General features: G+C 40.7%; 2 protein-coding genes and 1 long non-coding RNA gene across 4 annotated transcripts; 1 reads left to right on the forward strand and 2 right to left on the reverse strand.

Annotated features, from left to right (window-relative positions):
- Positions 1 to 25,336: 25,336 nt before the first annotated feature.
- ADAMTS1 (ADAM metallopeptidase with thrombospondin type 1 motif 1) lies at positions 25,337 to 33,806 on the reverse strand. Its single transcript, XM_048050064.2, has 9 exons — positions 32,634 to 33,806; positions 32,101 to 32,453; positions 31,525 to 31,657; positions 30,935 to 31,102; positions 30,351 to 30,637; positions 29,913 to 30,099; positions 29,635 to 29,810; positions 28,558 to 28,733; positions 25,337 to 28,185 (listed from the first exon to the last, which is right to left on the reverse strand). The coding sequence occupies exons 1-9, from the start codon at positions 33,205 to 33,207 to the stop codon at positions 27,444 to 27,446; spliced, it is 2,796 nt and encodes a 931-aa protein (XP_047906021.2). The 5' UTR covers positions 33,208 to 33,806; the 3' UTR covers positions 25,337 to 27,443.
- A 26,945-nt stretch (positions 33,807 to 60,751) lies between these two features.
- On the reverse strand, positions 60,752 to 108,000 carry ADAMTS5 (ADAM metallopeptidase with thrombospondin type 1 motif 5). The gene is made up of 8 exons (XM_013182709.3): positions 106,901 to 108,000; positions 95,541 to 95,673; positions 80,429 to 80,596; positions 74,732 to 75,015; positions 72,946 to 73,129; positions 72,368 to 72,543; positions 71,328 to 71,503; positions 60,752 to 67,791 (listed from the first exon to the last, which is right to left on the reverse strand). The coding sequence occupies exons 1-8, from the start codon at positions 107,801 to 107,803 to the stop codon at positions 67,221 to 67,223; spliced, it is 2,595 nt and encodes an 864-aa protein (XP_013038163.2). The 5' UTR covers positions 107,804 to 108,000; the 3' UTR covers positions 60,752 to 67,220.
- Positions 107,367 to 111,058, forward strand: LOC136786450 (uncharacterized). 2 transcript variants are annotated; one of them, XR_010825144.1, is made up of 2 exons: positions 107,367 to 107,506; positions 108,000 to 111,058. It is a non-coding gene; the product is annotated as an uncharacterized lncRNA (long non-coding RNA). The 2 variants fall into 2 exon arrangements; XR_010825145.1 differs by having other exon boundaries at positions 107,488 to 107,627; positions 108,000 to 108,640.
- The last annotated feature ends 33,121 nt before the right edge of the window (positions 111,059 to 144,179 follow it).

The following is a 144,179-nucleotide window of genomic DNA, read 5'->3' on the forward strand; positions in this document are numbered from 1 at the left end:
CTGCTTGTTGGACACATTTTATGGCATCTGTTGTCACCGCACTGACATCATGCCCTCCGCCCAAAAACTATGCAAGGGCAATCAAAGGGCAACGCTAAATGTCAACCTTAACTCCAAATTGCTTATGCTAATTTAAAGATTGAGGTGGTGGGGTGGCAGCAATGCCGCCGGGGATTCTGGTGATGCTGAGCAGTGGGGAGCCGGCGCCACATCCCTGCTGGTTTCCAGTGGGAGCCCACCACAGACAACTGCGGCCATGAGGGTTGCTGGAGCACAGTCATGTGTCAGCTCTGGGAAAACTCCTCTTGCTTTCTCCATGGCAGGGATATATATATATATTTTTTCAAATAAAATCAGAAGAAAAAAACCCACAACAAAAACAAACAAACAAAACCCAATACAACAAAAAAAACCAAAATGCATCAGGGGTTGAAAATGACCCAGCTGAAATAGTATAATTGGATTTGGAAATGGAAAGCCTGTTTCAGAAGAAAATTCCTGGGATGCTTGTTTTTAAAGTGGTAGCAGCAACCTCAAGAAAACAACAAAGCATCTGCTAGAAAATGAAGGGTAATATAAGGTCTGACCTCAGGACTCACCTCAGGACAACAGAGCTTAGTACAGTTCTGTTGCCCTGCAAATACCTCACGTCACTGAGAGCAAAATCACGTTCAGGACAACAAAATCAAGGTAAGTTGCTCCAGACATTTCTGAGCACAATTTTTCACACAATACAATTCCCACTGAGGTAAAATGGGTCAGGAAGACAACTTTCAGACAACTAAGGCAGGCAATATTTTTGGGCTACTTTTTAATATATTCTGAGATGCTAATAACTTAAACAACCAAATTCCAATGCTGCTTTAAAGGTTTATTTATTTATTTTTTTTTAATTTTTCTTTTGTACTATGCAGATGAAAGAACAGAACTCTGTTTATATGGCAATACTATATGCTGGCTTCAACTGAGCCTGGGGAACTACTGTGCTAAACACTCTACAAAACAAAACCTAGAATAAAAGACAGCCTTCCTGAAAGAGATTGTAAGTCTGAACAAACAAGATGGGAAAAAAGTATTACTAATAATGCTCTGCCTTCAGAGAAAGGGGCTGCGGCAGACGTTGTCTTGCATCTAAATCGAAAAAAAATTCTGGGAGATGGCGTGGTTTTGTTCATAGAGAAATAGGATGAGCCAAAATTAGACACAAATTAAGAGATGGCAATGTGCTGAATGTTTCTATTACCCAAGTGATTTCTTCAGAGGGCCAAATTATTTCTAGCCTCTGGAGGGATTTGGTTTATTTCACAGTATCTGTAGTCTGTATGGGAAAGCCAAAGTTAAAAGGCGCCTTACTGATGGATTCAATGAGTGTTTCTGCATATCACTGACTTTTTTGAAGCTAAAATATTTGCTTTTGTATCAGCTGATTTGCTTTGAAATCCTCAGATCACATGTGTTAACAGTAGAGTTTTACTGTAAGACCATACATGAAACACACACAGAGGGTTGTTGTTGTTACTTGGCTGAATAAATGCACAGAAAGACTGAATTTTCCTCATGATGTTTGTTCTCCTGAAGCCATCACCTGCAAGCCAACTATATATGACACAAACCGTGCAAATTCATAAAGGCCCTGCAGACAAAAGGAATGCTGCATAAGACTTTTCAGTCTGGACATGAAAATACCCTGTGTTATACAGTATTTACTAGCACTAAGGGACAGCTCTGCAAGAAAAGAAAAAACAATGGATAAATGTATGGCAAATACAGACATAATAAAAAAGAAAAGGCTGATAAAATCTCTGGATGCCAGCAGTTCCAGTGTATGGCTTACATTCACTTTTTACTACACCCTCTCTTCCTGTTTGCCTGAGAGCTTATCTTTGATAAAAAACGCAAACATTGTTTAAGGTCTGACTAATACCCACAAAAACAAAGACAGTCAGAGAAGGACAAGAAAACTCACATTTCTTTGCATTCTCTAGTGTCTTATGAATTGGACAAGACTGCTGAATGAAGCATTACATTTTAATCTGAACCAACAAAGATCTGCAATTGCTCAAGTTAGATGTTTCATTTGCCTGGAATAGGACCACTTTTTACAAGTATAGCTAAAATTCATCACCAATTATAAGTGAACCACTCTTAGTAGATTACTTGCAATGACTAATAAGTATTCAGTATTCTTAACACCCTTTGGTTTGTATTTAAGATGGCATATAAAGCAGGCTTTTTCTTTTAAGAGCTGAGTGACATTTAAACTCAAGCATCTCAGCAAGCTCTTGTACTAAGGATTTCAATATTTACTTTCCATAAATAATCTCTTTAAAATGTTCTGTTTCTTTGCACTTCTCTGCAGGAAAAACAATTTGCTAATATCAAGGTAAATGTGCATGAGGGCAGGCAAAGGAAATCTCTGTTTTGTTCAAACAAGACAGTCCCTTCCTCAATTTTTGACCTCCTTTCTTTGAAGACCTGTAAGCTATTAAATTTGATTTATATCTTTTGAATTAAATGAAGCAGAATTTCTCACTTACCACCACCTCCAACTACCCAACTTTGGGAGTAACCACATACAAATATACACCCAATCATCTCAAAATATATATAAGAGTTTAGCTTCAACTATTGCATATTTGTCTTAAACTGATCTACTGGTGTATAAAGTTAAATGAGTCTCCAAATATTTAAAGAATCAGAGGCCTTGCCACTAAGTTTACAACAATACTCCATTACTTCTTTGAAATTCTTTCTATCCTCCTCGCTATGCTGAATGTGTCTGAGCACGCCATGTTCTCCATCAACAAATACTGCACTGCAAAATCATACTGCAATGTGACTTTTCTATTTGCAGTCCCTTTGATAGGTTTGTTATAGGACATGTAATGAAAGGACCAAGATACTTCACCAAGAGTGAAAAAGGAGTTTTAAAAGAGTTCTGCACTATGGTTAATTGGATCATTCATCACTAAAATTTGTCTTTAGAGTACAGTTAGTATTTGCTTCACAGTTGATCGCTGGTAATTTTATGGGGATGAATGCATTTATTAAAAAGATTATTGGTCTATAATTTCACAGATTTCTGCATGCAACCAATTATGCAACTGGTAAGTTACTATTAATAAAATTCCCTTCCATAAATCAACCAGCTTTAAAAAATATTTCAGTCTAGCTTCTATATTTTAACATTTCTAATATTTTTGTACTCTGCATTTTTGCAACCTGTGTTATTGATGGGGAAGGAAAAGCAGGACTTTGACCATCTGAAACATGCTCCCAAAGCTGTGATAGCTAATCCCTTTAAAGAATAACTTAACTGGTCAAGGCAATCCTATAGCAAAGCACAGACTTAGTAAGCCAACTTCATGGTGCATCTAGCCCCATCAGTTCAAGGGGCAAGAGACCAGAGGTCATTGCTGAACCTTAACCTCTCTCACAATGGCATGCAGAACTGCCTGGTCAATTTCCTCTGGGTTTTATTTAGCAGGCATGTGGCTAGCATGGGAAGCAGCCTTTCCCACAGATGTTTAGTATAAAAGAATCTATTTGTCAGTGTGAGTTATACAGTCAGACTGTGGTCAGAATAGATCAGGTCTCTTTCTTCAGTATGTAACACAGCAGTTCCCATGTTCTCTAAAACAAAGGGCTACAATGACTAAATTAAGATTAATTTCTGCCTGAAGCCTGTTTTCTTGCATTATTGTCTTTTAGAGGACACTGCTTTACACCCAGTTCTCACCAGGATTCATGTTGCCTGGGAGGATGTGAAGGATCACAGGGAAGATGGTGGTACTGTCCAAGGTGACTGGCTGTACAGACCTCAGGAAACACCAAGGTTTTTGGACAGACCCAGTCCTAGCTTGGCTAGCTGTTCCAGCAGTTCCCTTTAATGCAAGCATTTTTCTTCCCTAAAAGTCTTCTAATGTGTTGGTCTTGCTTTTTTTTTTTTTTTTTTTTAAATAAGAACAACAAAACATGCAAGTCAGCCTAAGTTCCTTTCCTCAAACGCCAGACTCAATTTGCCATGTGTTACAAGTACCACTGTACTTGTTTCATGTACAAAAAAATACCTCAGATATAAATCATTAGGTTCTTCTGGGACCAAAAGGACTATAGGTAAATACATGGTAAGCAATTGTCAGATTGGACACATTTGTCATTAGTCCTATGAATGTCTGACTATAATAACTCATTAGAGGGAAGTCATAGATAAACTTTTGATGTATATATTTGTAGCACATTGGAAAGCATTTGGATTCATTCTGCTGTCTATTTAGTTATTTATATTTATCTAAGATAGGTAATTTTCTTTCCTTTCCATACCTTTGTGAAGGCAGTGGTGTTCAACAGCCCTACAAGACCTTATTAGCATCTTTCTTGTATGTAGTAGAATCACAGAATGGTTTGGGTTGGAAGGGACCTTAAAGACCACCCAGTTCCAACCCCCTGCCATGGGCAGGGACACCTCCCACCAGACCAGGTTGCTCAAAGCCCCATCCAGCCTGGCCTTGAGCACCTCCAGGAATGGGGCATCCACAGCGGCTCTGGGCAACCTGTGCCAGTGCCTCACCACCCTCTGAGTAAAGAATTTCCTTCTTATATCTAATCTAAACCTACCCTCTTTTAATTTAAAGCCATTACTCCTTGTCCTATCACTACATTCCCTGACAAAGAATCACTCTCTAGCTTTCTCGTAGGCCCCCTTTATTAGACTGGTACTGTTGCACTGATTATTCTTAGTTATGTCCTTCACTCTAAAGCCACATGGGTCATTTATCACTTTTTTTTATTTTCTTTGAGATTATAAATATAATCAAATTTTACATAATTGTACTGATTAGACTAAAAGCATTGTAAAGTAATGTTTCTAGAAACTGATGTGAGTTTAAACAGCACACTTATTTCAGGGACTGTGACTGAGCCATCCTAAACTTGGACATATCCAGAGCCTAGTTTTAGACCCAGCCCTTGCAGAGAGAATTCAGAGATGGATAATTTTATCTTCATTTTCTTAAATTCTAGCACTTTTCCTAAATTCTAACACTTTCAAAAACTTCAGGCTTTGTTTTGAGTTAGAAAAAATAGTAGTCCCTGGATGAGATGTACAGAAATCTTTCTCCTTCCTGAATCAAACCAGCTCCATCCTTTTTCTCTCCAAGGACTCAGTAATCCAGCCAGTGCTTCTGTTCCCTACACTTAGGCCAGATGGTCCCTGCCGGTTCTCGGTCTGCTAGAGAGACTGTGAGACCTGGGAGAGCCACAGGCCGCTCCAGCCCTGGGTCTGCTGCTGGATGCAGTGTTGCTTAACTCTGAGCCTCTGAACCCATGGAGATGGAGTGTCAGAGCTTTGGCCAAGAAACCCTAGTGAGTTTCAAATTAGCATAGTAGAATTGAGATGCTTCAAAGGCTTATGCATTTAACCACATTTGGGCAAAATTTCATGAACAAAGCAGTTTTTCCGCAGAGACACACAGGGTTCTCCCTGTCCAGAAGTCAAGTTGCTACTACAAAGCACAATGATCTTTGTCCTGTCCCAGTAGAACACTTGTAAGAATTTGGGGACATGGGAAAATGTATCATGCTACAATTATCTTGAGAACAGATGATTTTTTCTTTCTTTTTTTTTTTTTTTCCTCAAAAATGTAAAAAAAAAAAAACACACAAAAATACATCAGTAACTGTAAAACAAAATAGCAAGTATTCACCCTGAGGCAGAAGCCTGGCATAAGAAATTTCAGAACACTGAAAAATAATTTAACCCAGCAGAAGCAGGATTTTACAATAGAAATTGTTGGCCAAGTGAAACTTTTGGCGGTATTGCCAGTTCCGCTTATAAGAAAAAAACGTGCCTATGCAAATCAGCCAGTTCTCGAGAATTTGCAAACCCCAAATGCTATACCTAAGTCATATAGCCAACAGGAAAGTTCATTACTTTAAGAGATGCTAGCCATATTTTGAGTAATGTCTTTTCAGGAAAAGCTTATAAAAGATTATGGGAAAATGGGAAAATAGGACTCACCTGGCAGTGTCACTAGAAGACTTGGTAACGCGTCCAGCTGCTCCCCTACCTCTTTTCTGCTCTCCCAGTTTCAATAGGAGTCATGTCTTTCCCAGGCAGGATAAGGCCCCTTCAGTTTGGGACTGCTATCATGTGGTATCCATCTCCTCTGTTTCAGCACAGCTCTTTCAGCACACCTCGAAAGCAACCATTCAAGCTTCTGTTGCGCTTGAGCCGTTCCTTAGCCCATGCATACTGATGTCACCGCAGAGTCACTTCACAAAGGACCATGGAGAATGAGGGCTAGAGCATAGTTTGCTCCTCCTCATATGCAGACCCCTGCCATGACCACTTCCTTCGTGGGTGTGGGCCCCAGTTTTGCTCAGAGGGAACATAGTGAGCATCATACAATCCCTTTAGCACTTACAGAAGCAAGACAATATTGTCTTTCTCTTTTTTCTCTCCACTCTCTCATAGTATGCGTAATATACAGAAAAAACACTATAAATTTCTCCTTTATCAGATGTCAAAGGATACACTAGAGCTCACAATCAAGGTACAAATACATGTGAAACTGCAGAGGTTTTGCTGTGCCCTGCTATAATTTGCTTGTTACTTGGGAAATGTAAATGGTGGTGATGTAGGCTAGGGGTGCACGGGACTGCAATTTCCATTTTTGCCAAGCCTGGATACTGGCTCAATATTTCATTCAGTTATCACTGACCACCAGGACAGTGCCCCATGTAATAACTTGTATCACAGGACATCATGCTCCCACTTCTTTGGCAGCTTTCGTACCTGCCCATATTACTTCCCACTGTGTTGCAGTGAGGAGTTGCTGAGAAAACAAATTTCTTGGATTCACCTATTTTAAAATACACCTCTGCTGTCTTTTTTCTAGCAGACTCAGTGTAGCAGGCACCCTGTCTGTAATCTCCATAGGCTGGACTCTTCCGTAGTTGTGCAGGCTGGAATAGTAGATCTTTGTCCTTTGCCATTCACCCAAATATTTATTGCACATTTCCACATCTCCATCCTGCTTAAAAGAGTCACCATAGAAAAAGTGTGAAATAGTAAGGGGGAAAAAGTCAATAAAGGGAGAGGGGAAAAAGAAAAAGAAAAATCAGCTCATTTTTGACAAATAGAAAAATTAACAACTAAAAACTCTTCAGATCCTGAAAGCAAAGTGAATAATTTGACAAAGATACAGCTATGTATTTCAAGGGTAAAATAGAATGCACTTTAATATTTTTAAGCTAGCTCATCTTTCATGTGTTGTATTCTTCCAATAGACAGACATGTATTGTAGCATTAAATACATTTTCCCCAATAAGCCCTTTTATATTTTACACACAATTTGAAACATCTGGTAAATGAGTTGTTTTCCTGAAGCACAGCAGAGAGCATGCTTGGATGATCCTCTGCTGTTTGTAAAATGTTTCTCTCTGTGGAACACTTCCCTGCTTCCATTTCCTCTCCATTTTTACCATTTGCTTATTCTGAAAATAATAACACTAATGTGAAAGCACCATAACAGATTAGAATATTGATTGCACCATACAAATGAAACAATAATATGTAACAGATGCCTTGCTATACTACTGAAAGAATGCAGTCTTAATAAGATAGTTTTTTTAGAAATATATATGGTTCTCTTGAGAGCGATGAATTGAGATGTCGCACCAATGCAGTACAGACCATTGTGCTATAGCTTATTTGGAATTTGTCATTTATTTTAGAATGGTTATTTTTCGAGAGCTGGCTTGGTATGGAGGTGTTTTCTGACTCTTATTGAGGACATGTCGTTGAATGACATTTGTCTTTTAATATATGCTCTCATCATCTTTCCTACTCATTTCTCAGATACCTGAGAAATTTCAGTTTTCAACTACAGTTACAGGTAGATCTTAAAATTAGTTTGACTTGTTGCAGTAAAACATAGAGCCTATTATGTATCGTATAACCTAGTAATAGATACTGTTTTGAGAATGCCACCATCAGCCTTGCAATAACTGAGAAAGAACATAATCATGAACAAGATTGGACTTACTGATAGCTAGCACTGATGAAATATGTTAGGCAGAACATCGTGGGAGCAGTTCCCCTCTGCCCTTTGACTAGAAACACCATAAGAAATACTGGAAAAATAAAAGTAAAAAAAAAAAATCTCTGCAATACATTTATATATCTAGCAAAGTGTTATACTGAGTGCTCATTCCACTTCCTAAGTCTTACAAGCCTTATATTTTTCTAAACAATTTTAATCTTGAAATTTGTTACATTGTTAGCAATAGAATTATAGCAGTCAGCATGCTCGAAGAAATTGCATTCCCGTAAGGCAAAATAATACTGACCTTATAAAAGCCTGTATTCCACTGAGTCAAATTAATCACTTCAGTTATTTTAGTGCCACCTACATGCTAGCATACACATTTTTGGGGGCTAGAGGAAAGTAAGAATGAGGTGAGCAGAAAGTATCAGCCACCGCAAGCCCAGTCTTGCAATCCATTCAAGAATGATGCTCTCTTGAAATGAACAATTTATAGCAGCGGGGTTTTGCATGTATAAGTCTAGTGAGTGCATAATCTGAGCACGTACATTTCTGGCCAGAAATTCTTTTCCTTGTATCTTTGTGAGAATATTTCCAAGCTTAGCTAACATTAAAGGCTTTTACTCCCCCTGCCCTTTAAATAAATAAATACATATAAATATATATTTTTTCACAAGACAAACGGCTCAGGAACTAAACAGGAAATGCAGAAGTACAGACATTTCCCCCTAATGAATATGGCCACTACATCAAAAGCAAAGTACTTCTTATATGATTATTATTTTAGAAAGTCTAGAGCCAAAGGGAGCGGTAGGGTGTGTGCAGGGGAGGGTGTAGGCAGGGCATGTGTGGAGTGAGGAGAAATTATAAATAGATATGTCCCTTTAGGCAAACAATGGCCCTTTAAAAAAAAATCACTAAAACATTAATTACCATGGAATTCACCTGGGGTGAGTAATGACCACAGCTACTCTCAGGTTATGTTTCAAAATATAAACACATGTTCAGAACTAGAGCTAGACATGAGAGGAGAAGTGATGAGGCTATTGAAACAGGATGAGGAAGGATCTAAAGAATCTCTCTCTCTCTACAGACCATGACAATTAAAGAAACTGAAATCACAGAACTGGATTGCATTTCCCTGGTAAAAAAAATATCTGATGAGTTTTCACAGATTGTATATTTTCTGGCTTGCAACTGTTATCTTAACAATCTATAACAATCTATAACAATATCTTAACATCCATAACAATGAAAATAACACTTCAGACAACAGGCAGTTGCCATTAATTTTATGTTGTAACTGTTAAGTTATTCTCTCACCAAAGTCTATAATAATAATAATGTGGAAATTTGAGAGTCTAGATGAGTTTTAAATATTGCAAATATTTTCAGATGTTTTGCAAAGGCAAAGAAGTAATCTAAGAACTTCAGGTCATTGTCAGAGAAATGGGCAAAGGGAGGAAAGGGAGTGAGGATAACCACAGGGACATCAGACATACAGAGTCCAGCTTCCCCTATCCTCTCTTTGTTCCAGTTGGCACACTGAAGTCGGTGAGAAACAAAGGTCATCGATGAACAGAAACAAACAGGACAGAACGTAATATAACAATTTCAAGCTGAGTAAGAGATTTGAAGGGAGAATGCCATACTCTGCTTATTTCTCTTCAGTAATCTCTTGAATCTCATGGCTCAGAGACAGCCCAACTATTCTAGGCAAAGCCAGATTCCAAATCAATTGCCACTCTTTTTTTATGAACCATCTATGCTAACTCGAACCAATACCAAGTTTCTTTGCTGTTATGACAGATTTCTTCTCTTAAGAGGTCCTTGATAGTACTCTTGATAGTACTCTCTGTCAAGTCAAGATGACAGTTTATTACTCCATTTGTTGTTAGAAATGATATTGACTATTGCGCAGCAATCTAAAGCTGAAAGAAACGGTAGAGATATCAATTAACATTGTGTAAACTACACAACAGATAGAAAACTAAATTGCTGGAATAACTTACATTAAACAACACAAAACAAACAACAACAAAAGAATGCACCAAAACAATCAAACAGGAAAATCCAGAAAGGCTTTGGTTAGATGAGTATATAAATTTAAAAATAAATATGTAAACACAGATTAAGAACTGTGAACCTTAATAACACTAAAGCACAAAAGGAATTTATCCCCTCACTGAACACTACCAAGACAACATCAGTATAGTCTTCACTTTACAGTTCCAACACGAACTAAAACTGTTTTCGCTGAAGTTGAGGGCACCTGACATGAAGCTGACCAGTCATAGTTCTTTGAAACTGCTTGTATAAATAATATACCTACTGGTCCATTTTCCTCTTTGTTTCATTTTGCCGTGGAGAACGCGATTGAAAGGACTTCCTTTCCAAGCTGTAAGTGGGTCAGAACAACTTTATCTTTATGTATCTTGTGCAAGCACAAGAGGTGAGTGAATTATCTGTAGTGGCAGTAATATGAAAGCCAAGATGTATATTTAGGAAGGAGTGAAGTCCCTAGGTGGCAGCTGTGTTCACTGACTAGAGCAAGATTTGGTCATTGGAAACCTACAGAGATGATTTGTAAGCAGAAAACCTCAGCTTGTACGTTTTTTCCGTCTCAACACACAGATGTGGAAACTCTGAAACAAATTGTCATGAAAATATCAGATAATACATTGAATGGATTCATAACACTTAATGAGCCCCGTCAGAGGAGTCAACGGTCACTTCTCTCTCAACAATCCAGAAAGGAAAATGGAAATTGCTGTCTGAAACAGAGGGTAAACCCAAAACTTTTGACATAATCAGTCAATCACTGTGGAAGCTGGAGGGATACATGAAAGCCGTCCAATACCAGAAGCTGTCAATCAAACAGCTTAGGGGAAAACTTACAGACTTCACAAGGTGCAGGATGTGCAGAGGGGAGCCTCAGTGAGGAGGGGCAGCAGAACCTTGTTACCTCCTCAGAGACATCGAAATGGGAGGAAGGTTTTAGGCTGGGAATAAGAAGTTACAAGGACTCTCTGCTGCATGTGCATACAAGCCAGGCGCTCTGCCCCAAGAGGCAGAGTACTGTGAAATAACTACTCAATTATCTAAAATTAGAACCAGTGACATGGTTAACATTATTCTGCAAGCTGCTGCCTTAGGACATGCTTGAAATTGAGAAGATTCATTTCCATTCATGTATTTTAGCCTACCAAGCAAAATTTTAATAAATAAATGTTGCGGTCCTGAACTTTCCTATGCTTTTATGCAGATTTGAAAAATCGGTTTGCCATACTGCATGGATACAAGGTTATTTGAAACTGAACGCACTGGCAAATTGTGCAAGACCAAGTGATGAAGAAAATAACTAGAATTTCATATAAGTACTGGTAAGGGGGAAAAATGATGTAACTACACAGGCTGCATGCCCTTCACAAGCCTTTGTAACTGGAAATACTGATAGCTTTTAAGGAAAAAAACAAAAACCAACCAAACAGAAAAACACACCATGGAGATTGCAAGTAAGAAGACTTTATGAAAACCACTAAAGGGCCTTTCTTCTCTTCACATATAGCTTTGCCTACACTGTGGATTTCATGCTGTTTAGCTAAATTGAAGAACATGGAGAAAAATCACTTAAAATAAAGCAAAAATATTAAAAACAAAGTCTACAATGATAAATGATATATCTGTAAGTTTACTTCAGAGGTTGACTATTCATGTTTATGTAACCTTTATTATTTTACTTAGCTGAAAAAAAACAAACACAACCCCCACACACAAATTGAAGTGTTTCTTGAGTACAAACTATTAGGTATCAAGCTGTCTACTTAGTCAGCTGATATGACAAATCTAAACATCACATCAAATTATATGATGTGTGAAGAACTGCTTTCATCTCCCTTTTCCAGGTCTCATTTATTTCATAGACTTTCAAGTCTTTCTTTCCACAAACATTAACATATTATTAATTTCTAATATTTACTGGAAAAAGAATCTGATGCCGGAAAATTGAAACACACCTGACCATACCTGCGGTGTGATCCCCTCTACTTGCCAACAGTCTTTCCATGTTCTTGCCTAGCTTTGGACAAGTCTAAGAAAAAGAACTGAGGTATTTTGCATGAAGTTCTGGCACATGAACTTTAAAGCTTAGCTTTCATGTGTTGATGTAAAATCATTCTTTCTACAGTTGTTCCCAAAAGGATCCATTTTGCCAAACTTTTGTCTCTTAGAAGGAAGTAGAACCAGAGAAACGAAACTGAAGACACTAATGCCTAATTGTGCTCTCAGACTTTCTGCAACGTTATTTTTCTCTCTCTGCTGTTTTTGAGACCATATGTAAGTGGTACAGGTGAGTGGGCTCCAACATCATGAAGATACCAACATTCAGTCACTCCCTGTGCAAGGAGGACTTGCATGCCTGAATGTGGCTGGAGGTAGCCATCTGTCACACCAAGCCTGAGCAGCGTGACCCCAGGAAGAGGAGACACAGTTGGGGACATGCCTTCATAGTTTGAATTACTACATCTCCTAAGGCACCTTCATCTTATTTCTAACATGCCCATCTTTCTCTGTTAAGCGTACTGGGAAATGTAGTTTTCTATGATGCACCTAGATACATTGCCAAAAGGGTAATCACAGTGTCCACTTGACAGTCAGGACCATCCAGAAGCTATCTGATACCCCATGCTTTCTAAGAACAGGGGGTCTTCCTTCTTCTGCAGAGGCTTTACAACCACCCTGGAGTCCTCATTGCCACTTCAGGCACTCAGACTTCACTTTCCACAGTCACGAGGCCCCATATGTGAATTATCATCTGATTCTCTCCTATTGCAATAGACTTTGAGCTCAATCCATTTTAACTGCTCATTGCCTGGGGAAGCCACAGCGAATGCTCAACACCACCCAACATTCTACAACCATTTTTTTTAAACCAAAATTTAAATTGCTATTGGGTGATCACACAGTGCTAAGGCATGAGCATCCAATCCATGGTCTGAAGCATCTTGATGCTACATGCTGTACTCTCGCCTATGTCCCAAAGACCTTTCCTTGCCATTTGATCTGAGGGTGGTGAGCGTGCCAGCACTGCTTGGCCTGGAGCTGATGAACTGGAACATTTATTTTATGACAGCGTGGTCGTATAAGTTGTCAGTGTGATCAGCATCAGTGAGCTGCTCAGAGCCACGGTGGGTATGTTATTCATGCAGTGCACAAGTTGGCAGAAGAAACCTGAGACATGGCAGTATCGTGTAACAAGTTCACATGAGCTTGCTGTATATGCCATGTAGCAGATGACTGAGTCACAAAGACGTATCTGCAAGAGGTCTGAGATGTGATGACCACTAGCCATCTGGACAGTGTGAAATGCAGACTGAAAAATCACAGTGTAATTACTATCAACGAGGCTTTTCTCCTCATAGGAAGTTCTGTAAATAGGAAGCTAAAGTAACATCAACAAAAACTGAGAGAAAAGCAGTACCTTCAGTCTGTCTTATAATCCTGAAGGTACAGATAGGATTTCCCCAAAGCATTTTCTATTCCACACTTTCCATTTAATTAGATCCTCCCTTCAGTGCTTGTGTAAGGAAAGGGACTCCCGCCCAGCTGATTTATCTCTTCAGTTGTTCACAGGCTTCATAACCTGCTCTGAAGCATTTGTGGACAATTTTGTTCAACAGATTTCCTACTTAACAGTCTTAAAATTTTTCTCCAGGAGGAAAAAAAAAAAAAAGTATTTTATATTCATCCTTCTGCTAATGTCCCTCCCCACCAAAAAAAAAAAAAAAAAAAGAGGTACCTCTGCTCTTGGTGGTTATAAGTGAAGCTGTGTGCCCAGGAAATTTAGAGACAAGTACTTGGTAATTTCAGTTCAGTGTCTCTGAATTAAAACTTTCTGAAAAGCAAACTGACTGCCAGGCTTCATTAATTCATGTTATTGCCTAAGCTTCTCTTCTCTTTAGAAACAAGATTGTTAGATACCATCTCTGCATCCCCCCCTCCCACTTTCTGAAATACAATTTGCCACTTGCCTTGCTCTCCAACCAGAAGCAGAAGCAAGGTTCTTGTTTCCATCCTCACGGCTTGACCTCTGTAAATAAGGACTTAGATGCTGGGTTTAGTACTTCACATAAACACACTGTGGGAGACAAGTACCAGAGAACAATGAAGAAGTCTCCTAAGCCTGCAACCAGGTCTCTCCGCCCCACTTTTGTGGCCCAGAGCCCACCTCCCAAAGGAGATGTTACCTCCTGCCTCCTCAGCCACGCTCATCCCCTATCTGCCCTCACCAGCCCTCAAGCATCTCAGCACGTGCTCTGTTTTGTGCTCACTGCTTTCTCTGAGGCTGCTCATGTATAAAATAAAGCATATGTGCCCCTGTTTGCTGAAGGGGATCTGCCCTGGTTTGGCTGACATGGAGGATATCCAGGGATGGATATCCACCATTTTGGTTCATTTTAGTGAGCATCATCCAGGCGTTTCTTTACCTGGTTAAGGCTGTCCTTCCTGGCTTTACGGTTACAGCAAATGAGGCTTCCCACCCTCTTCAGTTAGGGGAGACCAGAGAGACACGATGGCGGCAGAGATAAATTACCCCACTGCAAACATGAAGAGAAAAGAGGAGGCAGGGAACAGGATACCTGACCAGTTCCAGCCAGCCTGACAGGTTAATTTGTCCCAGCCCTCATCCTGGGATCAAAGGGACCATAAAGCACCAAAGGCCCCTGCCGCCAGGGAGGGGGAGGAGGAGGTGGGGGCGGCCACAGAGCAGCCCCTGAAACACCAGCACCGAGCTGATGTGGTGCCCAGGCTGGGGTCAAAGGGCTGGGTGCCGAGCAGAGCTCGTGAGGAGCAGCAGCACCCTCACAGCAAGCTTCACAGTCAGAAAGTGTGGATGGAGAGGAAAGAGATGGCCATATGGCCCAGGTGCTACGGCTGCATTCTGTGCAGTATGTGGGGACGGGGCTTTATGCTCTAGTGTATACAGAGCAGTGACACAGAGACATTAGTTAATGTGGAGCCCACTGCAACATTTGGAAGACCTACACAGCCCTTTGCAAATAATACATTATCTTTGCCAATTTTAAGCTAACAACAACAGTAAAGTTGAATGTTTGCTTATTTGTGCAACTACTGAGACTCATAGATTTTTATAGATTGCTAAAAACAATAAGGAATAAGTTATCTGTACTCTATACTCCAGCCGTTATAAATGAGCTATTTACCATTTCCTCTAGCACCTGTTAAAAGCTTTTCAGAATTCCTGAAAATTCCTGTGTTTGCAGCACATACACCATTGCACAATGTTTACATTGCAAACAGAAGAGATAAGCTTCCTGCTCTCAAAAATAGTCAGTTCTGATAAAGCCACTTAAAATAATGCTCTGACTCTTGATTTTAAACTAGCCAACAGGATCATTTCACCATTTATTACACACATAAGAGAGCATGCAGGTTGTAAAGGTAAGAAAAGGCAGGAAATTTAGTAATTAAAGACTGCATCACAGTACACCTTAACCTCTGCTACTTACAGCAAACCTTGGCCTGTAATTAGCTATGTTATTGTAGTAGCACAATACACAGCCTTTATAGGCAGGAGAGAAAGCCCCTGCAGCCAACAGCTCCCTCTCAGTCTTTTCTTGCAGGGCAGATTTCTTGCATCTGCCACCTGAGTCACACTAAGCTAATTGGCATGGGCTGAGGACAGAAAGCACAGGCAACCTGGTGGCCTGGGATGCCTGGTCCTCACCCGTATGCACTACTGTCCCTGCCTGTTGCTGCCTGGGGTGGCACTCGGCCTGCTGTGTCCCTGCTCTCCCCCTGCGGCCGCGCCATCCTTGCTCTGCAGACAGTTTAGGAAGATTAGGGAATGAGAATATTTCAAGATCTGCTTGATAAGCGTTTCCAGTTGTAACTGTTGTGTTAACAGGTGTGGGCCCAAACCTCCCTGTGGTGACTTGGCTAAGAGGCACAGATTGCGCTTACCTTGCTTGTAGGAGGCATCTCGCTGCCCTCATGTAGTTTAACTGTTATAAGTGTGTCCAAAGGGTTGGACTCCTTAGACAGGACACTAGAGTTTGCATTTATCATTACTGTGTACTACTAGCAAATGCATTTCATTCCCCGTTCTCTCTTCATCTGCCAATATGCTATAAGAGCAAAGTGTTGTGGAAAATCACTTCATCAGGAAGGAATCAAACCTTGTTGCGAAATTTTCCTTAGAGTAATCCCATAATCTGGCAGTTCTTTGAAGGAGTCGTGCATCTGTAATATGCAGCCATCTCATTGCTAGGGAACACAGCTTGCCTGTAATGACTATACGATGTTAAATTTAAGCTTAAACAAGACTGTTGTAACTGTTGCTTCTGCATGACAATGTCTTCTCATCTGGATTTCAAAGGATTGTAATATTAAATTGTTTAAAAATAGCACTTATTGTCTCCAGAAATAATGCTGCCATTCTCAGATTTTAAAGTGCTGCTTGCAGTACTTTGTCTTCTGAAGGTTTGTCAGCTTTTCCATCACAGACCCCACTGAACTGCATATGGAGTAGGAATTATTATTTTAAGCCAGCTGAAATGGCAAATGAGGTGAAATTTTGATTCTTCCTACTTGTGTAAAGTTATGTCAATTAAGTGGTTTTTTTTTTTTGTTTGTTTTTTTTTTGTTGGGGCATCAGTAAACCCCATATGCTACCCAGTTCTTGAAATATTTTGAAATCTTCTCCACTGATGACCCAAGTATTTAAAAGTAGTGGGTAACTAGCAGGGGCATGGAAATATGTAAGAGAAGAAACATAACACCCAACCTCTTTTGCAGACCCAACACATTGGGACTACAGTCCCACAGAGTTGTGGGAGAAAAAGAAGAGCTCTGCCCGTGTGATCTCCTGCACCTCTGGCCAGCAAGGAGGGGTATAGAGGTATTGCTTCCCTTTTCTTTCCATGCAACATGAAAACCAAGGAGGAGAAGGGGGACTGAGTTCCTAATGTGCCCAAGGCAGAAAAAGCTATTTAGTGCTCGTCTGTATGTAACTGGGTTTGCCAACATGGCTTTAGCCAGTGGGGCTATTTCTGTACATGTGAAAGTGCAAAACCTAATTTAGATGGGCGAATGAAATTTCCTTGTTGGTATAGCTTAGATCAGTTCTCAGAATAGAATAAAGGACTTAGGTCAGTATAAATGCTTCTTCATTAGGATTTTTGCTGTTACAGCTATAACAAATTGGGTTGTGTTTTTCTTTTCCATGTTCTTCTATGACATTACTATGCCAGCAATGCTTTTAAGAGCAAGCCTTACTTAGGCAGGTCTTGTGGGAGTCTGTCAAACACCCCCTAGCAAAAGCAAACAAGCTTTCACTAGTCAGATGCGTAGGCAGACCCAAAGCAAGAGGAGAACTGGCTGGCTACAATATTCATCAGGGTCCATTGAAGGATAACATGAAGTAGGTTTAGGCCACTTGACATTCAGGATGTCAGAAATACAGGTAGATGGAAAAACCCATGACCATGTGAATTGTGCAAAAAGCAGCTAAACAGCATGCCTGCAAGTTAAAAATTCTCCCCAAGAGTCTCAAAGACATATGTGCCAAACACTTATCTTTTTGTAGTTCATGTCTTGAATAGAAAATCATTTCCATTCTTTGAAGCACTTTCCTGGCACCCAACTAAAACTGAATGCAAATGGCAGAATACATTTTCCTGGCACTGAAAATATCCACAATCTTTTTGTTCTCCACTACACAGTTCCCTGCACTGCTCCACAATAGGCCAGAGCGTCATGGACTGCAGAGCTGAGGCTGTCTGGATAATAACACTGGGTCAGACCTCACTCTTCAATCCAATTCTGTCAAAGGACCTTCAATTGTCACTGACATTAAGAAAAGTGTTTCTCCCCCAGAACTGACAGCTGGAAACACCTGGATAATAAGTACAGCAACTTCATGCAATTGCATTTTCTATTCTCTGACACATTGTTCCTCTTCTGGCCAAGTCACCAAACCAAGTCTCTGCTGGAGACAATAAACTAGATTTTGATTTAATGTAGGCCTTTGTAGTATTGCCACGGCAAAGCTGTTTGGGCTGAATGACTGGGACCTGTCCACTATTCTTGAAAGTTACACCTTATTCATCCTTACAAGCACCTTTGTTACTGCACATTAGGTAATCTGCATTCACCAGATCGGCCATTTCCAATGGGAAGCCCTCCCCTGGTATCTTTAGGTAATGTAGCATACATGCCTTGGCTTTATTTTTCATGCTTTGAACAAAGAATTTGCATGCTACCAAGGAGAACGTGTGTCTTGAGAGAAAACAGCAGCATGTAGAATCAATTACTCCAAATGCACAGCTTATTTTGGAGCTCAGATCAACTTTGTCCTGGCTGTGGGGTGTGTACAATTCTGCGTCGCTACCCACCAAGTGTGTTTCAATGGGTTTGTGCTTCACCAGCAGCCCCAGAGCCCGGGGAGAGATGTTGCCTTGCAAACCACTGGCACTGAGATGACATTATAAGCTTACTTTAAATCAGCTGCTGTTGCCAGTATCTTCATCTTCTCCTTCAAGTCTTTACTGGCTCTTCAGTCCTAGAAAGATGGGGGTGCCTGCAGCAGGATGGTGCCAGCCTCTGCCCCCTCTGTGCTGTGCCCGCAGGCAGGGCTCTCGCATTCGCTGGTTGCAGTTGAAGCTATCACGCAGTGCTGAGCCCATCTGTGGCACAGACTTAAATACTAACAATCTACTGATTTTTAAAGCCAGACCAACAGGAATCTAATTTAAAACCTGGGATATAGTTGTAAGTATTTTGACTTAGACTTACCGATGCCCGTGTCTGTATGGGGGTAATATCTATTACTTCAGATTGAGCTTTGGGAACAGGCTTATACAAAATTTTGTCCCAATTTAAAAAAAAAAAAGGAAACATTAACTCTGAATTGCCTGGCTTTTGCTAGCTTATACCAGATTTGAAATTATTTAATGCTGAGTTTTTACATGTAATGCCTCCAACCTTCTTGTCTGCCAGGCAGCTGTTGAGTGTCCCCTTGGATCTGCTCCAGCTGGACCTGAATTCAGATATCACTCGGGGTGCTCTCCTCTCTGACATCAACTATTATTCCTTTGAAAGTGCAAATAAATAAAACTATAAATTAAAAGAATCAAGAGGAAACGTGCAGAGAGTTTTTAATCTTTTTTTTTGCTGTTTGATTCATCAAAGGCAGCTGAGTCCCTCTAGTGCTTCCGTGTTGTGCTCTGCACTTGTTCCAGGAAGAAGGTAAAGGGAAATGGAAAACATCACTCTTCATTATCCTAGCATATCCCCAAACGTGTAAGTTGGTTCACTTGGAGAGAAAAAGGAGATGGACATTGCATTGCATTTAATTCTCTTCTAAATCTAGCCAGGCCCGATTGTGAAATCCAAATCCAATATCTGCTATATGTTTCAATAGTTTTCACAATTGGTAAGTCTATGTAAATTTTTTTTTCCCTTCACTTGTGGATTTCATCTGCAGATAACAGTTTTACCTGTATGAAAATCTTCTAATTACAGTTTGGCCTCTGGAATTTAGGAAGGACACCTTTGTCTTTGCATCCCAGCTACACCACTCAGATACCCTTTTAGAGACAACAGGGTGGTACTTACATTCAGTGTTCTGCAAATAAATAAAGAATTCAAAAATATACCTAAAATCATTGCTGGAAGTATTTTTTTTTTTTTTAATAAAGGATATGTTTGCTTAAAACACAACAATATAATTAAGAAATCAAATATTTAAACTGTAGCCAACCAATTACATTAAGCATTATTGGTCATCCCAAGTATCTAGATACCAGCATGCCTAAACATGAACCCCTGATAAATTCCAAACATTAATGCAGTTAATTCAACATGTAATTAAGATCCAGATTCAACAAAAGAAGGCAAGCTTTTATTTTGTGTCTCTAAGGTTTACTCAGTGCTGTCTTAAATAATGATGGGTGTAAGCATGAGCTTAAACACCCTGTTGAATGACAGCTGTAACCACAAGGCCATTTTTCTTTTATTAAAGTGGCTACAGACAAGGCCCAACAGTTTTGTGTCTTGGTTTAAAGAGTACCTCATGGTTTTGCTGCTTAAATGAATTATTCAAACCTCTTAGTCTGCAAAAGTGGATCATATGTGCAAGAAGCATAAGAAGTATGGGCTGTAGTAGGTTGTGATTGGTATCTATGTAACTTTGAAGTCATTTCTAATATAAATAAATGATGTCCTGGTGATGTCAGGTTTAGCCACCTCCCATCTGACAGAAATTGCAGAATGACCCACTTTTTTTCTTCTTATCTGTGTCTTCAGTGTATGTCTTTGAGTAGTGCTCTTTTGTGATACAAGAGCACACAGATTTTCCTGCCAGAGTCCAAATGTCAGAAAATTTCAGTAGACAGAATGAGAAAAATTGCAGTAAATTGCATTGTTTTAAAGCTTCATATTTTTTGTTGGCATTTGCTTTGAATTATAATAGAAAATTAGAAAAGTTTCTCCATTAACATGTTTTGCTTCACAGAGAAATTTTTAATCCAAACAACTGAACTTCAGTTCAGTTCTTATAGCTAATACCATCTTATTTTTTTTTTACATGAAAATCTTATAAAATGGCAGTATTTATTTAATTTGCCTGTGAGAAGACAGGCATATTGCCTTAGTTATACTGAAAAATATATTGGTGCACAATTAAAACAACCAGTGCTTTCAGCTTGCCTGATTGTAATCTCTACCATATGACTTCGCTCTTTCCCCTGAATTGGAACAACCCACTCCTTTCTGTGCTTGTAGGAAAATATGTTATATCTGAGTGCAACTAATGTTGGATAAAATATTTATTTTCAAATGGAGTATCTGGGAAGAATCATGAGCCGATAGAAACTCAAAGTAGTTTTGTAGCTTTCCTGCACAAATGCTGGGATATAAAGGATGACAGATTTTGCAGTGGTTCAACTTAGAGTTGGGATGTTTAAGTTTAGTATTGTTGAGGCATGGAGGATCTCATTAGATTATGGTCATAGGCAAAGGACTGTCCTTTAACACATTGAAGATATCAAGCACATGTAGCTAGCTTACAGGGAAAGGTGCTGTATGAAACAGTACTTCTGTTGCCCAACACTAAATCTCTTGCACAAGACCTTCTTGAGCTGTTAGGTACCATAAAATAAATCTGAGTGTCCCGACAATGCTGCATGCATTTCCAGCAATAATCAGTCTGCCCCAGGCTTTGAGATCACAAACATTTATTGAAATACTGTGTTTATACCACTGCTTGTTGTGAACCTGATAGCTATGTTTTGACTTCCCTTCTGTGGATATAAGTTGTTTTGTGATTTGAGGGAGAATACTAATCTTGAATGCATATTTTTAGCTGTTGTTTAACTAGGAAGATAAAAAGGTTTGGAACAGCTTCGGAACAGATTTAGGAACAGCAGTGTCAGGAGAGGTGGCAATACCCTGCTCTGTCCTTTCTCTGGCTCCATATATTATAAGAACATATGCTGTTTATGCAAAATGGGGCAGCATGCTGGATGGGTACTGCTGAGCAATTACTTACACTCCTGTTGTAGCCTAGGCATGTCCTAGGGATTCGCCTCTGTTTTGGGGGGGAGCGGAGGAGGACAATTAATTTGCTATCTTTGGGTGGCCTTTACTAGGAAAAGCTTTTCACCTAATTATACCCTCTTTGCCTGGAGGACTAAGCAGCCGTGACCATATCACACACAGGATTTGATCTTTGCTCCAGTGGTGGTTTGTAGGCATGTTTGAAATTGCATGGGATGAAAAGCGTTCCCAGGTGTATGAGGCCCAGAACAACACCAGGCTGCTGAAGCAAAGCTGTGCTAGCAATTTCATAGCCAGCTGATTACTAGAAACCAGACATTAAGGTGGGAGTGTTTGCTAAGGAGTCTGGGCTATTCTTCCCAGGCTGCCTTTCTAAAGTTCTTTTGGAGCTTTTTCTTCTCCATTCCCTAACCTAGCTAGTGGGTTTAGACTTTTTGTCCTTTTTCTTTCTTTTTTTTTTTCCTAGATGAAATCATCTATTTGTCCTACAGATTCCAGTAAAGCAACTAACATTACTTTTTGCATGTGTTTACCTGCTTGTGATGTGACAATGACAAAAGCAAAGGTCTCACTTGTTTCTCTGTATAAGGTGTGCCAGACTTTTACTGAAGCTTATACAGCGCTGGGAGATATCGATTTGAATGAAAGCTGCTGTAAAACTACAAATGATTTAATCTAGTTGCCATATTGCAAGCTACATGGGGCTGTGTTTCAGAGGTGAAATGTCAACTTTGCTAGTCCCTGACAAATCACAAGTGTTGTGCATATATGTAACACTGGGGGCCTTTATTCTCTAAGTCTATGTCCCGATGCTAAAAGTAACAGCTCCAAATACACAGAGGCAACAGATGGCTCTAGAATGCAGGTATCAGCTGCTTAAGTACATAGCAGCTCTAGGCAATTTCAAGATTTTTCCATCCCAGATGCATACAATTATTGCTTTACTGTGAAAGCTCACACAGAGCCACCTTCTATAATAGCAACCAACCTTTCTCTGCTCTGAAATCACATGTATTACCATTAGTGGCAAAATAATTATCTGGGAAACACCCACACTCTTGCTTTCATAACAACAGTTGGACTAAAGAGAGGGGAGCACAGCAACTTAAGAATCCTATCACATACTGTTTTGTTCCTATTTACTACTAATGCAGTTCCAAGCAGTAAATTAGATTAGTTTTGATCTTTACAGCAGTTACTCCAATTTTTCTAGTAGCCACATTTACAGTGCTTATCCAGCATGGATGCCAAAATTTTACATCCAAATCAGCCTAAAAAGTAGTTCTGAAGAATAACTTCATATTTCTCCTTGAACTCCCAATTATTTTCTAATTTAGATGCTGAAATTTGAAAAGTTGGTTCTGGAGATCTAGCCCTTGGACTGGACTCAGTCCCAATTCCAAGCTCTTTAAGGCCACTGGAAGGCTGGAGAAAGTTTTCCTCATAATCACAATTACTAAAATGGCAAAGAGCTACCAATAGTGACTTGTTTTCATTTTCACCTCTGCACCAACAGAAAGACTAGCAGCCTTACCAAGCACCAGAAGATAGCTCAGCTTCAAAAGCAGTAAAACCAAGCATGATTAAAGAAGACACATTTCAGTCATTCAGACACCTGCCTCTCTGAGAATATTTGAAAATAGGGATTTCATCTACCAATCTCACACTAGTCAGCTCCACCTTTACTGTAAGGTGCCAAAATATTTAGTCTATGGCTTTTGGATTCTCTGAACTTGAAAAGGAAGGCAGAAAAAAATTGGCTCCAAACTGGTGGGAACTTGTCCTGAGCTGAGACACTGGGCATTGGAAACCTCCCTCCCACCTTGGACATTTAAGAAAACCTGGCTGAAAAGAACAACCTTCCTCTAGGGTTTGAAGCCCATTTGGACATCAGTGGGGCCAGCTGCCCTGGCGTCGGTGAGCACACAGGCACGTAGCGGGCTCCTCGGCTGGCAGAAAGCACCAGCTCTTATATTCACTGATGTCCCAACATAAGCTTCAATGCTGTTTCTGCTCCCTAGAGCGTGCCTGATGAATCAGTGATAATGTGTTGCAATTCCTGCTGACAATAATGAACGTGCACACAAAAAACACTTAACTATCCAGCCTCTTGTAATAAAAGCTATTAATATCCAGAACCTTGGTACAAGGAACGTGTTTAATTCACGTGTGGTCTTGACCGCTAACCAGCTGAACCACCTCCACTGTTTTTGCTAGTTTCCCTGTGTTGGGACGCATAGGGCAGGCTTTCTTGCAACTAGAGGGCGCTTTGGAGGGGAGAAGGCCTTTGACTGCATTGCTGAATGAAAACATTATTTGGAGCATGTCCTTTCTAACTTGCCACTATTAAAAATGGGATATAATTTCAAGAACTGTCTAACAGATGCAACTGCTGTGAATTCAAGGACTGGTCAAAGAAAAATATGTAGTCAGTAAACTACGAGTTGGAAATACAGCCTTGGTCAACTACGCTACAACTATGTGTAATAAGCTGGCCCGCTGCTACTACATTTATGCTCTAAAGAAATAAACAACACCATAGAAAATAGGCTGTCATTATACCATAACCTTTTATTAGTTCATCACTCATTTTATTACGTAATTATTTGCAAGAACATAAAAAAAGTCGTTACGACTGCCATTTCTTAGTGTAAAATACCAAATATCTTTAATTTCCCTCACAACTTCTGACTCCTCACTTAGCTCTGGTTAACTGCAGGGCTGACTGATCTAACCCAGGTAATACAGGTGCTTTGGAAAGGCAGAACACTTCAGCACCTTTTATTAAAAAAGGGGAAATTGCTGCACTTACTTGGATCCAAATTCCCCTGAGCATGAAAGGCGATGCCTGTGAAATACCATTGCTCTCTCCCAACAGCCTCAAGTGCTACTGCAAGATGTAGAGTATGTCAGCACCTTGAGCTTGCTTTAATTGATATGGGTAGGTATGAGAAGCTGTTTCCTCTGCAGAGCTTTCTTAGCCCTGCCTTGAGTATTTCTTCTAGGCTGAGAACAAAGTTGGGCAATCACCATCAAGCAGAAGTCAATTGCCAATTCCATAGACAGGGAACAGTCTTGTAGTTTCAGGACAGTAGCTCCCTGAGCTCTTAAATCTAGAGTGTTTCAGGCAACACCAACCAACAGCTATGTGTTAGGCTACAAAGTCTACAAGGAGTAAGAGCAACAGCAGAAAATGAAAATAAAAATGAGTTTTCCTTCTCTTGAAAATGTATATATGCTCCTAATTTAAACCTGCTGTAGTAAAATATAGACATACAGAGAGAGAGAGAGAGAGAATAATTTAGGTTGGCAAAGACCCTTAAGATCATCAAGTCTGATCATCAGCTAACACTACTAAGTCCACAACTAAATCATGTCCCTAAGCACCAAAGCCATACACCTATTAAGTACTTCCAGGGATGGCAACTCCACCGCTTCCCTAGGCAGTCTGTTCCAACACCTAACCACCCTTTCTGTATGTAAAAATATGTAAATAAAAAACACTGACTCTTAGGTATTTATGAAAAAATAAAGTAAGTGACTCCTAAATAATACTACAAGTAAAACGTTCCCCAGCATTTGTGCATGTCAAAGACAAAGTAATACTCAATGAAGTGTGACGTGATGAGAATTTTTCTATGTGCTTTAGAGGGGCCAGGATTTTATCCATGGAATAAAGTGGGAACAATTTCTGCAAGACAGAGTCCAAACATTGGCAAAGGAAGTTTTAATAGATTTTTACATGACACAAAGCCAAAAGTATCCATAAATGACTGATGTCTCAAATTCCATGGCAAGAATCCCACTGAGCTCAACAGAAGATTTTCCCTCAACTTCAGTGGTCATGAGATCAGAAATGAGGGAGCAAAAATCAGTTTCTTAATGCTTAATATGTATTTCAACATTATAAAACGTGTTACTAACAGCATTAGAACAGTTCATTCATACAGTACTTCTAATTAGAAAAGCATGATCCTGAGGCCCTCCAGAAACTTGTGAGGGAAACCTCTGACTGCTAGTTAATGGTTTTAAATTTTGAATACATCTTTCCCAGTAGGGTAAAATTAAGTGGAGCAGGTAAAACTGCTACTTTTGTACATATTTTGTTGGTTATAAACACCACTGACAGTGATATTCCCTCTGTAAGCCCTTATTAAAATCAGTGGCATCAGTCTAGTGGCAGTTCATTTTTTTTTTCTTTTTTGAAGATGAAACAACAGTGCTGAGCACCCAGTTAGTGGTTAAGCAATAAAATACAAAATTACTCCTTTTAACGTGGTATATGACATTATGGGTAGAGTTTTCCAAAGCCCTTAACTAACACAGTCAATTAGTAGCCTAAGCTACCAGTATTTTTGAGAAACGTGGTTTAGCTTTTTTTGTAACATTGCCTTAGAATTCAAGCTCATTCTGCTTGATAGACTAGTTTTACTCCAGTGAAATAACGACACTCCACTTCCAAAATTTATAGGGTTCATTTATTACCTCTAGTAACATATTATACTGTATAAATACTCTATCCTTGTTATATGTCCTTTTAAAAAAGCGATAACTTAGAAGATCACATTAGACAAGAAGTATAAAAATAAATACGCTCATTATATGCCTTTATTACAAATTATAACCCTTCCCAGAAGGGAAAGAAATATAAAATACTTATAAAGTATGTAACATCTATAGTAATATATTTTTACTATATACATATGGAAAGCCATATTCTCTCATTGTCTATGGACTGGCACAAACTTTAATTATGCGAATGTTGGCGTACTGCTGTGGATGGACCTGCTATCCTTCAGCTTTGTCTTCCCGCCTTATCAGTGATTTGAGCACTACAAACCCATCAGAGGCCATTTAGGAGAGGTTCCCATTCATAGCCAGATTTCTTTGATCTCTTTTTACCAAAATGCAAGTAATTGCTATTGGCTGGGGTAAAGGAAAAGACTTGAATGTCAGTGTTGACTCAAGCGCCCACTGCCAGAAATCTGGTTGACAGTATGGCAGGACCAAGCTCGAATGAAAAAAGCTCGTGGAAGGTATGCATAAGGCACAAAGAGCAACTACTCATAGACGCTACCTGCTCCATGAAGTTTTCCACTTTTTCTAGCCTCTGGATTACATATGTCACCGCAACGGCATCAGAGTGGATGAGAGAAATGGACAGGCACGTTGGAATGACATAATGATGCTTTAAAAAAAATGACATTCTAGTTATTTGTGGAATTGACTGACTGTTCTTGATATTTCTTATTCTTTACAGGTAGAGAATATGGCTTTATTTTTATATAAAACTATTCTCTGAAACAATAGCAGCCATGAATGACTTAGTTAAAGCTCCTTTTCTAATCCTGTTTTTTTGCCCTTCGTGAGGTAGGTAAACCCTGACCAATTATTTTAAGCTATCTTTTCCGCTCCCCTTTCCTACACATGGGGACTTGATCAGTACCACAATATAAATCCAAAAGAAGGGAGAAATAACCAAACCCAAAAATGTTTGCTTAAACATGCTTCGGCCACTGCTCCTGTTCGGTTTAATTTGTAAGACTTTAAAAAATGAAATTCTAATGCCCTAGGGCCTTATCTGCTGAAGATGAGTGAGTGACACTGGTCTGCTATCCTATCAAACTTGCAATTGGCAGGATAGTTTTAGGGTGCAACGCCAACTAAGGTTATTTGCACTGTCCCACCTCAATGGATCCTCACCATGAATTTTGTACGCAGAATGTATGCGCTGCCTCTAACCCTCATATATTCAGTGCATTGTTCTGAAGGAAAAAATAAAAAATAAAAAAAATTAGCTTTCCCAACTTATACTATTTAACTGCAGTCTGTAACGTTGCAGAAGTCTATCAGGTGTTTTGGTTTCTTGGAAGGCTCACAGCTTTCTTGCGGCAGCACGCTGCCGTCGTAAGAAATACATTTCAACAATCTCTTCTTGAAACCTTTCCCGCACGTCTTAGAGCAGGGCGACCAGTCCCCCAGCTGCCACTGCGGGCAGGGGACGTCGGCGCAGGGACGGACGTCGCTGGGCTTTAGCTCTCGGGCACAGTCGGTGGCTGGCCGCCCCCGGGGGTCCCGGCACTCCACAGCCCGCCGCTGCCAGCCTGAGCCGCATGACTTGGAGCACTCGCCCCACTCCTCGATGACCCACTCGGAAGAGATGATCTCCTTGATGGCATTGAAGGACTCTTTCTTTTTACTGGGCACCTTCTCTGACCCAGGCTGAGCAGGCTTCTTCACGAAATAGGTGAACTTGATCTTGGGCTGCGGCAGGTCCCCCACCGTGAGGACCTGGATGGTCAGGGGCTCCTTCAGAGGGCTGAAACTGCGGATCCTCTCCAGGGCAGCGGAGGAGCCGCTGTACCTCAGCACGCTGCCCTTGTAGGTAATGTCCTGCTCCAGCGTTGACAGGGTGTAGTCGCCATTGAGGATGTAGGTGCCATCTGCGGCTTTGATGGCCAGGAAGCTGCCGTCGTGTCTGGCACCCCGGTGGTTTCGCTGCTTCACCTCGATGTTCGTTGCCCCGGCTGGAATGGTGACGACATCATGGTAGCCCGGTCTGTCCAAGAGAAAAGAGAAAGACTGAGCCCTCTGCTCGTCCCTGGGAAAGGGAAGAAGCTGTCTGGCACAAGACTGAATTTCATTTGAAGCCGAAGCATGAAGCTCACAAGCTGCTGACCTTTCGAGCCAAGGGATTAAGGGATTTGCAAAGCCACATCCCACGTTATTGCTATGGCAGAGGCGTACCCGCATGTCAGGGGCTTCCTTCCACTGGGATCGCACTGTGAGCTACTATCAGCCAACTGTCTTTGACATATCAAATCTCAGTTCCAAGGATAAACTGAGACAGTATCTCACTGACTTGGAAACCAAAAGCTTATACCCACAAAACATTCACCAGAACAGAAAGCAGCTGCAGTCATGCACTCACTTTGCTCTCACAAGTGTGCCAGACACTTTCTTGCATGTGGATCCATTGCCACCGCAGATGCCGCATTTGTCAAACTTCTTGTTGGACCCTATCATACGGTCGCAGCCAGCCTTTACACACTGTCCCTGGACGCAGACTGAGGTGGAATCAGGGCTACAAGGGGTACCATCCACAACCTTAGCAAGAAACAAGCAGTAGGGCATTTGATTAGAAGATGCACACTTCTTTGAAAACGTCTAATACAGATACATACAAAACATAGAAGATAGAGGAAAGACCTATAGCACTGGTATTTTCAATGCTTTTAAAAATAAAAAACAAAGCAGCCTGTAGACAGTTGGAGGTATGCAGTGCTACTTCAACTCACTTGAAAAAAAATAAAATGCCATGGTGACAGGAGAAAACAACCAACTTCAGATTTTATTAACTCCCTTCCCACCCTGGAAAAGAGCCAACACAGAACTGTTTTAATAATTTCCTATAAAGAAAGAACATTTTTTCTCTAATGTCACTAGAAGATAGTCATGTCCTCAAAGTACAGGACCAAAATTGCTTTTAATGGCGTAATCGATCCTTTCTTTCTAGGAGTATTGCTCGACAATAAACATCTGTGTCATCACCCCGGTAGTTACTGGCTCTCAACATCTTATGACAGTGAGTTCAAGTAGCTATGCAAGACGAATTATTTTTCCTTTTGTTTATTTTAAGCCGTCAACATATTAGTAACTGGTATGAGAAAGCACCAAAGTTTTGGCAAAGAACCACCACAGTTTTCCAAACATATCTCAGTGTAATCAAACTCATGGAAGGAGCGGAAAGGAAACTAGGGTGGGGTGGGTAGATGAGGTGGTATGTGTGAAATAACTGTAGGGACTGTGCCAGAATATTTAAAGCATGCTTGCACTGATCAGATTGTACATGTAGGGAGGAGAAAAGGAAAAATCTAGCTTACATACAATAAGAACATAAATATAATTTCAAATTTCTACACGCCTTGACTCTTAACTTCACATGCAGAGTCAGATGAAATAAAAATCCTATTCATGACTAGGTAGATGAGGGTGAATTTTGAGATACCTTTGGCTGTAGAACGAAGAAATATCCCGTTCCTTTTGCTCGGCAGACCAGCTTGCATCTGTCCTTCGGAGAGACACCAGCAAACTTGGGTGTCCACTCCACTGCAGGTCCGCTTCCAAAGGGAGACTTGGAAAACTCATTATGCTTTTCACATTGTTCCTCTCTAAAGGTTTTGCCTGCAGGCAGAGGAAAGACAGGTGGACATGAGATCATCTTCTCTACATGGTCTTCCTCTACAAGATCCCCCTTTTCCACTGCAAAAATGGGGAAAAAATTACCATCATTATCCGGACAGTCCTCGATGTTACACGACCTGTATTGCACCCGCTTCCCTTCGCAGTATTTCCCCCCGTTCCTCGGGACAGGGTTGTCGCATTCCCTGAAGGAGTACTGCACTCCACCGCCGCAGGTCCGGGAGCACTCTCCCCATGCTCCCCAGGACCCCCAGCTCCCATGCACCGGGGTCTGTAATGACAAGGAGAACAAAAACGTTAATATAGTAAAAACAAAACCACAAAACCCACAGCCATGCTCATTTTTTACCTAAGCCACCTGTAAAACAAATAAAAAAACCCTCTAAGCCTGTTAATTAGCTGTCTGCCTCCATTTATTCAAGCCCTTAAAACTGTTTGATTGCTCTCACTGAAGCATTATCTGTGGTACTCTGCAACCCAGGATATATATATATATATATATATATATATAGTTATACTTACATCATAATGCTTCTTCTCAGTTTTATTCACACACTTGCCATTCATGCACCATTTCCCTTCTCCACAACTGGTGCCGTCCGCCCACGGGAAGTGTTTAGTTTGGCACACAAGCAGTCCTCCCGAAGTGCCGGTACACCACAACGTTGTGCACGTACTGGCTGCATCAGGGCAGTGCTTAGACTCATCTCCAAAAGTGAACTGGCACTGCCTGTTGGCATCGTACAACGTGCCAGGCAAGTCAGAAGGAAGCTGGATCGGTTTGTGGGGCTTGTCCAACAAACACTCCCCTGAAAAGGAAGAAAAAAGGAAAAAAAAAAAAAAAAGCAGCCTCTGTCAGTGAGTTCAGTTTCAGCAGGGAAAAATGTATTTGCATCTCTGGAACTGCATTTGCATTGTAGCATAAGTCTTCAAGCCAATTTGTGCCACCATTTTTGTAAAGTTAAGCACCTTCTAAAATCATTGGCAGCATGTAAAAGGTTAACACTATTCTTTAGCAGAAAGCACTCCATTAAAAGAAAAAAAAAGCAAAGCAGTAAAACACAAGAGCATAAACGCCACATGAATGGAAAGCTTAATAATCTTACCATGACCATTATCCAAAAATGTTGTAATCATGTAGGCACTACACGGAGACCAAGGCTGGCTGCGATCCAGATTGGAAAGCATAGATGCCATCATGTGGAAATCCCGGCTTACTCCATTAATACCAGCACACTGCTTTGCATCGTCATGAGGCATGTTAAACACGTGGCCTTTAAAAAAAAAAAAAAAAAGGAAAAAAGTTGGTGATTTTAGGAAGTCTGTCCTATGCATTACCAAGCCTATTGTATGTATAACTCTAGAGCCGCTCAAAGCCTGGTCTTTAAATGCTGAAAGAATATCCTGATCTGAACAGTACTAAGTTTTAAGCAGATTACAGCATATCCTCCCTCTCCTCACGGGCTTTTTTCCTGCAGCCACAGTCCAGCACACAACTCTTGCAGACTGGATTTGCTTTCCGCAGCTCAACCCCACTCCACAGCAAAGCTCTGCCTCCTCCTGACTGTGCCAGGGGAGCGCAGGGGCCCCGCACCCCGCAGGGCGAGCCGTCAGCGGGGCCAGGGAGCTCTGGGCTTTACGTCATCAAGCCGGCTTCAATTAATCAGCCGGAACCTCATTTCTAAGTTGCAAGTACCTAGCTCGTGGGCTGTTGTAAAGGCAGCCTGTAAGCCGTCGTCTTCGATGATAGAGCAACTGCGGTTTAGATCACAAACTGTTCCCACATCGGCCATCCCAAGAGTATCACATGTCTTGGCACCGCAGAGGTCCTGTAAAAAAAAAGGCAGTTTCATTATTAATCAGATCAGAGACTTAACCTTGGCAAGCAACATCCAACCCTGGCAGCTTGCCTTTACTTATGGAAAGAGCATAAATATTCAGCACTTCAATGGGTACGATGGCAAAAATCTGTCTTTGGAACATACACAAGGCTTACACGTAGAAGTAAAATGCCTAATTTCCATACTAGCCCTGCTGGAAATATAAGGCAGAAGCACGCTGCATATACTGTGAGTTTCACCTGGGACAGCATAAAGGGTAAAATAAATGGCTAAATAAAAAGGGGCTCATTCCAACTGCAGCTTGCTTTGCTGAACCTGTACTGCCACAGGACTGCCTCCGAACACTTTTTTGGGGGGACTCCCAGCAGAGAAAGCCTCTAGGGGAAGGGGGCAATGTGTGCAGGGGTCGGTTCAGCCTCCTTGTCCCTCACCTGCCTGGTGAAGAGGATTGCTGTGTCGTAGTGCTCCGCGTGCCGGTCACTTGGGGGGTTGTGCTGCTTTTGCCAGCTGCAGAAGTTTCGCAAAGTCAGGGCGGCGTTGGAAGAGATGTCGGGTCCCTTCCGCTCCTCGTAGATGACCATGATCTTCACCACCACCAGGCTGATGGAGTTGCGGATGCTGGGGTGCTTGTAGAGTTTGGCCGCCACGGAGAACAGCGTCAGGAGGTAGTGCTTCAGACCACTGCCGTGGAACTCGGCCATGGACTGGTCGGCCACCAGCATGGTCTCCACGTAGCGAGGGCTGGACACAAACCGCTTTTTCCTTTTGCTCCTCGTTTCTGCATCTGGGAAGTGAGCGAGACAGAGGCAAAGCACACGTGAGCGGCACAGGGGATGGCTGCACAACCCCACAACGGGGAACCCAGCACCCACCGGGGCTCATCACCCGACCTCGGGGCACCCTCAGCCGCGCTCCCCCCGAGGTGTGGCTGCGGCAGACCCCGTCCCGTCCCCCCGTCGGCTACCTGCGGGCCCCTCCGGCTCCGGCTCCGGCTCCTCCGCCCCCGGCTCGGCCACGGCGCAGCGGGCGGCAGCTGCTGCTGGATCTCCCCGTCGGGTCCCTCGACGGCGACGGAGGAGGTGGACGCCGAGGCGGTGCCCGACGCCGGGGGCCGGCTGGATGAGGTACTGGCGGCCCCGGAGCGAGAAGGCTCCGCGCATCCCCGCGCACAGGCTGAGGGCGGCGGCGGAGCCCGGGTCCCGGTTGACGGTGCCGGAGTAGAAGCAGCGGGAGAGGTCGTCCCCCGGCGGCGGAGAGGAGGGCGAGGAGGAGGGCGGCGGCCCCCCCAGGTACTGCAGGGTGAAGTCCGGGGCCAGGAAGCTGCTGTCGGGCTCCAGCTCCAGCGTCAGCCGCTCCCCGAAGGCGTCCAGGCGGAACCGCTCCCGGCCGCCGGCAGCGCCCAAGCGCCGTGGCCGCACCAGCGCCTGGCGGGCGGTGGCGGGGGGCTCGGCGCTGCACGGCCCCAGCGCCACCAGTACGGCCAGTAACGCCGGCACCGCCGGCACCAGCACCCCCAGCGGGCGCCCCCCGGTCCTCATCGCGGCCGCCGGGCTCGGGGCGGGGAAGGCTGGCTGCTGCTGCTGCTGGCCTGGCGGAGCCTTTCTGCCTCGGTCGTTAATTTGTAAAAGGCGGAGAGCGAGATTTGCTTATATATATATATATGGGTTTTTTTGTTTGTTTGGTTTTTGCGGGCGGTGGGGGCTTCTCTCCGCCGGCAGTCCCGCGATCACTGCAGAGGCGGCGGCGACTTCCCCATGGCAGCGGCGGGGAGGGAGCGAGGCAGGGTGTGCGAGGGGCAGCCCGGCCCCGCTCTCCGGCCGCCTCCCGGCCCCCTTCTCCTTCTCTCTCCTCCGCTCCGCGCCGCCGCTCCTCCTTCCCTGCCCTCCGAGCGGGAAGGAAGCTCCGGCGGGTCCCCTCCGGCAGCCCCGGGCCGGCCTCGGGTGCACTTCCACAGGGCGGGTGCTGGGGGACGAGCGCCGAGACACCCCCCCCTTCCTCGCGGAGAGGAGCGGGACGAGAAAGCAAAAATCAAAAAATTAAAATAAAACGAAACAGCGAGCGGGCCCCTCCGCCCCGGGCCCTCCGCTGCGATCCGGGCGGCTCCGCCGAGCGGGCTGAGTGCGGCGGCCGGGGCCGGCGGCGGCCGCCCTTTATGGGGTTCTGCCGGGCCGCCCCCACCCCGCCGGCGCCCGCCGCCCCCCGCCGCGCCGCCCCCCGCCCCGGCCCGCTGAGCTCACCGCCTGCGTAAGGCGGCGGCGGGCGGCCCCCGCCCCCGGCCCCCCCCCACCAGCCCCCGGCGGGGCGGGACGGGGCGCGGCGAGGCGAGGCGGGCGGGGACGGGGTCCCGGCCCCTTCCCCCGGCCCCTTCCCCCGGCCCCTCTGCCCCTTCCCTCGCCGCTCCCCGGCAGCCCCGGCCCCCGCCGGCTGCGGGGTGCCCCCTCCCAACGCGCCGCGGGTCGGGGGCGCGGCTTTTCCTATTATTCACCCCCCCCCTTCCCCTACACCCACACTTCACCCGCTCCCAGCCCTACTGGGCCGTGCACCTGTAGTTCTGGGAAATGGTTCCTTCTGTAAATCGCTTAAACAGAGGCACGCACGTAGGGGCAGCCAGGGTTTTTCCTTCGGGCCGCGGTGGTACAGCTAATCCACCGTGCGGCCGGAGCTGCGATGGGCACGGCTGCTTCCCCCTGCTGCGGAGGCCTTTTGGAGGCCGAGGGCAAAGAACTGGCGAGAAACAGTGTTAAATACAAACACAAGCGCTGCTGCTCCTATCGGTGACAATCCCCAAACTTCTACATTATAAAATAAAATGCTTCAGCGTCAGGTGACGCTGTGACTTAACACAAAGATAAAACAGGCTGATGACAGAACTAGCAAAATGCCTCATCCTGGTGACAGAAGTGAGCATTTCTATAGTTTAACATATCCACCATTCTCTTAGGAGCATCCCGTTCGTGCACCTAAATCTAAACCGGAGGGTTTTCTTCCTAACTTAATGTCAGAGAAACGTGGAGCCGTATTTCAGATTCAGCTGCACAGGCCGGTTATCTGTCAAGTTCAGATAACACATTTGTTTCCCTCAGCGCTGTGTAAATCCTACATTTTTAGAAACATACATCTTTTCAACTTGTGCAAAAAAATCACATGGATAGATGAACTGGATTTTCCAGTTACTTACTCCACAAAAGTGCTGTTGTCCCACACAGCGATGAGCAAAATCAAATGGGGGATTTTACTTGGGATACGGCAGCCAAAGCCTGTGCATTTTTAGCAGCGCCTTGGCTTTGAGAAACTGCAACTGCTGCCCATTAACAAGTTCGGGGCGGAAATATGCGTTCAGTTTCAACAGAGGCCTGATTTTTCTCTCAAGACTTGGAGATGAGTGCTGATCTCTACCCTTATCTTTGAGATCCGGCAACGTGCATCCAGCTGTGCCACACTTTTCCTAGGGCAGGCGACATGACAGAGGTGCGGCCCACTCATGCTGTTAGTTTTGTGTTGCACACAATAGCAGGTATACGTGTTTTGAAAGTTTGGGGAATCATGAGCTTAGCAGTCTAGAAATATGGCATATAAAACATAGAATTGAAAGGAAGGTCTTGTAACTTATTTTTGAGCTTTAGATTCAAAACTGTTATGCTTGCAAAGATACCCACTAAAAGTACGGCAACGTCCAGCCTGTCACTGTATGGATACAGAGCACACATCAGGAGGGACTAGAGCTGGGCCACTTCAGTGGCCACCAAGCCATCTGCAGCTTTGTGACAATGTTTTGCTGGTCCTTTTTGATTTAAAAGCTCCGATTTAAAATCTCCTGACCACCTTAAAACATTTTTTTTTTGAGTAAAGTCTTCCCTGTGTTCCACCAGGTGGCACTCGCTTATAAAAAATTTTCTTGAACAGTGCTTTACGGTTCATCTCCCAGGTTTCTAGCTATGCTCTGGAGGAAATGCTTACATTTCAGAACTCTTCTTAATCCTTCTGTGGTTAGGACAGTTGGTTTAAAGCTTTTTATATAATGTCCAAGAAAGTACTTTAGGAAAGTGGCAACCACTCAGCAATTGCCTTGTTCTGCTATTGCTGGATGTGCTGCTGTGAACAGGGCATGGAAACGATTTGCAGTAAGTGAACATGGGTGAAGGACCATTTACAACTACAAGCAAAAGGTTTGGCTCCTAACAGACATGTAATGATGCTACACAATGTGTGTAGTCTTGCGAGTGCTTAAATCTGCTTCTGCAAATAATTCGAGTGTCTTTAGCTGCATTATACAAGACTACGAAGCACATGTATGCGTATTTGCAATCCGTATCGTATCAAATCTGCAACCATATTATGTAGAAATGAAAATCCGTATTACAATTATGAGTTATTAAACGTACTGACGTTTTGCAGAATTTCACTTAATGAGATGAAAAACTTGAAAAGGCATAAAACTTTTTTTTTTTTTTAATTGCTAGTGTTCTAGTGTTTCTTGGGAAAAATACAAGAACTTGTAATGCAAAGTAGCCACCAGATGGAGCTAGTAGATCATCATATTTTAGTTAGCATTGCACGTTTTTATTTATTTTTTAAATGGGTTACCCCTAAGTGTTTACAGTATCTGAACAACATTAACAATGGTAAAGTTTCAGTTTCTTTTCCAGTGTTTGTATAAGCTACTGTTTCCAAAATTGAAAAAAAAAAACCAAAAACCACATTTTTTTTTTCCCAACCTATTTGTTTAAATGCTGCAGAATGATAACATCTTTAAAAAACTATTACAATTTAGAATTAAAACAGCAGATGGCACATTTGTCCCACTGAACAGAAGATGGGAGACCAAAAAAAAATGCTCAAAGGAACACTTCCAATAAGCCTTTTTTTTTTTTCTTTTCCCAGAAGTTGATCAAATTTTGCGGAACTTCTCCCATCACTGCTTGTGACTACTGAAAGGCTCATCTGTACTCAACACTTCTGTTCTCCTACTCAGTTTGGAGCAGGCTGAGAGGTTTGGCTTCGTGTAGAAAAAGGGAATCCATTGTCACTCAGGATGAATGGCTGTAGTGAACAAGATTATTTATGGATTCTGATCTACTCTAATGTCTTTTGTGATATACAAAATTGCAAAGCTTATTACTCTTTTCCATTTATTATTGATTTTGATGTCATTAACACTTAATTTTTATCAAGCAGGGTAACAGGGTGTTAAAGTGGAATAAGAGAGAAAACTATGATTTCATGACTTCAACTTTAATGACTAGTAGGAACTTTTTGGAGGAGGAGGGGAACTGTGATTCAATTTGGTTAACAGTTTTCCCATAGTTTCTCCTTTTACATGAGTTAACAATGAAAGTTGCTGAAAAAACATACAAATTTTGGGACCCACCAAATTTTATTCCTAAGTAGCTTTTATTATAGGCCTGAATGCACTCAAAATGAAGACCATTTCTTTCTGCTTTCCACTAGTAAGCTTTCGTCAAAATTGAACTGAATGGAAACTTAGTGTACCTCTGGCTGCATGAGTCAATAATTTTATTATTCAGCAAATATAATGCCCCAGACTTTTGGATTCAGGATTTAGGCCAGTTCAATTTGTAAAGGTAAGGGCAGCCAGGAAGCTTAACTTAGTTTAAACCAACAACATTTGTAGAAATTAGAATCCATTTAGTTGATGCCAGTCCTTACTTAGATCACAAAGATATTTTCTGTATATATTTTGCACTGACTTAGTGTAACACCACCCCAATGATTTTAATACAATTGCAGGCATTATAAATGATGGCATAATTTCTCTCTTTAACATTTTTCTGCTGAGCACAGGTAGAGGCATATGTAATCCAGATCACTTTATGCATCTCCTAAAGACCATGTTATCAGTTGCCAAACTAGCTTTCAGCTGAATTTTTCTTCAAGCTTCTTCATACAAGGCTTTACAAGTGGTTTATCCATTTAACTGTTCCTGAAATTAGTGTGGTGAAAACTATATTGAATTTTGTCCACAATGAAATATTTTCGGCCATTTTTATTGTAGGGTAGGAGCAGAGGGAAATTAAAAACAGGGAGAGCTGAAGTCAGCTACAGCATACAGGGAGTGCAGTCATGGGTCCTAATGTTCCCTTATTGTTTGTTGGGCAGCTGTAAACCCCCTTTAGTCACCTGTTGCTCTCAGTGTTCTCCTCATCTTACAGCCACAAGTCATAGTTTGCTCCTGGCACAGTAGGTCAGATCCGATGAAGATGATGATGCAGGTCACGCTGGGACGGATATAAAGCACCTTTCCTTCTGTAGCTGAGTGCATCCAAAGGAGGATGGCAGTGCATCGCTGATGGTCTACGCTGGCTGACACGCTTGACCTGAATTGGCTTTGTGGGGGAGAGTAGGCCTCCATCCTGACCAAGAGCTGGCTCTACTCATAACCGTGTATATTACTGTCTACCATAGTATCCTTATCTGATCCAAGACATCAAAGGTTGTTAACAGCTCCTGGTTGTTTGTTGACTGATGTGCTTGTTCGGACCTGTGAGCTAATGCATTTTAAGTGATACGTTCTGAGACTAGTGGAGGCAAAGCTGCACATATATTTAATAACACTTTTCTGGCTAGATCAACACCTGGGGGGCGGCCTAGCATTAAGCTTTTTGTTAAGCCGTTCCCCAAGCTATTATCAGTCACATACCATAGCAAAATCTGTTACCAAAGCACAGCAAGACTGAAGAGGGAGGTTTGCATCAGAATGTGAATTCAGACATGACCATATCACAGGCAAGTGGTTTAGAGGACTGTTGAGGTCAGACGTGTATTTCTCTTCCTGGTGGTAGAAGTATTCCTACTGAGGAATTTGTGTTACCATCTAAATGGCTTATGAACAGCTGACCTAAATCCAAATTTTCACGGTCAAAGCAACTGCTAGTGTCAAATATACAAAAATCTCCCTGGAAAGAAGGGATCAAATAGAAGGAATCAGGCAAAACAAAATGTTGCATTATAGTATGTCTGCAAAACTGTTTCAGAAGTTAAATATAACCGTAACGATAACATTGGCTGCAAAGTCCCTTGGCAACTGGCAAAGAGAACGAAGCACATTCATGCATACCCCGAGTTCCACTGACATTTTGATATTTTTATCACACTGCAATTTCAACAGATACCAAACTTTCTCAATGTACTTTGGGCACAAGTGCTACAAGAAGCGTTACACTTTCCATGAAAGTTCTAATAATGAAAACTCATCACTCTACCTATTTTTTTTTTTTTTTATCTTCAAAACATTTGTGGGATGTAGGAGAATATTATTGCCACAGCAGATGAGGGCATCAACCATTGATTCCAGGGAGCTTTCCATCTTGATAGACAGTGCTCTCCTTATTGCTGTCCTGGTCTAACTGGATATCCACTGGTCTTTCTTTGTGACGGGAGCCTAATACTCCTTATAATAAGTATCAAGAAATTTAGACACAAATAAGAAATATAAAAAATATTTTCTTTAAATTTTTAGCTAGGCAGTTCCTTCACCCTAATTCTCACCCAGCCGCACAAGCAATTGTGTCGGCTTAGCAGAGGGGGTGCATCCCAGCAAGTGGTGGAAAAGAGCAGCTCAGCCTGGCAGGAAAGAAAGAAACCTTTTGAGGTGATGCTGCTGTCCTACTATTACTGGGTTTATTAGCTGGTTGCAATACAGCTTCCAGACCTAAACCGCCACATCCATTCCTTTTCCATTCCTTTTTCTTCCTCACATTCTCCCTGTATGATTTTGGTAGTCTCGTTTACATCCTTTATCTTCCCCTTGTTTCTTTCAGCTCTTCCTGCTGCACCCTTCCTCCCCATTATGCTGGCTATTCGATAGTTGGCAGTAAGCGTATTTCACAAAGAACAAAAATCGTTAAGGAAAGTGCTTAACCACTTTCCACTCCCCAAACAATTTATACACATGTTTAGACTCATCTAATCCATGTCTTGCTAAAAGCTGATTTAGATAAGCTTCCCTCTTGATGTGCAGGGCTGGGTCCGGCCTCCTTGAACTGCAGTTCTTGGTGCTCCTCTTGGTCTCAGTTGTTCTGAGAGGTTCCCTCTCTTTCTCCCCTTCCCTTTTCAAAGAGCCTCAACTTTCCTCTGTGTGCCTGGAGACTGCTGATGTTGGATAAAGGCTTTTGCTGTAGCATTTGCAAAAAACATTCTTTTTGTTTGGCATAATGTTTTTCCATCTTGAATAACCATGCCATCTAGGAAAAAAAAAAGTTTGTCCATTTCTAACTGTGGTTGTAAATTAATGTATGTGGTGTCAGTGTATAGTCTACTCTCTTTTATAGTCCAACACACTGCTTGAGATTACTTAAAACCACAGTTTAAAGTAGACTTGTATTCATCATCAGGTTCTCCATTGTTTATGATAGGGATAATCACAAAAGAGACATGGATGTTGCCCAGAGATGTTGTGGATGCCTCATCCCTGGAAGTGTTTAAGGCCAGGTTGGATGGTGCTCTGCTCTAATGGAAGGTGTTCCTGCCCATGGCAGAGGGGTTGGAATTTGATGGACATTAAGGTCCCTTCCAACCCAAATCATTCTGTGATTGTATGATTCTATGACATACTGCGAGAGTCGAACATATGGCCACCACTAAGATAATGAAAGGATCAGAGCATCTCTCCTATGAGGAAAGTCTGAGAGAGCTGGGACTGCTCAGCCTAGAGAAGAGAAGGCTCGGGGGAGGCATATATTTATATACTCAGAGGTATATAAATACCTGATGGAAAGGAGGGTGCAAATTGGACAGAGCCAGACTCTTTTCAGTGGTCCGTAGTGACAGGACAAGTGACAACGGGCACAAACTGGAACACAGGAGGTACAACCTGAACATCATGAAACACTTCTTCTCCTTGTAGGGGACTGAGCACTGGCATAGGTTGCCCAGAGAGTTGGTGAGTCTCCATCCTTGGAGATCCTCAAACCCCTTCCAGAGCAGAGGGGTTGGACCTGATGACCTCCAGAGGACTGTTCTAATCTCAACCATTCTGCAATTCTGTGAAGTCTGAGGCTTAAGGCAAACCTGAAACAGTAGCCATCTGAAAATTAAATGGAGAAATGCCTTAATTACTCAAAAAGCAGAGCAAAACTTTGGTCAAATAGCAAGTTAGGCATTTCTGCATGCAGCAATTGAATAATAAGCCTTCATAGTTTTGACTTTTACTTCTCTAAAGAGAGGGATTTTGATGTGTCAGTGCAACTTTTATAAGGCAAAAGAGATGTTACCCAAGGTTCCCCAGTGTTCTCACTAATCTCAGCACTATCTGCAAGCAATTGTAATGGAGATCAGCTGTTAGCTTCTATCTTGCTGCCAAACTGGACCTATATCACAAGTGGAGAGGTGCTAGCCAGCCAAGCGTAAAATACTCTTGCCTGCATCTCTTTTATTCTGAACTGATGGAAATAACATGTAAGCGAGTAAAAATCTCAGCAATACATACCTCAAGAGGGACAACCTTAAAAGGCAGCTTTACTTAACAGCAAATTTGGGGATTTGCATCAGGATCTTTATTTAGATGCTTTAATCCAGCCATTCATCAATTTATACCATGACATAAACAAATATTTCGGAAATGCTGCAAGAGATTATAATGCAAAGTCATGGTTTTAAGTACTGTCCTATGTGTCTTTCATTAATATTTGCTGTATACCAAAATAGGATAAGATGTCTTTGCAGCTTTTGAGAGGCCTCGCTCTGCTATAGACTCTTTCTGAGATGAGGCGTAAATCACCAAAGTTTAGGTCCAACAAAAGCCATAAATATGTAGAAGCCAGTTAGTGAATCCAGTTGCTGGCTTAACTCTATTTTTTAAAACCTTGCTGGATTTCCAGAGCCATCAGTAATAATTGACTCCTTCTAAACACTGTATTTTTGACTCCCTCATTGTGCATATGAGGCTTTAAATGAGCAACTCTCAGTCATTAAGGAGTATCACTTCAAAAGCCCATAGTGAACCGTATCTTTAATTAACAGGTAGAAAAGTGAAGCACAAAAAGATTCAGAAAGTTATTAGCAGTAAGACAAAATACCTTTGGCATTACCAGTGCAATTCATATACATCTGCAGAGCCTTTGGCTCTGCCATAACTCTCTTCAGCTACTGAAGACATTCAGGACAGGGCTCATTATGTTGTTAATCTGTACTTGCTTTTTGACAGCAGCACCCACATTTTGAACAGGACATGGGATGGCTACCTCTTAGTTTTTTCTGCTTTTGATTCCCCTTGTTTTCTGTTATTAGACTGGAACTTCAGATTTCTTCTTTGCACTTCTTTAATGTTAGTAATGAGTAAACTAATATCCTCAGCTTTTTTTGTTTGCCTGTTTACAGTGTAAGATTTTCCAAGGCATGCAAAATCTAGTACTTGACACTTTCTCTGCTCCTCTATAAAGAGGCCTCTTACTGCCCTGTTTCCCTTAGTGTATATGCACTTTTTGCGTGCCATGGTTACTGCACTCTTCCATCAAATGAGTACCGCAATCAGTACTGTCACTTCTGACGAAAGTAGATGCCTACGCACATGAGCACTTGGAAGAGTATTCCAAAACCACCCCCCCATCCCCAAAACCACAAATGAACAAAAAACCTAACCACCGCCACCAAAAGCAATGAAAGAAAGAGGGAATTCCATTCATCTTAGAAAGCTTCCAAAAGATTGTTAGAAACTGTGATCATAACAATAACTTTTAACTATTTTATGGAAATAGGTAAACCAGTAAAATAATGAGCAGTGTGACCACCAGAACAACAGGCTGGATCAGACCGGTAGCCATTAGCAGAAAGAATTTGAACTCTGGGGCAGCGTGATCTCCCCTTTGCTACTCCCTCCAGTTTTTCGAAGATTTTAAATTACTGTCATAGTTCACTGCACAGTCACACTTGCTAGCTCCCCAGCCAATCTGGAGCAGCTCAAGTGAGCCACTCCTCTGGCACAAAACCTTGCTTGCACAACTCCATATTAAGACTATTAATACATTTTGCCCACGTGAGGAGCCCTTATTGCGGTGATGTAACACACAGCTCAATCATATAATGTTAACAAAGAGAACTTGAGCAGACATGTAGACCCCAATCCTGGAAATATTTATAGTTAGGCTTGAGTTCTAGCATCTTATTAACCCCTCGAGTGTTTGCAGAATTGAAAACATAATAAAATGTTGGCTAAAATATTCTGTTTACAAATTATATCAAGAGGAAGCATGTGCAATGACTTATTCAAGAAATGAAGGTTTTAAAACAAAACACCCGTCCACCCATGCTCTCTGTCAGGTTGTACCGTAGAGACTATATGAGATCACAGCAAGAAATAAATGAATCTTAGAAAAGCAATACCCAGATTTGTACCATCACTCTTGTTACCAGTACGTCTTCTGGAAAAACATTGTTCCTGCTTAAGACCAAACACCAATAAGCTGGTAAACAAAACCTAGTTTTTTAACTTCCATTTAGCATCATTAAATTTCTCCTTTTGGCTTTAATACACACTTATGCAAGCCTTCACTATACATGTGTAGATAGGTCCTTTGATTTCCCTTCCATGGACATAAATTTAAGAATGGGACCTCTGTTGATGTGCTGCCTTTGCTCTGCCACCAGCTCTTTTTTACATAGTGTGGCACAACTGTATTATAGTTTTGTGTGTTAAAGAACTAAAATCATGGAGCACAGGACATTCATGATACCATCATGTTCTTTCATATTTCCTTGAGTATCATGGTGAAGTCACAATTTATTTGACTGAATGGTTCAGATTGCCAAATACATGCTTTAATGTTAAAAGCTATACTTAAGGTAAAAGTAGATGTTTGGGTATATGATTAAGGTTCATCAAAAAAAAAAAATATCAGGTTTTGAAATGTCTCAAATCTGCTAGGAATATGTGGGTCTATATCTACCAATCAGTCTCAGTACTTTGTCTCATTCTTTTACTGTTGAGTTCCACCTTCTATTTATTTAAAGGATTGTATGTTTTAATTCCAAAAGTATTTATATGTGTGATTAAAGTATCATGGGCATTAAAATGCATCATAGTTTCACATGGAATGTATTTTTTTAACATAGTAATTAATTTTATGCTTGCCTAAAATCAGCCATCATTTCTGATCATAAGCTAGGCATAACTGGAAGGCAAGCGTCACCCTCACTTGCTGGCAATGCTCTCTTGTTGTGAAAGAGAGCTCGGTCTGATGTCTACTTTGGCCTCTGGCTCCCTAGGATACACAGGGAGTACAGCTGAGGCAACCCCAGATTCTTTGGAACAGCTCTGCTGCCAACCTGTGAAAGAAACCTTGGGTTGCAGCTGCCTCCGCCTGGGTCAGCTGTGTGCTGAGGGACATTTACATGCCCCTTACAAAATGCAAGTGGGTGAAGAGGCAAGAGGGTGACCTCTATCTGCTTTTGACTGCTCCAGGCTCTTTCAGACTTGGGGGAGCTGCTGGCCCAAGTCACCTGCCCAATGATGGATGGGCTGCTCTTCAGTGGTGCGCAGGCAAGAGTGGGGTGTCAGTAAATAACTCCCTGCCTGCAGCTCCCAGCATGTCCCAAGACAGGAGATTTTTCTCTTTCCCATGTAAGTCCACCAGGGTCAGCTCCACACAAGGTAGCACTGGGCTGATCCAGGGACAGTCTGGGGAAGTCCTGTAGGAATTGATGAGGGGCCTTGACTGGAGAGGACTTTCTGAGCTTCTGGGGCTGACATCCTGTTGTCTGAAAGCTGTTTGCACACCATGTGGCTTCAAAGGCATAAACGAAAACAGCTAGGGAAATCCCTTCCCTGAGACCTTCAAAGTCCTGTGGGAGGGTTCCTATCTGAGCCTGAACTTGTTCTTACATGTAAAAAGTAGAACAACACAATTCCTGGTCATCTAGAATATGGAAAATCTGTTATTGTGTATTGCTTTTCTCACCAAAACTTTCTTTCTTAAACATTTAAAATCTCTAGGTTGTTGCTCAAAAATATTTATGAACTGGGAGTAATATAAAAATCCTAGCTACAGCGCAAATATGCACAGCTGTCACATGTAACACACTTTTTAAAACCAAAGCATCACCAGGTAAGTTAGCAAATATGTAAAAAGAATTCCACTTATAAAACCATATATTTTTATAATTCTAGTGACGCCAACTGAGCTGTCATTGCTTTATATGGTAAATACATGAGCGAAAATAGGTCTTGTAAATGAGACAAAAAACTGAAACCAAATTTAACTGAGAGGGCCCTGCCAGCTTTATTAATGTGCATTTCAAAGCTTTCCAAGAAAAATGTTGTCATTTTACCTTTTCAAAAGGATTCAAACTCAAACATAGTATGGGAAACAAGCTGAAAAACTATAAACACTACAGCTATGACATAAGACACCAAAAGCCCAGAAATTGTAAGTGGCAACATTAGCTCATGGTGTTTACTTCAGGGAGGGCAGAAAAGCAAAAGTCAATTAAGGTGAGGACATCCGCTGCTAAAACTGCCAGCACTTGTTGCTTTATGTTAATCTCTGTGGCTCTAATCCCACAGTATTTTTTACATATCGGCAGACAGCTGCGCTTGAACAGAGGCCCATTCACTTCATGTCATTTGAGCATCTCTTTTGCATTCAAGGGCTTTGATCTGTGTGGCTGGAAGGAGAAAGTCCCTTCTTAGCTTCTGTCCACAGCAGCACCCTGGAACACACACACTGCTTTCTTAGTACAGTGCAGGTCTTTTGTACCACTGCAACTCTGCAAGGACTATGGAAATACACACGTATCTGTTTTAACTCCCGTGTGGATCCTTTGATTATACAGTTGTGATGTGAGAAGTACCAAAAGCTGTAACAATGAGTGATATAAATGGTGGTTGTCCACAAGCCAGACATTTAATTTTTGGTGCCAATGAGAGGACATCAGGTTATTGATGTTGGAGACTGCTGTTCCTGTAGCCTGTGTGGACCATTGCAGGTGCAGTTTCATGATAAGGGCTCGCTTCCAGGTGCACATAGGTAGATAGGCCTTCCAGGAGGAGGGATGGAGGCAAAGGGCACAGTGTCTGCAAAAGGGCACATGATGAATTTCTGAACTGAATTACATGTATCTACCTCCTGTCACAGCAGAGGAAGGAATACACCAACGAAGGCAGTACCTTCCAGGCTCACATGCCTAAAATGCTACAAACTATACATGTATAAACGCCCTCTTCGGGCTTATTTCAACGTCCAAACAAGCTTGTGAGCCGTGTTTGATTATCCAAGGGTAGGGGAATGCAAACCTTCTGACACCTCCAGAAAGCCTCCAACAAGCACTTGGCCTAGGAATTGGTGCCTAGGGAGCACTTCCACACAGAGATAAGTTTAATTGCAGACATTAGCATTTTGTTTGGGAGGCTGCCTTGTCCAAAATTTTGCAGTGTGTGCATATGTCATCTCAAGCATAACAGCTAGCAAAAAAGGGTCAGCTGGTGCTCTAGACTTCAAGGCCAAATGCTGTAAATATCTAAAGTAAATGTTACACACATGAATAACGCCTTTGGCTCTGTCTATGCAGTCTCTGGGATCATGAGTCAGGAAGCACAGTGTGAACCTTGACCTGCTCTGTGTGTGCTTATCTTGCTGGCAAGGGGATACCCAAAGCCCAGCTACCTCCAAGTCCTGTACTGTCCCTATTGCACATGAAATGAGACTTTGCCATGGGGAGTAGCCAGTTAGCATGTTTGTCCCGGGGTAGAATGGGATTAGGAGTAGAAAGGCTTCTCTCTTCCTGTTAAGGGAGAAGAAAACCCTGCTGAAAGAATTCCATACTTCACCCCATTGAATTTGTTCTTGCCTAAGATAAAATCAGTTGACCGCAGACCTTTTCAAAGGGACATTGTCATCTAATCCTTTTTTAGACCATCTGTGGAAAGACAGAGTTTTATGGCTAGATTTAGTTATTAGTTACCACTACCCTGGGTGTAGTATTTCATGTAGGCATTTAATTTTATGGCATGGATGTAGGTGTGTAGTTGGATTTTTGGGTGCTTTTTTTTTTTTTTTTTAATGTTTGACATATGATCTGTTTTTGGAGCTAGCAAGGAATATGGAATAAAGATGGAATAGAAGCAATGAGTTTACTGTTGGTCTGATGGTAGGAGTCAGAAAGAAGAAAGTTTGTGATATAGGGTGTGACTGGGATAAATAGATGATTATCTTATAAAACTGCACAAACAAGAGCCAAAGTTGGATAAAAACAGTATATCTAAATAGGAAAATATTTTTGAGCTTGTGGTTTGGGGATTTGTGTTCCAAGAAAGGGTTGGGGGATTTCTTTATGCAGCATGGAAACACTCCCAGCAATTCATCCTCACACTGAGCTTGTCTATTATCTGACTACTGCCACTCAGCCATGTATGGGCTTCACTTAACTGTGGTTGTAGAGAGGGCTGGAACTGTTTTGATTCTGGAAGAAGATTAAAATCATGTAATTAAAGGCAAGCACTTTTAAAAAAAGTCTCCTGAAAATTGAAAAATAAAAATACAGAAGACATAAGCTGTTACATACGTGTCTGCTGCCTCTCAGGGTTATTTGCAGTTATCATGAACCAAACAGTCTAAGCAGAGGATGATATTTGATTGGTTTTGCAAGGATGGACATATACTTCTGCACCATAGGAGTGCCTTAAAGGAGATTGTAGAAACTGTAATAGCTGTCCTGTTTCAAAGAGGTGCTGTGGGTGAGACTATTCTGACCCATTTTTCCAATGTTCAACGTCTTCATCGACGATCTTGATGAGGGAATAGTGTCCACCCTCAGCAAGTATGCTGATGATACAAAGCTGGGAGGAGTGGCTGACATGCCAGCAGGCTGTGCTGCCATTCAGCAAGACCTGGACAGGCTGGAGAGATGGGCAGGAAGTAACCAAATGAGGTTTAACAAGAGCAAGTGTAGAGTCCTGCACCTGGGAAGGAAAAAACTGCATGTATCAGTACAGGCTGGGGGGTGACCTGCTGGAGAGGAACTCTGAGGAGAAGGACCTGGGGGTCCTGGTGGACGACAGGTTGACCATGAGTCAGCAGTGTGCCCTGGTGGCCAAGAGGGCCAATGGGATCCTGGCGTGCATAAAAAAAAGGGTGGCCAGCAGGTCAAGGGAGGTGATCCTCCATCTCTACTCTGCCCTGGTCAGGCCTCACCTGGAGCACTGTGTCCAGTTCTGGGCTCCCTGGTACAAAAAAGACAGGGATCTCCTGGAAAGAGTCCAGCGGAGGGCCACAAAGATGAAACGGGGCCTGGAGCATCTTCCCTATGAGGAAAGGCTGCGAGACCTGGGTCTGTTCAGCCTTGAGAAGACTGAGAAGGGATCTTATCAATGTTGACAAATACCTGAAGTGTGGTAGACAGAGGGATTTGACCAACCTCTTTTCAGTGGTTTGTGGGGACAGGACAAGGGGCAATGGCCACAAGATAGAGCACAGGAAGTTCCGCACCAACATGCAAAAGAACTTCTTCACGGTGAGGGTGAATGGAGTACTGGAACAGGCTGCCCAGGGAGGTTGTGGAGTCTCCTTCTCTGGAGATATTCAAGGCCTGCCTGGATGCCTACCCGGGCAACCTGCTCTACGGAACCTGCTTTGGCAGGGGGGTTGGACCCAACGATCTTTTGAGGTCCCTTCCAACCCCTACAGTTCTGTGATTCTGTGATTCCCCTCAATTGTGCAAGTTGGTATGAGATTGATAGAGGCACTTCCCATCCCCAGCAGCTCCACAACACCCTCATGTCAAGCAAGAGGTCTAAACACATATTTTCTCACTCAGCTACTGAGCACTGGTCTACCTCTATGGTGTATTATGCTGGCTGTGACCAGTCATATCTTGTTGCATTCATTTCGTGGATCCTGGCAGGTTGGTCCCATGGCAGCAAATCGTGACCCCACACTTGCACCCCCAACTAGCACAGCCTGTAACTGGTGCAGCCCCTTTCATCTCTGCACTCTGTTCATTTGTTCTTTAGAGACCTTAAATACTAATACACATTAGAAATCTTACGGAGAACTGTAATCTGAAAAAATAAAATAAAATACATTACTACCCCCCCCGCCCAACCAACCTCTAAAACAAGTTTAAGAAGCTTGTACCATGTGGCTAGGAAAAGACAGCAAATGTATAATTGATTTGAATAATCTGTTCTGTAGTATTAGGGCCACCCAAAAGATGGCACTAAAAAACCTTTAGTCACTCTACCTGATATATGGACATACAAACACAAACACGTGCATGCATAAAAATAGCTAAGAATATTCAAAGAAATATTTCAATAGCTTAGTTCTGTAATTTTGTGTGCAAAAGTAGAAATCCTCTTAGATAATTCTATGTTAGACCAACAGTAAAATTGAGGACAAACACACTCATATAAGCAGATAAACTTTGTACATAAATATTACTTTTCTAGACCACATGAAAACATTTATACTTTTGTAAACATGACAATGTGACATTTGGTGAGCAGCATAATTGTGTTAAAATTATTCAGGAGTTAGGCACTGCAGTTAAAATATTTGATTCTTTCAGAGCTACCAATGCCACCACTATATATTGACCTCTGTAAATATGTGGTTGTTAGGCCAGAAGTGCTTTTATTTATGTGAGTGCAATGTGGAATCATTCCAACAATGCAAACAGAGCTGCATGCAATAGCAAGTGTTAGCAAGGGCAGACTCTGGCCTATTGTCACTACCTTTTTAAACATGTAGGGCTGATTATTTTAATTTTTAAATTAGCTTAGTTGGTCTGTGCTGGGGAGAACAAGACATATTTCTACTAGTCACTTTCCAGTTTATGATGAAATCGTTGAAGGTGGAAGAAAACAAAAAACAAAAAACTTAAAGATGAGAGTGTTCAGAAAAAGTGCTGGAGGAAGAAACTTCACGTCCTAGAGTCATTTTTTTTCTCTCTACAATTTCAGTTTCATGACTTTAATCAAATCTCACATGTAAAAGTAAACAACACAAATGAAAGAACACCGCCTTTGCTTAGGGCAGAAGTCATTTGGGTACCAAAAAGATTTGAGAGACCCATTGCCTTCCACAAATGTTTGATTCCCATGTATTTTCTCTTTTGAACGTGGTTGCCTGTTAACCCACAGCTAAAGTAGAAAAAAAAAAAAAAGCCAAAAACATCCCAGGAACTGTGAGAGATGTGGGGATCAAACAGTGTAAAGTCTGCTTGGATACAAAAACTTCTTTCACCACATTTTCCAAAGCTTGTTCCCTCAGTGAGTCTTTAGTATTTTGCTCAGTTCTGCATTTCTTACTGTCACAGCCAGAATGGGCTCCTAGCAAGCACTGAGTTCTCCATAGCTCTATGCACTCATGAAATTAAAGGCATTTAAATTGATTGTATTGGCTCAGAAAAGGAAGTCAAGATTTTATGTTTGGGGAGTTTTTTATTCTTTTATTCTTTTTTTTTGACAGCTCAGGAAAGGCATTTGACTCATATAATCATTTGGTTACAATATGATTGTAACTGCTATTTGGTTGTAATAAAACAGAAAACATGGATGTTGGGGTTTTCTTAAGAGAACGAACTGGAGTGTATTCAAGAGAATTGAATGCCACCTGTGGAAAAGCTGTGCACAGGCATGGAAGCACCAGCTGGCTTGGTTGCCTTTATTCACTATGGGTAAAGAAGCCAAAAAAGAAGAGACAGCAGAAGCACACACACAATGAATGAGTGAGGAGGTGGATTCTCGTAGTGTTTTTTTTTTTTTTCTTTCTTTCTTTTTGTTTGTTGTTTGTTTTTAGCACAGGAACGAGATCTGCTGACTGAAAGTAAGACTGCATGGCACGGAGCGTACAAAGCCACCATGGCCTTTTCAGGTTGTACATGGTTACATTTTGAACCTTATTGTCACAGCTTGTTGAAGCTAAAGTCTTACTGATATTAGATGTGCAATAGGGATACTCAGCTGCAATAGTCAGTACTAAAATAAACTTAAGTAATTAACTTTAAAAGGTCTGGAGTAACATAGTATTTAAATATAGTATATTAAGGCTAAATGATGCAAATAACTTGGTATCTCTCCAAGGCTTTCATAATTTGATCTTAAACAACATCATATTGGTTAAAAATTCTGCAAGTAACAGTCTTAGCAAACAAATGAGATCCACTTGCACTCCACAGAAATATATTTTAAAGAAGGGGGGAAAGAGAAGCATTTTTCTTAAAATCATTGCAATATACATATGCACAGCATTTATGTTCTGAAGAGTTTTGAACTCACTGTAGGTAATTTCTATACCAAACAGGATGTATAATTTCTTACACAAGCTTAAAGATAATTTTGCAATGAAGTAAGAGTTGGAGGAGGTAAGGGGGAGGGATGATAGGGAGTGAGAGTCTGAACTGGAACATTACTAATTCTCACAGTGGTAGCTCAGTGAAAAAAAATTCTGCAGAACAAACCTTCCTCCATCCAGTCAATTTTTGGAAAGAATTATAGCCATTTGGAACTGAGATTTTACTTGAAAACTCCCTGGAAACAGGATACCGCTTGCAAGCTCTTTCAGCCCTTTTGAGACCTGGAATGAGATTCATCTCACTCAGCTTTAGACATCTGCATTGTAGCTGTCTGCATCTGAACCCTATGTCCCTTTGTCACTGGAAATACATATTTGTAATGTGCAATTCATCTAGCCTATTATGGACATCTACTGTAGGGTGAAATGAATAGCATGTGTGAAGTGCCCATTTTCCTCTATTGAGTCTAAAAGGCACCTATAAAGACTATTTCAGATGCAGATTCTAAAATCTGTGAGAAGAATCCCCTCCATAGTGTCTTTATTATTATTATTATTTTTGAAAGACTGTGAAACAGTTGCTACAATTTCATGTATTTAGACACAAGAAAATGATAAGTGGAGCAGTGTAGTACACTCTTGGCAGACAACATGCCACTGGAAATAATTTATGACAGCAGTGTTTGTCTTCATCGAACAACTTGCATAAATATCAACCATTGTACCATAAAGTAGTCTGTAGAGCAGTGTGAGGCCAGGGATGGATTCATCTGATCAACAGTGAAAGCCTCCTGACATCTAATAACTTGGACACTCTCCGCCCCCTTTGCAGTCAATGGAGAGAAACATGAGCACAGTTGGTCTTATCATAAGATCAATAGCAAAAGCCCCAAGTGTTCCACCTTCCACGTGTCTGCTTTTCTCCATTCACTAGCAAAAGTGCCCAGGTTGGCTCTTTAAAGACACTTCAAGAGTTGCTTTAGGCAGAAATAGTACTTCCATCAGCAGTGGGGAACTACTTCTGTGCATGCAGTTGCAAGAGGAAGCCTGAATGAGAAAAATAACCAAGAGGGCCAACCTGATGCTGAAAGCAGCTGTTAAAAACACTGATAGGAGAGGAACAGTTATTTTATGTTGCTGTTTGGGAGCCTAGAAGCCCATGGTACTTTCCTGGCTGTGCTTCTGCTCACTGTGCGACTTAAAACAGGATAACTATGGATTTTATGTCTTCCAGTTGCTTCCTCTGGGAAATAGGGGTAATAGTATCTTCTGGTGCCTCTTTGTTTGTCACCACTTCATTTGACCTAGGTAAACTTAAGTGAATTCTGAAATCTTCCAGCTCAATTTTGCAGTTATTGGAAATTTGGGGATTAAATTTTGAATGGCAACCCTTTCTTTAAGATAGCTTGGACCTGGATCAACCCGACATAACTTGTTTGGGAGAAAATCCAAACAATGAATTTATCAGTGAATCCTTGGAGATATGAACTTCATTTTGTTTTGCAGTATGAACAACATATATCAGAAGGTAAGTTGCAGGGTTGTATATATGTGACTTCCCCTTTCTTCTCATTTTTTTTTCATTCTGCTTTTTTATACCATTGCAGTGCATTCTGGCTCAAGTTTGGGAATTGGAGACAAAAGCAAGAAGCAGACCACTATTGGTGTAAGCATTCCTCTTTTTTGGATTTGCAGAGTGAGCTTGTGTAACTCCACCATTAGCCACTTGCCTTCCTGGAAATCATAACTCACGTGCATGTTAAGAACGTGTAAGGGGGGCACTTGATGACTGCTGCTATGAAGCTAACAAGTGGGAAGGGATTTCTAAATACCCTGAATTGCTGTTGCAACAGCTTTGTATGGTTATTGTATAAAAGAAGCCAAAATGCCTAACATAACTATTTAATGCATCACTTTCATGGAGGCAGTGAAAATCCATCTGAAGGCAAAAGTATCAGTAGGGTAAGTACCTCATGGGGTGAGAAAGGGTCCTAATTGGTGAAAACCATCATGACACAGAACACGAGGTGCCGCAGTCCCATTGCAGGGCTTGGAAGAAAAACTGAAGAAATATTGACGTCACAATTTTGGATTGGACCTGTGTCTCTCTCTGAAGTTGCTTCCCCTCTATTTTTTGCAATATCAAGATTGTGTATGTGCTTTTGGGTGCTTTTGCTGCCTACACTGTGCTTCTGCAATTCGTTTGCAAAATGCCTTGTAGGCTGAAGCTACTGTGGTGGAAATTATTAATGACAAAAATGAGTATAGTGCCTTATTAGTACCAGAACTCAAGTCTTATCTTCTTCTTACCCCCAGCTAAAAATCTTGAGATGACTTATATTATGTTGGTTTTGTTGTGTTAAAAAAATAATAATAGTATAGATTCAGCCTATAAGAGAACTCCTTCTTTGTAAGGGACTATTTATCTCATCATTGTGGTTCCAGATTCGTTGCATTCTGACATTCTTGTCCATTCACATTCATTCCCTGTACAGGGGCTTGAAGAACAGTATGTTAGACTGCTTGCTGAAGCGGTCTGTTACAATGTTTTCTCATAATAGGAGAGCATGAAATCATCCAACTGTCTGCTGGAAAATGTGCTAATTATTTTCTGAGTGGGTAAAAGGTCACAGCCAATGGGACAATGGAAAGACAAGCAAGCTACATACAACTGTGCATTGGAATTAAGCTGAAGGAGGGAAAGTAATATTAGAAATAAGTCCATAAAGATAATTTTAAAGCTTTTTTGAAGGCTTTGCCATTGCTGTCAAGTGCTAAATTCAAGAATTATTCAGCTCATGGAAGCAGAGATTCAGTAGCAGTAAAGAACAGTAACACTTTATTTTCAAAATCATAAAGGAAACTTTGATCATTATGCAGGAAATACACCAGACTTTAAAAAGTCACGTCACTTACCTCTAAGGTAGAATAAAACAGAGAGAGAGGGGAAACTAACTCTCCAACTTCTTAATTACTATTATGCCAAGACTTTTAGAGAGTTTGAATCCCAAACATGTATTCTAGGAAAGGAAAACATTTTCTTTCATTGAACAGCCCTTAGGAGGTGGATGGCTTTTTCTACCCTATCCTACCCCTCCGAGTTTTTTTTCTTTCCTTTTTTTTTTTTTTTTTTTCCTTCCTTGTATGTACGTGTAAAAACACAAAATCATTTGTAAGAAGTTCACTTAATTCCTCACTCTCAGCTCACATTTGTTACAAATTTTGTTTGGCTTCCAGTTTGCCAGAAGGGAAGGGAAGAGTGTGCTCCAGCCAGGGAATGCTGCTGTCCACTGAAAAATGTGTTTGGATGGCGGAACTCTTTTTCATGGATGGATTGTGGCTTTTGGCAATTGAGGTGGCAGGAAGCAGTTGCCATAACTACTATACCATTAAAAAAAAAAAAAGCCTTTAAGTAAAGATACTTTTTTGAAATTATGCTTTTATTAACAATCCTGGTAGAATCAATCAGTTCAATACGATGGGTGACAGAAAGCTAAATGTGGTCTCCTGGGTGTATGCTAAGGATATGCTTCTAGGACTGTATTCAGGCATTGGCTTGTAAGGTACATAGGGGAGGAAAATATGTAGACAGCCAGAGCACTGAATATAATCTGCCTTGTGTGGGATTTCAGGGCTTGGCTAGAATCACACTGTGGTGTTAAATAGCAGACTGAAATATATATATGTTTTTCATAAACTTTAAGGATGGGATTTACAAATTCACTGAAATGATTTAAAGGCATGAGTTAGTCTTAAATCAAGACCAAGGACTCTGCCTTAAGCGTAGACATAATTTATCAATATTCAAGTGGCAGATATTACTTAGATAAAAAGCACAGATACATTTGGTTAACACTGAGTATTACTGTAGTAGGCCCAGGGATTTTCTACAGGGGTGGTTTATACTGGGTCAATCCCAGCAAAAAGTTTTTCATCCTCAAAATTACACCACACATTATTGTCACTGGCAAATTGCTTTGGCACTTTTTTTTTTTTCCTGTTGGAATCAGAAAATATTTCACACTGCTGAAATAACCTCTGCTCATTGCCATATGAATACCAATTTAGTTTTTGTGGTCCACTAGCTACTTTCCTGCAGTGCTTTGAGATGTGTCCCAAATGACCAGGCTCATTTACTCATGGCACCTTTACTGAACCAGTCAGGTGAATTGGACTCATACTCCTGCTTGAACTCTGGTTCCCAGGCAAGTTTTATCCTTTAATTCTCGCATGCATCTTGGGTCAGCACCTATGAGACTGTCCTTCAATGAGCCTTTGCTACTCATTGTAATGATGCTCCTTCAGCCAGGACCCCTACTCAGGTCCAGCGGAGAGGAGGAGTGTGCCCCCTCTCCCTTTCTGTTCAGCCAGCGGCTTTGTTTTGAGACATGAAGAGCCCTGGGGTGATAGTTAGTTAAGATCACATCTAAAGCCCTTGTCTACGAGGTGTTTCCTATAGTATATCCTGCTGACACAAATACATGTATCAAAGAAGCTTTCTAGTCTGTCTACTAACAGTTTGCTTTAAAAGAAAGTGTTATATTAGGAAGTGCGTCAGGAATGAGTTATTCACTCCCGCCCCTTTGTGAATTGTAATGTATATTGCAGTTACAATTGCTTCAGTCCAAGAGTAGGAGCCTCCTGGCATATCTAATTCAGTAAATCAACTATGACTTTATTTAAGTTGTTAAAAAGTCTTAAACCTCTAAACCCATCTGGGCTGTAATTATTTTTTTTTTTTAGTAACAATATCCACATTCTGAGCTATGCAATCTTCATCTAATTGAAGATCTAATTTCTAACTGAAATCTTGAAATCTGTAGGTATTTTAGAATCTTTTTTTGTTGTTGTTGTTGTTGCTTACCTTTATCTGATAAATTTAATCTTATATGAAATAATCCTAAACTGAACTCTCTTATTAGTTGTTTCTTGTCCTTCAATGTATCAAATTGAAAGGAAAAGCATTTTTTCCTCTATATACTCTCTTATTTTAGCTGTTCTACTTTGTATTTTACATTTTCCCCCTAATAAATTGATTTCTACAATATCAAATTCAACTCCCTAAGATTTTCAGAGTTTTTGGACACTGCCTGGCTATGGCTTACATCCAGATTCAAGATAGAAGAGATACTGTTCATAGATACTGCTCCTTGGACCTTTCCCCCCCTTTTTTCCTTTGTAGTTGGAAATGAAAAATAACTGCATTTTTTTTTCTCTCTCTCTTTTGCCAACATCCCTCTTTTCTAATCTGCAGGGTCTTTATCGTTCTCTTACATACTTTTGGAAATCTGGCTAGGTCTGAAGACAAACCAGGTGATGATTTAAATAAACATTATGAATGCAGCCAAAGCAAAAAGCTCTTGGGGTAGAATGTGCAGGCTCTGGGGAGCACGAGCCTCAGACTGGAGTCTCACTGGAAAGGCCTTCTGCAGGCTGAGGCAGGCAGAAACCTTTTGGAGGCAAAGTTGTTCTGCAGTAACCTCTCAGGTTGCCTTGGGTTCTGGCTCTGACTCTGCCTTGCCTTCAGAAACTATTTTGAGAAAAATAATAGCCAGAAATATATAATGAACTCATTCCAAAATAATAATTATTTTGATGGAGAGAGAAATAAAACATCCTTTGGTTCCTTCTCCTCTCCTCCAAAGGAGAAGTTCTTCATAAATAATAATTCACTTCACTACCTCCTTTTAACCTGATTAAGGGCTAGCATTTTGATGATGATTTCCTGCATACATTAAGAGGCTGAGCTTTGCACAGAGAAGTCCTGCCATTTCCTTTCTTCCTTTGAAGAACATTACAGCTTGCCTGTATGGCCAAGAGTCTGATTGTGTATTTTGGCATTTGAATGCCAGACTGATTGGTAATTTCCCCTTAAATCCTTTCATAACTCAAATTCCTATCAAAGGAGCCCATCTCTCCACAGCCACTGGGTCATCATGCAGAGACTGTCACCGCTATCTGTGGTGGCCCCTCCGCCACCTGGTTTGCCCCCGAGGAGCCTGCCATTTCACGTGCTTTTGTTTGGAAGTTCTCTGCAGCATGTAGGTAAATGAAATATTAGCCAAAAAGCCTCTGGATGGCTGTTAGATCTCAGCATGCCACATAAATATTAGCGTGAAAATATTCCTCCCAGCCCACACAGTATGCCTGTAACGCTGTTTTTTCTGGACAAAAACATTGGTAAGTACAGCGAGGCCTGCAGTAAGGACCACTTCCAGTGGGCAGGGCCCCATCTTAAATAGACCACTTTAAAGTGCTCAGAAAGTTTCCAGTATAATTTTCGTTACCCTTTAGTTACAGACCACCTTTACTAGGTAGCACAGCAGCTTGTTTGCCAACTCTTTGGGTCGCTGCCATGTCAGCAATTGCTGAGGTGGCCGGCCGCCAGGCTTCAACTATTTCAAGATGTTAGTTACCTGAGACTGCTGGGGACGGTACCGGGGTGATGTTCCCTTCTCAGATGCATTTCTGGTCCACCAGCAGATGTTTCTCTGTGGTACCTTCACTGCTTTGTGGCTGCGTGCAGCGGGTTTCCAGCGGGCCTCTGCGGGATTGCCTGCTGAGGGTAATTTGCACATTCTTTGCAAATCTCTGTGTGTCTGACCCAGGCGTGTGCCCCTCAGTAGTTATCCGCACGGCTAGAGCAGGGTTTACATCTGCAAACCTCATCAGGGCATAATGGCCCTCTATTATTAAATAAGCAAAATTATCAGTCACCATGAGAAGATCCAGCTTCCATCAACAGAGGGTCCAGGCAGAGCACCTGCTGCCAGGGCACTCCCTTCATGCTCTACTAAATTTCTGTGGAAAACAGGGAAGTTTCAACTCCGAGTGTTTAATAAGCACACACGGGTGTCTGAGTTATTTCAACATCAGTTCTGCAAGTGAGCAGCTCTGGGCAGGCAAGCTTGAAAGGAGCCCCAGTGCCTCCAGAGCAAAAAATGTAAAAACCATCTTGACTACACTCTCTCAAAAAAACCCACACCACACCACAAATGTGTAAGCAGAAGAAAAACAGTAACTAGCAGAGCTGCAGCTATAAAAAGAACGTATTTATGATGCACACCTGTGTGAAGCACTCAGCTGTGCTGGAGATAGGCACGTCCTTGCACATATGCAGGATCTGCAGGTTCAGCTGGCTTCACCTGCTAGGACAGCCTGACAGTGCTGGGCTCACACCTCCCCACTGCTGTGCTTCTGGCAGCTGCAAGGGCAGGGAGCCTGGGTCCTTTGGCACCCACCTGGCTCCACTTGAGGGCTGTTTGGAAGCATTGGTACTAATGTGAGTCTGGGCAGCAGAACTTGGACTGTAGCAGTCAGAGGGTTGGCTTTTAGTTCTGTAGACATGGGCTCTTTAGGTAGAGTCTTACTGGGAGAGAGGAATGGGAAGAACAGAAGCAGTAAAGAGACATCAGTGAACATAACTGCAACACCTAGAGTAGTGAGACTGTGGTGGCAATGGCCACCATGGCCATTTTAATAAGTAAATCCTTAGGTTGCATGATTGCTACAACAAAGCTTTATCAAGCAGCTGCTTAAGATTTTCTTAAAATCTTAAGATTTTTAAGTGTGTGCATTTTCCTTTAAGCATACTTTTCCCAGAATAATCAAGGGAAAGCATGGAAAATAATGATTTCTTTCCATGGATTTTGTTATATTTTTCCCCTACATTTTTGCTTCAACCCTATTGCTGGGTCAGCGTAGAATGCTGAGTGGTGTAAGCACGATGGATTCATTACTTCGGACTTTGCAGAGCATAGCATAAGAAGAGTGAGGTAACAGTGCAGGCAATGTGGAAAGACTTGAGCATTTTCTTGTTTGATTATTTCATATATTTTGGTTTCCAAAATATTTTTTAAAGGATCAGTTTGGCTGGAAGACTAAAATTGAATCAAATGCATCTTGCATCCCAAACTAAAAATGAGACTTGGGTCTAAAAGTTCTGAGTCTTGGGAATAAGTCTCCCCCATCATATGTAATTACGTGTGGTTTCTGAAGAGGTGAAATGTCACATTATGAAGGGATGGAAAATACATTAAGAGAGAATGAGTTCATCTTCCTGATACAGAACAGTCCCTGCACGGTAATGGAATTATGACAGCCTTGGACGTTTGAGAAAGTCTATACTGCTGTCTCTGCTGTATTTGATTTGTATATGAATGGATTTCCATTCCCACTAATGGCTTTCTCTGAGCTACTGCAAACTCTAAAATGGGAAATAAAAACATAATTTTGGGAAGATAGCACCTGCCATAATCACTTGGTGACACTGCAGCTTGTTTTGCAGACAAAAATATGAAGGAGGTACTGAAGTATCACTGAGGTGTTAACACTTGTGGAGTCCTGTAATAGACAAAAAATACTTAAAAGTAGAGGAAGAAATTACGGAATAGTTTGTACAACTACTGTTTCTACTTGCAGGTGGGCAGGGGGAGGTGAGGAACGGGTGGAGGCTTTGCCCTGACCCAGGATCCTGACTGAGGAAAGATGCAGGGAAGGAAGAAAACCTGTTTAGTCAGCTATTACTGAAGAGACTGTGGAGCAGGTGAATCACCTCCCTCAGCCCTTTAGGCAGGATAAACAGTAAGAATGCGCTCTTGCACAGGTTTTTCACTGCATCCTTTACTGATGTTGAACATAGTATTCTTTCTGATGCTCAGTGACCAGTCTTAAAAACATCTTGTGTAAGTGTGTAAACAAGATTTTCTGAAACATTTATATACATACATAGTATATACAAATATATAATATTGTGTGTGTATATATATGTATATCTGGACATGTACTGTACCAAGCACTAGCAGGACAGTTCTCAGTTTGGTTCAAGCAAACTTGTATGTAGTGTAACAGATTATTATAGATTTTTTTCTGAAGACCTCAGGCCTGTCTCTATAGGTACTGGCCACTCTGTAAAGCTTCACTGCCATTGTATGAACAACCTAGGAAGAAAAGCTGTTCTTTGGCATGAATAAATGGTTTCTGTAAATAAGAATCAACATAATTTAGAATCTGTAAAACAATATAAACAAACAACAACAACAACAAAAAAGCAAAGTTCAAAATTCAAAAAAAAAGCAAACAATAGATTAGACATGCACATGGATGGGGTGAGACAGTTTCTGAGTTGGGTTTGCTTACACTTTTGGAAAGAGCACATCATTTTAGGGAACAAGAAAAACTCCAACTTAGTGTTATGGAATTAGAAAGGAAAAGCAAGAAATCAGCATGGAAATTAAATTATAATGCATAATATAATAGTACAGTTCTATTGGAAAAGTGAGTCAGTACTAAAGTGCTTTAAGAGCCATGCTTCAACTGGAGTGTGTATGTGATTCTTTCTTACCAGCCCAATCGCCTTAGTTGCTTTCCTTCGATACATGCTTTATTACCATTTTTGCACACACTGTATGTTTCCATTACCCGTTCTGGCTGTTTTTTACTACTCTAGTTAGGTTTACATTGATAACTATGAATCTCACTCTGACTATCTTAATCCACTGTCTAAATCTGTTGGATGATGCTTTTGGACAGGTCTCACAGATTTCATGGGAACTTTCTAGGGGCTCAAGAGATCACCAGTGTGTACCATCTCTACTGGACTTTGTCTAAGGCTCTGGAAAGGTACCGCATGCTGTTTTCTGCACTCTTCTGTTACACTTCATGACTCAAAAGAACACTTTCACAGAACTCTGCAAGTGCAATATTTTCATATAGAAGTAATATATATGCCTTAATTTAGTGATCAGCTCAGTCTCTCTTAGCTTACCTGATTTTAGTGGGTCACAAATGGCAAACAATAGCCCACAAATATACCATATAGAACAAGTACCTGGACCTATAATACAGTTTATATTTATTACTTTTACTGAAATCACAGAATCAAATGTTTTAAGATTACAACTGGTAAATTATACATATGTAATAGTTTACAAAACAAAATATTGGCCTTCAATGTGTCATAGTACAGTGTAGACCTTGTACAATTCAGTTCAAATGAATTTATATTTTGCATAACATATTAATTACGGTGTAAACTGGCTGACATAGTAGTGCTCTAAAAATGTTAATTCTCTTTGATTAGACACAAATTAGAATGAAAAAAAGTTTTGTGACACATCTTAGTTTTCAAAGGGTACCGGTATTTCAGTCAAGTTATCTATAATGCACAAAGTGACACTTTCCAGAATATGTTGACACCAATAGAGTGTACAAAGAGGCACATGAAATAAACTAAGAAAAAATAAAGGTTGTGCTTTCCTGTTAGTCTTCCCTAGAATACCTCTCTAATTTTATCTGATGTTAGGCAATGACCTGACAATAGAAATTAAGTATATTTATTGCTATACAGGGGTACACACTGTCTGCAATTTACTTGAATACAGTGTATTATTTCCCGTATCTGATGAGATTTTAGCAATCCATATAAGCTTGACTGTCAAGGAGTAAATTTCATACGATAAAACTATTAGGACACTTCACAGTTCATATGATAAATTGTGTAAACCAGTTCCTATAAATTACAAGAGAAACTATGTTTTCACTTGAAGTGGTATATGTCTGAAGCAGCTCCTGCAAAGCCAAATGATGTAAAAAAAATTACTCTGAATTTAGTTGCACTGGTGTTAGTTATACCTATGTATTTTGCCCTGTGAATGGGACTAATGGAGACCCAAATACTTGTTCATGTGTATACGTATGTGAACATGTTTATACATACACATGTATGTGCAAGCACACATACAAAAATATACATTTCCATTTAGCTATAGCTAAGTTCTGTGTGTCCACCTATGTGTTTCAACACAGACTATGCAAGATTCTAGCTGACATATGTGGAAATGTTTTTAGTGTCCTTACAGCTACTGTGAGCCTCTGCAGACAGCTTTCAGGGCAAACAACATTGTGAGTTTTGGTTTCGATCTGTAACTCTGTACCGTGCAGAGTGGCTGGACGCTATCAAGATGTTTGATACAGGGTATCTGGAGAGAAGTTGCAGACATTTACCTAGAAGATTAACAAGGTGTTTGGGGCTTTTCAGTGTTTGTATGTTGTCGCTGAAAACTGGCAGAGCTACTCCAGAGCTACATATTGTGATGCCAACTGAGTATCTGATAAGTTGTCTCAGGTTAAGAGGCATTACCACTACAAATGATAAACATTTGCGCTAGCAATGTTTTTTGAAACAAGAATGTTGAACTACCTTTACTATACAAGCTAGCATTCAGTGTACCCAGAGTAAAACAAAAAACAAAAGAACAAAAAAACCTTCTTGAAAATGTTACCAATAACAAGTATGAATGCAATGATGTACTCTCACAACTCTATAAAAACTAATCAGTTAATTAAAAAAAGGAACAAAGGCCTCAAAATCAGCAACTTTTTTTTTTCTTATTTTTTTTTTTCCCTGAAAATTGCAGCCCATGCTCGGAGAATCTAATTTTGGCTCTTGCCGTAGGCTCCATCTTCCTCAGTGACAAAGAACAGCACAGCATTCATGAACATGAGAAAAAACAGTCACCTAAACGTTTTGCTGAAAACCCACCATTATTAATGTTTCATCCTTATGAATCCTATTTAAAGCCTGCCCTAAAGATTATCAAATTCGAGGCTTACTGTCATTTCCTGGCACTTTGGAGTGGGTCTTAAGGGAGGCCATTACCCACTGGTTCTCGTAATTTTATCTAAAGCCTTGTGGCTGGCTCAGGGTCTTGGGTAGTGCCTTGACGGCAGCAAACAGTGGGCACAGAGGCTGAGCTGAAATTTAACTTGTGTGAATCTGGGCACTAATGAGAAAGGTACTTTTTGGTCATTTGAAATAGATTATTTGCTGTCTGTAGTACTGTCCTTACAGTGAAGTGGTTACAGAAATAATTTGTATTGTTAAATAAATTGATTTTATGGGTTTATCTATATTGCATTTTTTACCTCACAATGAGTCCAGTGCAAGTTTCCTTGAGTTCAGCAGAATTTGGACTAGACGGAAAGTGGAAGTAAGCAGATACCATTATTTTCAAGGAAATACTTGGAATGCATGCTTGGCTGGATTTTAGTGTCTAACTTTGCCTGACATGGTGTGAAGAGCTGGAGTACAATGAAGCAAAACATTGCAAAGCCTCCCAAATTGTGCTTTTGACTTTTTATAGCTACAGATAAATACGTATGTAAGTATATAAATGGTGAAAAGACTGAAAAGGTAGCTTTTTTAATGGTTCAGTCTTCATAAACCAAATCACACATAATTTCAGCTATATTTTCAGAGCGGCACACAAAAGAATTTCTCTGCAGAGTTTTCCCTTAAGTAGAAGAAGCTGCATGAGAGAATACTCGTTTGCCACCCTGAAAACTCAGAGAAACCTCATTCACATATGGAGGACTCTAATTCACTACAAGCCTGAGCTTGCTCCCACTGGTGCAAATGGTAAGACTCCTACCACCTTCAGTGGTAAATTACCGAGGTGCGTAACAAGAATTGCACGCACTTTTATGGAGTCTGTTGTGTGATCGCTTTAGGAGCCTAGGAGCCTGTATCTTTTTTTTTTTTTTTGGTGATCCACAGACCTCTATGACTTGCTAGTTGAGAGATTTTAGAGCTGAAGTGTAACAAAGCTCCTTTGAGCATTTGAGCATGAGGTGTCCCAAACTTAGAAATCTACAACTTGTCTAAGAAAGGTGGTAGCAGAAAAAAGAATATACATCTATACAGTGTGCACACACGTATACACATATACTCCTGTTTCATGCAGAAAGCTTTCTAAATAAAAACAAACAAAAAATAACCAGTGCCATACATTATGTAAACTCACAAGGTGTACTTTCAACACAAATTTGAAGCATAAATTAGAGAGAGAGCAAGAAAGAGAGAGACAGAGACGATAGTAAACATTTTAAATATAGAATTTGCACAATTGGTATTTTTGTTAAATAAGAATAAATAAATTCATTACATCCGTTCACATACCAGTTGTAAAAACAATAAATTATTTTATTTTTTTCAGTGCTGTGTTGCTTTTTTTTTTTTTTTTTTTTAACAATTGTGATTAATCCACAAGATTATTCCCTCTCTCCCTTGTGATAAAACTGTTTCCACAGGAGGGTAGCTAAATTGAATTTCAGGTATACAGACGATAAGATGATAGATGATAGGCTTTTTCCTAATGAGGCTGTCATATTTGAAAAGCAGATGCTCTAAACAACACAGATTCTAAGGGGACCAACTCCACCTAAGGCATCGCGGAGATGTGTCCCCAAAAGCCTGCAGTGAGTTCAACACTGACTGTTGTTTATCTCCATGCACAGAGTAATACTCTGGGCTTCTTAGACAGTGTCTCTATCCAGTGGAAGCATTTTATGAATCCTGTTTGGCATGACTTTGTAGTAATATAAGCAATGACATAACAGTGTGACCAACAAAGAATTTAGTTTGGAACACAAGTTGAAATGACAAAGTCACATACCTTGCATCAATTTTTCATTCATCAGTTACATGAAATAGCTATGACTGAAAAAAGCAAGGTTGGGAATTGGAGTCTGATTACAAAGATCAGCTAAAAGGCAAGTGTTAAACAGAGCAGGCTGGTCTAGTTCATCTTGCATTTTTAGGATTGCTTCCTTTGTCTGTCCCCTTTGCCCTCTCAACATATAAAGGAAACTTCTTTTGCACGTATATTTGCTTTCTTCAGTTCCCATATTTATTTAATTTTTATAAATAATCTTTCTATGAAAAAGATAGTCTTGATCTAAGAAAGCTTTAAATTTATACCAGCTTATGGTATTATTGTTCTGGAATCTGAGTAGCATCCAAAAGCTTTACTCATTTCATTCACTATATAATAAATTATTACTATGATGCAAACATAAATACTTTACATTCTCTCTCTATTCTGATAAAACACAGGAGAAATAAATGCCACTTAATAAAGCAGCTGTATGCCAAGACAAATATTAAGTCTATGCACATTAAATCTCCTTATTTTTCTTCTCCTGATGGTTTCTACTTATTATGAACTTTCGTGAGAGGTTCTGGAACATGTGTTTATATATATATAAGTATAAAAATCAGATTACTTTAAATGAAAATAGGACACTTCAAACATGATCATAAATAAGACACTTCAAACATAGTAATAGGTAGAGGAGGCAAAAATCTTAACTTTCGAGAAGTTTGCAAATATTCAGAGCCTTGATCTAAGTTATTAGGATGACATCAGTTATTAACAGGGGAATTTTCCTCAAGACACATGTTTTTTTATAGGACTACTTCTTTCTATTAGGTCACACCATTCTTGAAAGCTGACGATGACTAGTAACATTCCTTTGTAATTCATTTTTAGGGAGGATGAGGCCCTAACGCTATTCCTGTTTACTTGTAATAGAGTACAAAAACAGATATTTCTCCAGTTTCATACTGGTAGATGTAGCAACTCTATGCTGTTTTAAATCATCACATGCTTTCTAGAATTCACACAAACACGCCACAGTTGCAAAAACATGTTTATGTCCGCCTGGAGTGAGATCTGACCTCGCTACACAAACCAACATGTTTTTTTACTGATTTCATGACTGGGATTTTTCCTAGAAGAGTCTAGGGAGGTTCAGTGCTCAAGTACCACTGACTCACAGCAGTGTCTGAAAACGCTCCTACAGTTTCACATTGTCCTGGGTGGATGAATTGAAAAATAAAAGACAGATGGGCTTCTACTTTCATTTGCAGATCACGACCATTTCTTTTGGTACATGTTATTCTAGAGCTTTATTCAAAACCTGGTGATAAAAAGGAAGCAATTCTAACAGGGTTGGTGTCAAGCCTCCACCTGTTAACCTGCATATGTTGAAATACCCTTCCTCGGTCACACAACTTCCACCGGACAATAATGGGATTCAGAAGCTGCTGCCAAAGAAAATTTTTACTAGCTACCGCCTGTACTGTGGAAACAGTCTTATTGATATTGGGTAAGTCCTCCACATCCTGATGTGGTTTGACTTTCTAATGACCCCTCTTCCTCCCAAATGTGGTAGATATACAAAATATGAATAACTTCTACAGCTTAAAAAAATAAAAACAAAAAAATCAACAAACAAAAAGACAAATAGTTACAAACTTTTGCTGGTAAGATGAATACCAGAGTTAGACATGATGGACAAAACAGTGATAAAATATTAACTGCTTGCTGTGTTTTTTGACCTTTATAGCCTCTTCAAAAGATGTAGGTACATTACACATTGTTAGATTCAAGGTGGAAGCCATAGAGAAAACAACAGAGAAAGCAGTTGTATACAGCCTCAGAATATCTGAGTTAGAAGACACTTGTTTACCTTACTTGTAATTTTTGGTTCTCTAACTAGTTTCTACAAAATACAGTATGCCTTTGTTTTATGGAAAGAAGGAACTAGCAGCTATTGTTCATCGACAAGAAGGACCCCGTGCTGTGACACAGCTGGAGCTAATGGAAGGTTTACCAAGTCAAAGGTACACACATTCTTTCCAGCAGCCAAAACCTCCTGCTATCTGACATACACATAGTAAGGAGCTGCTGATGGTGCTGGTATTTGAGCAATGTACTTGTGGGGATCCCTGGTCTGTGAACTGCTGCAATGCTCCTTTTGAGAATTTCTTGGTGGAAACACAGTATTTGTCAGAATTATGATCTGCTGTCAGGAAATTCCTGGAACAAAAATGCATTTCCTTTTGTCAAAACCAAAAGGTATTACTTTTTAAAACCAGCAGCAAGCTCTTCATTTTCCAGTAAAACATCTGCAGCCATTTCTGAAGACTCGACCAAGTCCACAGGGCTGCAGATATACTTTGGTCAATCACTTTGCTTATATAGTTTGTCTTTTGAGTTTTTTAATAGAACCAAGTGATATAAAGTGACATACCAAATCAAATATATTTACAAAACAGCATAAAGTAAGCTACTGTGGTATCATGGGTACATGTGACATTTTCTAAGGACATACTGTATTAGAGGTAGGTGAAAAAGGGGGAGATGATTCTGTAACCTTCAAATATCCCAGGATCCTCCATTCACTAGTTTTTCTTCTTTTTTATTGTTTTATTTTATATTTTTGCAGACGCAGAGGGCTTATAACAACTTTAATGCTTAGGTTTTTGACATATTAAGATCACCCTACTATTTTTTAAAGCAGTGCACATCTTCATTTGGTCCAAATAGGCAGATTCTGCCCATAATTTGAGACTATATGTAAGTACATTGAAGCCTTTGCTTCTCTCTGTCTGGGCAGACCTAATACCAGTATGTCAACAATGGCTTCATCAAACCTCTTTTAAAGAAGATCACAACCACAGGTTAACACTTTTTCAACAAGCACTGTTTAAATGCTGATGGTCTCTGAGAGAGAAGACATCCTTTAGCTAGTTTTCCATGCCCGTCTTTGCACTGGACAGTCCTGGTGTGCCATCCTGTGTCACATGTTCGAGAACAAGAAAGCCATGGCCCCGTAACCCACCGGGGTTGCATGAGCTGTGGAGTTACTTTGCTGTTGCTGCCACTACTGGTGACAGAGTTAGTCATTTGCCCTTGCTTCTTTGGCACGAAGAAACTATAACGGACATCCACGGGTTGAGTTGGGTCAGTCGCAAGTATCTGCACAATAAGAACCTCTTTTGTCGCAGAGTGTCCCATCGCATGCAAGAAATCATCTTTGTGACTCCAGCCACTATAGTTCATGACAGTCCCATTGATGTCAATGATTGTTTCTGAAGTGGAGATCATATATTTTCCATTGACAAGGTACTCACCGTTTTTCTTTTTCAGGGCCAGGTAGGCAGTAAACCTGCTCTGGTCCTTAGTCTTGAATTGCCGAACTTTGATGTGAGTTGCCCCTTCTGGGATTTTCACTATATCTGTGTAGCCCTTACTGAATGAGGGGGAAAAGAAAAAAGAAAAAAGAAAAAAGAAAAAAAGAAAAAAGAAAGTATTCAGTAGCTGGTGTGAAATAAACCTTAAGTCTAATGAAGTCACTGGTACGATGCATCTTTACTTGAATCCATCTGGCTAGCGGCACATCTAAGATTAGTTTAACCAGGTTTCATTATTTGTCTTGTGTACTGTTCTTTATGTTCTTGAAGAAATTTCTACTGCACTTACTTCAAATTGCTTAATCTTTAGCATTAGTAATGATTTTACATGAGTCAGATACAAAAGGAATGAAGAATAACAGATAGCTTATATATTTCAACAAAGGGTGGGAGATATAAAATACGATGCATGTTCTGCCTGCCAACGAAAGATAATGAGATATGCATTGGTTACAGCTGTTTCTTGCTGTCTTTGCTATAATGATGATTAAGGGAAGCATGAGCAGAGTAACAGCTGGATAGAGGTACCTTGGGAACATTTAAAAATAATCTTGATCACTGAGAAAAAATTTGTTTACTTTGAAATTCATAAAGCTGAAGATTAATTGTTAAGTGTCTAACACAAGGTACACTCAAATGTTTAATTTGTACCACAAAGTTCTCTTAGTTTCTACTTATGAAATGTTTAAATGCAGACTTAGAAGAAGATATTTAACTTTTCTACCAAAAGTGACAAGCATTTAAAACCTGCAAGTGTGCTAAAACTTTTACTATCTCAAGTATATTATTTGTTTTAACTATACGGATAAACAGAGAAAAGTCTGAACACTGCACAAAGCTGTAAGCTACCAGCTGGACTTTGGAAACATTTATTTTCATTTCTAATTTTGTGATAAAACTATTCTGCAAGTACCTCATATCTAAAAAGGTTAGTGCTGAAACATCTAGAGGAAAGGGAATGAGAAAATATACTTAAAATGTATAAAAGTGAATGGGGTCCCTTGGAATTGTTTAAAGAATAGACTACTACCTTTGCAAATTTTTGGTTGCAAAAGTAAAGACTGCAGAGACTGCAGATTAAACACTAGTGCTATTCCCATGCTATTTCAAGCAGTTACAGGACAACTACTAAAAGTCCCTTGATTTAGCACCTCTATAAACATGAAGGAATATGGTGCAAAAAACAGGCTGGGTGACTCTGCTCCACAGCACTGCACAAATATTTTTACTTAACAGTTGCCAAAAGAGCTCTGTTAAAACAAGTTATTAAAGTTACAAAATCATTTGTTCAAAAATTAAAAGAAATCCTAGAGAATGCAACATTTTCTTCAATATTTCATGTGCAAAAAGCACGTGCATCTTTAATTCTCCTATTTCCCAACTTCTGACTATTTAACTTTACAGCCTTTTAAAATAAGTTCTTACGAAAGAGTTTTCCAGAAGATTGTGTTTTGATTGCTTTAAGGGAAAAAAGTACAAACAAATGTTGTTATGGCAATTGTCTACAATGGAAAATACTAGTTTCCTCTTACACATTTAATAATTTCCCTGTACATTTAAAATACAGGTTGCTACAGTTTGGTTTATAGTGGATAGCAAAGAGGGAGCTGCTATTTTTCAGTGGAGAAAGATAATTTTACTAGTGCCACTGCCCTTTTATATACAAAAACAGTTTGCAGACAATTAAGATTTCACTATTTTAATAAAGTTTTTGTTTTTTCTTTTTTTGAAGTCAATTACTTGCATAAAGGAGTCATCTCAAACAATATTCCCAGTAAAAAATAAATTCTTGAGACCCCAAATTCAATCAAAATCAAGTTAGAACTGTTCAATTATTTATTACTTTCTATATGGAACAGCTCTTTAAATGCACTGAGGTTGAATTAATATTTTATTCTCTGACTGGTCTCATTTCAGTTAAAGTCATGATTTTTGGAATAAGGTGGTACCTTCATAGGAATAATTACAGTAGAATCTCACTGATTCCAAGTATATCTACACTACAAATCTGGCTTCACTAAAATTCATGGAGTCCCTTTAGCATCTTTGCTGGAGCCCGGTATGCACCACAAGGATCATTGCTAAAGCACATGAAGTATATCTTGCACTGTCTTCTTCATTTAGACATCTCAGACATTTCAATATTTACAGATTAGAACAGATCTGGTTTATATAAGTACTAAATTAGATGGAAAGTCATTCTTTTTGGAAGAGGTGTTTTGTCATCCCTAGGTGAGTAATCATTGGTTTACTGAGAAGAAGATTGGTTATGTTTATTTTTAGAAAAAAAAAAACACTCTTAAAGATATTTTTGACTGCTATTAATCAGTATATTGAAATGTATAGAAATAAAAGGTCATTTCAGGAGTCAGATTTCAACTTCTAGTAGCATTCCATATGCTATGTAAGAATTTGGAAGATACTAAGCAAAATAAAGTTTCTGTAAATTTTAAAAGCTGGTACACTAATTCAGTTGCAAGATGCTGAGTATAAATGTTCAGCTAAAAGTTTCTAAGAGTAGGTCACTACAGCGGTCCTCTAAAACATTGGCATCTATACAAATGATAGTAAAAAAGTCCTCATCCTTTTATAAACCTTAAGAATGGAAGGGGGAGGGAAACAAGAATTCAGACAGAAGGCAGACTTATTTGACATTGGTAATCTGTAAAAAGCTTGCTGCTGCTCTCAATATGGTTAGGAAAAACCATGGGGATGTTGCTTTTGTTTTGTTCATATTAAGATGTATTGTAGTTAAAAGCTGAATTCTGACAGAAAAATGTCTTACAGATAACTGCTATAAATATTTTAACTTAAAAAAAGTACATCTGGAGATCAATATGATCCTAGTGAACATGAAGGGATGTAGAAAATGCCACTTCTGACATCTCATCTAGTCGTCTAAGCTCCATGTATACTGAGTGGTGTGAAAAGGTATTTTTAGGGTGTAATCCCTCTCAGCTGCCAAGGATGACTTTTACAGCTGTGCTCTAACGCTGTCTAATGCTTCTCTCCACTAACAAGGAGTCTGCCACTTAATCAGGTGGGACATCTCTAGTGTTGTTCAAAGTTAGATGAGATCAAACACATTCCCAGTGCATAACTTCCTAATGCAGCACCACCTGGGAAATGCAGAGTTTCAGATACATACAGATTATTCTGACCTCAACAACTGTCTGATGCATCTCTCTCTTCCCTTCTCTCTCTCCTCTACAAACCACAAGCCATCTGCCACAGCAAAACTGGCAAATAACATAAGATTCTATGCCTTAGTCTAGGCAGACTTCCTATTACTGGGTGCTCACCTGAATCACTGGTACTTTATGTCAGAAATGAACTGGGCACAGTGTTTTGACAGGTGATTATTTGTAAGTTTCAGGGTATTGTTAAGAGGCCAGCTGTAAACATCTGAAAAGTGCAATAAAGCACAGGCAATGCACATTTTTGTTTAATCTTCATATGAAAGTAAATTGAATTCAGAGGAAGGAAGGAAGGAAGGAAGGAAGGAAGGAAGGAAGGAAGGAGGGCACAGATAAGTAGAGATACTATTTGCACAGCAAGTATTTTTGAAATATTTACTAATACTCAAGATCAATACCTCTTTTTGGTAAAGGTTCCCATGACCTTTGTGCAGCTGGAATTGTCTCCTCCACACACCCCGCACTTATCATACTGGAGCTTTGAACCGATGATGCCATCACAACCAGTTCGGATGCATTTTCCCCGGACGCAGACCGAATTACTGTACGGTCGACATTCAGTACCATCAGTTACCTAGGTAATCAAATGCCTGTTAGTTAAAAATTACCACAGGAAAAAAAAAAAAGTGAATCTCAAAAATAAATTTTGTGAATCTGACTGGGAAAAAAGTTACTTATTTACATGACCCATATAGACCAGAGCTCCTATCCTGGCAGCCCAGACTGAGTTTCACTAGCATTCACAGCACTAAAGCAGATGAAGTTTAGGCAGGGGCTGAAAGCAGTGACAGATGACTCTAGCATAAAACACTAAAATGACCCTGACTTTAATGATGAGCTTACAGTTTATTAGTAATAACAATATCAGTACTTGTAGATAGCCTCTCACTTGAGCATTTCAGTTCACCTTATTAATACATATATCCTCATAACATTTATAGTATAAGTGTAGGAGACATTTTAGTTCAAACTGCATCTGAGATAACAAACTGACCACAAGTCACATCTATGATAATTGGCTAAATAGTTTATATTAATTGGCTTTGTATGAGTTACTCTAGACTCCCTTAACATAACTCAGGGTAAAATTTATTCTTTTACTCATGGCACTCTGTCTCCTCCAAAAGCCACCAGACACACGGATGAGTCTGCAGGCAGAAACCCCTTTATCCACTAATGAAAAGAAACTAGTGCAGAATCCACTATCAGACCCGTATTTTTATGAACATGCATACTGAAATGTGAAAATACTTGACTAATTTCAGAGGTCAATTTTGGTCTTACTGTATAAGCTCTGGATCAAACCATTATATCTAATCACACATTTAAAACTTCGAATCATATGACTAACTTATTTTCGCTTGTTGTAGGGAAAGATTTCTAAGATAAAGGACACTTCTCAGCTTGAACATGAAGTCATGATTGAAGATGCCATTACCTTTTGAGAAAATACCACATAATAGCCAGTTCCTTTGGCTCGGCAGGTGAGCTTACAAACATCTCCAGGAAGCACTCCAGCATACTTGGGGACCCATTCAACAAACGTTTTGACACCCTTTGCATCAGACTGATAGCCATTCCTTGCTTCACACTGTTCTTGTCGAAAAGATTTAGCTGTAGAATTATTCAAATCATTAGTGATTATTGCAGACCATGCTGTAAAAATCATTATGCACTCACACCTATTATTCCAATTTCTTTTTAACTTAATTTTTGAAGTTATAACACTTCACCTCTTTTTAACTTTTTTTAGCAATCTTCCCATGCTATGAAGGACTAAAGCTAGCATGATGGTTCATTTTTCCAGGACAAATTTCTTTTCATTTCAATGTCCTTTCTGTCTGTGGTCAGTGTAGGGATGGGGGAAGAATTACCATATTGTATGAATGATTAATGTCTTGCCTTGGTAAGCACATTTTAGAGAAAATACAATAGATCTTTGTTGTTTCCTTTCTCAGTAGATGTTCAATATTTACTATCTATGAAAACAGAGGCTGGAGCAAGTATGTAACATACCATTTGCTGGGCAGGGTGCAACATTGCAGGAGCGATAGATGGCCCTCTTGCCAGTGCAGTACCGGCCATTGTTTCTAGGAGCTGGATTGTTGCAGTGACGATATGCAAACTGAACGCCTCCACCACAGGTACGGGAGCACTGTCCCCAAGGTCCCCAGGACCCCCAGTTACCATGGCTTGATGCCTGAAACATACAGAACAGTAGGAGGTAAGGGTGTGAATAAAGGTGCTAAATCTCAGAGACACTGATAGTGTTTCCCACAATTGAAAAGGCGCTTTCTTGGTCATTTTAACTGGGGATAAAAGGCTTTGGAGCCTTCTTTTTCCCAGTGAAATTTATTTCTGTCTTTTATCTGCAGATTGATGGCACCTGATTTGGCACTGTGCATGCAAGCGCAATCTAGGCCTTACTCTTAAAGCCAGCTTCAGCCCATTCATGGAAGACACACATGCACCAGAAATATGGACTATATTCTCATGTGCTGCTCTCTTATTTTTTGCTATTCCCACCAACAGGCCCCCATAAACTAGCTCCAAGAACATGTTCATAAGGCTACCTGCAAATAATAAATGCAATTATTATGATGAATAGGTATTGCTCTAAACAACATATAAAAGCAATCTTAAGCATACCTCAATGTCGAATTCTAAAGGACAAGAGACAAAATCCCTTGTGTTGATGAGTTTTGTTTCCAAAGACCTACTTCACACACATGCTACAAATACAACAAACCACCCATAGTTTTGCCAAATGAATTACCTGTCCAAATTGCAGTAGTAGTCTCCTAAGTCTAAGTTTAGGTGATCGTTGCTGTTTTTCCCTTTGTAAATAAATCATATTGAATTTCAGAGTGTTTTAAAGGCAGTAAATGAAGGCATAAAACAAAAATGTTGGCAGGGAAAGTGGAGTAAAAGTTCCTTCTGAACCAACTAGTTAACGTTTCAAGAGTACTGGCAAGAGGTGGAGCCGTCAGATAGTTTGCAACTCTGCTATTTTGGCTCCCTAAATACAATATTGCAACAATTAACAGACATTGCATGAAGAAATATACCATTCTATAAAAAACAGTGTTATAAAGGCTGTAGCTTGATTTGAATGACTCGTATTTTGTAAGTATCTTCGCAAAGCTCTGCAAGTCTGTCTCTCTCCTGTAGGTATAACAGAAGGGGCAGTGCTACTTACTGTCTTCCAAGTTAATTTCAAAGCATTTGAACTGTGCAGTTGGCAATCTCATGAATCTGGCCACTCTCTTGAGCCTGGGGACTCTTAAGAGGTATTAAGTTGACAGAGGGGACTCTGTCACTGTAAGTACAAACTATCTGATCCAGAAATTGTATCATGTATGAATTTCATTGGTCTTTCTCTTCACTAGAGTTAGGTCCCTGGAGACTTCTGGATGAGGGCTGTGAACTAAATTTACAGATTTAATTTACCTCAGAGTCCGTTGCCAAGAAGTCAGGAAGCTATGAATAGTTCCTTGAGAATCTTTCCACACATTCTGAGACCTGACTTATTGAATGGGTGAGTCCTCTAGTCTGAAGGGGTGCTCTCAGTTTTCCATGATCGAAGGCTTCCGTACTTCAAGAAGAAAACCTCCTGAATGAAACTTCCTGAAACTCAGTAGCATATTTCCTGCATCCCTTACCAGTAACACTCCAATTACATGCTAAAATATAAGGTAACTTTCAATCTGAGTTTTGTCAAGTCCCTTTCACTCCCACAAAAATCAGTGCCTTTGAGGGTTACTCCTTCTGAAATTCCCTAGGGTCATAGCAGGTAACTTACCGAGTAGTATTTTTTCTTGGTTTTGTCAACACATTTTCCCTGGAGGCATATCCTCCCTTTTCCACATGGTGTCCCTTCCACAGCAGGCAGCTTCTTAGTCAGACATACCATCTGACCTTGACGAACAACTGCACACCACAGGCGAGAGCACACATCCATACCGGGACACACTGTGTATTCAGATCCAAATGCCAATTTGCACTGACGAATGGCATCGTAGGTTTGCCCTGGAAGCTCCTCGGGGCCCAGGATCTGCTTTCTTGGTTGGTCCAGCAAACAGTTACCTAAAAGAGCAATACAATCTATTATTACTCATTACCTAGTTTTCTCTGCAGTGCTACAAGTCTGTCATTCATGTTACAAGAACTGATAATGACAGTGAACCTCATTCAAAGGACACTGATGTCAGTGGAAAGGCTCTCTGAGGTGTCATCAGGTTTTGTACAAGGTCATATTATTGCAACTGCTGTGTCTCCCAGGAGTATACCAGGTGCCAAGCTATTTCCAATCCAGGAGTGTAAACGAGTTTTATTCAGGTCTCTTTGCTCTTTCATTCTGTTTTCCTTTATTTGAATTGACTCCGAATACATTCCACTCTATCAATATGTGGAATCAATTTAAGGAATGATCAAGACTCATGGCAAAGTAAACAAAATTCCCATTTGAATTTTGAGCCAGAACATCCGTAATGCTGAGAAAGGGAAGCCAGAAAAATCACAAAGAACAGACATCTAGCCCATGAGGCACTTAAATACACTTCAATACAACCACCACCAACAAAAGAACCCACCACCAACAATAAAAACAAACAAACAAACGAACAAAACAGAAAAAGATCAAAGGGAAAACAGAAGTTGCATATCGAAACTAATGGTGGTGGTAAATCTGGACTGGGCTTCCCTTGTAAAGAATGATAGTTAGCAGCTTCTGGAATTAGCTTGAAGAGCGCTATAAATTTTATACAAAAATGCACTCACACACACACACACACACACACACACAAAAAGACAGACAAGGAAAAAATAGCATAAATATAAAATACAAAATTGAATATGTGTGTTGAGATACACTGCAGAAGTAAAAATCTGTCTGACACACTCTAAAAATGAGAATTTGCATCTAGGTTCTAGACAAGCTACTAATAGATTTTTTCTTTTTTTTTTTTACTATTGAAAAAACTCAGTTGTTGACATGCAGAACTATTTATTCAGCATAACCTCTTTTACACCCCATGAAAGGGATATGTGGTCTGGGCCAGCTTCACTTATCCTTGGCCAAAATAACTTACCACAATTTACATCACTTTGCAACATATACCAGTATTCTTTGGTTGGATCATGAGTGAAAAAGGGCTATCTAGAAAAACTTCACTATTCAAACTAACTGGAACTGAAATTCAAGCTATAGCAGTGAATTTAAGTAAATCAAATACCCCATTACTCAATGCCTTGTGTTTTCCTTCCAGAACATACACTGTAGCTATTCTCTTTTTTTTTTTTTCCTCTTAAGGCTAAGGACAATTAGCCACATGAGCCAAAAAGTCTTTCTACATCATCGCTTACTACCAAAAAGTTATCTTGTTAAACTTGCTGTTCTATTTATCCTTTGCTGACCCAGATTTACTCTAGCCTTATCTTTCATCTGGATTATGCTAGCTTAAATAAAGACAAGGTGTGCCAATGCTAACTGATGAGCTGGGTACCATGAGATAAAGACAATTAAAACTATCCTAGCATTCAAAGTCTTTTATAGAATAAAATGTTAAAGACATGGTAAAAAGTGAGGAAGCGCAGATTTTTTTCTTCCTGGGGTTGTTAAAAATCTATTTTTTAAAAGCAAGAACAGCAATTCACTACATTATAATGTACAGAACATGTATGTACTACTACTCTCATTTTTTGTCCTCAGTATCAAAGAACATTAGGGTGCCTTGGTCTAGAGCAACATACTTGACTGATGACAGTATTAATCAAGACACCTTATTCTCTTTCCTCAGTGTTATGTGCAATATAGCCTGGAAGGCAGAATAAAATTTGTGCAGGAAGCAGATAACCAGGATATAAATTAATTAAAACAGAAATAGTCCTTTCTTTTTTTTTTTTTTTTTCAGGTTACAAAGAACACCAAACACTCTGACTAAACACAATAAATTGCAAGCAATAATACTACAGTCTAGTGGCTGGCATGACAATAAAGACAATTATTATCTTAGGAAAGAGTTGGCTAAAAACAGATGGAAATAAATGTCACTGTATTCTGGACACTAATTGAACATTTTCTTTCTAAATGTCAAACTGCTGTCTGGGGTCATCTTATGAGTGTAAAACAAATGGTGATATGATGATAACGATGATTAGAATTCTCAGAGTGGGCCTCAGGAGACCTTGATCATCCCCAGCCCTCCTGGTTGACCTTGGGTGAGACATTTATACTGAAATTTATTTAGCTGACCATAACTGTATGTAATGCTGGTGTCTGCAATTCAGTCAGCTGTCAGATGTTTTAGTAGTTAGTACAGGCAAATGAGCCTGTGGTGTAATTCAGTGCCACTAATGCAACTGATGACATCAAACCACTAATGCCATTGATGACACCCTTCCATGATGCGATAGGAACTTAAATATCCACTTTAGGTGTAGCTACCTACATAGCAAATATACACTTTTTATAAGATGAGTCCACTTATCAATACAACTTTCCAAATATATAAAATACGAATCTCAGTTCTTGACAAATGGATGTCACAAAATTCAAGAGTTAAGATGATGATGTTTGCTGTTGGAGTGGTATGGGGTGAGTATCTAAATCTATATGGATAACTTACTTAAAGCTTTGATACAACATTGACTACTTGTTTATAATAAAATACCACTCAAAGATCCAGGTTTCTGGACTTTATTCACATTTCATTCTGTTTAGTCATAAGGAGCAGCAGATGAAGTACTTCATATATTTACTTCCTCACACCAATACTGCCATGCCTGGTTTGTCACAAAGCACACTGCATAAGCTCATGCCCATTCAGACCAAAAGCACTGTGCAGAGTGCTTATGTTGCATATTAAAGAATGGAAGAGTCTCTTCTTGCTCAGTGTTTCCCACATAAACTTCCTGTGACTATACAAAAACCACTCACAAGCATCTTAAAAGAAAGCCTGGTATATGAAGACCTGCATTTTCTCATCCTTCTATTGTAACTGATATTTTGTGCCTTCTTTGACTACATTATGCCTGCAGCACTCCTCAAAATTACATCTGAATGGGTAATTTTTTTGTTCTCTGCTAGCAGCACTCGAGAGATATAGGATTTTCTCCTTTCAATGGGAAGACTGCAAAAGAGCACCTTATCTAAAACAAAAAGGGAGAGAAAGCATGGTAACTACACAAGTAGTAAGTAAGTACATCTGCCACAGCTAAGGAAAAAAAAACTAAGAACCCCAAAAGCAGAAGTATGCTCATTCTGAAGGAAACATGGAAATATGGCACATTTGCGCTGTTTTATTATCAGCCCAAAGCAGTCTGAAAGGCGGCGTCATGCTCTACTAGGGTTCTGTGGCTTTTGGTATACTCAGTATGTGTTACAAATGAGAATTACAGAGCTATGGATTTATTCACTGGCTGGAAGAAAATAAAACCAGAAGCAGTTCCATTCCTATAATAACGCATGTCCTCTCAGCACAATAATTTGAAGAAACTGCACTTTAAATCATTGACCTTCATCATTATTTCATAGATTGTATTTGTGTTCTGCTAAGACAAATCTTTGATTTAAAATAAATAGCTAAAAATGATAAACTTCAACAGAAAAGGAAAACTCTTATGTAGACAATGTCTCTAAAGGCCTAATCTATCAAGAAAACAGATTTCCTAAAAATTGTAGTTTTGAAATTGTACCAATAGTGTCGGTAACAAAATTAGTTCACGGATCTGACTGGAAGCTCACATTTTCTGTGAGTTATTTCATCCTATTGATAACTCTTCGAGACTACATGCCTGAGTGGTAACTACTCATGAGTATCAGAAAGGGCAATATACCCTAACCCATCCGTTAACAAACTGACAGATCCTAAGCACTTTGTGTGCAGCAAAGAATACATGACTTTGTGAAAAGTGTCAGCAATGGAGGACTGCTAAACTTCTCGTGCAGGAAGGCAACACTCATGCTGAACGTGGAGACCATAATGCAGCCCTGAAGGATTTGAAGCTCCTACCAACTTGTGCTGAAAAAAAATGGCAAAATTATATTTTTAGACCTGTAGGATAGTTTGTTACAGCCTCGTTTATTTCCATGTTGAGACTAGGATATGGATCATGGATAAGAGTCCAAATTTCGAGCATTCTGTATTGCAAACAAGCCAAAGGTGAGGAGTGTGGGAGAACACACTTTCTTTTTGTTACTGTTGGAGGAAGTAGCTGGCTGGATGCATAGGGAGGTGAAAAATCCAGATCACAAAAAAAGGAAAAAATGAATACAACATTTCAGTTTGGATAGGAGATGAACAGAAGAGAACAGATATAGATAGATAGACATATTCATAGATCTTTACACTTTGTACAGAGTTATATATGGGTGGTGAGGAAAGTCCCTTTTACACCCCAGAGAACACATACTGTAAAACTCCCAGGTGAGAAGAAAGGCAATGAATGTAACTAAACTCAAAAAGGAAAGAGCTCTTCACATGTGGAAACTAACTTGGTAATATTAAGTCAATGCCAGAGCAATATGGACCATAAAATAGGACAGCACAGATTAATGGATCTAATAAAATTGGAGAGAAAAAATGAAGTCATTCTCCAGATAGGAGAAAAAAGGAGAAAGTATTTCAGAGAGCACTAAAATTAGCCAACACAATATTTAAAAGCAAAAACTTTACATTCAGCAGACTTACCATACTTTTTATCCATAAGTATTTCAGTTACCATAACAACTTGATCCATTCATTCAATTATGTCATTTTTATCTCAGCTTTTTGGAATTTGAATGGTTTAAGAACTGCAGTTGCTTTGGAAGCACAATGAAGACTTTAAAATTCATTTAAGAGTGCAGACTATACTTTATTATTACTACTTGTTGGAAAAAATGAAAGTTTTGTACTTATTCTCCAAAGGGTAAATGACATGTTTATCAAATATTGCTTATATGACTTGGAGGGTAAGCTGCTGGGGCAGAAGCAGACTTTTCTCATATACAGAATAGAAGAATCTTAATACTTGCTTATGGCTCCTCTAATAAACATAATAAATACTGTAATAATAAATGCTGTAAATGGTAAGAAGAACACATACCCTTTGCTCATATCTGTAGTCTAATGCTATGTAGACCATAGTAACCTCAATTGCTGTGAGGAAAAGGAATTTGCTTGTGTCCTCTGTTTAAAATACTCTCTGAACTCCTATCTGTGGCATTAGGGAAGAAAAGTCTAATTTCATGTTTCAAAAAAAAAAAACACTCAATTTTTCAAAACAAATTACTGCCAGCACACATTCCATCAACTCTTTTCTTTTCTCTTGCATTTGAACCATGCAAAGTGGGGGTGAGACCCTGACAGCCTTTTAGACCTTTGCCTTGTTTTGCAAGCACTTCCAAGATAGTCCTGAAGATGAGCAAGGAATGAAAAAGCTGGCATAAAATGTTCTTATTCCAAAAATGGACTGCAGCAAAAACTGACGCTAAGCGTGTGAAGCAAAAGATACATACCATGACCATCATCAAAAAACTCTGTTATAGTTGCTGAAGTGCACTTGGACCAGGGTTTGGAAGCGTCAATGCTAGTCAGAATGGAGGACATAAGGCGCTTATCTTCCATGGAGCCAAAGTTCTCCTCACAAAATTTGGAGTCATCATGGGAAAGACCAAGCAAGTGGCCTGTAGAAATGAAACAAATAAATAAAATGAAATGATTATCATAACAGTGTTTACCAGCTGGAGCTCATAGTCAAAGTAAAATGAAATGCATTATTTGTTCTCAAATTTCCAACAGCAGCCCAAAGCTGGCCACTTAAAATCTGGTATCTCTGCTCAAAAACAAAAAAGCTGTGATAGTTTATATCATTACATATAGCAATGCCAGCAGCTTATATGCCATCAAATTGTGCTGATTTAGATCTGATGAACACTACAGTGAACAGTACTTTTTTATATTAGCCATGAATTTAGTTCTCAATGTTTACCAAATCATCTGCAGCAAGAAAGACTAATACTTCACTCTGTAAAGAAGTTATGTGACTGTTTAGAAAGATGTTGCAGGATTTTTCTAAATGAACACAACAGCTTGTATTTATGGAGTAACTAAGCAAACCATATGTGACTTCTTATACTGCACTCCATATTCAATTGTGAGCACCTGAATGAACATGAGTCACCAGTGTGCTCAGGTGGCCAAGAAGGCCAACAGTAGCTGGCATTGTATCAGAAATAACATGGCCTGCAGGACTAAAGAAATGATTGTCTCTCTGTACTCAGCTCTGTTGAAGCCACACCTTAAATGCTGTGTTCAATTTTGGGCCCTTCACTACAAGAAAGACATTGAGGTGCTGGAGTGTGTCCCGAAAAGGGCAACAAAGCTGGTGAGGGGTCTGGAGGCCAAGTCTTTTGAGGAACGGTTGATGGAAATGGGATTATTTAGCCTACAGAAAAGGAGGCCTAGGGGAGACCTTATCTCTCTCTACACCTACCTCAGAGGAGGCTGTAGCAGAGTGGAGGCATCCTCTTTTCCCAAGCAACAAGTGATAGAACAAGAGGAAATGGCCTCAAGTTGCACCAGAGGAGGTTTAGGTTGAATATTATGAAAAAATTCTTCACTGAAAGGGTTGTGAGGCATTGGAAAAGGTTGCCCAGGGCAGTAGTTGAGTCACCGTCCTTTAGAGGTCTTTCCCACACTAAATGATTCTATGATTCTACCCTCTACAACACATCAAACAATCTGAATAATGTTTTCCAATAGCCTCTTCCATGTATCGTGCCTTATTTTGTGGGAGGGTGCTTTTTAGTATTGTTTTGGTTAGGGCTTTAGTTTTTATTTTTAAATGGATATATTATTGGGTATTTAGACTACAGAACACAAAACAATGTGAACACAGAACAGCACATGTTGTAACTTGCAAAAATCCTGAATATCTGGTAGAGTTCATTCCAGTGATAGATTATTTCCTATAAGTGTGGCAGCAACTTTCACTGTAGTTCAAAGATCCCTACCTTCTCTAGCCTTTGGGCAACAATAACAGATTGTAGGCAACCCACTTTGTACCCTCTGTAAACATCCTGTTTAACATTTCCATGACCACAATGGATTATCTCATTGCCAATTTACTATCCAAGAGGTAGAAGACTGAATGGATACCAAAGCTGGAGGGAGCTCAAGCCTGAACTTAACATTCACAGTCTTCAATGCAGCCCAGGAGATGGTTAGTTGGACATCCAGAGTTTGACCAAGAGGTCTTTAACAATAAAGGCAAAGACCACCAGCCCATCACAGCCACTGCAGAGGAATAAATCTGACATAGTTTTATGCTTTGGTATAACTGCTGTACCCCGGCTTAAAGGTGGCAAAAGTTGGAACACTGATGGCAGAATATCATACTCTGATATCCACAGTAATAGCCATGACAACAATAATAATAATTACAATGCCTACAATACAGACTGGAAAAAGCAGAATATCAGTAAATATCTATTTGCCTTATATAAATTTTCTGATATGTTGTTATCATCTGCTTTTGGAGAGAAGCCAAGAGGAAAGAGGAGGCAAAACTCACTGTCTAGCCATACTTGAGATTAGGAAAGTAGCTATCTGACCAGAAATATGTGGTAAGGCTGCAGAAGACCAGATATCATGGTTTCTGGCAGCCTTACTCCCAGTGATGCTGGGTTCCTGACCTAAGGATGGAACTACAAGAGATGTGACAAGAGGACCTTGATCTGTCATTTCAGTTCAACCAGTGATGACAAAGAGCAGCCAGTCTTACTTCCACAGCTACTGAATCCGCACTGGAGGGGAGGTGAGAAGGAGAACGAAGAGAGCATTTCTCTTTTTTTCCTCTCTTCTGCTGTGCACACATTATCATAGAATCATAGAATCATTAAGGTGGGAAAAGACCTTCAAGATCAGCTGGTCTAACCATCAATTAACCAACATCAATCAACTACAGCTACTATTTGAAGAAAAGGCCCTGTACAATTATACATATCTATAATTTATTCAAGCTACCTGGGTTAATGGTGATAAGAGTCAAATAATTAATACCCTTTCCTTTCCTTGCTGCTATTTGCTATTGCCATGCTGCACTGTAGCACCCACAAATATATTCCCACAAGAACACAGTGATTCAAACTTTCATACGAAAGGCATGTCTAATTACTCATATGTTTCATATGCTAGATTCAGGACTATTATTTTCTTATAGGTAAAAACACTTTCCTCTGGTGATACTTATTATATATGGGCCAGATAATGCTACTTTTATTTTGCACTGTCACACAGGCTGAATGTCAGCAGGTACACGTCAAGTTTCAATCTGATATAGCATTATAAAAATACCTGCTCTGAAGAGATGACATCTTTGTTTTATTTAAGCCAAAAGCTGGTGTTGAGCAAAAGAATTCACTAGTAGGACTATTATTTCAAACAGACACATTTCTCTGACAAAGTAACCAAATAATCAGTGCATCACTTCTAACTTCAAACAAATTCTCCGGGTGTCACAGGCTAAACATTTAATGAATCAGCAGTTACTGTGCCAATGAGGGCTACCTCCAACTTTGCCAAAGTCTTAATATGCTGGCAATGAATATCTTCAGGAAACGTGAAGATGGTGTTGGTTTTGGCTGCCTTTATATACGATGTTATCACTATGCTTGTATTCATGCTATTGCAGTGAATGGCACCAGGTCACACCTCATCTCTGAGAAGAACAACAAACACAGCTGACATGTTAATGAACCTCAACAAATGTCTAGTAGTAATATAACTAGAACAATTTTCTGCTGACATTATGTAACTCTTTGTAGCAAGTTTCATCAGTATTCTGCAAACATAAGCAAACATTTACTGTAGAGGGCTTTAGACTCATCCACTAACTTTTGTTGAGGTACCCCTGTATATACAGTGTGGTGCCACAGTTCGATCAGGTCTACATATACACTGTTTTGCTGAGTTCTTCAGGAGTTTCAGTCAGTTTCTTGTGATTTACTTGAATCTGTCCACTTGAATATGCATATATTTCCAACCAATTAAACAGAAATATTTGCACAAAATAAGCCCAACAAACATGAAAATACCACGTTGATTAGACCTAAGTCTCACAATAGCAACCTTCTCTGAGACAGCTGGTATGCTTAAAGGTCGCAGGAAGAATGCTTTTGTATTTATTGTCCGAAGATGGCCCATAGTTGTAACACTGCAAGAAATTACTTCACTGCAGCATGTTTGTGAAACAAAGTAATGAGGTTCTGTTAGTGGAAAAGAAGTTTCATTTTAAGCCACTGGACTTGGTACTGAACAGCTCTGTGTGAATAACAAAAACTGGAGGACAGTTCTAGAAGGTACGTCTGAGTAACATTATATGTCACAGAGTGCATTTTTGGTGTAGGATATGAATAATAGTTGGATCTGAAACACCAATTAGAGAGCCTAATTCTTCAGAGTGCTCAACATTTTATACTATCATTGAGAACTACTCCAAACTCAGTGATATGAAGTATTCAGTCTTGTAGGGCAGAATTCAAGTTTCTTAACATTAACACTCTCTTGTACCACTCTGCAACGCTCTTCTTACTTAGGATACAACTTCACTCTCTGTAAGAATCCCTTTCTTGCCTAATCATTCTTCAGTATTCATAACTGACAGAAATCCTACATCAAAACTTTTTTTCCCACATTTTTTAGCTCCTGCTCCTTTTGCAATGAGATTTGTAAAAAAACCTTAGCTTAGGCTACCTAGCTGTCGGAGCAATCTGGTCACAGCACATTAAACCATCGATATCCTATAGCTGGGCAATGTGAATGCCCCATGCGCAGGCCAGGGAGTACGTCGTGCTTGAGCTTGCTCCTGGCTTCCAGGCCTAAAGATGGTGTAGTTTTTGTGCTTCTTTACTCTTTTCTCTCCTGCCCAACCATCCTCTCTTGTGTCCTGTGAGTTGAGCACAATGAGGACGGACCTCTCCCTGAGCAGGAATCAGCACAGCTGATGTTGGGGTGTTGGGGACCTGGCAGTGGAGCAGCCTGCTGAGGCTGAGGGAAAGCCCTGACCAAACTCAACAGCCCTGAGCTACAATGCCTCCGAGATGCACTGTCTCTATGCAGAATTTAACTCCTGAACTGCATACTGAAATTGGTTTACTTCCTTTCGTTTTTCCTCCTCCGTATAGGACAAAAAAGAATATCCATCATAAACAAGGAGCAACCTTACAGCCAAATTTCAAGACCTTTTCTTTGAGCAGAGAGGCTTCAAGTTTCTCCATAAAATGGTTGCAAATTAATCTCCCTCTTAGAAATGGCTGGACAGTCTCTGTAGTTCAGAATAAATAAGATGAAATGCTTCTCAGGCAACTATTCAACACAGAACTTTTCAGCCTAAATACTTTGGCAAGAGTACAGGAAACTGAAAAAGGGTCATCTTCTGGAAAGTGTCAAGCTACTGGCTTCACCTTTAATTAGAGTGCACTGTAACTTCTAAACTTCATGGTGATAAATGAGGTGAACTGAGGACATACCTCATTAAAAGTGTCTACTTTGTCATATTAAATTAGGCCATTGTTCTAATGCATGATGAGAACTAGACAGTAGACACTAGACACAGCATACCTAAGCTTTTTGAGAAGCTTCTCAAAGTATTTGTAAATGTCTCTGGCTACTTTAAAAATTTTCAAAAAAAATCTTTGAACAATCATAAGAAAAGAAATAGTGAAGAATTTCCAAAATATTGAACTCTGATTGTCTGGATCTGAGCTTCTAAATAAGCCATCAGTGACATGAGTGAAGGTAATATCTGTTCATGGCATTAAATATATGAATTCTATCTCTCCATATTGATTTGCCTGTTAACTTTGTATGTATATTTACAAACACTGAGAATACAAATTTTAAAGAATTTTATGAAACTAAAATTCCCAATTCTTATAACAACCTAAATTTTTCTCCATCCTAACTTCTACTTTTAAAGCATTACTGCCAGACTCAAAACAGATTAAAACATATGACAAACTTCCAACGACTCTTAAAACTGTTTTGGCTTCTCATTAGAAACAATCAAAATTCAAAATATCACAGCAACCTGTGATCTCCAAGGTATTTTCTTTTTAGTACAGATGTAACAGCAACAGAGTACTTCTGCACTGGTGCCCTTCATCCTTTTGGATCTAAGAACTAAAGTAGGGACACTTCCCTTTCTACTTGAAAAGTCTGTCCCTTTCCCATTCACATGCACGAGCATGCTGGTATTATCACATATTACTCAGGATATTAGGGTAGTTACTGGCATTTACTGGTAGGGTGCTTCTTGTCATAAGAACCAAAGTGTAAAGGTTATAGGTGATTCTTCAGGAGATCCTCTATGTAAGCATGAATTAATTCCAGTGAAAGCTTTGGGCAAAAGCTAAGAGATGTAAGGAACACAAATTTTATAATGAAAGCTTTTAAAAATTATGCCAAATTTAGGGAACTTCAAACCAGGCTATTCAAAAAAGAAAAAGGGCTCCCAGCAGCTGTGTAAAATGATGACTGATTGAGAATGGGTTAGTAGATCATCTATGTTTTCTACTTAATGAAGCATCTTACTGGTGTTGACAATTCCCACTGAGTGAAAATGACATAATATAATTTTACCAGCAGGATGGTGTTTAGTTCAGTTATGCTGTAGGAATGCACAAAATGGTAAAAGAAACAGATGGAGAAGAGGCAGGGGTTTACCCTTCATGCAAATGAAGAGGAGCTAGTCTTCTTGTAGATCGTTCCCTTCCCAAATGGCCAAAAGACCAACCGGCTAGAAGAACGGACAGCTTTTCCTAACAGCCTTTCGTCTCCCCCTGAGGTAAGAGCAGGTGTGACTACATCAGTAAACTGTCAGAACAGCATGAAGGCAACCTGCAGACTTTGGACCCCAATATATTTTGGAATGTAATCTGCAAGAGACTCTTGGCACAGCTCAGTCTGTTTAGATCCTCAAACAAGAAATGAAAGAGTCAGCAGCAGCCATCAGCCCCCGGACCCTAGTTCACCTCCACTTTCTGCATTCCTGACAGTGAACCTTGCACTGCACAAGCTTCCTTACCCAAACAACTACTGAAGGCCAACACCTACTACAGCCCAACAGGGAATAACCCCAATGGGATCAAAAAGAATTCCTGCATCTGGTAGGAATGGGGTATATATTCCTGAATTAAGGTGGGAATACTCCAAAGCATTTATGGCAAGTCAACTAAAGTTTCTGTCCTCGCTAAATATCAGGATGCAAAGAGCTCTGCTGGTAAATCTGGAGCACATCAGAACCATGTTAGAAATGTGGTAAAGCACATTATACAGCAAATATTTTCCTCCCAGGAGCACTGGAAAGCAAAACAAAAGTTTGGATATTTCCGAATTTTCTTAAAATATGTTGTCAGACTATCTGTAGAGGTTCTCTGAGTCAATAGTGTGCAAAAATTACAATAATCTCATTGATATCTCAAGCATGGTAATACAGAAAGCAAAAAAAAAGCACCAATGTATGGCAAGTAAAGGCCAGCTTTTGCTAAAATGTAAATCATGATGGTTCATTCTTTTGGAGGGAACACCCTTGTTTATGGACATACCAAGATCTCTAGAGCTTGATCTGAAAAGCATACCAAAGTATTGCTCTTGCACTGAATTTGACCACAGCACACATGCAAAGTGATACAGCACATTAAAAAATGCTACAGCCATTGTAATTTGTTTTCTTAGAAAAGCTCAGTGCAGATTAAGCACGTGTTTTTTAGTGAGCTCATGCCTTTCACCTAATTTTCAGTGGGGATGGCTGAGGTACAACAGAAGGTCAAGTGACTTGCCCAAGGTTACCCAGTGAGTCACCGTATCTCCTGGGATCAGGATTCAGGAACCTCCTGGCTCAACATTCCTTGGTCTAATCACCACCCCATGCATTCTGCGCAACCCTCTTGCTCTATCCTTTTCTAATAACAGATTGCATGCAGTAACTCTTTTAAAATAAAGCCATTTCTTTCTGCATGCACTGTTTTTCCAATTTGTGCAAGTACTTGGCTCCTCATTAAGAACTGCACACTGGTATCACTCATAGATAGAAATCCTTTTGAAGTCATGGGAATTTTGAGTAACAAATGATGAACCTAAGCAATAACAATTAATAAAGGTTTTTTTGTTGTTGTTGTTTTTTTTTTTTTTTTACAAAACAGCAGTGTTTTGAATTACACAAGCTTACAAAAAACATGCACAGAATGTAAAACCGGCTATTCCCCTTTCTTCATACTTGAACTTTCCTTCCAATGTTCTTTTTCTTTGACTGCTATCCATCACTTATGAAAGGAAAAAAAAATCACTCTCTCTTTTAAATCCCCAGCCCAGAGGCAGTTTTTAATATTTCTGGCTTAAAAGAATTCTTCGGACTGAAAGAAACAATAGTCTGAAGTGCAGTTTCTTTTCAGGAGCAGACATAAAAAAAGCCACAATCAGACATTCATACACCAGTCCTGCAGACTTTACACAAAACAAACTTCTACTGAAATGTCCTGTTATAACAGACTTCTGTGGGAGATCACAGATTCATAACCCCAGTCAGACAGACAATTTGCAGGCAAGATTCTGTCCAGGCAATGCAGACTAGGCAATAGAAACCACTGCGACCACAAAGACTCAAATTATCATTAAAAGATGTGGTCCATGCTACATCTGCTATGCTATGGGCCATGTAGAAGAGAAGTCAAGATTTTAATGAAGTGGGATGTGGTGATTCCCATTTCATGTCTCCCCATTCAGAGTAACTCACAAGGAATATAATTTGCTGTAGCGCATTGTAAATGAATGCACTCCAGGAGAGTAGATAGTGGAAGAATGAATACATTACATTGCCTGCTGCCTGTTTTTTGGGTAATTCTGCCTTCCTCTATATGGTTGGAGTACTGACTTCACAAAAACTACATGATAGTGTTTATCTGCCAAGGAGGAAAGAATATCCCTACTTTATTCTGCAATATGGAAGACTGTGGGTTCAGGCACACACAGACAAAGTGAACTTGTATTGACAATGACTGTTTTGAAACATTAGGCAAAACCCTGCTTCATTCTCAATTCCCTTATGGTTGCACAGATACTGATATTTTGCTCCACCTATTTTGCTTCATGTTATGATGTTTCAGAATCCACAGCAGCTTCTCAAAGCATCGCACTGTTTAATCCAATTCTTCACGAGGTTACACATATACAAAGATCAACATAACACCAGAAAACCTCCGAAAACTCAGGCAATGCTGCTGCTGTGTCTGAGTCACTTCCTGAAGTCTCTGGTATAGAATTTTGCCCTCAACCCCTTTGCTTCTCTTCAGGATAGCTTCACAGTTGGTGAGAAGGCAAAGATCCCTAATCTAGTCGGACTCAGCAGTACATGGTAGATAAAGAAAAGCTCAAGCATATTCAGGTCCTGAGGACTCATTTTTTTCCATATCATACCAATTTCCTCCTTCCCTATCTCCAGTTATCCACACAAAGGCCATTACAAACTGGCTCAGCTTCACTAAAAATGCTAGATTTAATCACCATGTGTGCTGCAGGTGGAACAATTATTATGCCTTGCATATAACTGAAGTTAATCACACAGTTGTTGGACAAATGAGGAATTTTTAGTCAAAACTTTTAACCAGCACCCTTTTGTACATCAGATACTTGTGTTTTGAAACATCGTTTAAAGTTTCTGCCCTACTCTTCACCTCTCATGAAGTTTTGACTCCCCATCTTCTCTCTTAATCAAAGGGGATATGTTGATGAGAGCCTAAATCAAGTGCTGCTGCTAACAGAATTTAAAATAGAACCTTGAAAAAGGTTCAAAGAGAAGGAATCAAATAATACTGCTGATGTATGTCATCAGAGTAGATTTGGATGACTCTACACTCTTTCTCTCACACTCCCTTTTTTGTTGTTTTAAGAAAGCAACTCTGCCTAATTATCATTACCTGGATATTTGCCTAAACTTTGTCTGTCATGAAAGAAACATAATATGAAAGTCAAATATCCTTCACCATCTTTTCATGTTCCTCTGAGATTCTGTGCCCTTGGCAATGTATCCCCCTTGAAATGAAAGGCTACAAAAGATTTGTACTTGTCAAGTCTGAAGCTTTCTGTTATCTGCTTTATCTTGACAGCCTTGAAATCAAAGGGCTAAATGTTCAGCAGTGGCAAAGAAAAGATGACTCTGTATCTAATTACTTTGAGTGTATATAAAATGACCACGTGTGGTAAAACAGGGAATTAGAGTATTTTTTGGTTCTCCTATGTACATCAAAAGCAAGACTACTACTTAAACATCATACACATTGTTCTTGGTTTCAGTTTCTCCTGGAGAAGGGTCAGAGTCATACATTTTTTTTTAGTAAAGTTTACATAGGTTAGATGTGGTATACATGGCCCTCTTTCTACAACTCTAATTCAGGCTCAGGCCCTGAAGAAATACTTTCAACCCCACTCAGAACTCTGTATAATGGTATTTTTGATGTATTTTAGTGAACTGCCTCAGTTCACTCCAGGAGCGATACCTCACTTCTGAAATGGTTTCCTTACATAAAATTGTGCTCTTTAATAAAATCACTACACTTTGTTGACAGCATTCATGTTATTTTTGTCTTCAGTGATGGTAGATGCCAGAGAATGATGGCATACAGAAAAAGATTTGCCACTAAAAATGTTGTTCTCTAGTTATAGTTTCTGTACAGGTCCTTGATTTTAGGTGTTCAACTATGTAACACAGCTGGAGAGGAGGCTGGAATAACATCACACAACCATAAAAAAATGAGGCTGAAAGGAGACCTTGAAAAGTCATCTTGTCCATCCCTCCGCCATGAGGTAGGATCAGCATCCCCTAAGCCATGGCTGTTTGGCCAGCTGACTCCTGTAAGCCTCCACTGATGGAGATTTCACAGCCTCCCAAGGCAATTCGTTCCTGTGCTGAACTGTCTGTATGGTTAGATGACTTTGGCTAATGCTTAAAGAAAAGCTCCCCTACTGCAATGCAAAGGTCATTACCCCTTGTGCTGTCCCAGGTGGACATGGAGAATAATTTATTATGTAAATTTTTGCAACTATTATTAGATATATTTGAAGACTGCTTTTATGTCTCCCCTTTAGTCTTTCTATCTCAAAAGTCACATGTTAGAGATAAAGAAAATTAATGAACAGAGGTTTAATTAGTTCCATGTAGAATTTTTTAAGCTATAATCTAAAAATAAAATACTTGGAAAGAAGATCAGTAAACCATATTACTCAGGAGGATACAAGGAGTAATAGCATGCCAGCACAATTACATAACAGAGAAATAGGAACTTTGCAAAGGTCAAATGCACAAGAAGGCAGAGCTTTCTCTGTATCCCCTCTTAAAAAAAATAATCTTTAAGATTGATGGAAAGAATAAAGATGCATGTAATTTAAGTTATTAAACTCATGTAATTTTCTCTGAGCTAAACTGGAGTCTTGCCTGCTTAAAGACTGCAGAAAGGATGCTTTTGTGTTTAAGGAGTAGATTGAAACTCAAGATGCAAATTTAATCCTTGGCTTTCCTTAAGACTTAGCTTGTGACTTTGGCAGTCACCAAATTTCTGTATCTCAATTACCGATTGATAAAATGGGCAGTAGCTCCAGTTCTTTTCTCCTGAACTCTTCTTATTTTGTTTTTGTAGATGATACACCCTCCAGGCTGGTGGATTGTTTGCACTGAAGCATGCAGGACTCCAGCATAGGAAGGGCTGAAGTCATCAGAGCCTTCTGAAAGCTACTGCATGACAAAACACAACACCAGGCTTCTAAACAGAGAATTGTCATATATTGCGTATATCCCACCATGAGAGATGTTTCAACGTAACTTGAAATGGGTTGATTGTATCTTTCGAAGATGTTATACTACAGATCTTTAGGGGATGCACAGGCTGGTTTATAATTCAGCATCATAAAAGCAATAAAATCTCCTATCAAAAGGCTAGAGTATTGGAGTAAAAATTAAAATCAGTTATTTTTATTTCCTGACAGTTATTTTAGTAAGGGATATATGGATTAGCAGTATGCCAGCACTGACCTATGAAAAAATGTTAAATAAATGTTGAGATCATGGGTAATCATGGGTTCTTTAACACTTTACTCCAGATGTTTCTGTGATGCAGGGAAGTACATGAAATAATGAAGCAACATTTTTTTCTTTTTATAGTCCGTAGTCTGATGATAACAAAGACTTGGAGAATATCTATATGCTGTGCCTAAGACAGTTCTGAGCAGAAGCTATGGAGTGCAGAGCTATGGAGGCATACTATGGAGTTGCTTAAAGTCCCATAAGACATCTCTGTGCCACAACATGGAGTTGAACTCATGATTTCAAGGAAGAATCCAAAAGACTGTTTTTGTGACAGCAAAGCTACTACTGTCTAAACTGAAAACAATGCGTCCCCTGTGAGAAAATAACTGTATATGGATTTACCATTAGTGGCTGAATGTCTTGACAGGCTATGATTTTAAAATAACATTTATGATGTAAGCACTGCTACTCTTCATTCTGAGGAGAGACCACATTATCACTTTCAAAGCCGCAAGATACCCTTGTTAGTACTGTTTTTTTGTTATATTTTCCTCATTTTATGCACTTGACACTGGACAGAAATTATTCCTGATTTTGCTACATGCAACTAGGACACGATTTGGGTTCTAGATGCTTTGTCAATCTTTATAGACAGGTCTTCACATCTTATTGTCATCTAACCAGTGTACTAAGAATTTGGTTGTATCTATTTCTTTCTGTGCTTTTGTTTACAGCTCTTCAGAGATCTTGCCTGTTTATGCTGCTCATTCATATTCTCCCCCTCAAAAACCACCAGTCAAAATCCATCTATTTTTTCTAAAAGGAATAAAATAAACATTTAATACATAATGTGGTAGAAACCCTGGCAACTCAAGCAGCACGCTTTATTCCGCAGCAGGCTGCTTTTTGGCTTCCTGTGCATGTATCCAACCTGAGCTCTTGGGCTGTGCATTGTCCTGTTTGGTTGAGCTGCAGTTCCATTTACTTTGGTTGCCTTCCAGGGAAAGAACACAATCCTCAAAAATGCTCTTGGATCCTTCAGAGAGGAAACAGGAGCACTCAGGTCACCTTGAAGTCAAAGTAAGGACACACAGCCTTTCTTTGGAACAAGTCCATACTAATGATGCTGCATCTACTACAGATGCACACATGGCAGAGTTATTTAAAAAACTGCAGACAGTGACTCCAGTATGCTTAGCAGCTCACCTTGCTCTTCATATTGACAAAAAGAAGCAGCTTATGCTTTGAGTCCTGAGAATCCCCTCTGTCTTGCAGGGCATCTCCTACCCTGCAAGGTGAACTCCACTGAATAACTAAGCTGCTGTAAAATTAAAACTACACTCTACCCACAGGACAAGCGGGAACTTTAAGACTTCTGGATCGGAAGAAGAAATGTGGTCTCCAAATAAAATAAAGTAAGGTTTTCCTCAAAGTGCTTAACTAAAGAGTATCCGTGCCACACTTCAATTTTTCATCCTTTTTTGACCTTTAATTTAATATAAGTACTCAAGCAATTTTAGCTGTGTTTTCTTCCAAACATCTCCCACTTGAGGCCACACACACAAAGGTCATTCTGTGATTTGACACCCCTCCTTTCTTCAAATCTTATGGTGAGGAGAAAAAAAAAGGATGTTATTTTAAACAACCTCAAACTAGAGTTTTTTTGTCCATTAGGGTACTTATTTATCGAACTGTTTCAATTCGTGCCTTTTTTACATTGAAAATTATAGCTTTTATGGATTCCTATAAACTTCCAAGGTATGAAAATGGCTCTTTTTCAAAAATGTGCCTCTAGATTACTAAAAATAATTCACTTGTGTTTACATTCTCTTTGAGTGGAATTCAAACTAATAATATGCATATTTTCTGTTCATCCCTATCTTGACTGATCTATGTTTCTCATTTTTAATCCATTGCATATATATCTATTGTTGATAAAATGACAGTCCAGACACATTGCCCATGGCTTCACACAACAGGAATACAACACGAGCGTCCCAAAAAGGTCCTTCAGACAACTATGACAATGCCCACAAACTGTCAGCAGTAAATATCATTTATGGATGTCAGAAGATACAAGCAGTCCCTCTATCAGATTGGCGGCCTCTGCTTGATAGACTAAGTGAGCCAATCTGTCGTTTTGTCCCAGTTCTAGATCAGATTCATGACGAGTTGTCAGCTTTATGTCATCCAGGTTTGATGCCACTAAACTCTTCTGTTGTTAAGCTGTCTTTGATGTATTGCTGTACTTATCTCGAAATGCTCCAAACTAGCAATTTCAGAGAGCTTTTCTTTTATTACCAAACCATCTTGTTTATTGAAATAAAGTATCTAGTCTGGGGACTCCTTGTGTTGTAAGATTTTATACTTTCATGCAACACATGATCCCTCTCCAGCTTCTGACCTCAATTCTTAGAGGCACTGTAAGCTGTAGTGTTGGTATCACTAATCACTGAAGGGCCTGGATACTAACATGCAAGCTGATTTTTCATACTTGGTGACCTCTGTTTGCTGAGCCAGGTATATAGCAAACACAGAACTCTTAGGCTCTACCTGCTAGCTACTTGAAAATTGAACTATTGCAATGATACTCCCAAAGCAAACTTTACTTTGGTTTGGCAAGAGGTACAAGGCAATTCAGAAATTGGCTCTCTCAAAGTTCTCCTTTCCTTGTTATTTCCTTCCAAGAATGTCAAAAAAAAAAAAGAAAAAAGAATGTTCTCCACTTTTAAATTGCTGTTCACTCACCAAAATGAATAGCCCACATACCGTATGTATTTCCAGTGAATACAGGTCACGAAACATTAGTAAATTAAAAATAAGCAAGATGGCAGCAGTCTCCCTCAAGGAATGTATAATGCCAGAATACAAAATTTCTTCTGTCACTAATTCTATCTTAGATCTTTCTGAAGGGTACAAGTAAGGCTGCTACATTAAATTGCTGTGCACTGAAGTGGAGACTGAAATTAACTGAAGTTAAGCAGTTTTTTAAACAAATCTTTAGCACCTAAATACTACTTCACTTATTTCAGGATTTAGATTAGTACCACATTTTACTATAAAGGTGGAATTTCAATACCATTAGAAAAATATTAGAATTCTGCTTTTCTTTTCCACTAAAGCCTTGTCTGCAGGCAGTACACCTTCCCAAGAAAGTTTCAAAACAACAGAGCATGCAAGTAGTTCAAAAAGGTATGCTGCTTTCCACTGTGTATACTAAACAAATATGAATTATAACAGGTAAGCCAATAAGCTAAACGCCTTCTCTGGAGGGACATGTATTGACATTTTTGGACAGTAGCAGCAGCCTTTGAATTTTCACTCTGACTACTACTTAAAAACGACACTGTCAGAAAGGAAACACCTACTGTGCGCCTTCACTTGCCTTCTGATCCCTTATTAGTTAACCCTGAAGTGCATATGTATACAGCCTTAATCCCCAAGCGAGTATCTGGACCAGGGGAAATCTGGAATTAATTGCAAAGTATTTTGGTTACTAATGCAGCTGTTACAAGTGTTTGATTTGGCAAGCGAACAGAAAAGGCACTACATACCAATTTCGTGAGCCACTGTAAAAGCTGCATGGAGGCCGTCATCTTCAATCACTGCACAGCTGCGCTCAGGAGAGCATATGGTCCCAACGTCTGCCATTCCCAGAGTATCACATGAATGATGCCCACATAAATCCTGACCAGGAAGGAAAAAAAAAAGTCATTAAAATAAATTTTTACACCCATAGGTAAGAATAGGCTAAAGTCACTAGCCTTTTGCAAACAGCAGAACCCGGATAAAACCAGCAAAAGAAGTTTTCACTCAAGATCTCAATGCAGTTTAAAAGCATGATGTCCCAATCCAATCCCTGCTAAAGTCAATGGGAGAATTTTCATTGACTTTAATGGGGTTTGGATATGATCTATAATTAATTATTGTTATTTACATTTGTATTTCTGCATACAGATGCTCAAGCTTGCATTGAGCTAGGTACACAAAACACATGCCACAGAAACATTTATCCGTTGACTATAAAAATAGAAGAAATATCCTCTTTATTTACAGAAGGTGAACCCAGACACTGAGAGCAAGTTTCATATTCCTAATCAGTTCCTGAACTACAGTTTGCCTTCCTTTTCAAAAGGCAAGTCTTATACTTGTACCTAAAGAAATCAGATTGTTATATATTAAACCTCATGTCACATCTGTCAAGTAGTACAATGATTAATAATGTATTACCCAATATACCAAGTATTTAAGCAATTCTCAAAAGTTGCTTAAAAAGTCAGTGACAGGACAGAGTGTAAAACCCCCTTGATTCCTAGTCCTACTAGCTCAATGGCTAGGTCACGTACTTTCTACTTGCAGATATGGGGTGTCTCCAGAAACTATGCACGTAGCACTAGTTTTTTTCTTTCCATTCCAGGATACCACTACTACTGAAAAAGGCAGCTTTGGTCAGACATACAGGGTTTTAATTGTCAGTAATAACTTTTCAGTATGGCTGCTGAAGCAGAGGAAAGAATACCAGTTTGAATAGACAGATGTACATAGGGGTTTTTTTGGTTGAAAAGGAAAAGTAGGTACCATGACATTTGGAGCACTCCTAGATTTTTCATTGTGGTTGAATGAAAGTGTCATTTTTAAGGCATTACAGTATCATCAAATGTTATTATCAAAATGATCAAAGAGTACTTTTTTCCCCTTCATTTTTAAGACTCTGTTCTTCCCTTCAGATCTCCTTTTATAAAGAATTTCTTAATGAAACCTTTCACAATTAATCCATCTGCAGATATCCTGTATGAGGCTCCAGGTCAACAATATTCACTGATTATAGCACTTTCAAATGCATGCAAGTTTGAAAATGCATTCAAGTCCCACTGAAGTCAAAGAAAACACTGAATTAACAGATAATTTGAGGGAATATTTCTTTACCAAAAAAAATAATAAAAAAATCAAGCTCAAATTACATCCAATATTACATATAAGGAGCAAGAACTTCTGATCAGTTCTTCCAGCTTCCAGGTGTCTGGGTGTCTGGGAACTCTTTTCTGTAAGTGCACTCTAGGTGCTACTTAATGTCGAGATTTAAATGCCAAAACACCAATGAACAAAACAGTCTTACCAGAAGAGAAGGAATAAAGTTCAAAAATATTTCAATTCCCAAATTTTTGCAGGTATGGCTTAAGCAAAACTTCCTCTCCGCAGCAATGCAGATAATATGCAGGGAATTGTATTTATGTCAGAGCCCTCTCTAACCTGGGCATCCAAATAGATCCCCAGACTTTGCTTCTGAATCTGCACCAGTTATGGGAAGATACAGAATAAGGATGCACGTTTCCAAGTACTCTGAAAGAAATATAGTTTTTCAAATTTTATTTGGGCAAATATTATCATTTACAGCATTTCTGGACCAAGGTCGGAGAGGCCCTAATTGAGGTCATGTTAGTATACTGTCTATGATCTGGGGCATATTCAACAAGGAAGATGCAATACTTAAACTTGTGTTAGTTTTGCTTAGGTTTGTATCAATTTAGCCCTCTATGCACCACTCTGAACCTGGCCCTTTCAACCTAAGGGTACATTTTATGTAAGGCGATTTTAAGTGGTTTACCTACAGCAGCATAGTTCAGGTAACAAAACTCAGAAAAACACATGGGCATTGTACCAGTATAAATACCTTTTCATGGTGATATAATTGGTCTAAATGAATGAGTGTAAGCTGTATAGGAAGTAGGATACCTTTATAGTAGTTCAATTTTAACTGAATCCACACAAGTAGTTGAACTGAAATTCTTATGCAAACACCAAAACGCACATAAATCAGACAGAAAGCAACTTACTAGAGGAGGTCTGAACTACTCTCATGTTGAGTGTGCCAAGAATGGTATAAAATACATTAATTCGGGCCTTGTCTCTACATGCAGATTCTATGTCATTTGCTCTTCGGTTGTACCTAGGGTGTCTTTATTACTCTTTATTGCTTACATCAGGACTACTCCCAGTATGGTACAACTATATCAGCACACATACGCCTCGTGCCAGTGCATGATTTATTTCCATTTGTATACAAGAAGAAACTAAGCCAGTGATATGGCTATGGAGCTATACCAGCAGACACAACCAGACCTCACAGTGACTATCTGGATTAAACAACATGAGTATAATTAAAATAATACAGTCTTTCCAAATAGGCAATCTCAGAAACTTTTTTAGAGTTACTTCTGATGGGATCTGTGGATTTTGGAAAGTTATGACAGGGCTGTTAATCATAAGCATCTACACTGACTTTTGGCTGGGTAGTAACACTACTCTAAAAATTTCCAAAGCTATGCATGGGTTTGTATTGTGCCACCTTCTTTAGACATCAAAAAAATAGCTTTGCACATTTGCAACCACAAAAGGAAATAACAATGTTCAGTTACTTTTCATATGTTATGTGTTACTGACATTACACTATATTGCATGCCCAGTCACTTCATCAAACTGCTGTTCCTCCATTTCCATAACTTCCCAGAGTGTGACACATATACAAACATCCCAACATCTTACTCGTAACTTTCAAGCTCATTTGTGTAATAGTTGTCTAGACATAACAAAGCAGGCTTTTTGCTTTCTTTAGATATAATTGAACTTCAGGTCAGATAAAGTGAATTTCTTGATGGAGTTTATTAGTTAATGGTCACTCCTAGAATATCCCACCTATTACCTAGCTCCTGCAACATTCCCATGGGCAGCTGGAAAATGGTTGTCCTCAGATAGCGGGAAGGTGGTGGTGTGGGACCAGAGATCCCATAAGGGAGAAGAGAGGAGAACATCTTCACTGTGCACAGAAAGCTGTGGGTTGATTGAGTAAAACTGCATTTCCTTCAGCCAGCTAAGTGACCACATCTGGACTGCTGAGCAAGAGCGTGGGTAGTCCTGCAGCCAGCTACTGAATTCCAGCTGGGCAGTGGTGGAGCAACATCGTAAAGGGTCTTGGAAACAGGGACAGGAAATATTTTCTGGTGTTAGCTTCTTTGCATGAAGTTGTTACTGGAGGGATGTCTACAGGTTGCCCATCTGCTAACAGAGCAGTGTGTGACTAAACTCTGAACAGAGAACATGCACAGAGCCTTCTGGTTTTGATTGCAGATGTCAGTCCTCAGTGACTGCACGAGATGAACTTTTTAAACTAATGCTGACATTGTCAATAATCAGGCAGATTATCCGGGGCTTGGCTCCACTGTGTTCTCAACTCACAGTCTCACTTATTCGTTATTTCTCTTGCCTCTGTATGATTTGAACTCTACTATATTTCTTCTCATAACATCCCATGGTACATACTACACAGGCAATTAAAATGTATCAAGTGGCACCTCTGAGACAAATATTCTGAAAATTCTACTATTGAGTCTTTTCTTTCCTGACTCATTCCCCAGTTACATAGTCTTTCCCAAGAGCATGTTTTTTTTCTTATGGAAAATCACACCTGTTTACACTTCCACTCATTTAGATCTTTATGGCAAAGTTTCTATTCACTTACACCTCCTTGACATCACAGATGATCTGTTAACAGAATCAATACCTGCATTTTTAGTTTTCCTGGACATTTTTGGAATGCAGTTTCAGACTCTTCTGAAGTAGTTTCTGGGACATTAAAAGATCTCATTTCCCTTTATAACAATTTCTCAAAAACAGGCCCTGATATAATGATGTAATCTAAGAAAATCCATGTGCATCTCTTTAATTTTTCAAACTCCAGCTAAAGCACTAGGACAGCAGTGAGTCACATGATGCTTAAAATCAGTTTTGAACAATTATTTCTCCATGGTGTGTAGCTTCCATTTAAAAAGTTGGTTGCTTGTTCAGATTTGAATACTCATTTAATTGCCTCCAAACAGCAGCAGAAACTTCTAAGGATAAGTGTTTCTTGATATTTCTAAAGAAGGAATGCAGTCTGGCTTTTGATCTAGATTACAGTAGTTTCAAAATAGAAGAATGAATAGGAAATGCATTTGCTACACGGGAGACAATAGATGTTAAGCCTTAAGCTTTGGCAAATGAATGACTTAGGAAAAATGAGCTGTACATCATAAGACTAGTAGTTAATTAGACAGCCTATTAGAGGCCAAGTTTTCTTGGCATTTGTAAGTACATCAAGAACAGCTGGCTGTTAGCCAAGTATACGTGGCATTGTTGTGAATGAAGATAACTGTCGTGGCTCCCTGCTGAAACAGCTCATTTATTACACCTGAAATTCTTTCATTTGTGCAGTAGCCTTAAAAATGAGAATAAACTGTTTAGTGGAACCTGATATTAGACCAGAGCCTGTGGACTGGATCCAAAACATTATTTAAGCACCAACGCAAACAGTTTGGTGGAATATAAGTGCAGAAGAACAAAACTGGCTCATGTGTCCCCTGGTCTTTGAGTTCCCTATCCTTCATAGGGCTTGTAGCTTGTGACCTTATGGGCCCCAAAGTACCACAGTTTTACAGTCCTGAGCAGCTTAGCACTTAGCTTATACTAAAGCGCAGATACTTAGTGTTTCTCAGCCTTTGTCCTTTGTGGGAACCCCAGCCTACAGATGCTCTCAGACCGTATCTATGAGATGGGATTATCGGACACGGTTCCACATCACCTTCTTTTAAATCACAGCTAAAAGCTTTTATATCTCTGTGTTTGTTTGCTTGCTTGTTTTTCTGCTTTCATTACGATGGCCCAGCAATTAAAGACTTTGCCCCAAAAGATTCAGCTTCAAATTCCTCTGAGGGATGAGGACACATAGAAGCATGTTTCTTAGAAAAGTGCCCTAACCACCAGACTATGGTCTGCAATGAAGTCATGCATGCGTCTGTGCATGCGGGGAGTCAGGGATCCTCCTGTTGCAGCCCACGTGCCAAAGGTTTTCGTAGCCCAGACTGCAGTTAGTGCTTCCAGCACTTGATGGAGGGACCTCATTTTTGGTCCCTGTTCCTCAGACTACTTCTGTAATTTACATTCAACAGCCCTTCAGTAAATTGCAGAAACAGTCTTCCCTACGCTTTGGGAACACAGGCCTTCTTGCTTGAAGCAGTGCACTCCAATCGGCAGCTTCAGGTCATGATTTCTCTCCTTTCCACCACATGTATCTTGAATTACTTGCTAAACAGTGACATAGCTTTGGTCAGAGGGATGGAAAGTTTCCTTAACACCTGGAACAGCTTACAACCTACTGGTTAAGGACCTCTCCTGGGAGGTGGGCGATACAGACCTAAAATCCCTCAGGCAGAGGAAGGAATTAAACACGACTTTCCAACTTCCTGCACAAGTGTTCTCACCGCAGGCCTATAAAAGGAGGGTGGGGTCGCTCCGTACTCGGGACCCACAAATCCGTCCTCCCGCGCTCAACCCCGGAAAGTGGGTGAAAGTTTATTAATGTTGCGGCAACAGGGAACAGCACATTTGGAGACAAATGTTAATAAACAGAAGATAGTAGAAAGACTAAGGCTCATCCAAACAGAAAGGATTACCAGTATCACCCCAGGAGAGCATGATGTCTGGAGGGCAAAAGGAGTGCAAGACTGAAATCGACAGACCACTAACGGTAAACTGGAAACAAGGGCTAACTGGTAAACAAAGTACTTAGGGAACGGTCTATTTTACCCTTCAACTGATACTATGACACTTAAAAAGCGAGACTTTACAAGCCCAAATGGTTCAACGCTGTTCTGGAGGAAGCCTGTTGTGAGAAGTCCTCCTCCTGAGAAACTGCTGGGTCTGGCTGATGGGGACATCCAGGTAGGGGCATAAGGGAGCAGGCCTGGCCATTGCTGTGAAGCGGTCAGACCCACTCCAGTCAGACCTGCTGAGACACTGCTTTGTCATCCCCTACTATATTTTGAGTGGAAAGAATGAAGCCTGGCTAACTTTTGGGGAACACAGGAGTGGCGATAACTGCCATACCTAACAAACTAAAAATTATATATTTTCCTTCAGTAGTTTAACTTAAAAACTGAAGTCATCTTCCTTTCACGTTACTGAGTTAAAGACAGGAATAAGTTTGGCGTATTTGAATACTGAGTAGTCTTTCTGAATTCCAGGTGAGGAGAAATTCAAGAAAATACAAGGTATCTCTGATGTCCTGTTGAGACCTACTGGTAATTTAGACATGTTCTTACTCTTCCCTTGCCATCCCAGGACACCCTGCAGTGAAGTATTAGAAATGGTCTAAACTGGACTAAGTCTTTGTGCTCTGAATGGACAAAGTAACAAAACTACTTTTATTCCTACAGCATATAAAGAAAATGCAGTAGCATTATGTAAAGCACAGATTATTTTAATATATTGACAAAAAGCACAGAAAGCTTTTGCACTTTGCATGGGGAGGGGAAGGGCAAACACAATTTCAGATGTGAAACAGGTGGCTGGTATCTGATTTAGCTTTCCTATCCCATAAATCTTTAGTGCAGAAACTCCACACAATTTCTGTAGGTTGGCGTGAATCATACTACTTCTCCCACACAAATAAAATGTCCCACCTTATTTTTCCCTGGGACATTATGTAAAAGTAATAGATTTGGAACAAAACTGGTGAAAAACCTACAAAACTGATCGATATCACATTATAATTTCCTCAAAGTAATAAAAATAATCATTAGTGAAATATGTTCTATTGACAATTGGTACGGTGACCTATTTTACTAATACAGGATAATAATTGTGAGGGAATGATAATACAGAAAAGAAAAAAAAAAAAAAAAAAAGAACCAGAGCCAAAGAAAGCATGTGCTCCACTCAATTAAATTATTATCTATTGAGTTGAGATAATCCAAAGCTTGCTGTTAAACTTCAACAGCACTGTCCGATTGACAGTTAAACTAAATCACACACACAGGACCCATGTAATTACTGTGTGGAAAAAGGCAGGACAGTGGCCTTTGGCTCTAGTATGAACTTTGTGTTAGAGCCAGGCTTGATGGCACTGTCACAGATGATACTTGCAAGCACTTAGGAAAGTATTCTTTCTCATTGCCTGTATCTACTGTGAGAAATATGTGTTTTAATTTTCACATGATTCAGAGTTGGGGGAAAAGGAAAGGAAGAGAACTGGATTTTGTCCAAGGGCACTCAATAGTTCACTTGAAATTTAACTAAGAGTCACTAATGAAATAGATTGGAAGAATTCTAGAGGATAATTACAGAGCAGGCTGGACCTCAGAAAAGAACAGTTGGAGTTCAAGTGCAGTTTGCAAGTCACAACTAATATGTTTTTGTACTATGACAAATAATCTGGCACGTATTTTCTGCATTGGTAAAGACCTGAAGACTGAGGATAACCTGTTTCCAGCTTCAGAGAACTGTTGACAATAAAGGAGTCCAAAGCAGATGAAATTTGCTGTTGACTTCACTGACACGGAGAACAACGTGAGCTAATCTCTAGGGGAACAGGGGTTTACAAGCTCTTCTTCCTTCCCACCATGCAGCCGTTTCTCTACTGCCACACAGGGTGGAGGATTTGCCTGTCCTCCAGATGACTGAACCCTTGCATCTCTGTATTCTGTGGAGGATTCTCTGAGGATCCACGTGCCCTATGGACTTACAGCTCCTGCCAAGGACTCAGCCACGAGGTAGTTGAACAGCAGGGGCTCCATGTATTCTCTAAGGTTGTTAAGGCCATACGGCCCTAATGAGGGCTCTCACAGGATTTATCAGAAAATTACTACCTTTCTGTTATATTTCAGTACTGAGAAGTCAGACCACCGTTGTGCTTGATACAGGCCATACTAGGTCAAAATAACAGATTGGGAAACTTAGATATGGGGAATTTAAAATAATCACTGTGGAGCCCGACTGAGTTTCTGCAATATTGAGTAATAGATAATTTCTGCATCCACTGAAGTTTTGCAGTCTCCTATACAGGTGATAATAATGACCAGACGTTACTGTAGTTTTCTGGTTGTTACAGAGTAAATATGGGATTCACTGCAGCTAATGGATACAGGTACATGGTCTGTGCCCCCACTGATAGCAATATAGAGCATTACCTTAGTTTTAACACAAGTCACCTGTATCACCCAAAACTGAACTCATGCTCATGTTTATTTACTATTTATTATACTCTGCAGCATGAGTGCTTTAAAACACTTTTCAGATTAAATTATGACCAAAAGTGAATAGACGTTTTAATCCAGAATGAGTAAATCTCCCTCTAAAAATCTTTTTCCATGGGAAATACTTCTAGTATGAATGATGATGATAATGATTTGAACCACTAGTACTAATTTTATAATAAGGGAGAGCTGCCAGCATTCTTAGTCTATCAATGGTTATTCATTTATCTTTAAACAAGTAATGACAACAGAAGAGGAGGAAGTGATGGTGCTGAACTGTGAGTGAGCCTTTTTTGGTGTCAAAATAACACCCAAGTCAATGTCAATACAGGATAAAGATAATTATTATATTAGAGACTTGTACAGCAACAGGCATGCATAACTCAGGTTCTAGCTCCACATAAACAGTTGCATACAGCTGAGGACACATGTTCGACTGACAAACGATTTGCAAATATTATTCTGTTGACGCAGAGACACAAAGTTCGAGGTGGCCTCAGTTAGTAAACAAAGATGGAAAATGTACCTCACACATTTACTCCGTGCCTCAAAAACAAGCCATTTAGAGGAAGACATCTGGATGTTCAAAAATTAGCATGATGGTATTCAGAGCCCATCAAAACACGCAGCCATGGCTTGGCGTCTCGTAGCTAAGCAACGCACTTCATACATTCAAAACATAGTTGTAAAAGTTGGATCCTCCTGCCAATTGCTGCCACTCTCATTGAAAAGCTAAACTGGAAAAAATCTCTTTTTAGCTCAAAGTGTGGCTGTTTTCTACGGGAAACATCTCTGCTCCTTTCTCATTCTTTAACCCTTTTCTTGTTTACATTCCAGGAAGAGCAGATAGCTTCATGTTGACATTTTGACTGTAAGCATATAACAATCGCGTGGACTCCCTACAAAGAACATCATGAAAACATGTAGAGAGAAACTACAGTCCTGTAGTTTCATTGAGCCAAATACTGAAATACAATGCCAAACAATGTCCCTGTGCACGCAGCTAATCATTAAAACAGATTAAGTTAGACTGGATTGCACTGTTAGATGCATTAAAATGTAAGCCAGGCAAACTGAGGCCTGTGATTTTCTCTTGCAATGTACTTATGTCCCTAAGCAACAATAGAAATGGTATTTGCATCTTAAGAGGGGAAGGTTATCACAGGCACTGCGACATTTAGTTTACGTACTACATGCATCGAAAAGAAGTAACTCTACGCGTGAAAGATGCATTACTCTGGAGTCTTTGAAAGTGGATTACTGATCAGCACACTCTTACTCTGGTGCGAGGGCATCCATCCAAAGAATTACAAATAAGTACCTGTAAAGCAAGTGCACTTTAAAGCCACATCCTACGTTAATCCAACTAAATTAAATAATTAACGTTAGGATTGACAGTCTGCCACCCTAAGAGTTTCTGAATCACAAGAAAACCCAGGGAAATAAATTGGAATACTGGCAGGGAAACACACCCCTTAGTGAAAGAGTGATGGATTCTGGCCCAAGCTTAATTAATAACCCATTAAAAAGGATGTTTATAGCAAAAAATAAGAACAGTATGACCCATCCTAGGTAGCCTGCTTTCATTCAGATTGTAATGATAAAAAAAAAACGAAAGCTTGCAAATTGAACTGATGGGTTTTAAACTGCCAAAAAAAGGCTCCTGTTGCACAAGTTGATGCCTGACTGACACAGAACCTAATGTTTCAACTATTTACAGCTATAAAAGCAAGCCAGGCACTTTTTTTCCCCACTTCTGGAGCAACTCCTTCCACAAACCATCCAAGGCATCCTTTTTGGCAGGCTCCTGTGATGTAGAAAAGCAGGAGAGCTCGAACTAACGGAAAGTCATGCAGTTATTTTTTTCGTACTTGGGGAAGAAAAAAATAAAAAAAGAAAACACCAAACCCAGACCGCTGAGGGAATATTCTTACAGAAGAACTTCATTGCATAAACTCTACCACATGTCTACTACAGCAATGTCCCTTAACGACCTCTGGCAATGCAGTTAATTAGCAACCGGGCAGGGAGCGAGGCACAGCTCCGCGTGGGTGACTGGTAGGATGTGACCCGCAGCTGCTCAGGACACCCACTTCTCACTTGAGGAACAGGAAAGAGGCTGCATCCCCTCACCAGCAGCCCAACTCACTTGACTTCTCCAGCTCTGTTTACCTGCGGTTTGCATTTACGTCCCAGCCTCGAACCACAAGCGCTGCTGGCTTCCACTGCAGCGGAGCTACCCTTTCATGCTGGAAATAGCGTGTCGACCCACTCAGCAAGGAAGTCGCGTGTACTTTTAAGGTGTTCTGCAGTTTTGCTAACAGCAGAATGGGTTCATGTGGGGACTGACACAGGGCGGGGAGCGCTGCCAGCCCCTTGCGCAGACCACCTCCCAGAGAGAGGTTTGAAAAGCCTGCTAGGGAAGGACACGCCGTCATCTCTCAAGCGGGGTTATGTTGGACGGCGCCAGCCAAGCCCCCTGATCAGACAGGTTGCCACCTCCCCACCCTGGCAGAAGTCCCAGCACCACACTGACATGGATGACCGCAGAACCGCGGTGTGGACAACCTCGCAGGGGAGGGCACACGCACAGACATGGCCTCAACGTGTCAGGTATCTGGGCCCACTTCATCCATCCCTGGCGGTGGTACACGTGGGTGCTGGTCACACAGGGACCAAAAGGCCAAGGGCATGAGTGGGAAGGCAACCACCAGGTGAGGCTCCAAGGTAGGCCTCCAGACATGGGAGAGACCAAGGACTCCATCTCAAGCATCCCAAGACACCTGCGGGATGGCGAGCGGCTGTCGGGTCACCCCATCGGAGATGTCGTGCTGTTGAGGTTCACCTACCTCACGCGTGAAGAGGATGGCGGCGTCGTAGTGCTCATCGTGGTCATCGTCGAGGCGGTTGTGCTGGTGCTGCCACTTGCAGAAGTTCTTGAGGGTGGTGGCGGCGTTCCGGTTGACCTCCAGCCCCTTCTCCTTCTCGCCCAGGACCACCACCTTCACCACGGCCAGCCGCACGTGGTTCTCCAGGCTGGCGTGCGCATACAGCCGGGAGGCGATGGAGGCCAAGGTGAGCAGGTAGTGCTGCAGCCCCTTGCCGTACTTGCGCGCCATCGAGGCGTCGGCCACCAGCAGCAGCTCCACCTGCCGGGCCCGGGAGACGGAGCGGCGCCGCCGCCGCCTCCGGCCGCCCCCCGCCGCCCCCTCGACAGCCACCGCGTCGCGGGTGCCGCAGCTGTGGCGGGCGGGCAGCGCCTGGAAGCTGAAGCGGTCCCTGCGGAAGAGGTGGGGGACGCGGGCCGGGCCCTCCCCGTAGATGCCGGCCGCCTCCCCGCCGCGCCGCGCCGGCCTCACGGTGTAGCGGGCGCGCCCCACGGCGAAGTAGCCGTCGAGGCCGCCGCAGAGGTTGAAGACGGCGAGGGAGCGGGGGCTGCCGTCCACCGTGCCGCGGTAGGAGCAGCGCGCCGGGGCCCCGACCCGCGGCCCCAGCGCCTCGTCGCGCTCCAGGTCGAGAAGGAACCGGCGCCCGCCGGCGTAGAGCACGTAGCCCGCCCTGCCGCCCCCCGCGTAGGTCGGGTCGAGCCGCCGCACGACGCCGCTGGCCCCGCGGGGCGGCCCCGGGGGAGGGCCACGACGGGACGGGGGAGGCGGCGGCGGCGGCCGGGCTCCGGCGGCAGGTGCCGGCGGCTGGGCCGCGGCGAGGTGCAGCTGGGCGGCCAGCAGCAGGGAGAGCAGCCCCCGCAGCATGCCTGGCTCGGCGGCGGCGGAGCGAGCAGCGGTGGCGATAACAGGAACGCGGGGAGAAGGAGGGAGAGGGGGAGAGGGAGAGGAGAGAGAGAGAGAAGAGGCGAGGTGTCCCTCCCGAGCGCGAGTCAAGTGTGAGTGGGAGAGGTAAGGATGTCAACAAAAGCCGCTCGCGTGTGAACTTTGTGTTTCTCTGCAGGGAAGAGCCGGGAGCACATGGAAGGAGAGAGAGAGGCGAAAATCCCAAATCGCTGCTGGTGGGCAGGCAGAGGGGGGGAGAGAGGAAAAGGAGGAGAGGAGGCTCGGAGCCGGCAAGCGGAGAAGTTTGAGCACTTCCCACTCCTCTTGCACTTCTCTGCTGTAGTCACTGGATCATCACCATCAGCAGCAGCAGCAGCAGCAGCAGCAGCGGCAGCGGCAGGGGCAGGGGGCAGGTCTGCTGCGACTCGGCACTTTCTCGGGCTCCGGTGGCTCCCTTTCCTTCCTTTGCCCCCTTTTGTTTTGAAGAGAAGGAGGAGAAGGGGAGAGAAGAAAATCAGGCACCAAAAGTCGTCTCGATCGTCTCCGGTGAGATGATGGTTAAAAAGGAGGAAAAAAAAAAAAAAAAAGTCGAAGAAGCGGAAAACGTCCCGGAATTTTGTGCGAGCCCCCTCCCTTTATCTTTTTCTGTTGTTGTTGTTGTTATCCCCAGTCTGCCGATGTGAACAAGAGGAGAAGGGAGAGAAATGTGAAGATGAGAGGAGGTGGAACAATGAATTTATAGCGGAATGCCATCCTGCAATGGCAATTTCAACAATTCGTCACTGCAGGCTGCCTCTTAAAGGGAGAGCTTCAAAACCACCACTCCCACACTTCCTTCTCATTTAATCAGACAGAGGGAGAGAAACTTGAGGGGAGGGGGAAAGGCGCGGGGGGAGGAGAAGAGGAGGGAGAGGGAGCGAGGGAGAGGGCGGCAGGGGAGCGAGCGAGAGGGAGGAAGCCGGGGAGGGCAGGAGCGAGCGGCCGAAAATGTTTGTGCACGGAAAACACCAGATTTCCTTTGAATCGCTTTAAAGCCGCAGCGGCGCCCGCCGGTTTGATATTTCACAACTGGCCGGGGGCGCTCGGGCCGTGCTTACCTCCCGGCGCTGCCGCTCGTCCGGAGCCTCGGGGGGGGCTGAGCCAGCCTCGCACCCGGCTGCCGGGGGGGGGGGGGCGGGAAGCGGCCGGAGCCGTCCGGGGGTCCCCCGGGCTCCCACAACCCCGGGGCTGCCCCCCCGGGCTCGTCCCCTGCCCCCGCACCTTGCCGGGGCCAGCGGCAGCGCCGAGCTTCGTCGTCCCCTTCCTTTGTCTCCGCGGCCGCGGCTCGCCCTGCGCCCAGGCTGTCATTAAGTCCCGGCAAGCTGTCATCTAGTTTGGGCGGACCGTGATTTCCCCCGAGCCCCCGAGGAGGAGAGAGGGCGGGGAAGAGTTAGCGCTCGCTTTGACCTTACGGATGACTTCAGATGCTTAGATCATCCCCCGCGGGCTGACACACGCGTCCACTCGCGCCGTGCCCCCCTGCCCCCTTTCTCCCGGCTCCGCGCTCCGACAGGACAGCACAAAGGGCAGACGTCCGGGCTGACTTTTTCATCTGCCCTGCCCACGCTGGCACTGCCCCTAGGCAGAGGAGACGGGCAGCGGCTCGCTCAGGACAGAGGAGGGGGTGCACGACCCCCGCCGAGGTGCACCCCCCAGCAGCCGGTGCCTCTCCGTGCCTCTGTCCCCCCGCAGGCACAAGGATGCTCTCGGCTCCTGCTGTGCCTCGAGCCGGGTGCCGGGAACAGGTGCTCCGTAGCTGCGGGACTCCGAGAGGGAGGCAGCTTCCCAGCCTCGCCCGAGTCTGCAAAACCCCCCCGGCCCGACGGCTCCAGCTGCAAGGGGCCGATGTGCGTGGGGCCAAGGCGATGCGGGGCCAGGCCCGTGGTGGTGGGGTGCGCTGGGGTGGCACACCGGTGCTCTACCTCCAGAGCCTAGCCCTTCTGCAAAGAACAGGTTAACTGGTGCCACGAACGTTTCAAAAAATAATATTCCCGGGTAAAAGATTACATTAACATACACCCAATCTTTAATTAGATCGCCCTGGGGTTATGCTTATGAAATATTTAACGCACCAGAGTTTTGCAGGTGTTCTTTTTTTCTTTTCCCATTTTTTTTTTTTCTGGAAACAGTGATACCTGCAAACAAAAGTTCATTTCTCAGACTTCTGGTACTTCTTTTCATTTCAGCATTTCAGCATTTTGCCATCACCAAAGTTCTTGACTGGAGTCAGTAAATGCCAAAACTCAGTTATGTATCAGGAAGGTCACATGACATTTTTGGGGCGTTGATCCAACGCTACTCAACATTTTTCAAATTTAAACATTTTCTCAGTTATTTTAAAGTTATAAAGTTAAGATATTTTTGTCTTTTCCTTTTTCTTTTTTTTCCTTTTCCTTTTTTCTCTTTTTCTTTTTCTTTTTCTTTTTTTCTTTTTCTTTTTCTTTTTCTTTTTCTTTTTCTTTTTCTTTTTCTTTTTCTTTTTCTTTTTCTTTTTCTTTTTCTTTTTCTTTTTCTTTTTCTTTTTCTTTTTCTTTTTCTTTTTCTTTTTTTCTTTTTCTTTTTCTTTTTCTTTTTCTTTTTCTTTTTCTTTTTCTTTTTCTTTTTCTTTTTCTTTTTCTTTTTCTTTTTCTTTTTCTTTTTCTTTTTCTTTTTCTTTTTCTTTTTCTTTTTCTTTTTCTTTTTCTTTTTCTTTTTCTTTTTCTTTTTCTCTCTTTCTCCTTTTCTTTTTTTTTTCTTTTTCTCTTCTCTCTCTCGCTCTAAAGGGAGGCAAAGACAGAGAAGAATAAGACATGTTTTGATTAAAAGAAGAACCTGTAATTTGTCTTCTACTTTTTCTTGGATGGCTTTTAGTTTTCATTTAAGCCTAGTGTGCAGCAACACCAAAATTTTTATTGACTTCAGTGGGACCTGATCAAGTCCTGGATTCACATATATGTTTGGGTCCAAACTGCCCAATACCTCTGGGAGAGGCGCTAAAGATGAGGTCTGGGATACAGAATGTAGTTTGGATAACAACCTCAGAAACTCTCATTAAAAAACTGTTAGTTTGTCCATGAATAGGCATATAGCACACAAGAGGCCACTATAATGTTCTCCTATGCTACAGCATAATTCCAACTGTCCAGCTATATAGCCTAGGAAAAAGAGAAATGCTTAGATGAGTTAACGGTAATTAAATGGTGCGTCTCATTGCTTGTCTGCTGTGTTGTCTTTGATTTCCCAACTGAGATGAAAAGCTGGCTAACTTTCCACAACATCCTGTTTCGCCAGGCAAGGATCTAGGTTTTCCAGGAAGATACAAATTAACCCATGCAGATTACCCCATAGATTATGAAGTATTTCCTATTTACATTTCGAAACTGTAATAACTCAGCAGTGCAACAGTGGAAAGATAGGTCAGTCATGCCTCATATAACAAGACGAAGCCTCTTCTAGTGTGAGACTCTTGAAGTTGAAGGATAAATCACTTAAACAAGTTGTCTTCTTTTTCCTCCCAGTTTTGCCCTCTTTTTACAGTTACAGCACACCCTTTAAACAAGAAAGCCTGTTAGCATGTCCTGAGTTGTGGATGGCACTAAATCCTTGTCAAACAGTTCTGACCTGGAAATCACAAAACTGACCTTTCCCAACTGAGAGATAGAGACCCACAAATCCTCAATTAGCTTTAAGACACAACGAAAGTTTTGTGCACTTTGGACCAAATTCAATCCTGATGTAAAAAGATGCAGTCCTCTTGACTCTGCAAACTGCTTTCATTAAGGCTGCATTTCAGCCTTTGGTTTTGTCCATGGAACTTAATTCTTAAGTATGATTAACTCTTTGTTTTGGGGAATTAATTTCTCTTCAGGTTTTGTTGTTTAGGTGTTAAGAATGCCTGTAATTGCACAGATGAATTGATACGGGGGATACTATTTTTTTTTTCTATAAAATTATAGGAAGACTGAATCAAACACAAGCAAATCCCCTGCTCAATATGATCTAAAGTAATATAAAGCATGCAACATTTGATAACACAACTTTGATCAACACAAACCTGATGGTGGGAACTGGACCCAGGTTTTGGCAAGTACCAATCCAAGCATCTATCTGCAGCAACATGCTTCCTAACATGGGACAGCTTTGTCTCTCCTGAGAATAGAAAGCCTCTGTTTACTTTATGGGACATTTTAAATATGCATATCAGCAGGATCAAGGTCACACATGACAAGAAGCTGTTCCAGTCTTTATCTCACACAAATCTATCAGTGATACTTAACCACCTTTCAAATTCACCATGGTTTATTGGTCTTGTCAGCAGTTTTAGCAATCCAAACATTATGATTATAATGGTCAAGTTTATTCATTTTAAAGATTTCCTATGGTGATGCATTAAAACCACTGAAGACATTTATTTCTCAACTGCTCATTATTAAATAAAATACTCATTATAAGTCATTTTGCAAAGAACTTCTGAAAATATATATTTTTGGTTAATGTTCTGGAAAGGTCTAGATATATTGGTATTTGGAATAAGCCATACAGCTTTTGACTTTTATCCTAGGAAAATGGCATAGTCTATGGTGTCCCTTATTTGGACTATGTGTCTTTAAGTGGCTTAAATACTTTTGGAAATCCATACAGGATGGAGACCTCCTGGTAGTTGTTTTGACTGAGTCTAACTCATGCTTTTTGATATTGAAGTAGGATTGTGGTTGATAAATAAGCCAACATCACCATTACTGGTGTACCTTCCCACCAGTCTTACCAGATGGGTCGGGAACTGAGTGCTTCTGCAGACTGAGCAAACTTCTTCCTCTTTCTCATATTGCATGTTGCAAAGACAGTAGTGAGAAGTTTGCTCTTGGCTGCACGTTGTCTCATTTTCAGGGCTGGCATTTCCTCTGTATGTGGTTGTCATTTCTATGGAGTCCAGGACGAAGTTTTTGTAGACCCTAAATTATTTATTTAAAGGTCTAGTAATGAAAACTCAGACTTTAACTTCAGAAAACTCAAACAATTAGAAAGTATTTTCATAATGAAAACACACAGACTGGTGTTCCTAGGTGTGTGAGCTCCCGAATGGCATTCGTGCCTCCGACAAGCCACCACTGCACATGACCAGCAGCTGTGGTTGCTCTAATTGGCCACTTTTACAATAAAAATGTCTTCAGTTACAATAAAATCATGAGCTTAAAGTAGTTGTATTTGGTAAAAATTGTAAGTCTTTTGGGTGTGAAGCACTGTAGCTTTAAGGCAAAATGTTTTACTTGCTTCTTTATGGTCAATGACATCTTCTTCAACTAGAGCCATGTGGGAGCAAAGGAGACGCCTTTGGCTTGGGGTTTATGTTTTTATAAGTGGCATGTGTAAGTAATGTATCAAGTATATAACAGTTCCAGCAGGCTGAAAATTTTACATTTGACATCAGCTTCATTTCTCTATAAGGGCTAAGGAGGCAGCCTTAAGGGGTGTAGTGTTAAGGCTGGGTTGGGCACAGCTTAAATAGCTGTATTGTTTTAGTGTAACAACACAAGAATATTGTGAATTTGTGGGTACCGTATCAAATTAAAAAAAGGAAATTGTCTGAGGCCTGGCTAGAAGTCAAATTGTTAAGGTATCCACTTATAGGGAGGAAAAGAAAAAAATAGTAAGATTTTTGTAAGATTAATCATATATAAAAATGTATCGCATCATAAAAACATGTCTCTTGCCTGCATAGGAGGATCTGGAGGAGGGATGTGTTTACTGATTGAAAGAAGCTATGACATTGTCCAGTCAGTAGGAAAAGAAGGCACAAATTACAAATCATATCTCCTAGATATTGACCTAGAGAAAAGACTGGAATGGAGTCCCTCACCTTTCTACAACTGATGCAAGAAATGAACTCACATAAACCATAACATAAATGAATAATTGTGACCATTGAACCTACTGTGAATTTTGTTTAAAAACACATGTTGGGTGGAGGTAGTGTTCTGCAGGAAGTATCAGATGTTAGTGTAGTAAGTATAAGACCCTTATCCTTTTTATCCTTTTTTTTTTTTTTTTTTTTTCTGAACAGCAGCAACATAATCAGAGGAAGGGTAAGATGTTAAACTTATAAAAAAATGACACTTGTTATAAAAATACCTTTTAGGAGTGCAAGACATGCACATGATGTATTCTACAGCTGTTCTTTCGGAAGACTAGAAGGCCTGAAAAACTCTGGAGTCTAGTTTGTATGAAGAGCAGCAGACATTTAATTAATCTCAGTCCTAGAATTTTACAGCCAGTATGTGGCCTCTGAACATCTCTGCTCTAGTTAGCAGAACATCTGTAGTAGAAAAACAGAACTTAAATAAATCCAAGTATACTTGTATCCCTCCAAACCTTACCCCTTTTTATGATTATTTCTTTAAACAGTTTTCCAAAGATTTGTATATTCAGCTTCTCCCTGTCCTCCCTGCTGTAATGAGCCATGTCTAAACAAAAAAGAATTCAGTACCGATTTATCAGGCAAATAACCTGTTCTCCTCCCCTCTACCCAAATCTTGTTCATTCTTTTTTTTGCACATAGGCTGGGTATATGTTCTTGCATATATCCTGAAATAGCTGGATCTGAAATACTGGGGCAATTACAACAAAATAAATGACTGATTTTTTTTTTTTTAATATACTACTAGTAAAAAAACATAAGTCAAGTTCTCAGTTAATACAAATTGGGATAGTTCCATGTGGGCAAACTGTTAGAGGCATAGCTTTATGAATTTACACATCTATAAATGATATTCCAGTACTGTAGGTGGAATATCTTTTTCCATGTCATCTGAGGCATAAACCAGAAAATGTACTTCCTTAGACTTCAAAGTTAAAACTGAAAGAGTGATTAAAGAGAAATTTAAAACAAACATTCAATTGCCAGATCTCACCTGGCATTAATACACACACGGCACCACTTAAGATATCAAGTTCTGGTTGCCGTGCGCACAGATTTTTCCATCTGAATCCCAGTTGCCCTGGAACTTGAGGAGAGAGCATTTTGCAGGTCCTCTGAAGCAGGAGGCAGGGGGGAGCGCTGTCAGGTGGCACCACTGCCTGGCACAGATCTCCCTGTTACTTGTCCTCACTCAAAATACAACCTCTCCCATGAAAGGGAGAGTTTGAGAGCTTACTTCCTCTCCCACAGAAATGTCTGTAACAGCAACCTACAGGTGGGAGCTTTTTGTGAGCACTTCTTTGTCTTGTCCTTCGTCTCAGAAGGCTCATGGGTGTGCACAGGGCACGTGCCATCTGTGGGACGGTCATGAATGTGCTTCTGGAGTGACTCTCCCAGTCATTTCTGCTTGCTCTGTTCTGGTGTACCCTAGGTAGAGGTCATCGAGCACACAAATGGGATCCATTTGGGATGAAACTAAACCAGAAGGTATGCTTCAATGGGTGTAAAAGGCACGGAACTGCACTAGAGATAACCCAAATAAATCCACCTTTTCTCCTATTCTGCACTCCTCCTCCTCCACCTGCACTACTCGTTAAAGCAGACAGTCATTGTTACTACTGTTGAGGAACATCAGAGGGACTCAAACAGGCTGCAGTATCAGCCAAATGATGCACAATATTCCTTCTCAGTTGCAAACGTTTTAGATACTTCTGCAGGCTAGGACACTGCACAAAGAAATGATAAGAGAACACATACGTAAGACAGGGAGGTAGTCTTCTGAATATATTTTACTATCTTTAATGCTGAAAAGCATACATTTTAATGATTAGCACTTATGCTGTAAGGCATGCACCCCCTTCAAAATGGCCAGGAGGTCCATGTAACATGAAAATGCTATGTTAGTCTTATTTTGAGGGCTTAAGTGGTTCTCAAGAGGTGCATAAGACTCATGTTGGCCTTGGGCATAAGGGTACAATACACCCTAAAAGAGGAGACCTAGCGTAAGTCTCATCACAGCTGCAGTATTCATTTCTGGAATGCACCCAGCAGGTCTTATCCAAGCCACTACAGACAGGCAGTTTGAGTTTTTCCAGTTCCTAATGATTACACCGTATCCTGGAGTCACTTGGACAATTTCCACCAAGAGTGAAACTCTTTGTATTTAATATCCCCCTAAAATAAAAGTGGTAGAAGAGAAGGGCCTCAATCTTTTTCTTCTTTTATTGCTTGTGTTGAAAAGGTTTAGCCCAGAGGGGTTGGAGCACTGGGCAAAACTACAAAATATGCAGCACATCCTGTTACACCGAAGTGGGCAGATCCTCTCTAGTAACAAACAGACTGGTACAATGGAAGACTTTGTCTAGTTTTCCTGATCATATGGTATTATAGCATGCATGGTATTTCATTATGGTTTCCATTTCAGGAAGTGAAATGGTGGAAATCCCTAAGTATCATGACTCCATTTTCACTATTGCTCCAGGGGGAGTGGGGGGTGGGGTGTTAAAGGAGTGGGCAAATCTCACTGGAGCTGTATTACATGATACTGTAATGTACCACAGGAAATGATTCCCCACTCTGCTGGAAACTCAGAATGTCATCAAATACGAGTCTTGACAAACTTCAGCTGCTATGCTGCAAATAAATTTGCAGATAAATAAACAAATGGAGTTACCAGCAGATATATCATATGGGCAGAGCAAAGAATAGCTTGATCTTATGTTGATCTGAGCAACCAGTGTATCAAATCCATGTACCATGAAGTTCAGTGAAAGAAAAATCAGAGCAGGTCCACTAGACAACAACCATACCTTTAATATGCATCATTCTACATAATGCCATTCCTACCTCATCTGACCTGGAATAGATCTACAAAGCAGTGTGCAAAAGACAGGCACCCATGGAGGCAGCTTACCTGTCAACACAGTATAAAAATATCGGTATTAGGACAAGGGCAAGAAACCTCTGAATCAACCAAAATTTCTGTTCTCCTATTTAATCTGAGTTACAGAAATTTCATCATAGCTTCAAAGCTTTTTCCCAAATTACCTACCATCTCTCAGAACCCTTCTGCTTCTCTGCTCCTCTGCCTGTAATATTTTCAGATATTTTTTCTCCCAAGAGGACATTTTGAAATGTGCATGTCACGGTCCAGATCATAACCACACCACACAGCCTCCTTTCCTCCCTGAGGTTTATGGGGTTTTATATTCTCCAGTATGAACTGAAAAATGTGTATACTCAAGCCCTTGCCAATGAACAGCATGACTTTCCATGCTTCATAAAAACTCACCCATCCCCTGTGTAGGAAAGCCATTCTCTTTTGCACAGAGCAGGAGTTTGCTACTTCAAAACACAGAAACCATATGGTGACATGTTTTAAAAGAAAACATAACAAAACACAGTAAGAAACAAAACAAACCTTCTTCTCCCACCCTTCCCAACCAAAACCCAACTTTTTCACACAGGAAACCAGACCACTGTGATCACCTGGTCTACCACAAGGTTCTCTCTGCCACTGCATAAGAAAGGATGAGAGTTAGCATTGTGTTTGTGTTTGGCAACTTTAAGTTATCCTGTTGTCAGCCTTTCCACCTTTTAATGTGGTCAGTGCCTTATGCCCTAGGCACTGAGAGGGCAGAAGGGTGTTAAGAGGGTGTTAAGGGGTAGTTGTGCTTGAGCCTCTTCCTCTGCTGTGTCTGGGAAGGCCTTAAAGCTGAGCCTCCAGGTTATGTGGGTGAGTGTACATAGTGTCTGTTTGGTTTTGAGGGGCCATATGCTTACACCCAAAATACAGAACTTGACCCACTGCCTAATGATGCCAGTGGACTTCTCTGATTTTGTCCCTAGCTGGAACAGATTATTTCTAAAAAAGTTTCTAAACAAAATTTTAATATTTCCAGGGAGGAGATGACAGCCATTGGGGTTCCCACACATATTAACCTACACCATTTAAAAGTTGCAGCTGACTTTTAGTCAGAATTCATTTAGCTTCAGTGCTCAGCCATCACACTTTGTAAATCTTTTGCCTGCCAGTCTGAAGAATCTGCTACTTTTTACCAAGTTTGTAAAATTACAAATAATGGCCATGTTGCTCTAACCTTTCCTTTGTGAGGCTACAATGCAATAAGTAACTTGTGCCTATGCAAACATATTTTTCAATACTTCGGTCATTCTCAGGTTCCTTCTCTTAGCCTCCTTCAATTTAGCAAATCCTCTCTAAGCTGCAGCTACTGCATCTGGATAAAGTGATGCTGCTCACGCCAGTGTAGAATACACATACAGCTTGACTTGCTGTAACCCCGTTGGGCAGAGCATCACACCGTGAGCTCACATTGGCTATTAACTGCCACAGCCTCTTCCTCTTGGGGCTTCTTCAGAGTTCCTGCTTCTCTGGAGAGCATGTCCCTCTTCTAAGGTCAGGGCTTACATCCCTTGTTTCCAGATGTGTTGCTTTGCCCAGTAGTTATTCTTCAGGATCCTACATTCATGTCAGCGACCAGCCTGTTTTAAATCTTAGACTGCCTCCTGAAATTATTTTATGATTCTATGCCTATTTCTAGGTTACTGATAAAAATACAAAATTGTGTTGTGCCAAGAACAATGGTCTTTGGTATGCAGCAGAAAAGTCTGGCTTGATAATGAGCTCTTCTTTACAATCACATGTTGAGGTCTATCAGTTTTCGACAGTCAACATTTGCTGCATATTTTCTATGCGTAGGCAAATCCACATGAACCACACTGAGCAACTAACTACACTGTAATAAGGCTGAATAATAGCCGTCTGTCTTACAGTGACTTTCTTTTCCTCTGTCTGCTGGAGCATTTGTGATTCAGGCCCATGGCTGCTGTCTAGAACATTGCTGCCGGGGTCCCACTGAGCAATGTGATGCTTCCTGGGAAGCACTGACAAAGACGTGACCTCACTCCAACTCTGTTTTGTCTGTTCATACTTACATGCTTCTACTTATAGAGCTCAAATAGCACCTCCCTCCTGTATCTCTCAGAGACACACAAACCCCCATATTTTCCTGTCTGCATCTTCTGAAGAACTCCTCCTGGTAATTTCTCATTGCAGATGTTTTTCTCTTACTCAGAAGGTCTGTCTACACTTTCATGTGACCTTCACCACCTCCTAACTCTACTCTTAAGTCAAACTCAGACCAGTTTCTAGTGAAGAGCAGCATAGCTGTCTCACTTCCTGTTATGTTTTAAGAATTATGGGGAAATACATTTGGTGAGGGAAGGAAAATCTGCATATTCTCAATAAAAAGACTTAATACATATCACTGTGCATATACTGTATTCTCCATTTTCATTTTCCCTTAGGGAGTCAAAGCTGAGGCCCTCTATTCTTTTTTTATTTCTTTTCTTTCTTTTTTTTTTTTTTTTTAAAATCTGCATGTTCATTAACAGTGATACAGAGTAGATTATAACTGACAAGGGAATTACGATGCAGCAGAGTCTTGCTCCCAGTTTGCACATGAGGAAATTAATGACTGCACAAAAGCACAAGGCAGTGGTGTATCAGACTGTCTGTTCTCTGCTGTATATCCCTTATGGACCTTTCTCCTCTCTCATTTGGTTAAACCTGTTTTTACAAGCACCCAGAACAACTCAGCTCAGATGTTCCTGCTGCTCCTGCTCTGCAAACCCAAAGTGACTCCTTCACATATTTCTCTCGAAGCAGTGACATGCATGGGGTAGAGGCAAAATTCCAAAACAAAGTAAGCAGACACTGTTGGTCCATGAAAGCCACATGAAGTTGGAGCTCTGATGGCTTTCATTATGTTGTGGTGTAAGCACCCTCTGTTCACTTGGCCTGGTGAATTTTAGTAAGCTCAACCACTATTTTGAGTTTCAGAGTTTCTGCAGATTTGAAGGCAGTAGGTAGGTGTATATATTTGGCTGCACATGGTGGAGATGATTTTATTTTTCAGTGTTGGAAAGCAAATCTCTCTCACTCCAGCTTCTGTACTTACACTTTGCTGGGATAGCAGGGAAATGCTAGAAGAGTTATTGGTCAATAGCTCTTATAGTAAAAGTTAGTAATGTTTCCCAATAGTAAATGTTGTGGGAAAGACATGAATTCCTTTCAAGTTCTGCATCAGATTTTTTTTTTTTTCCTTCAATCCTTTCCTCAGATCTGGGGAATTCCAGAAAGAAGGGTTTTCATACTGAAACCAAAACCATCTATATTGTTAATGGGACTGTCAAACTGCTGTTTTTACAATGTGTGATTCAGAGAGCTCAGCCACCCACATGCTAGCTGTAACCACAACAGGCAACACTTCAGAGCATCCTATCTGAGAATCCATCTGTACGGACATTGCAGACAGACCTGAGGCTCCTTTGCTTACGCTCCGAGCTGCCTGGACAGGAGCCAGCTCTAATTTAGAAGTCCTGTAGACATGTTAGCTCAGTTCTGTGTTTGAGCAGATATCAAAGTCCTTGCAATCATCTGGGTTGAGATGATGCCTTGTAGGTAAACCTCAGTCCTCAGGTGATATAGAGCACGTTGCCTCCATGGATGTCAGAGGAATTTTGCCTCAGAAGAAAAACATGTAAGGGAATACGTGTTTCTCTACTTTCTGTTATGCATATGACATAACCCTTCCTCTTGCCCAACAGATTTTTCTACAGAACCAGTGCTCAGCATACACCCAGCTTCGGAGAGTACCTGCTTGCACCCAGCAGCCTCTCCTGGGAAGATCAAGCAGCTCCCTACCAAACCCCACCCCCAGCCCATCTTTCTCTTCCTTTGTACCCACTCACGCCTGGCCAAAATCCAGTCCTCAACTGAAGCTTGTAGAACTCCTTTCCTAGTACACATACTTCACAGATAAGAATGGTAAGCCTTGCTTTAGGGAAAACAACAACAAAACACAACAAAAAAACCCTAGCCTGAAGTCACATGTCACACCCAGAAACAATATCAAAGGCTCTCGGTCTCTGCAGACAACAAGTTTGCACCTGAATCATTTGGAAAGCAAAATCTTTTCAGGAAAAAGGCATCCGTTCCAAAATACAGTATCAATTCCTTTGTTTAGTTTAGCTGAATCCTATGGTTTTGTGTTTTCATCCCTCAATCCTCCCTACCAGAGAAACAAATCTCCGGTAATTTGAACACATGTATGCTCTTCACGAACTCCCAGCACTGGTAACTTGTTCCATATTCTCAGTACCATTTGCATTAAGTAGTTCTGCCACATTCCCCCCTTACTCCCAGTGCAGAGAAACAGATGGGTAAACAAAGCAAAGAATGACCATGTCTCACTGCACATTTTTTTTTTTAAATCTACACAAACTTTGGGACTAATTAGGTCATTTTAAAATGAGGGAAATTCCTGTAAAACCTTTTTTACTTCAAACAAAATGAAACATGGAAGCATTCTGGATTACAGCATGTAAACTGATGTGGAGATAAGATAGTCTTTGTTTTGTTTGAGGCTCAGAAAGATACTTTAGGTAAAGTTCCTTGTCATTGGCAGCCTACTTACTTTATCAAAATGGAATTTAAATCTATCATTTCCAAGTTTTTTTTTTTTTTTTTCACAACATTTTTACAGGAGCAGGAGGAAAGTGGTAGTGGGAAGTCTTTCTACATGAGGTTTGCTGAATAATTATGAAAATTTTGTTACACTTAAAAAAATGTACAGAATAACTCCTCTGCTTTTATTTTTTTTTCTTTTACCCTGAAAAGTCAAACTTATGGATGTCTGTCTTTTACATTATGTTGATGCTGCCTACAGCTTTGGAAAAACTCACCCAAAACCAAAACCAAAAAGAATGAAACCTCTCATCTGTAAAAAGGGTGTACTCCAAAAGGATGTTAGGTAGCATTTTAATCAGAGGCTGAGACAACAGGTATTTTACTGAGTCAGGTGATTGTGCTTAATGATTGTTAGCAGTATCTAGTGACTGTGAATGTTCAACCTGTATTTGCTTTCCCTCCTCTTTGCCTCTGTCTGCCTCCATAAAGAAAGGATGAAAACCCACTGAAAGCCAGGGAGATTTTTGTGAAACTACATTTGCTACACTTTGTGCTTTCCAGCTCCCTTACCTCCAGCCAGCAGCGCTTTTGAGAAATGTCACTAACAGGTACTGCCTCAGTATTCCTGTTGGTCTCAGTCACAGGCACAGTGTCCTCTGCTCAGGCAGCGCCGGTAGCGTGGCCTCCAGCTGCCCTGGCTGTGTGGGTTGGTGGCTTCTTTCCACCTTTTCCCAATGGCCATGAGGCTGTTTGCCTCCAGCTGTGTCCTGCTGGGAAGGGCTGGTGGCTGCTGCCAGGTTGACTTCTCACTTGCCTGGAAGCCCTTCCCTGCCATGGAGCTGGGGAGGGAGCAGGGATGAGGCAGGAGCGTCTTCTTGTTGAGAAACAGGAGCTGAAATTAAATGAGACCAATTGCAATAAAAAAATATAAATAAATAAACAAATAAGCTGTCACAAAATAACGAAGTTGTCCTTAGCTTAATGGCCACAGTTGTTGTTGTTGTTGTTTTTTGTTTGTTTTTGTTTAGCATGACACCAACAGAAGTTCCTTGATTAAAAATCAGTACAGATTTGGTACCTGGCAAGGCTATTGTCTGCTTCTATAGATTTCAGAAACAGCAGCTTTTGATCTGGAAGCTGGAGAACTCTCTAAGCCCACAGCACAGTGGTATTGAAATATCCACTGCCTCTTGAATATACATAAAAATCTGTAGACTTTATGGTTTTAGTGCTATGCTTGGTAAACAAGCATATTCAAAAGCTAGCTTTTTATACCCTATCACCGCTATGCTCTTTTATTGCCAATTTCTCCACTCCTCTGGACACCAAATAGTCACAGCAGGAAGCTGCACAGATTCAGTAGATAAACATGTAATCAGGCTAATAACAGGTGAAATTATTCATAAAGGGACTGACACCAGGCAAGGAGCCTGAACAGCATCTATTTTTCCAAGGTCCCCTTTATCACAGCATCTGAGCCTCTTGCAGTCACTTGCAGTGTGGCATTGCACCACAGGGACATTCACATTACTCTCCTTTTGAAGCAAAGCAGCTGAGAAAAGCTGGTATTTTAACATCAGGTATTGTGGCCAGAGTCACACGGAAAGTCTGGGCTGGAGAAACAAACTACTAGAGCCAAGGCAAGCCCAACAGCAAAGGTGTTTTCATTTAAACAGGAACAAAAAGCGCAGCAAGTAGCCAAGGACCAATACATTAGCCTGACCTGGGAACACAGTGACCCCCATTATCATAAATTGTTTCCTCTGAGACCTGCTGACGGGCTGTGAAATGAGAGCAGGCTGGGCTGCAGTCCCGGGAACGGCAGGTGCTGGAGCTGGGAGGGCTGTGCTGCTCCCCAGCACCCTGCTCGCTGCACCCGCCCTGCCGCAGCACCCGAGCAGACGCAGGGCAGCTGCCTGCTAGCGGTGAAAGGGCAACGCTGATGCCTCGAAGGATCTTCTGGTCTCCTCATTTACCACTGATTGAATCCTTCAAGTACTTCACGCTGCTCTGTGCGTTGCCTTTTGCTGTTTCATTATGTAAGGGATCAGGTCTTTGGCCTTCTGGCTTGCAGATTCATTGACGATCAAAGCACAAAGAAACGAGAGGCAGGCCAGTACAGTGTCAGCTGGACATCCTGGCTGAACGGTGATACGCTGATGGGCCTCGAAGCTGTGAGAAATGAGGAATCTTTCAGAACTCATAACGTATATATATATTTTTCCTTGTTGTTCTTGGACTTTTTCAGGATATGTTGAACATGGCAGAACCTCATCTAAACACCAAAACCATTAAAATTTGCAAATAATGTACATGACAGCTTTCGGGAAATTTGAACAAAATCTTTTCCACAGGTTTCCAAACTCACATTCCAGATTCCAGGCCTAAGGCCTTTCTGGAAGTCCTACATGCCATTGAAAGTCACTGAGAAATGGCTATGGTGTTTTCTAAAACCCCACATAATTTAGTAATACATTCAGCAATCCATTGAAATCACATACTTTGGAAAAAAACATTAACGTGGATTTATTGTTCCAAATCACAGAAGATTTTGGAAAACCTGTGAAAAGGCTAGTCTTTTTAGTTCTAGAAGACTTCAGCTAGCATATTTTATCTTCTCCTGCACCTCTACCTCACTTTGTTCTCGAATCTTGGAACAGATGAGCTCTTTAGTACTCAACCAATTTCAAGCACAGTTTTCTTACTTATGTCTAAAAGCCTCTAAAACCTATTAATATTATCACTATGATATTGAAAACAGTCCTGCTATTTCATGCATTTGATGTTAGGACTATGCAGACAAATCTACAGCTTTGCCTAATAACAGCAATTGAAAAAGTAAGATTTCACAAAGCATTAATTTTACATGACACAATTTTATTTTTATAATTCTGTTTGCCTAAACAAAAGCAAACTTGCCCTGCATAATTTTTCCTTTACTGATGTTAGTCATACAAATATTTACTGACTCACCTAAGCCAGGGTTTCAACTAAAACAGTCTTTATCCAGCTAAATAGGGTAATTTTAATGGTAATATAACATTAAAAAGAAGAATTTTCATATACCTCAAAATGTAAGTTTTTCCCTTGGTAAAACGGAAGGCAGCTTGTTACATTCCAACCTGAACTATGCTTTATATTATAATGCAGTAAATGAATTCATCTTTCTGCCTATCATCTTAAACCCAATTATAATGGCATTGTTATATGCCAGCCTGTTCAGAACCTTATTCTGCTGCAAAAATCAGGTCTTCCTCTCCTGCCGCCCGCCCGTCCTCCTTCCTTCCTTCCTTCCTTCCTTCTTTCCCTCCTTCCTTCCCTCCTTCCCTCCCTCCTTCCTTCCCTCCTTCCCTCCTTCCTTCCCTCCTTCCCTACCTCCTTCCCTCCTTCCCACCTTCCCTCCTTCCTTCCTTCCTTCCTTACTTTTTCTTTTTTTTCTTTTTTTTTTCTTTTTTTTCTTTTTCTTTTTATTTTTCTTTTTTTCTTTTAAACAAGTAACCTGGGAAATTGGAGGGGATCCATCCTACAGGAGCAAGGGACAAGGGAGGCACCCATTGTGCAGACTGTATGGGAGATCATGAGGTCTATTTGTAAGGATCTTTTTTTCCCTGTTGTCTCATTTTAGCTTTTTTTTTTTTTTTTTTTAATAATAATAATAAAAGGTATAATACCATTTGTCACAGCTGTGTTAGAAGAAAGCAAGTACAAAATCTTTTTTCACCTTAGGCCCTGCTTTATATTTTGGTGATGTGAAAAACGGAATGTGAATGTAAATGGGCCAATTGCTTCTTTTCTAGTTTTCTCTAAATTTTTACTTTAAATGTAGCACCAATTGTCTGTTTCTGAGTTCATGATTAATGAGACCAACCCACATCCTTAGCAAAACCGGGAATGCCTCCTTGATTTTTTCCAAGTCTGCACCAGATACAATATTCCCTAAACTCCAGAGGAGTCATCCAGTTGACCTCAGTGGTTTTGAGCTCAGACCCAAGGTGTGTGGTGGTATGTGCAAAAGAGAGGATCTGGATCAAATTCCCTTTTAGTGTCTGTTTTATAGAGGAAGGAACTGGTTAGTGGGCCTTCCCACCTCAGGTCTCAGTGCTCAACGATTTCATCATCCAAGAAAAGGAGGAGAGTTATGAAGAGTCTCTAACTGTTGTTTTCTAAAGAAATGCCTTTATAATGCCTCTGCATGAGAAGCATCTGTTTTTATTTATGAAGTTTTCCATATACAAGGGGATATCACACATTTTCATTCTGGAGAGCTTATTACAGATTAAAAAAAAATAACAAAACAAAAACCCATAAAAGGAAAAAAAAAAAAAAACACAACAAACCTCATACCATGGAAGTGTCTCCAAAGCAAGTGAGACCAGGCGCCTGGCTCCTTGGTGAGGTAATGTCACCCATGCTGGCCCTGGTTCAGCAAAGCACTCAAGCTCATCCATAAGCCCCGTTCACTCCAGTGGGCCATTAAGCCTGGGCTCACATTGGACTTTCTCTAACAGCTGTCGAAAAAACTCATCGTACTGCCTCCCACACAATGATGCAGAGAGAAACCTGATTAAAGATGATGTAAGAGGCTACCAGAGAAAGCCAAGTGCTCTGTGCAACAACACGTTTTATTGATCTCGTAAAACTCAGGAACTCTTCTGTTAGCCAGACACCTATTTTTGACTGCCATATTCAGACAACTAATGTACTATTCACATATATAGAGAAATAGATCACTCTTGCAATAACTTCCAACATTTAAAGTATGCCATAATAGAAACATCAGCACTCTTTCCACTTGTGCAGCTACATAAACCTTGTCTCTCAGTTGGATATGTCTAAGGGCATTTAGGCTGCCAAGGGCTGCTCTGGCTGCTGACTGCCCAGTGCTATTGCAGCAGAGGCAGGGATGTCAGAGGACCTCTGTGAGTGGTTACAGTGCTCAGTGCAATCCCAAATTGCCAGGAGAAACTCTCTTCTCTCCATCATCACTGACCACTCTTTCAAAGCTCCCTAATATTTGAGCAGGGAATGAACCTTTGCAGGTTTTAAAGTTGTGCTGCTTGTAAGTCAATATTCAGGAGATGTGAGAGTTCCATGTTGACACTATGGAGAAAAACAAGGCTGTAGCAGAACAAGGCTGACCTAGGATGGTGGAGAGAAAGAGGATGAAATAGGGAAGTCCCACTCTGGTATATCACCCATTTAAGGCATACTATTACCTGTTTAATTATACTTACTCATTTACAGAGGTACTCTGTTTCATTTCTCTTGGCCCAGTTGTGCAGAGGGCTAGCTAGTTCCTTGACAGGTTTCAACTTCAGCTGAAATCAGATACTAGAGGAAATGAATTGGATTTATGCATGTGTAGAAGGGTTGGTCAGGCAGGATCTATGTTTATTAAAGCACTGTCTAGCAATTCTCATAGGGTGTCTTTATACCTTGTAAAATTTTAATACAAAAGGACATTCAAAATAAAGTAAAAAAATACAACAGGGTTTACAGGTTTATGCATTTATCCATCTCCAATCCTATAATCCATCCTTCTGTGGTGACTTGCATGATTCTGTCCTGATTCTACAACCCTTTTCATATGGAAATACATATGCTCATATGAATAACTGTTTAAAATCAATGCTGGTTTTTATTATATGGTTTATGCATTTCAGAATCGGACCTTCTGAGAAAAAGTCAGTATTGTTTGCAGATAAAATATTCAAGACAGAAAAGGATTACTTACAGACAAATAACCAAATGGGAGACTATATGTGAATTTCTTTCATATGAGGAAAACAGTGCAGATATAATATTTCTGGGGTGAAAGGAAAATACTTTAAAAAATGTTCACTTGAATTTAAAGCCATAAAAATTAGCCTTGGAGACCTATGAAGTGGTCATCCATTCCACATCTCCATTGAGGTTATAGATTGTAATGAGAAAGAACGAAAGGGAAACTTTGTCTGGTGCTAATTAAGTTTATTAACATAAAATACACTTTTATTAGTTGGTGATTAGTTCTCACATTCTTAGAAGAAAAAGAGTCTGTTACTATATGGCCAATAAAGGATGCCATCAGCATGTAATTTCTTTAAATATTTGGCTTTTTAATGTACTCAATGCTTTTCCATTTCTGATCCAAAGATTATTTTTGTTGAATGGGTATTCCAGTATGGAAAACTTATAGTGGGCAGGCAATTATATTTTTATTTGCTTTTAATTGCTACTACTTATTCTATTCAAAAAGATATTCTCTGAACATGTTAGACTCTCCAGCTCAGCAATGTTATCTGTTATTCAGAACAGATAATTTATGAACAAGCACAAATTACATTTCAGGTGAAATAACTACAAATCTGTAGTTTCTAATGACGTGGTTTTGTTGAAGAAAAAGTATTTTGGAATTAGTTACCTGAAGTGCAAATTTGACTGTGATACCAATAGACCCTTTTCACTAGGAAGAATTTATTCTATGACAATCAGATTATCTTCTGAGCCTGAAAAGAAAAACAAATTCTCATTCCCACTAAACTGGACACCAAACACTAAATTTTCACCTTTCTGCTACTTCTGGTCCAGTTTCTGGAATAAATTAAGCCAAAGAAGCTTTAAATAGGGAGGGATCATGGTATCTGAGCCTGCTTAGTGAATTTCTTGAAACAACAGATTCTTGGCATCAAAAATTATTTGAGATGCTCTTTCCATTGTAAAAAGGATTAATAATAACCAAATATTGCTATTTAATGTCTCCAGAGTCCTTAAAGCATGGAAATACTGTGTAGATGAGGTAGAACCCTTCACTACTCCCAGCATTCAAAACCCTGCTGGGTACTCATAGTCTTGGAAATGTCTGCTTTTAATTATGCACATTGCTGTTCTGCCAGATAGCAGGTGGAATAGCTTTCAATTCAAGAGGGAGCTAATATAAACTCCTCTCAGCAAATTCTCTTTAAGAGGATTCTCTTTCAATGCTGCCTGTATAAAGCTGAGATTCTAGATATGCTCACGAGAATATTCTTCTCTCAGCTAATTGCACAAGAAACAAAGTCTTCTCATATGTACTGATAAAATTCAGTAAAACTTGAACTTCCTCTGCTCCTCTGTTATCTGTCTACTAACCAGATACATGTCTGCACTATAGTTTGGTGAAAAAACACTCTCTCTTTGTATCCAGCTTGGCATAACTAATGTAGACCTGCCAGTAGTTTTCATTCATTTTCACCTTCAATCCAATCTGTCAGGGAATTTTTCTTCCTTTTATAGCATTTTTTTTTCAGGTTTTCCCTGCATTGTCTATGGGCAGAACGAACACAGCTGCATACACAGCATGACTGAAAGCCAGGCATTCAAACTCCCTATTTTGTTACGAGTTTGCATGTGCCAAAGAGCTTTTGTGCACAGGCTAGTTGTTGACAGACATAAGGAGGTAGAGGTTTGAAAATTCCTGGAGATATTATTACACTATACCAATAATATCTGTCAGGAATCAGGAGGAATCATACAGAACCAGTGTCTGATCCTCTGGAAGGACTCGGAGCACTTTGGTAAAGTTTAGTTAGAGAAGACAGCTGATTATGGACTAAAAGAACATTTGTTTTTAAAGCCCTAAATCAAGAAAAGGCAGGCCCTATTGCTTTGCTGAATAAGTGTCAATTAAATTAAAACCCCAACTAAAAGAAAATAACCAAATATCCACAACCTTTCATAAGCCTCTTTTCTCCTTGTTTTCATGTCCAACTGGTTTCTCTGGTGTGGATGGGACAGGGAAGCTTGTGAGAAAACAGTATGTGCTGAGCACAGCTACAGCTTCTTAAAGTGTTAGTATTTCTCTTGAAAACCAAATGAAAAATGTAGGATACTACCACTCAGTAACTGAATTTTACTATGAGAACTATAATCACCAGTCCTGCTGGCTTCATGTTGACCTCTCAGCACTGAAGTGCAGCACATGAGCCTTTCAGTTCAAGGTCTTGGTTTTGCTAGCAAAGCGGTAAAAACTCTCAAGGGCATTTCTATAAAAACAGCAGATACTGCACACCACAGACTCATTTTTTATTCAGGAAGAAGATTTCCCCAGAAAAGATAAACTGATTTTTCTAGTACTATGAAGTGGTAATTAAGGAGAATCTGGTCAGGACCTTATTACCTCTGTAATGGGTCTGTAATATAAGCAGGTAAATAGCAAATGTAAGAGGGCAGGAGACTATCTGCATTTTGCTCAAGAAGACTGCTTTGAAAAAAACTAAGAAAAACATTTATTAACTTCAGTCTCACAGAGGTTATTACATTTCATTCCCAAACTCTTAAAAAGTCAGTTTCTTATACACATTATTAACATCTCTTAAACCAAGCGATCAGCTCCCCAGCTATTCCATAAGCCTATGGAACAGCTGGCATGCAATATAAGTATTGTTCAACCAGCATATAGCAATCCTATGTCTGCTCCCCATATACGAACATCCTCCTGAATAGCCTGTTAATCCCCTCTATGACACTGAACACCATAAAAAGTATGAGACCCAGGATAACTGAAGCATGCACAAGACTATGAAAATACTAGGTAGTGAAACCTAGCAATCTTAAAAAAAACCACAAAAACAAACAAACAAAAAAACCCACACAAAACCAACCTTGAAAAACACGTGAAGGAACACATAATAGGAATGATCCCATGACTATTGAAGGTTCTCTCTTACTTCAGTGTGGTCATGAAATATTGTATGACTGTAAGGCCCCTCAAGAGGCAGTACACCACCTTGACATTTAATGCATTTACTGCGCAAGACCCTTCATATAGTGACTGTGGTCACTTAGGTAGTTATTACAAATGATGTATAACTGCTGAAGAGAAATATCAGATAAATGTATGAACATTGTTAAAATGGTAGGTAGCATTTCTTGGCCACAGTTTTTTATCACTATTTCAGAAATCATCTGTTAACTACAGTATTGGAGCACTTAATATAAGATACTAATGTAAACAATTAAGAGGGAGTCCTTTATGCCCAGGTTGTTTCAAAGCATGTTCCAATACAAGAGATTTTTCCCGTGTCTGTCTTACACTCTCAACAATAAGAGGAAATGATAAAGCTGGACACTGTGGCAAAAGGCATAATGGAAGGAATGTGCTTCACTTCTCACCTGTCTTTCCCAAAATGTGCTGGCAGCCAAGTATGATATTTGAGACAGTTTCAAAAGAATGCTTCTCTTCTCAAATAAAACGAAGCTTTATTCAGATACTCTTTTTAATTCTGAAGTCCAAAAGAGGCCACGTACTTAACATCCCCAGAAGCTGGGCTGGATTAGAATGGAAATATTGGAGCCAGCACATATGTTGCTACTTCTTTTGTCTCTCTCTCTTTTTTTTTTTTTTTTTAAATAAAAGTTAAGGTCATTATTAAATCAGCTAAAGGGTTCAGTTTTGCATGGTGCTGAGTGACCTGAAACTCTGGGAAGGCAATAAAAGTTGAGAAGCTGAGAGTGCTCAGCCTCTTCTGGGAGTCCCCATATGGTACCTGACAAGGCATACAACTTCCTGACATCTGCTGAAGCAGCAATACCTGCAAAGTGGTGACTCTGCTCGAAGAACTGGGGGAGCACTGGAATCTGACTATTTAAAGATGAACATCACAAATATCCCAATATATCAAATAACTCCTGACATCTGTAGGCCAGAGAACTGCTTAGCATTGCCGTACTGGGTAAGAACAAGCATAGAACTATATCTTTAAATTTAAATGGAAACAGACATAAGCACATATCTTGCTCAAATGTGCCCTCCAAATTTCCAGTCTGTGCAATAGGTTGCAAACAAATCTATTGCCCTTGCAAAGAGGTTGTTCAAGACCAGAGAATAAGTTCTAATATTTTATATGACCTGGAAATTATTTCTTTAAGTTCTGGAAAAAATAATCTAGAGAATGCATGTAATGTAGTCACAAAATTGTGTAAGATAACATCTACATACGTCACTGAGAAATTTCCCAAAATTCCCCAACACCTTTTTTTTTTCCCTCACCTCCATCCGTTCAGAAAGATGTGTTTTCACAGAACAAAATTAGACCCTGTAAACATGTGTTTTCCTTTTAAAACAGTAACAAATTTTTCTGTGAAAGAAGACTTTCACCTGAAAACTATTTTTTTTCATGGTTTTGACAGATTTCAACTGTTTAAATTTTCTCTATGGCTGCCAGCATCTTGTTTTTATTATTTTTTTCAGAGACTTACATTGATTTTACAATAAAAAGTTAAATTTTTCCAAAGAAAATTTTCTCGTACACATCAGTAGTTTTCAGCAGAGAGCAAAAGTATTCTCTCTTGCCCTGATCATATCTGTTCCGTATTTATAAATCTCTCTTACAGTGGAAAGAGGAAGGGGGAAGTAAGGATAAATAAATGAGAATCAGAATCAGTCCAGGAAGAATGGCTTTACCACATCCCAGCTTCTCCCCTAGCCCCTCTAACAAAGTGTCTGACATTTCATGACTTCCCAATCTGTCAGTTTACTGTCACACCTTTATTTCCACAGCAGGCTAGACTGTAACCAGAGGAAGACCATAGCTCCGTATGGTCCTGCCCATCTCACAAGTAAATGAGACACAAGCAATACCATGAGTACCTTGTGATATCAGCTATTGCAAATGGTCATCATTTTGCATGTCTCTTTCCCCAGATCACCTGCAATCTAAGCTGGATCACACTGAGTTTAAGATATTTAACAAAGAAAGAGACAAAAGCATTTTCTACAACTGTATTTTGGTGTGGAGCTGCACTATGGCTTTGAAGCAAAGTGCTCTGCTTGCCTTCACTTACTACACTTTGGTTCAGTTCTCAGGGGGATTCAGCAACTGATTCATTTCAGAGGCACCTAAGCTGGATGCTCTGTTCCAGTTGGACACCAATTGTATTTCAGCTCTTAATGAAGACCACAGCCCAAAGCAACAATGTGACCTTTTGGGAGATTCAGATGTGATGGGGATGTTCTGTGCAGCAGCCCAGACTAAATCTAATCTAAAGTAAAACCCCTGTGTTGCATGTAACAGGTAGGGGGCTGAGCACCATCTGCCCTTGCAGTGTCAAATTGCTTGCTAATCTAGTAGACAGAGAGTGTTAAACACACATTTGCATAATTGGACAAATAACTTGTTCTCTGCTGGGGAGTTTAAGCTTTCAATTTTAAACACGCTAAACCCTCTAATAACAATGACATGATTACTATTATTAAACCTCCATTATTTTAAAATTTGCTTCCAAGCAGTTACTACCCTATAAAGCACTTTCATAGTCATAACTATAGTACTTGTCAACAGGTGCCTTTTACTATGCACTAACCATGTCTGCTTTCACTGCACTCAATTCATTATCACATTTTCTCGACACAGTTGTGTGGCAATTAACTGAGAGGGAAGCTCTGTTCTGCGTTAAGCATTCCAGAGCAGCCTAAGGATTGAGTAATTTCTCTGGCTGTACCTCTCTATCATTTGGAAACCTTTCCTCTCACCACCCCTTCCAGCTCTAAATGTTCTTGTGTTGTTACTCCTCGTCTTTTCCTTCTTTTTCTCATGTGGCTTTCTATGCAGTTACACCCTTCACTGGTGAGGTAAAAAGTCTATAATGTCATTGTAGACCTCCTTGTGATGGACAGTGGCCAACATCAGCCACTGTCCCAAAGAGGTTTACTGGCTCAGTGAAACAAGGTCATACAGAACTCCTCCTTCCAATATTTCTTTTCCCATAGGAGAAACTGCTCCCCAGAAGAACAATTTTAACCTGGAGAATAAAACATCTGGAAGATATACTTATTGCGGTTTTAATTTACACACCACTTAATGACACACAAAATTAAGACAACTTTTAGGAGTGCCTGCTTCTGATCCTGAGTACATGCAGTCACTGTGCATCAGCTGTATTTTTCTAACTTGTCTTTAAGAGTTTGTTGTCAAATCTCTTAAAAAGCATCCTTTCTCACCGATAAGCCATTTTCATATTTCTTCCTCAAACTGACCTTTGTAAATAATGAGGTACATGGCATATATCATATTTTAAAAATCTTTTGTCTTGTATGTTTCTTCATTTTAAACATCTATTAACTCTTTTCATCTCTCAAAGTCACTGAGGCCTTTTCCCTTGTAGTTGAAGAGGAAGTTGATTTGCATAAAGAAAACATCGAGGCTTCAGAAGTAGAAAAGTCAAAAGCAACCCCACTCTTATTTGCTGATTACAACAGAAACTCACAAAACTTGGTGCTCTTCAGGGGCAGTCCAAAATGGCAGGACTCGGTTGCATAAGTGTAGGGAAGTTGTGTTATTGGAAATGTCTTGAAGTAGCTGTGACATCCATGCAGGGTTGGCAGCACTAGCAAATGTCCTGCGGGAATCTTGTGTCCTTCTGGATCAGCAGTTAGAGACCAGGTGGGATCCCTAGGGCAGCTCAAATGTCCCTAAACACCTGTGTTCAGGCCACTGAATCAGTACTGAAATGCAGCACTCCCATTAAAGAAGGCATAATTCTGATTCCAAACTCTGCGGTACTGTTGACCCGTTGGAGAGAGGGGATGATATTCAGAGGAACCTGGACAGGCTTGAGAGGTGGGCCTGTGTGAACCTCATGAGATTCAACAAGGTTGTGCACCTGGGTCAGGGAAATCCCAAACACAAATACAGGCTGGGTGATGAGTGGATTAAGAGCAGCCCTGGGGAGAATGATTTGTGTGTGTCATTTGTTGAAAAACTCAACATGAACTGGCACAGTGCACTTGCAGACCAGAAAGCCAACTGTATCCTGGGCTGCATCAAAAGAAGTGTGATGAGCAGGTTGACGGAGGTGATTCTCCCCCTCTACTCTGCTCTCATGAGACCCCACCTGGAATGCTGCATTCAGCTCTGGGTCCTCCACCATAAGAAGGACAGGGACCTGCTGGACAAATTCCAGAGAAGGACCATGAGGATGATTAGTGGGCTGGAGCAGCTCTCCTATGAAGAGAGGCCGAGAGAGTTGTGTTTAATGCAGTAGGCAGCTAAGCACTACATAGACATTTGCTCACTCCCTGTCCCCTGCCCTTCCACTGGGAAGGGGGAGAGAATCTGAAAAAAGGTAAAACTCATGGGTTAAGATAAAGAAAGCTTAATAGGACAGAAAAGGAAGGATAATAATAATAATAGAAACAAGTAATGCACAGTGCAATTGCTTGCCACTTTCTGACTGATGTCGAGTCAGTCCCCAGTCAGTGACAGCCCCGCTGTCCAACTCCCCCGGTTTTGCTGTTCCACATGACTACATATGGTATGGAATATCCCTTTGCCCAGTTTAAGTCAGCTGTCCTGGTTGTGTCCCCTCCCAGCTCCTTGAACACCCACAGCGTCCTTGCTGGCAGGGCAGCATGAGAAGCTGAAAAGGCCTTGGCATAGTTTAAGCACTGCTCAGCAACAACTAAAACATCAGTGTGTTATTGACATTATTCTTCTCATCCTAAATCCAAAACATAACACCATACCAGCTAATAGGAAGAAAATTAATTCTATCCCAGATGAAACCAGGACAGGGAGTTGGGGTTGTTCATCCTAGAGAAGAGAAGGCTCCTGGGAGACCTTATAGTGTCCTTCTAGTACCTAAAGGGGGCCTACAAGCTGGAGAGGGACTCTATCAGGGAGTGTAGTAATAGGACAGAGTGTAATGACTTCAAACTAAGAGGGTAGATTTAGATTAGACATTGGAAGAAATTCTTTACTCAGAGGGTGGTGAGGCACTGGCACAGGTTGCCCAGAGAAGCCGTGGTTGCCCCATTCCTGGAGGTGTCCAAGGCCAGGCTGGATGGGGCTTTGAGCAGCCTGGTCTAGTGGGAAGTGTCCCTGCCCATGGCAGGGGAGTTGGAGTTAGATGATCTTTAAGGACCCTTCCAACCCAAACCATTCTGTGATTCTACAATTCCTTCATTCCATGATTCTATGATTCTATGATTAAACTTACACTGATGACACTCCTAATAAAGGTAATGAGATAAGGACGAGCTTTTAGACTTCACAGGCTGAAAATAATTAGTTGGAAAAGTGAATAGGTAAACCATATTGATGTCTCACTATATTTTTAAACATATAAATCAACTTCATTTCTCCCTTAAAATCATTATACGTCATAAAAAAAAAAAAACAGTCTCTAATTTTTCATTCTTGTTTCTAACGTGTTAAGACACCCTCTTTCTATGTTGATCAGCTCCTTTCTATAATTATAAATGCTTGGAAGGTTTTTTTTTCATAGTTATGTTCTAGGACATACATAGTTTTAGGAGATAAAGGTATAAAAAAGAAAGTGCAAAAATAAAAATATGAAACATTAAAAAAAACTCATAAGTTTTTGCAATACTGGAGCTACTAAAGAAACAGAATTTTTCATAGCTCAGAACACAGAAGAACTAGATGCATTAGAATATGGGTTCCTGGAAAGACTATATGTTTTATGGAATGTTTAGCAAATACCTTATGCTCCATATATATTCCAGGTTCCATTACCTATTAGTAAATTTTAAATAAGTAACTCTAACTGATCTAAGTAAATATAACTGAGTATTGCTTTGGACTGTGATTTGATTTTATGAAGAGGTGCAGAGTAATTTGCAGAAGTCTTGTGTGCATCCACTTTTGGCTTTGAACTTACTACCTCTGTGACAACACAGAAAGGTTATTTTCAAAGATGGTAAGGCAGTAAAACATAAACTTTCATTCTAAAAACCCAAAACAGAATATTTGTTTTTCAACAATGAAAAAATAAAAAAGAAAAAAGTTAATAGTGACCATTGCGTACTAAGATCTTTAAAGTTCATTTCCTTTTCTTGTCTGATTTCTATTCATTGAAAGAAGTGGAGTAAATGAGCAAACATTAATTTGTGTACCTTTATAGCAATAAAAGTTATTTTCTAGATGCAACTACTCTAGCTCTAAAAAGGAGTTGCTTTGTTTTTTAAGCTTGAGAACCCCTGCTGTTTGATTAAATCTTGGATTAAGGCCTTCTGGAGGACAGAAAGAGCAATCAGTAACACTGAAAACCTGGATGATTTACAGGCTTTATGGAAACTGCAGAGCGTTAGGCAGTGGGGCCCAGTAACTCTCTTGTTTTAAAACTTCTGCCTTGCTACCGGTGCTTGCAGCAAGAAACCATTTTATCAGGCAGGTGGCCCTGACAAAGAAGGGTCACTTGGTGGTAATCTAATCTCTGAAAGAGAGAGTGTTTTCAGTTGTAGGGAAGATGAGAATGATTCAAAAAGCCTCTCAGTGAGAAAATTAAATAGGGACCAAAAATCTGTTAAAAATAATCTTTAAACAAACTAAAAAATGGCAGAATTTGTCTTCTGTTAAAATGCTATGTGAAACTGCACTGGAAACAGTGATAATAGTTAAAAAATAGCTTTGATTATAAATAATTTCTCCAGTTGCCAACCTGCCTTATTAAATACTGCCTAATTCCATAAAGAGAGAGTGAACTGTTGTGAGATTTTCTGCTGCAGAAAATACTCTCCCTTTTGATTGTTCTGCTTTCCTTGGATGGTTTGGGAACATGATGAAGAGAAATATTGCCTGGTGTATGGTGTGTGATTTCACAGACACAGTGGGCCAGGAAAGCTAGTAGCATTACCATATTATTGCCACCACTGAGTCACGTATAAAAAGTTAAAACATATAAATCATATAAAAAGTTAAATCATCCTGTCTGCATGGTGTTACTCAAATGCTCTTCACACACGGTTCACTTACCTTCAGCATAGAAATAGGTTTAGCAGTACGGGTCTAAAGACAATATATATACGGAGTTTGTTAAATGTAGTGGAGACTGTACTTAGCGTTCTATTTTAAAGCTCCTTTACCCACATTTTTACGGGGCAGTAGGCCACCCTGCTCTTACATCTATGAGTTATTTTACACACTTCGTGTAAGTCAGTGCAGCACAGTAAAAGGGAAGAAAAATAAGACTGTCTAAAAATTGGCTATAGCAGACAAGCCTAATTCCTGCCCCATATTAATTGTGAAAACACTGATATTCTGTTGGCTAGAAGAAGAGTACATTCAGCACTGATGTATGCTTTTTTCCTGATCTTCATTTAGTTCTGTTAAGAATTGATGTTTTGTTTTAGTCAGGTACAAACTTCATCTGTTTCTCTATGTGGAAGCTCTGGGCTTTACAAAATTAATTAACAATCAGTCTGTAATACTGACTAAGACACATTCAAACCAGTAATCTGGAAGAGTGGTAGATGGTAAAGGACTCAGCTCAATTAAAGCGGGAAACCTGGAAATGTCTGCTTTAGTGATCATGATTTTCTTGTTTTCCCTTCATTTTTTTACAGCTGCTTTCATTCAAAATTCAGATTAGGTCATCCACCAGACTCCATAGTACAGAGACAGGCAAGACCAGCAGCAATACTGTAGTGGGTTTACATGGCAAGGTTTTGGTAGCAGGGGGCCATAGGGCTGGCTTCTGTGAGAAGAATCCAGAAGCTGCCCCATGTTAGACAAGGGGCCTGCTGCTGGCCAGAGCTGAGCCAATAAGCAATGTTGTTTGCGCCCCTGTGAGAGCAGATTTAAGAAAGGGGAAAAAAAACAACCAACCAACCAAACAAAAAAAACCTGCTGGGGAACAGCAACTCGGAGAGAGAGGAGTGAGAAATAGCCTTGCAGACACCAGGGTTAGTGCACCGGAGCGTAAGTTCCCCTGTGGCCTGTGGAGAGGCCCCCGGTGGAGCAGGCTGTCCCCCTGCAGCCCATGGGTCCCACACGGAGCAGATCTCCACGCTGCAGCCCGTGGAGGAGCCCCCGGTGGAGCAGGTGGAGGTGGCCTGGAGGAGGCTGCGGCCCATGGAGAGCCCCCGCAGGAGCAGGCCCCGGGCCGGAGCTGCAGCCCGTGGAGAGGAGCCCACGCAGGAGCAGGGGGTCTGGGGGGAGCTGCCGCCCGTGGGGGACCCGTGCTGGAGCAGTTTGCTCCTGGGGGATGGATGGACCCCGTGGTACGGAGCCGTGTGGGAGCAGTTCTTGAAGAGCTGCTGCCTGTGGGCAGCCCCCACAGGCTCAGTTCGGGAAGGACGGCATCCCGTGGGAGGGACCCCGCGTGGAGCAGGGGCAGAGAGTGACCGTGAAGGAGTGGTGGATACGAAGCATTAGAGACTGACCGCAGCCCCCATTCCCCATTCCCCTGCACCCCTCGGGGGGAGGAGGTGGAAGAGGGTGGATGGGGGGAAGTTTTTTTTTTTTTGTTTTCTTTCCTTTGTTTCTTACTTCTCTAGCTTGTTAGTAATAGGCAATAAATCTTACCATCTCCCTACTCTGAGTCTGCTTTGCCCATCATGATAATTGTAGAGCGATCTCCCCATCTTTATCTCAAACCTTGAGCCTTTTGCATTGTATTTTCTCCCCCTTTCCCTTTGAGGAGAGGGAGTGAGAGAGAGGTTGTAGTGGAGTTCGGCTGCCCACCCTAGTAAAACCACCACAAATATTCAACCATCACAGCTCCCTTCTCTGCAGCAGAATGTTCTGGGTCCCAGCTGACAGGCAACACCGTCAAAATTTCCTGAGGAAGGTCCCATTTCATTCCTGACTTTTTTTGAGACAAAGCTCAACTTTTCAGTCAGTAACACCACTGTCATCTTCTGAGAAAAAGTCCCATTGAACGGTGTAACTAATTCCTGAGCAATTGCAAATTACTACTATCCTTTGCAAGAATATGTTCCATGTATCATGAAAAACAATTCTGCCAACAACTGAGAGCTACACAAGTTGCCCAGAGATGTTGTGGAGTCTTCCTCCTTGGAGATAATCAAAAGCCACCTGGACATGGTCCTGGGTAACCTGCTCTAGGTGGCCCTGCTTGAACAAGGGGGTTGGACCAGTTGACCTCCACATGTTCCTTCCAACCCCAACCATTTTGTAATTCCCTGATTCTATGATATTTGGTGATTTTCTAGCACTCTGCAAGTGCATTCCAAGAAAACACAGCAATGAGCTGTGAGGTACTTAACAAGGGTTTATAGCCTTTTGAGGGCATATGTCCCTCTCCCTGGACCTTTTGTGAAACATATATATCATCCTTAAATGTTCTCCTAGGATGTTCCTTGAAGGATTGCCTGAAATCATTATCCTCCCATATCTTGAGGTTTATGTGATTTAATTTGTATGGGTCTCTTAAGACCTATGCCATCAAGCATGAGCATTGAAAGTCTTTCATTGGTACCGACAGTGGTGTACAGTTTGCCAGATGAGTGTGTCTTCAGAACCCTGTAAGCCTTTTTTAATGAAAAGCAGCAGTTTGGGACCAGGGAAACCTGCTTGAAGAGGGTGTGCTTTCTGAAGGAAGAATGAAGACAGTGGCAGAAGGAGAGGTAAAAATAGAAATGATAAAACATACCAAGTTGCTAGTCTACACTCTTAATTAACAAAAATTTCTCCTTGATTAGGATCTTCCAAGTAACGGAAACCAATTCCAAACATTTTGAATGTCACCTCAGAACAAGTCCTGTTCCTCAGTCTGTCCCACAGCACTTGAGACAGGGAACTGGACAGGCCCAGAGGTGGTGGCAAGGCCCAACCAAGAGTCCACACCATAAGGTAATGTTGTGATGATGAGAGAGATCTGTGTCAAGCCAGGAAGTCAATACACAGGTCAGGGCCAGGATCAGGTCCTGCAATTGCTGGGTCTGGCTGTGGGGCCAGGGCTGGGCCAAGGCAGGACCAGGATGTGGTCCCATGGATCAGTGTGGTGGAGCAGGAGCCATGGCTGGGCAGGGTAGAGCAGTGGGGAGCTGGAGACCAGCCCTGCTGTGGCCTTACTGGGGCAGGGGCTGATGTTTTGGGGTTCTGGGCTCTGGGCAGGATGGGGGAACTCAGACATTTAAATATACATTTAAAGTCTCCTAGGCTGATTGAGCTGAAATTGTGCTGTAGAAACCTGAGAGAGGGGAAGAGCTGATATCAAGGCTCCTTGTCTCAGATATTGCTATGATTCTTCTGCTGAGAAATCTGAATTTAAGGGTCTTTCATTACAGTATATTCCTCTGTCTGTGTATCAATTATCCCTTTTTCAATAGGTGAAAGGTAGGAAAGAGTTCTCTTTGTGGGAACATCTGGACCATATAGTTTTTGTGCCACAGGAAATGGAAAATAGCACAGAGGAGAGAGGAAGAAAGAGGAAAAACATTAACGGAAGAATCTGGTACAACAAAACTTGTCAGCCTGGACTGGAGAAAAATATATATATTTTTTTTAACCTATTGTTTCTGTTTTCAGAATATTCAGGGTAAACAATGATGAACTCTCTTGACACTGCGATACACCCAAAGTCTCTCAGAGAAATTAAAAAAAAAAAAGGCATAAAATTTTATGGGATTTAGTGTGTTTATTTTGATTTAAAATATATCCGATAGTTAAAAACTTGAAATAGTTAAAAATGAAATGTGGAATGAATCTAAAACAAATCACAACAGTAATTCTATTGGATTCAGCAGCAGAATTTCAGATGAGTTCACTGGACTTTCAGTCACTGAAACCCGTCTGACCTGAAACCCTCATGCTATTTTTCAGAGTATGGAATGCATTTTTGAAGTATTTTCCTTTTCCATGTCTCACAGAAACAAAAATGGGAAAACTATAATGGCAGACCTTTCCTAAAAGCTCTTTTGTTTATAATGCTACTCCTACTCTAGGCTCTACAAGCTCTTTTTTATTCAATTTTACTCTCGGAAGAAATGGTAGTAAAACAAAATGGAGAACTGTCTCCAATCAAATGCTAAGGCAGCAGCAGAAGAAACTGACATTAAAAAAAGACAGAGAATCAAACTAAAGATAACATTTTTTTTCCTGATATCTTTCGATTAAACCAATCTTGTAATTCTCAAGGGTCTATCCTTTATTTTTAAAATAATGCTTTATGTTTAATTAAAATGACCCTATAGTAGCTTCAGAAAATTCCAGATCATTCACATCTTGTTTTACATCATCTTTTAATGCCATAAGTTGAGAAGAAAATAGTGTCTGGCATCACTGCTACACAGAAGTCTATCTAAAAGCCTTTGAATTTGTTCTCATACAATAGTCACTGTAAAATGATATCTCTGCCCATGGCTGGGAAGTTCTGAAAGATTAAGCAATCTTCATCTAGCAGAATGCAAAGCCCAATTTTCCTCCTTTTCAAGGCCTCCTGCACTGTATGCTTACTAAAAATTCAACTTTGCTTTGTAAAAGTATAATGAAAGGATGTGGAATAGCCCTTTTAAGTCAGTTGCTTTGCATGATTTACTGTTGGAAGGCACTACTCATTATACTGTGTTTTATCATGGCTATTAACATTATCAGTCGGTACTTGATATAAAGATTACTCTTGTATAATGAGCATGATGAAAGACCTGTTTGTGTTTCTTATATCAAGCACACTGAAGATCTCTTGCACACTAATTACCCATATGAGAGCTCTTGCAAATACAAAGCACTCTAAAAACCTGAGCTCATATTTCTTGCTTTGTATGGAAATATACTCAAAGCTTAGCCTTAAATGAACTACGCTTTAATTTACACCTAAATATATAACAAGAATAACTTCTCCAGCTCCAGTGCAACTTTGTAAAACCTAGGGATCTTCCCAAACAGATCTAATTAAAAGTTTGAGGGCTTTATTTGTTAATTCAGCAACATCAACATACTAGTGAGTCATCTGGGGGCTGTTATATATCTAAAATTACACAAAAGTAAGGCTACTGTTGTTCTTCAATGTTATTCCATACTACTATGGTTTGATGGATTCTGGTTTAAAGAAAGAGCAGTTTCAGACCAGAAATGTCATGATGGTACTTAGCCAAAACCCTTATTATGTAAGGCAAAATATACAATGAATAGCTGACATTATTTTTTCTCTGAAGTAAGTCCAAAGCAATTTAACACAAGTCTGTAAGTGTAAATTATGATAAAGTAACATCATTGTCCAGGATCAAATATCCTTGTATCAAATGAAAACTTGCACTCTTTCAGGGATTTTGAATTTACAAAATAAACTGTAAAGGAAATAAATCCATATCTGACCTAAAGTCAATTAACTAATATTAAGTTTTTTCTAGGGTCATGTTTTCACTCTCAGGAACTACCTCTTCCTTCCTTATCTTGTGCTACCTGTAGCAGATATTGCACAACAATAACTATAAATACAAAGTAACAGGAAAAGATATTCGAGATCATGATGCCAAACATGTAGCAACAGCAAAAGGAAGGACTGGAACAGGCCTATGACTGAAGTAAAAATGGTATGCAAATTAGTAGGCTCACTGTCTGAATAATGTGATGCAGCTAGCTTAAAAAGTAGTGGTCTTCAAATTATAGCAGATTATTTAATTAATAGATGAGACACTGACAGTATTTATCCAGCTACTATTTAGTACCTTCAGAGGAAGATAATAAAATGTTTTTTGCACAGTAGTATTAAAAAATATTTTATTTGTAGGAGCATGTTATTAATTGCTGCAGGCATGCCAGTGGGAGATAGCTAAAAGGGTGGTTTGAATGACTGGGAAGGGGCAGTCAGTTACGGGAGCCAAGGAGAAGGGCAGAGGTGTGAGAGGCCTTGCTGGCTTTTGGTAAGAGCTTGAGCAGATTAAGTAGTGAAGGGGAAAGCAATGAAAGGCTGGAGGAGGCAGGTTTGACAGGCAGAATTAGCAGTTATGAAGACAATTTTGGCAGGAAGTACAGGTGCACTCATGCATTCAAGAGGAAAAGAGAAGGCCATGATAGGGAGAGAAGTTGGAAGGCAGAAAAGCTGCTTAGGCAGTGGAAGAATGTCTTGTAAATAGTTTGAGAGGAAAGCAAAAAAGAGCTAGATATGTGGGGTGACAAAGAGAGCAGTGACAGATGACAGCGTTTTTGTAATTCAGTAGGGTAGGAGGGTAGCAATATTTCTAGCAGTAACAGAAAGATAGGAATGCAGAGTGGGTTAAGATCCTGGCCATGATATATTTAGGATAAACTCTTCAGGAGTAAGTATCAGAAAGACAATGATGTAGGGAATAGATGAAGGGAGGCAGCCTGAGTTCAAAACAAAACAAAACAAAAAACAGGGCTAAGGCTGACCTTTTGTATTCTTGCATCTGTTTTTCCTTAATTTCCAAGCAGGTAAACAAGTAATGTTCTTTTCCATATTAGATAATAAAATCACTATGTTCTCCCTCATTAGCTTCAGGAAGGAGGAGAAAAACACAGAATGAAAATTTTTGCAACAAAGGGGTTCACATTATTGCCCTTCAATCAATAGAGTTACTTTACCTGTCCAGTTTATCCTGTACCACAGTTTTTCTACACTTTCTGTTCAGCCAAGCAGGGTTTTATTCTGTTTTTCACATTTTGGACCATCCTTCAGGTCTGCACAGACACATAACATGCTCCAGCATAAGAATTTCCTTTTTGCCATCAACTAACAGCACACATGGCAGTTCACATAGCTTGTGTCAAAGCAAGTCAGAACTCATTACAAATTAAAGGGTGGCCATATAGTGTTTTCTTTAGGCACTCAATTAAAGGCAGGTGTCTGGCCCCTCATCAGTTGTAGGTGGTCTTTTCCTTTTGAGTTGTTTTTCTTTTCTTGGTGGTGACTCAAGTGCTTTCTTCACTTTCAAAATCTGTAAAGCAAACCACGATCATTTTGCAATATTCTCTCTAGTTACATGTGCAAAAGTTTCCAAGTAACAGTCAGGACTTGGTAAGTCATTTTTCTTACTTCTTCTAGGTACACATTTATTCCAGATTCCTAATGGTGGTTAGCGATCTCAAAAGAAATGGAATAACAGATGCACAAGTGTAGATGGCAGACATGCCAATTTTCCATTGATGAGTTCAGAGGACACTGTAAATTATCCCTGCTGCCAGAAGACCCCAGAAATGGAACAGTCAATCAGATGATTCCTGCTTTGTTTATCCTAAAATTCTGGGACT

The sequence above is a fragment of the Anser cygnoides genome, chromosome 1 (genome assembly GCF_040182565.1).
Source record: "Anser cygnoides isolate HZ-2024a breed goose chromosome 1, Taihu_goose_T2T_genome, whole genome shotgun sequence".
In the NCBI taxonomy this organism is placed as follows: Eukaryota; Metazoa; Chordata; class Aves; order Anseriformes; family Anatidae; genus Anser; species Anser cygnoides.

Coding starts and splice junctions, on each gene's coding strand:
- ADAMTS5 (XM_013182709.3), bottom strand. CDS start 107,803: ATGCTGCGGGGGCTGCTCTCCCTGCTGCTGGCCGCCCAGCTGCACCTC. Junction 75,016..80,428: donor GTTTTTTGATGATGGTCATG/GTATGTATCTTT, acceptor TTGCTCTTTTAG/GTAACTGTTTGCTGGACCAA. Junction 72,544..72,945: donor TGCACCCTGCCCAGCAAATG/GTATGTTACATA, acceptor ATAATTCTACAG/CTAAATCTTTTCGACAAGAA.
- ADAMTS1 (XM_048050064.2), bottom strand. CDS start 33,207: ATGAGGACCGGGGGGCGCCCGCTGGGGGTGCTGGTGCCGGCGGTGCCG. Junction 31,658..32,100: donor CAATCCTCTTCACCAGGCAG/GTGAGGGACAAG, acceptor TTTTTTTTACAG/GACCTCTGCGGTGCCAAGAC. Junction 30,638..30,934: donor ATTTTTGGATAATGGTCATG/GTAAGATTATTA, acceptor CTTCCTTTTCAG/GGGAGTGTTTGTTGGACAAG.